This window comes from Talpa europaea (assembly GCF_964194135.1).
Source record: "Talpa europaea genome assembly, chromosome: 4".
Lineage (NCBI taxonomy): Eukaryota > Metazoa > Chordata > Mammalia > Eulipotyphla > Talpidae > Talpa > Talpa europaea.
In genome coordinates, this window is record NC_140070.1 from 128,745,070 (window position 1) to 128,889,248 (window position 144,179).

General features: G+C 35.1%; 1 protein-coding gene across 4 annotated transcripts; it reads left to right on the forward strand.

Annotated features, from left to right (window-relative positions):
* Positions 1–11,301: 11,301 nt before the first annotated feature.
* USP25 (ubiquitin specific peptidase 25) lies at positions 11,302–120,204 on the forward strand (the record flags this gene model as incomplete). 4 transcript variants are annotated; one of them, XM_084232510.1, is made up of 26 exons in its annotated part: positions 11,302–11,346; positions 30,546–30,623; positions 35,727–35,871; positions 53,787–53,910; positions 58,119–58,281; positions 60,392–60,478; positions 65,616–65,753; positions 68,975–69,051; positions 74,947–75,020; positions 79,264–79,412; positions 82,740–82,867; positions 83,258–83,353; positions 85,733–85,894; positions 86,524–86,750; positions 87,792–87,862; positions 88,628–88,856; positions 89,988–90,188; positions 95,888–96,027; positions 100,203–100,316; positions 102,267–102,362; positions 112,465–112,643; positions 114,363–114,441; positions 117,545–117,624; positions 118,755–118,878; positions 119,520–119,715; positions 120,032–120,204. In XM_084232510.1, the coding sequence occupies 26 exons, from the start codon at positions 11,302–11,304 to the stop codon at positions 120,202–120,204; spliced, it is 3,375 nt and encodes a 1,124-aa protein (XP_084088636.1). The 4 variants fall into 4 exon arrangements, with proteins under 4 accessions (XP_084088636.1, XP_084088637.1, XP_084088638.1 ...); XM_084232511.1 differs by lacking the exon at positions 100,203–100,316; XM_084232512.1 differs by lacking the exons at positions 100,203–100,316; positions 102,267–102,362.
* Between the last annotated feature and the right edge of the window lie 23,975 nt (positions 120,205–144,179).

Below are 144,179 nucleotides of genomic sequence, written 5' to 3' on the forward strand. Positions count from 1 at the left end.
CAATGATACCAAGTCACTTGTGATTTATCTCTAGTAGACAATAAATTTTCAACAGCCCAGATTATTACTTATTTACTCTTAAACCAGTGCCTGCCTAATGTAAATATCCTTTGAATCTTTTTTTTTATTGTGATTACATTGGTTTACAACATTGTTTATGATTTAGAGATATAGTATCTCCCCTTTGGGTGTTGTTATCACACCACAACGTCACCAAAGCACTCATAGACCTGAACCACAGCCCATTGTTCTACTGAATCCTTTAATGAATATCTATTGAATGGTTATTTCCAAATGTATATATTTTTTGAATATTTTATTTATTTTAAATAAAAACAGATGTTAATGAAAGAAAATCATGACATTGTACAGTCCTCGTTAAGGTATAACTGTACTAGAAAAGAGTTACTATGTTGTGGATGCTTTTCTTTGACTCTTATATTCTATTTTTAAAGTACCTTGCATAAGGATACAAAATCAACACACAAAAATCAGTGAAATAAGCCAGAAGGAAAAAGAAAAATACTGGATGGTTTCACTTATAGCAGGAATATAGGGGAACCAAATAAGACATCAGTGTAAAAAAATAATTACAGTACAAAACACAATAAAGCAAAACAGACAATTATAAATCAAGAGATACTGCAGGGAAGGAGGAGGGAGAGGGATCAGAGGGAGGGAGGTAGGAGCACCAGGGACTGAGGTGATGTGTATGGGTGCACTGGTGAAGGAAATTCTATGGGGATTACACCTGAGGGGGTGGGGAGAAGCAAATATTGCTTGAAAATGAACAATGATGTAAAAAAAAAATTAAAAAATTAAAAAAATAAAGTGTCTTGCATAAGCATACAACAAAATAGATCAGTTAGAACTTGTATCAATCGTGCAGTACAGAGTGAAAGTGTTATTTTTTCAAATAGTCTGAGAAAGCTCTCTAAAGTATAACAGAAAAGAACTGGGATGAATCTCAATGTTTACAAAAATTTCCTAAAAGTCTCTGTTTTGTTGACAAATAGAATTGTTCTTATTTATGAGCAATTCCATATTCCCCAGCTACAGTGTTTGCTTATTAAGAAAATAAATTTATTCCCCTACTTTCAGAGTGTTTGCAATATTGGGGTATATGTTTATATATGTATACATAATGTGTATGTGTACATATAAGTATAAATGCTTATATATGTACATGTGTGTATAGATATGTGTGTATATATCTATAATATATATGTATGAAACCTACATGATATTTAACTGGTTCTAGAATTGTCATTAATTATCATTTCTAATGTGCTACCAAAACAGAATGTCAATATTTTCTCCGTGTTACAAACATCAATTTAAACACAAAATAGGGCCTCCCCGGTGGCGCAGTGGGTTGATCACAGCGCTGTGAAGCTGTCCGCAGCCTCTGCAAGGCAGGTTTGATTCCTGGCTGGCCAGGGAGATTCCCACATGGCGAGGCAGACCTCTCTTGTCACGCCCGCTCTGCTCCTCCCCTCAGCAGTGCTTTCAGTTTGTCTGCCTGTTCTGCTCCCTATTCTGTCTCTGGTGAATCAGCTCACCCTCCCGTGGCTCTGACCTGTACCCCAGTTTGTATATAAAAATAAATCTTAAAAAAAAAACACGAAATAATTATAAGCTATCAGAAAGCTATATATGTATATACATATATGTGTGTGTGTGTGTGTATATATATAGAGAGAGAGATAAACTTCCATCTGAAAATTAGAGCTTATATTTGGCTTATATTTGTGTTTATCAATAAAATGGAATACCTGACAGCACAAGAATTTTATGAAAAATTGTCATTATATTTTAAAAAATAAGAATAGCCTGAGTTAGGGTAATAAATGAATGCAGAACAGACTACTTACATTCTGGAATTAGCACAGACTTGAATTAAAACTTTGAGAACATTAAAGTTCTTTTTGAATTGCACTGAGAAATTCTATTTCTAGTCCTGTGATTTATTCATATTCATTCCATGACTCACATTTATGATTAACTTTGGGGCACTGTTTGATATTCATCTAGATATAAAGTAAAGAGAAAAAAATATGTTTATCCCCTTAAAAGTAGAATTAGTAAAAGCAAAAAATTAAGATGTGAAAAAGTGAGCAACTAATAGAATGATATTTATCCAAAATATGAAAGAAAACTAACTTTTAAATCACCACAAACTATAGGCAGAATATATTATTTTCAAATGCCAACCTTATGTTTAGGAAAGATCAAAATATAAAAAATAAAACCAAAAAGCCAAAAAGCTGGAAAAAAATCTTTTCACCTCAAAGAGAGAGAGAGAGTAATTCCCAACTATGCACATTTTACTTCCATGCCACAAGGAATTGTACTATTAAGTTTTTATTTACTTGGGTTGGGAAATAAGAATATGTTAAATTCCCTAGATTCTTGGTTATCAATATACTGTACATCTGTCTTGTTTCTGCCTTTGAATATTTCCCTGAATGCAACTCCTTTTGTTATTCAGTTTTCTTTTTCTCAGTTGTTCCCAAAGAGAATATCAATATTGAAACTCAGAAACCAATTCCAGTTTGTTGTAGCACAGGTCTAGTTGAGAGAGGTTTTCTGTTTAATATTTTAACACATTAATAAATATTTAAGCAGCAAAATACTCATGCCAGGTAAATTCTAACTAAAGTAAAATGGAAATAGTTTACAGTTCCCATGTTACTAACTATAAATTGGGGATTCCCAGATGAGGCTTTTTGATGTGATTGTGTGCATGTGTGTAATTATTTTTAGTCTGTTCAATGTAATTTCCAGTTTAATTCTGATGTAAGTTGGAAAGGCAATAAAACTGCTCGGAAGATTAAAATGACTCTTCTTAAATTTTTGTTTAGCTATAAGCTTTGGACAAGATAGAAATTTCAAGAGAGAAGTAAAATCCCTTTCAAATCTAAGTTCTTTGCCATTGGTATATGAGTGTGCTTTTATTTCTCTTTTGCTTGTCTCTGGTAATAGGTTATTATCTTGTCATTAGATTAGAGTCTTTAGACTATAAATATTTTTTTAACAAAATGCTGTGCAAATCTGCTAGCTGTCTGCATGACAAATATCAGAGGTGCAAATAAAAAGAAGAATAGATTTTCATGAGATATAGTTATTTCCTAGATCCTTTGGGACAAAGATCCAATTGTACTAGCTAGTCCTATAAGAACTCTGTATTCTAAATGGCCAAAAGCAAATAAAATTGCAAACATAGATTGGCAGGTAAGTCAGAGTTAGGACTTGAGGATAAAGAGAATTTGAATTAGACAGCTCTTTTGAAATCAGTGTGGTTGTAGCACAGAAATGCCCCCATAGAATATTGGCAGTCTAGAGTACATTGGGGATTTTGACCAGTGTCTTCTTTTTTTCTGGTTTCTGTATACTTAGATATGCATTGGAAATATTTCAGAAGATAAAAAAGAAACTACAAGAATAATTACCCCCACAAAGGAAAACAAGGAAATTGGCTGCAATAAATGTTGTTACTTACAGATGAGATGAAAAACTAAAAATTTTGGTTTAAGTGCATTTATTATCTGCTAAAATAAAACCTATACAGGTGCTAGAGGCCCAGTCTTACTGAATCAGAACATCTGCGGTCTGACTAAGGTTATAGCTCATATAGCTATAACTCTCCTTGAGCACTTGCTGACTTCTCTCAAGATATGGTCACATGAGAATATAACTTTTATTCTCCAAACTAAAAAATCATGTGCAGTAGGGTGGGGGAATCTTATACTTCCTTTTAATGAAGATAATGGACATATATAACTGCAATCTTTCTATTACCTTGTAACAACAAAGATCATTTTTTATTTCTACCTTTTATCCATGGTTCTGAAATTCAAAAGAACCAACAGAGTAGGGGCCATCAGTCTAAGGTAGATTTGTCACATTCAAGATGTACACTAAATTCTCATTTGGCAAAATTTTCATACTTTTGAAATTCCAATGAAACTCGTGTGCGTGTGTGTGTGTGTGTGTGTGTCTTTTGGAAGTTAATCTAATATGTTATGTCAAAAAGAGTTAGCATTGTATCACTTACTCTTTCAAGATGGAAAAAATTAATTTGAGCATTGAGTAAAAGCCTTTAATATAAGAATGCAAGTCATCTTCATCTGTTATTGATCTTCAGACAAAGATCTTCATAAGTGAATGCTTCATGAGTGCCATAATGTGACTTTTAAAAAACTGTATTATTTTTATTGAGGTGAATAATGTTGGTAAATGAAGCAGTACTGTTATATCTGTTACTCTCTTAAACCAACATATGCCAGAACTAAAACACCAAAGTAGGAGTCAGAAGAACAGCTATCCTTCTTTCATATTATTCAATAAAAATTTACTAAGGTATTATGGTAGCTACAAATTTTCACACAATTGTATACTTGCTGTGTGATGTCGGCAATTCTCTCAACCATTCTGAGCCTAGTTTCCATATTTGCAGAATGGATCTAGAATATGCCCTACCTTGTCTCATATCGTGGTTAGTGAGAGTCAAAGGTGATGCACTACATTTTCAAGTAATCTGTATATAGTAACACACATAAATAAATATAAAACTATTATATTTATTATAATATGTATAATAGAGTGATACTATATTAGTTCAGTAAAATTATATTTACTAGATAGTACTAAGTTTATCTTTCAAAGCCAAGTCCTAACTTCCACAATTTCATGACTACCAAAATATTATAATAATTTATAGTAGTATCATACATTTGAATAATGTGAATTGTCCTTTCCTGTTTTCAGGGTACTTCCAAATAATTCATCCTTAATCTTTGTTTTTTTTTAAGATTTATTTATTTATTTATGCATAAGAACTGGGATGTAGGCAAGAGGTGTGGGGGGATGAGAGGATTCACCAGAGACAGAGTGGGATGCAGAAGAGGCAGATTTTCTGAACTACACTGATGAGGGGAGCAGCGGGCAAGACAGGAGAGGTCTGCTGCGCCATATGTGGGTTAGTTCCCTAGCCGGGGATGGAACTCAGGTCATGGCAGTGAAAACACTGAGACTAACCCTACGCCACCAGGTAGGCCCTCATCCTTGATCTTTTAACAGCAAGGTGAAACCACCTTCTCTGCTTTATTTTGTCATCCATACATTTCCAGTGCTTTATTTTTCTACAAGGTATATGATCATTTCCAAAGCTGGAGTTAAACCATCTTTTGGATGGTGCTTGGATAAAGAAGAAATTTTGATTCAATCTACTTCTACTTCAATTTTCCATAGGATCACAATAGTGATCCTGAGAGACATAAAGAGCTATCAGATCAGTTTTATTTCCAGTTCTTGCAAAATGTCTGATGACAGGATAAGTCTACAGTGGTGGTTCTCAACATTTTTTGATCCTAGGACTGCTTTCCATTGTTAAAAATTGAGGATGCCAACAAGATTTTATATCTGTAAGTTATATCTATCACTGTATTGTATTAGAAATTAAAGCTGAGAAATTTCAAAAATATTTACTATTTCCTTAAAAACCAAATAGGTCATTATATTTTAATGTAAATATTACTTCTATTTAAAACAGCCATATCTTCCAGTATGAAAAAGAAGAGTGAGAAAAATTATACTGTTATACACTTTTGCAGCTCTCTACTGTCTGTTTAACAGATGACAGTGGAATTTTCTAACCTGCTTCTGCTATCTGTCTGTTACAATATATTGTTTTCAGTTGAAGTATATGAGGAAAAATCTCATCTCACACCAACATATAATTGGAAAAAGCAGCATCTTGCCCATGCAGGTGTTTTGAGAACCTCTAAGAATAATCCATCAGCCACATTTAGAAAATTGCTGGTCTAAATAACAAACCCTAGAAATCTGATAGTAGAATTGAGCTTATCAAAAGGGCCTCCCTTGTGGTGCAAGGGCTTAAGACACAGCACTATGAAGCTATCTGCAGCCACTGTTTGATCCTGTCTGGGGAGGTGACCCACAGGGTGCAGCAGACCTCTCCTGACTTACCCGCTGCTCCCCTCAGCAGTGTACTTCAGTCAATCTGCCTGTTCTGTTCCCCACTCTGTCTCTGGTGAATCCTCTCAACCCTGGCACCTCTGGCCTGTACCCCAGTTCTTGTATGCATAAATAAATAAATCTTTAAAAAAATAAAGAAGGGGAGGGGAAGAGGAAAGGGCAAAGCTCAGAGGGAGCAAAATGTGCTACACAGGAAAACAATGGGTGTCCTGGTGCTGGGTGGGGTGTGGTAACATACCCCTGAGGGGTGTGATCCTGTACTTCTCAAATATACAGTGTTGTAGCCAATGTTATCTCAATTAGGAAGAGGAGTAGGAAAAGAAAAAGAGGAAGCGATGAAAAGGAGGAGGAGTGGAGGAAGAAAAAAAGGAAAACTGTGGGTCTACAATGTAGGGGGTTTCAGTGCAGAAGTGCTGAAGTCCAACAGATATCCTACCTGGGTTAAAATGATTTGATATGTTTTGGTGTGTGTCCTTGGGTACACTAATTAAACAATGAGTCACAGTTTCCTTTTCTGTGAAAAAAGCATAACAATTCCAACTTCATGGGATTATTAAAGACAAAATTGCTTGAAGGGTAAAGGTCTTGGCCCACAGTAAGTGTATAGAAACTTGTATTGGGCCCTAAAAAAAAATCACAGCCCCTTTCACCTCCTCCCTAGCCCCCCAAAAGGAAGGTAGAACTCACTTTGCAGTAGGGCCAGTCTTATAGGGGAGGTTCTGAGATTGAAATCAGTAGGATTTCAATACACTATTCTATTTTTCATTTACACAGGATTTATTACCAGTCATTATTCCCATTATCATTATGGATGTTTATAATATGATTGCCCAAAATAAAGACTATGATAGATTTGAACAGAATTTTTTAAAAAGATTTATTTATTTATGCATACAAGAGCTGGGGTACAGGCCAGAGATGCGGGGGATGAGAAGATTCACCAGAGACAGAGTGGGGAACAGAATAGGCAGACTAACTGAAATACACCGCTGAGGGGAGCAGCTGGTAAGTCAGGAGAGGTCTGCTACGCCATCTGGGTATCTCCCTGGTGGGGATTGAACTCATGATGCAGTGACTGTGGATAGCTTCATAGGTTGTGCCACCAGGGAGGCCCGGAACAGAAATATTTAATTAACCTCCACATAGAAAAAAATTCATGCATTGTTACTGATGATAAGAAGAACAAGAGAGTATGTTGAGATAATAGCAGATTATTCTATCTATCTATGCACATACACACATTATTTTATGAGAAAAATTATTTTGAAAGCCCTGAAAGGCCTTCTGAAAGTCTAGAAAGTAGCAAAGGAAATTTTTTAAAAAGTTGCATATAAATTCATTTTAATTACTCTTATGAGCATACACTCAATATAAACATCATTTTGCAGAATACAATAAAAAGTAGAACTTGTGCCTAATATTTAAATTGTTTTCCTTTTTTTTCTAGTTGCTACTGGCATCCTTTGCCCCAAAATAAATTTCTGATTTAAAGACATTGACATTTAAAGACATTGACACCCGTTTTTTACTATCTATGTAAGAACACAAATAATCATCCAGGGTCTGAAACTGGAGGCAAAGTGACTGCCTAGGACTAAACAAGTTCTTTTGTACATGATTTGATGTATTGAGCTATTATAGAAATGTCAATGGGACAGTCCCAAATCATCACATTTTGTAAACTGACCTCACTTAGCTCTGCTTTTTGTGTTTTCCTAGATTCAGAATTATTCAAGAGCAACTGACTAATTGTCCTCTGCATTCATCTAATGGTTATTTCTCAAATTACAGGTCACAAGAAAGCCCTAATTACAGTAGTAGCACACACCTTGCTACAACTATTTCTGCTTTCTTTGTGCCTAACAATGTTCGAGTATTTTACATGTGTTTAATTGTTTAATCATCAAAATAATCCTATATTATTATTCTCATTTTACAGATGACAGACTGACCCATAGAATATACCTCAGTAACGCTTATGTCAGAAAAACAGAATACTCTAAATATTCAAGTCAAGGGATACTTAATTAAAACAACTGGTTTTACAGGTAATGAAAGAGTTGAAAGGTCAGATGAGGACAGTGAGTTAATTTAGAGTTTGACAATAGCAAGAAATAATTATGACTCTTAGTTTGGAGGAAGGATGGAAGAGGGCAAAATTTCCAGAGTCAGGAATCTTCCTTACCAGGGGGATCATGTGAAACAGTGTAGGCCAGTCTGATGTGAGCTGGAACCATCACAGAGATAGAGCTCAAGGTGATGACATCCAAGAGGAGAGGGAAAAAGACAAAAAGAAATATCCTCTCTCTCATCTTTCAAAACCCCACCTATGCCTCTCATTGGCCAAATCCATTCTGAAGCCGATGACTTATGATCATGGGACATGCAAGGGTAGTCTTCCCTGGATTGAGAGCCAAGTAATAGAAGTCAAGGAGTGTACCTGACCACATAGGCAAGAATTATACAGAAGTTCAGATAACTAGCCCTAAATCACCAAGCAAGCATTCCCCAACTTTGGGTTATTTTTTGGAATTTGTATATATGTAGCTTTCTCTGTTAATAGGATGATTTCAGGGATATGTTCCTACTATTATAGAAAGAGAAGAAAGCTAAGAAATAAGAAAGGGTTTGGGGTTCTAAGTCATCTTCAGGGTCAAAGATGCCTTTGTGAATGTTCAAGGCAAAAGGAACAAGTGATTCTATACAAAGTAATGCAACAGTTAAGCAATTTTTAAATCATATCCTGAGGATGTCTAATTCTAATACTCACTCATATTAGGGCTGATTGACAGCAGGAGAAATGACACTGGAACATGCTTTTGAAAAAAATTAGGGAATCTGGCAATGGGTCTTCTAATTTATTTCAAATTCTCAAATTTGCATTCTCTAATTATTAATTCCAATTGTAAGCTTTCTAAAAAAAGAATCTCTATAAGGAAGCTTGAAATTTTCTTCTCAGAGTCTACAAAACAAGTTTTTTTTTTAATTTTAATTTTTTTTTAGTAAATAGGGAACCATCAGGAATGGTAAAAGTGGGCAAGCATTACTACCCTATAAAGATCTTCATTTGATAATTATCTGGTGTTAGTAAGATATATATTTTTTGTGGGACTAAAAAATTTTACTCAGAGAAATATTTATTGCCAAATTCTTGAAACTAAACTTTAGTATCTTTGTGTGTGTGTGTGTGTGTGTGTGTATACTAGAATTTTAAGTTGAATTTAAAACCATTTAAGTTCAAATGTTGTAAAAGGGATAGATTAAAAAAATCCATAACAATAGAGAAACATCAAGTTGCTATGTTGGAAAGAACTTTGGTCTATAACTGAGATAAAATGAGCTCTACTATGTTATCTTTGACAAGTTACCCTCTTTGGGTCTCAGTATTCTCATAAAAATTGTGCATTTCATCAGGACTGTTGCATTGTTCCTAAAACTCTGGGTTCCCAAAGATTTTACAACTTTTTAAAGATCTTTTGACAAAAACATAAGCTAGCAATAAAAACTTGTCAGTTGTCAAAATCAAATGAGCAAATAAATACGAAGATTGAAGGAAAAAAAATGAAACGTCAGCAAAACATATTTAATAAGGTGCATGATTGCAAAGTGCAGAGATTTATCACAAAGTCTTGAGTAACTATGATTCATGATTATAAAATAAAAGCCAGATGTTTCAGTTATCGTTCACCAAACTTGCTTTTCTGGTCAGTGGATTTAAAACTACACACGGATTCGAATGAGCCTATTGTGTATATGACAATATGCAAGTATCATTCCGCCCCTTCATTCCCCAACACCCTCATCTCTTATTCCTGGATTATTTTAAGAAACTCAAGGTAATGTGTGATGCTATAGATTGCCTCCTGATTGTTAACTGTTCCGTACAATCTCATTTTTAGGCAAGTATTCCATGCATGGTAGTTTCTAATAATTGTTTGGCAACAGAGATGTTACAGTTAAGTATCAGGGAAGCAGGGATACTTTGACGCTGTTTGCTGCATAGGTCATATTTCATTTACTTACATTGTCTTCTAGAAATAAATCTCCTTTCTACCAAGCCTAGCAGTGACTGGCACATGTTTGAATGAACAAAGAGGGGAAATGTCAATACGCATCTATGTAATGATTAAGGACTAAAGCACATGGCAGGATAAGAACTTCCGACAGCCCTTTTCTTAAATCACACTTGACTGTTCCCTTCGGACAACTTTATTACTTGTGAAATTCCTAGAAAGTCGAGGGGAGCGCGCTTGACAGAGACAGGCGCCAGAGTTCGGAACCAGCGTCATTTTGGGACACGGACAGGGCCTGGACGGAAACGTTAGTTTCGGAGATGCTCGGAAAGTGGGCGCTGGGACAAGCCCCGGGAGCAGATAGGCGCGCTGCCCCCCGGCCCCGCCGCGCCTGGACTCTGGGCTCCGCGAGTCCGCGACCGGCTTCGCGCCTCCGGCCTCCGGGGTGGCTCATAGGCCCCGCCCGCCGGCGCGCCCTCGCCCCAGCCGGGGACCGCCGGGCCCGGGGCGGGGGCGGGGCTCCGCGGAGGCCACGCCCCCAGCCCAGCCCAGCCCTGCCCCGCCCCGCCCCGCCCCGCCTGGACTCGGGGCTCTGCGAGCCCGCGACGGGCTTCGCGCCTTCGGCCTCCGGGGTGGCTCATAGGCCCCGCCCGCCGGCGCGCCCTCGCCTCACCCGGGGACCGCCGGGGCCGGGGCCGGGGGCGGGGCTCTGTGGAGGCCCCGCCCGCCGCCCCGCCCCGCCCCGCCCCGCCGCCCCGCGGGTCACAATGTAGGGTTAGGACGGCCGGCGGGCGGGGCCCGGCGGGGGCGGAGCCGCCGGGCGGGGGCCGTGACGGCGGTTGGGGACGGGGAGGGGCGGAGGAGGAGTCGCGGCGGGAGGAGGACAGCGCCATTTCGGCCGGCCGCTCCCTCCGTCCCCTCTCCCTTCCCCGCAGTGGCCCGCGGGCGGCCGGCGAAGGAGCGCGCGCGCGACGCCGCCCGACCCGCTCGCGCCCTCCCGCCCGCCCATGGCCCGGGCCGCGGCGGCCGAGCCCCGCTGAGGCGGCCGCGCGTTGCCGTGGGGCCGCCGCCGCCGTGGCCCGCGCCGCCCGCGCCCGCGCCCGCCCGCCTGCCCGCGCCGCCCGAGCGCGGCGGCCGCCATCGCCCGCGCGCCTCGCTGGCGGGGGCGCCGTCCTCCCCCGCAGCCCGCGCCGCCCCCTGGGGCTCGGCGGAGCGCGGCCGCCAGGGCCGGCGGAGGCGCGAGGACCCGGACGCCGGCGCCCGAGTCGCCGCCGGCGCCGCGGGGGCCATGACCGTGGAGCAGAACGTGCTGCAGCAGAGCGCGGCGCAGAAGGTGAGGCGGCCCGCGCCCCCCGCGCCCCCGCGCCCCCGCCCCGCGCCCCTCGCCCGGGGGCCGCGGGCTGTAGTTAGTTAGCGGGTTGCGATCCGCTTCCTCTGGCCGAGTGTCTTCAGGTGCCCGGCGGTGCCCGGGGTGGGGAGCGACGCTCACATGCCGGCGCTTCTCCTCGGCATCCTCGTTCAACTTTCTCCTTCGCGTCCTGGCTTTGAAAGAGTCGCCCGTTGTCACCCCTTCTGAGCACGTTTTGCGTTTGGGGGGTAGGCGCGTGCGAGGCCTGCTGGGTTGCAGAAGGGGCTCCGCCGCACGCCCACAGCTGGCCTGGGGCAGGTGCCCAGGTGAGCTCTGTGGAAGGTGTGGAATTGCTGGGTTCCTGGTGCTGTTTCTGCTTCTTTTTTCAGGAAATAGAAACTGCCGCCCCGAGGAAGGAAACCTCCCTGGCCACGTTTATTCTAGGAATCTTTGTCCCCTAAGTTTGACCTTGTTCCATCCTTTACCCTTTACTCTTGCCTCAGTCACTTTCGGAGGGTGGCTCGTAAGCAGACACGGCTCCGATCACCCCCGCAGGTTGGTGAAACTTTAGATCTTGCATCGTGCATAGTGGGAGATGCGTCTTTTATTCTGGACTCTGATTTCAGAATCTCAAGTGCAGTATCATGGCTTGATGGCTGGAGAGTGTTGACTATGACTTAGGTTTTTCGTGGTTTTTTTTTTTTTTTTTTTTTTTTTGGTCATTTACGTGAAAAGCATTTTGGGCCAAAGGAAAACATTGCGGTGGTCGTGCTCGTGTGGAATTATGGGGTAAGCAGCATCCAGAGCTGTTATTTGGTCTATCTGGATGAAGTAATGAATGCCCCGCCCTATCGTAGCTTGGCTGTAGTTGTAGACTACCTACCTGGTCTTGATTCTGGAATGTGGGCTGTGGTCTTAAGTGTCCTAGGTATATCCTCACAACCTGCTGAATTTTGTTTTTTGAGATTATTTTTAGAATTTTATCATACAACTTGAGGGGAACTGAAGATGCTCAGAAATTTTGGAAAGCAAGGATAGTGCATCATTTATTTTAGGCACTTTGGGAAAGTTGTGTTTGGAACACTGGTGTGTTAACTTACTGGTGACTTTTAGAAAGTTATTACAGATTGCAGTTTATTTTTTTGCAGTGAAATAATTTTAGATTTCATAATGAGCGTTTAAAACAGTTTGTCTCCTAATTCCCTCTATTCTTTTTTGAATACCTGCAACATCGAGTTTTTGATATGGAGTATGTGATAAAGTGTTAATACTTAAGAGAGGGTTATCATAGTCATGTGTATGTATGCTAAGCAGTATTTAATAGGTTTGGTGTCGTGTGTGTTTGCAGTTCTCTTCGGTGTTGAATATAAAGCCTGTCTGTTTGAAAGTGGAAAAAATGGCTGGTATTTTTCACATTTCAAATTTAAAGAAAGGCAACAAGTTTGTGTGCTTTTTAAAATTGATTTTTGACTGAAGTACTTCTTTAGTGTAGAATCAGATAATGCAGATCTGCCTAGTTTATAAAGTGTAAGCTCAGAAATCAAATTACTGTCAGTGATCGTGGCAGTCAAGTCCAAATTCCTAGTTTCATCTTCAAATTCCCTAGTTTAATAACGCCCACTCCCCTCATTATATAAAGGGGGTAGTTGTATCCAAAATATTACCATTATGATGCTTTTCGTGTGTGTGTGTGTGTGTGTGTGTGTGTGTGTGTGTGTGTGTGTCAGATCATTTCCCTAATATTGAGGAAAGTTTTTAAGGACTATAATGCATTTTTACTTCAATGTTATTTATGTGCCTTTAAAGGAAATTAAAATTTTTTTTTCCATATTACTGTACTATTACTTTTTTTTTTACCTATATTAGGACTATTGGAAAAATTTGTATGTGAGTACAAATACTTTGAACCGTCTACTTGAAACAAATTGATAGATTTAAATCTACCCAAGTGAGTAAGTAGGAAGTAGTTTTGAAACTACTGACTAGGAAGTGAACGTCATATTTCTGTAGAAACAAAAGTGAAACTCAGTTTTCACTTAGAAAATTTATGAATTATCAGTAAAATTAGAGACGTCTAGTGTATATCTCATAAACACTATTTTAGCCTTTTTTGTGCTTTCCTTAAAAATAGTGTGTGTATGCCCATGTCTAATACCAATTTTGAATAAACTATTTTCTGACAATTGAAAGTCTCCCTCCCCCCCAAGAGTGTCTGATTGCTATTAATCCTGTTTTTTAAAAGCAGTGCACCACAAAATTTTCATAGGTTTTGTTTTTTGTTTACCTACAAAGTAGCTTGTCACAGTATAAGGCAGCAGGCTATCTTCTTCTCTCATGAGGTCTTTTCTTGATTGGTCATGTTTGGCAGGGAGTTACAAGAAGTAGTAAAACTGTGGAGAGGGGGCCTCCCTGGTGGCGCAAGGGGTTAAGTACCACACTATGAAGCAATCTGCAGCCTCTGCAGAGTTCCATCCCTGGCCGGTCAGGGATCAACCCACATGGCGAGGCAGACCTCTCCTGTCTCTCCCACTGCTCCCCTCAGCAGTGTACTTCAGTCAGTCTGCCTGTTCTGTTCCCCACTCTGTCTCTGGTGAATCCTCTCACCTCCCCCCCCCACCTACATCTCTGGCCTGTACCCCAGCTCTTTTATGCTTAAATAAATAAATCTTAAAAAAAAAAAAAACCAGCTGTGGAGAGAGTTACTGTTCTGAGGTTTAGAAGATCCAAGTGAGGTGGAATTGGCAGCGGATTAGCTACAGTTAAATCCTCCCTAATTGTGGTCTTCAACCTGTATCTTTAACCTTTGTTCTTTGTTATCCTACCTATGTGTAGGATCCTTAGATCTCTGACATTTGGTACATAAGTGCAGGTTCCAAATGAGGATTCTTTAAGGCAGCATCAGAAAGCTTCCTCCCAAGGACCAAATTAATAGATTGAAGTGAGCTACATGCTGTTTACATTAAATGCATCCCTCTAAGTTGAATAAAATAAAAAGTTCCTAAAGGCTGGTGCTTTACCTCTTTTGTTTTCCCTGAGACTTGTAACGGTCCCTTGCACCTAGTAGGTTTCAGTAAATATTTGATGACTGAAATGAGTGAACATTTTGCTAAAAGGATTGCTAGTTCAGTAGTTATGTTAATTCCCTGTCAAGATTTAATATTATTGAGAAACAAGACTGCAAACCAGACAGCTGTTGGAAAGCAGGTAGTGTCATGAAAAAAGACTTTTTAGATATAGGTTGGAACTAAATCATCTTTCTATGATGTTTGGCAAATGACTAAATGCCTCTGAATTTTCTGTTAAAACCTTAAAGTTCATATGCTTCGACATGAACAACTGTATTAGGTCCAAGTGATTAGCGAACTAAACATGAATTTATTCTGGACAGGAGGATAACAATAAGAGTGGAGGCAGAAGTAATCTTACAGATCTACAGTCAGCTTTCACTTAATTTCTATGGTGGGGGTTTAGGTGGGAAGGATATCACAGATTAGTCAAATTAAGAGTTAAAACCAAATTTAAAAAGTGATACACGGGGCCTTGGTGGTGGTGGTGGTGCAAGGTTTAAGAAGCAATCTATGAAGCTGTCTGCCTCTGCAGCACGAGTTCGATTCCCGGCCAGCCAGGAAGAACCCACATGGCGCAGCAGACCTCTCCTGACTGGGCTGCTGCTCCCCTCAGCAGTGTACTTTGGTCAATATACCTGTTCTGTTCCCCACTGTCTCTGGTGAATCCTCTCACCCCTCACTCCTCTGGTCTGTACCCCAGCTCTTGTATGCATAAATAAATAAACTTTAAAAAAAATGATACTGACTATATTTTGGGACAGTATTTTAGTTAAAACAATGTAGCATTTTTCTAGTTTAGGTTCATCTAAAGTTACAAAAACACAATATCATATTCCAAGTGACAACATATAAGCTACTGTAAACATTGTATAAAATACTTTATCTTAATTTTTTTATTGAGATTTAATTGACAAAACATTCTTTATTACTAAGTAGCTTATGATAGGATAAGATTTGGGTTGGGCAGAGATAGGGATCCAGCTACAGATTCCCCTTTTCCACCTAATTTTGATGAATATACGAACATTGTATCTGGCCTTCTTAATGAAGTCTCATGAGTTGTGATAAACACTTGGTTGATTTTCTTCAATAGTCTATGTGTCTAGTCCTTATCATTTGCAAGTAATTATTCCAACCACTTTATTGCCAATTGATATTTCTTTTTTCACTCTGTTTTCTTTAGCTAAGATTACAGAATAATGCTAGAATGAATGTTAGTGTCGATAATATATTGTTTCATTAAAATGTGGACATTTCATTGTAGTCCTAAAATGTGAAAGTCATATTTCAGTTGACTCTTCATCAAATGTCTTTTTTTAATAAACTGATATGATACTTTATGTTTTAATAATACAATAATAAAAATAATTAGATAACATGATGCAGTTACTAGGTACTGTGTTTAGGAATTTTGCTAAGTTTGATGCACCCATCGTGATTTTTTTTTTAAACATTTATTTTATTTATTTATGCATACAAGAGCTAGGGTGTAGGCCAGAGGTGCAGGGACTCACCAGAGACAGAGTGGGGACCAGAACAGGCGGATTGACTGAAATACACTGCTGAGGGGAGCAGTGGGTGAGATAGGAAAGGTCTGCTTCGCCCTGTGGGTCAGTTCCCTGGTCTGGATTGAAATAGTGCTGCAGTGGATAGCTTCCTAGTGCTGAGACTTAATCCCTTGCACCACCAGGGAGGGCTGCGAGTATAATTATTTTAAATTTTGTGATATGTTTTACTTCTTTAGAGAAAAACCACTAACATATTAGCTTGTATAACTAACACAGGCAAACTTTATTAACACATTAGTTCCCAAAACAGGGAACTGTTCTTTAAAATCAGCAATAAAGGGCCCCCCTGGAGGCACAAGGGGTTAAGCACCACACTCTGAAGCAATCCACAGTCTATGCAGCACATGTTCGATCCCTGGCCAGCCAGGGAGCAACCCACATGGTGCAGCAGACCTCTCCTGACTTACCCGCTGCTCCCCTCAGCAGTGTGTTTCAGTCAGTCTGCCTGTTCTGTTCCCCATTCTGTCCCTGGTGAATCCTTTCACTGCCTGCAACTCTGGCCTATACCCCAGCTCTTGATTGTGTAAATAAATAAATCTTAAAAAAAAACAAAATCAGCAATAAAATAACAGTACCCACTATTCTTACTTCCAATTAACATTTAATAGAGGTTTCACCAAATACAACAAGAAAAAAATGAAATTAACAGGCGCCAAAATTAGAAATGACACTGTCATGATTATATCATGACTTTTTTACATAGAAAATACAGAATTATCACTGTAAAAGTGTTAAAATAGAAAATATAGGAAATAGCTGGCTTGTGTAAAAATTCAATTACATTTGTGCATACCAGTAAGAAATAACAATTTTTTTAAAACAACACATATAATGTTTTCAGAAATTGTCATTTAGGATTAACAATGTATAAGAATTCCACTGTAAAACTATAACATAAATACCATTCCGTATCCCCCCTACTGCCTGGTCTAGGTAACTGCCGATCTGATTTCTATCACTATAGATCAGTTTTAGCTTTTCACATAAATGCAATCATAACATTCTTACTTTTTGCATCTCACATTTTTTGCACAGTGAAATGTTTGCGAGATTGAGCCATGTTGCATATATCAATACTTTATTGCCTAATAATATTTTGTTATATAACTATCCTAAAATATGTGTAAACATGTTCCTACCTATTGTGAACTTCTTTGTAGTTTCTAATATGAAAAAGGTTGCTATATGCACATATATCAGCTTGTCTTTCACTAGACATGTTTGCAAATCTCTTGGGCAAAATACATAGGATTGGAATTGTAAGAAATTGTTAAATGGTTATGCAAAGTGGTGGTTACATTGCACAATCCCAGTGGAATGTGTGAGAGTTCTAGGTGGTCTGCATTTTTATCCTCACTTGGTATTGACAGTTTTTATTTTTGGCCATTTTAGTGAGTATGTGTGTAGTGCATGTATATTATTAACTTGTTTTTTACCTAATGATTAGTGGTTTTTAATGTCCATTTATGTGCTCATTAGTCAGCTTTTGAATAGTTTATAAATAATTGTTTCTCATGTATTACCTAGCTTTACATTCTTGCAAGATCAATAGGAAAAGTAACTGCATACTCTCAAGTCTGAAAAGGCAAAACAAAGATGTTGTCTCTTGTGGTAGAACATTTTAGGGAGAAGTGCTTATACGCTCATAAAATAAAGTGAAATTACACAGTTTTCCCTTTTATTGTTTTTAAACTAACACCTGATTAGAAGACTTTACTTTTGAAAAATGAAAATCCTTTTCTCCTTGCCTCAGATTAACATTTATCTATTGAATAATAAATTGCACACACAAGATAAATATTTATTACTAACACTTTATTGTACAGGATACAAAAATACTTGCACAGTTTAGAGTTTGGTTGGTTTCGAAGTTCAGAAATAAGTTGGAGAGCCAGTGGCAAGGATGGGGTGGACTGTGAGAAGGGAAGCAACTGTGCAGAGAAAGAGTCTCCTTAAGGTTTTTGGTCCTTCTAAAGACAGGAAAGAGGACACTGCTTTGGACTAGGAAAAAATAATATGTATTTGTTGGGTTTTGTTAGTGCTGTTCAGTCTGAAAGTCGGTGGGATTGAGAGTAACACTATGCCTGAGGTGGAGAGTGACTGCAGAGCCAAAAGCTCGGTGGTGCTTAATGAAGCCAGAGAGATGTTGGGAAGGAGAGAAGGACCAGGAATGAAGAATCTTTAGTGGCCAGGACCGTTGCTATGGTAACAGTGATGCGGAAACCAACTGTATACTCATATATGCGTAAGTTTGTGTCATAATTCATGCCGGAATACATGCAGAATCAAATGTATGATTTCTTTTAGGTGGAGCTCAGAAGCAAGTTCAGGCTGGAGTTGTGGCGCTTGCTGTGCCCTTCACAGAGGCCCCTGAGCTGGCCTGGGTGATTCAGCAGGAAGATTCTCCATAAGGTCTTAGTGAAAGACTTTAAAGGTAGATCAGGGCTAAGGAAGGGGATTGAAAGGAAACTGAAGGCAGCCCTCAGGTTTAAAATTTCCAGTTTTTGAAGGAAAGTGCTTTCTGTACAGGCCTCTTGGACCAGTGGATACTCTTCGTGCCACCGAATAGGTTCCTAGTCTCACCCTACAGATTTCCTGGTTCCTTCCCCATTGGGACTCAGATTTCATTCAGTGTAAGACTGCAAAATTAAAAGAATTGACAATATTTCCATCTTTGCTGGTGACATCAGAAAGATGGTACTGACTTACCTGAGCATGTGCGATTGTGGCTGGAGCGGTGAATGCAGCATATGAGTAATATTCTAATGTGTCTGTATACCATTTCTTCTAATCACTTATCCATCCTTGAGCACTTAGGTTGTGTGCCTATTTTCCCCCACGCCCAATACCATACTGTTTGATTATTGTAGCTTTGTAGTATAGTGTGAAGTCAGGGAATGTGCACTCTCTGTTGACCTTTTTTTCCCTTAGGATTGTCTTTGCATGTTCTATTTGGTTCCATAGAAATTTAGGAGTTTTTATTGTATACCTGTGAAGAATGCCATTGGAATCTTTGTAGGGATTGTATTGAATCTGTACATCGCTTTAGGTAAAATGGCCATTTTGATAATGATTCTTCAGATCTTTGAGCATAGAATGTCCTTCCATTACTTTGTCTCTTCAATTTCTATCAGTAGTATCTTGTTTAGTGTACAGATCCTTCACTTGGTTAATTTTATTCCTAAGTATTTAATTCTTTTTGCTGTGCTTGTAAGTGGTATTGTTTTCATCATTTTTCCTCCTATTAAGATGAACATAAGCTTTTTATATTTCACTTTGTTCATTTGATCAAATCACATAGATGGATTTGTGTGTGTTGAAGCATCCTTGCATCCTGGAGTAAATTCCACTTGGTTGTGGTGTATCATCTTTTTAATATATGTTTGAATGTGTTTGCTAAGCTTTCATCAGAGATGTTGTTTGGTAGTTTTTGTTTTTGCTTTAGTTTTATCTTTGTCTCATTTTGGTGTCTGCGTTATGTTGGACTCATGAAAGGAGTTAGGAAGCTTCCTTTTTTTATGTTTTGAAAAAGTTTGAAGAGGATAGATATTAGATCTTTGAATGTTTGGTAGAATTCAAATTAATTAATTTTTTATATATTACAGACAATTGAGAATTTTTCTGTGAAATTTCTTCTCTTGTCTGATATTTCTTTTGAGTTGTTTCCTCTTTTTCTTTTTTATTTGAAGAAGTTCCTTATTGTCTAAATACTATTTTTCCCTCCTTACATAATTTGTAAATATCTTTCCTATTTTCAGTATATCTTTTTACTCATTTTCTGGTGTTTTATGAATAGAAACTCAATTTAGTTTCATTTATTTAGTTTGCTTTTATTATTTGACTATGCACACCATGTTTTATCAAGATATCTTTTATTACCATCTATCTTATTTTACTTACAGTATTTAAATTTTATTCAACTTGGTTTTGAATTTTGCATATTGCTTGAGTAGATTCCAAATTCATTTTTCCCATCTGGAGCCACTTTATTGAAAGGTTCTTCCTCCCCATTATTATTCTGATGACAGTATTTTTAATCTTTGAATTGGGAACTTCCTAAAGGAAAACAGGTTTCAGAGACTCACCTTCAAAGTTTAGTATTTTCATCATAGTTTTATTGATGTTTACATAAGTATACAATAGGCTTACTTTTTTTTTGTATAGTTCATATATAATAAAACCAAAATCAGTAACCAAAACTATGAAAATAGTACCATCAAAATAACAGGTTTAACTTAATTTGATGGATGCTGGTGTTTTACAGAAGCTAACTTCATACTTGCAACTTCATCCAAGGAAATGAATATATGTCTATTAGGTTATTCTTGTGTTAAGTTATTATTAAAGTTTGGGAGTAAATTTCATTGCCTTTGTCATCTACATTATATTTGTATTGTGGTACTCAGGCGATGACTAACCTTTGTCTTATGATAGTGTTTTCAGCCTTTTGTTGTAGTTGTAGATGTGCTTCCAGTCTTTTGATAATAATTTAAAACTTTTTTTTTGCTGTAACTCAGTAAATACAATGTAATTATTGTAATGTCTCTCAAGCAGAATATTGAAGTGATTGTATGATTTAGTGTAAATACACTTGATGTGAATAAAAGGCAATAATCATAGCTTACTTTTAAGTTACTGCCAAATATTATTTATTAGAACATATGCACATTTGCCTTGTGAACTTGTGTTAGTGCCTGGGCAGTCAGGAGGGTGAGATACTGCTGTGCAGTGTGATAACTGCCTTTGTAGATAACACGACATTATTATTATACTGAGGGAATAATTGTGTTGTAATTATTTCTACCTCTCATAGGGTGGTTGTACTTTGTTAAGCTGAGGGTTTTAAACCTTTGCAAGTGTGCTGCCAAAATTTTTAGTATTTGAAAGCATATTACAATAATAAAAAGAATTTGAGAATTATTGGGTAAATAGACAGTAACAAGTAGGCCTAGCTGTTGGGCAAGTTTTCTGTGAGCTTGCCTGCTTTTGCTATATGAACTTTCAGTACATTTATTGAAACTGTTTACATTTGGAGTGTACAGTGTGGTAAAATTTCACTGCTAACACAATATATTCAACAGTGGGAGTTTTCCCAGTTTTGTTTTTGATTTTCTGCTTCTTGTAAGTGCTATCTTAAGAGAGAATGCTTTAGTCACATATGTTCATTATTACCTAGTTTTGTATATTTAAAATAAGTTCAATTTTGTACCCTCATAATCTCTAGTTTCAGGTTTTTAAATTGCCTGTTGTGCATTTCTTAACTATTTTGTTGTCTTTCTGGTATATAAATGGGTTTATTGCAGGGTTCTCGATTCTCTTCCACTGATGTGTGTCTTTTTTTATTTTGATACCATACTATTTTGATTACTGTAACTTTGGCTGTATAGTTTGAAGACTGGTAGTGTTATACCTTTGGGGTTTTTTTAATTTAATTTTATTTTTTTGGCCAGAATTGCTTTGGCTATGTAGGTCTTTTGTAGTTCCATAAAAGTTTAAGGAGTGTTTACTCTATTTTTTGAAGAATGTCATTGAAACTTTGTTAGGAATTGCATTGAATCAATGTATTGTTTTGGGAAAGATTGCCACTTTAACAACATTAACTCTTAGAATTCATGAGCAGGAAATATCTTGCCATTGCTTTCTTTTAACAAAGTGTTATAGTTTGTGTTATACAGTAGTTTCCCCTTTTGGTAAGTGTATTCTTTGGATTTTAATTTGGGGGGATTTTTTTTTTTAATTCTTCCAGTTTGTTGTTTGCATGTAGGAACACTACAGTAAATTTTTCATATTGATTCTGTAGCTTTCCACTGGACTGTATTGATTAGTGTCTCTAATAGTTTTTTAGTGGAATCTTTATGGTTTTCTATATATATTATAATAATGCAAATAGTTGATAGTGTTACTATTTCTTTTCCAATGTGGATTTTATTTACTGTCTTTTCCTCTAAGTGCTCAGCACATCATAATTGTAGGATTCAGATAGTTATATGATTAATTTTCCCTTCCTAATTTTTTCTGAGATTTATTCTCTCAAATTGTGTGGCATTGTATCATTAATATGTTGTTAGCATACAAAAATTGCTTTTAAGGAAGTTGCCTCATTCAGTAAGGATTAATTCGGACACAGAAACCACATAATTGAACAGGAAAGTTTAACATAAAGAAATTAACAGATGATTGGTTCCTAAAGCATAAAGGTAACTATAAAGAGTAAAGGTAATTGTAAGATTGGGAAATGTCCTCCCCAGAAGAAATGAAGATTCATTTCTTGTTGGAGAGGCTATAATTGAAGCCCACTGGATAGTGGGACAGTTTGCTGAGGTGCCTCAGCCTGGGACAATTCTACAGATAGTCATTTTATGAACCCAGGAAAGAAAGTGGCATCGAGCATTTGCTATATTAAACCTAACATTATATCAGATTGCGTTTCTAATAGAGTGAATTACATATGTAATTAGTATGACTAAAAACTATTTGCTTTAAGAAATTGTGACACATAATTGGACAAAATATGTACTAGGAATCAGATTACTACCATGAAATCAAATACATGTTTAAATTACAGAGGTCACAGTTCAAGGAACTGACTTGATGATTCATAAGTTTTGGTTACCACCCACATCTTTTCCTAGATATAGGCAATCTAATTTATAAACATACTGTTCGAAAAGATTTTGCAAATTGGATCTTGGAATTCACAGTGCATGCATGTTCCCATAGAAAAAGCATGTTTGTGGTGCTGCGTTCTTATTTGGCCTGGACATGTATTTAAGTCTGTATGAACCTGGCTTATAGAGCTGTGTGGCAATATTTTTTGGGAAAATTGTATTGAGAGTTTTACTTGTGGTGTATTTCTTTTTATCTACCAGTTAATAAGGATGGGAAGTTCTTTTGGTATGGACATCATGCAGATGTTATATTGGCTGAAGGTTTGGTAGATATGAATATGAACTATAAGGTGAGGAAGGATGGAAACAAACATTTGTTGAGGACCAAATATACCTATTTTTCTTTGCTACTTCTTATAAAATATCTCCTTTTTTACTTTATTTCTTTTTCCCCTCCCCCTACCTTTTCTTGAATTAAATGAATGTTTAATACTGTAGCTTTGAAATTCTGTTAAAAGGTAGGAAAATACTTTAATCTAGACTTCCGGCATTTCTAAACCTAAATATAAACAGTGAGAAATATAAAAAGATGCTCTCAGATTTTTATCAATGGATACATTTTCCTTTTAAAAGTATGTGATTATTTTAATCTTTAAGTGCTGTTAACCCCAAAAAAGACAAAGCCTTGACTCTGTGGCCATAAGAAATACAGTATATTCAAACCATTCATGGTATCACTGTATAGATTATTTGCAGTTGGGAATTTCAAAATTTTTTAACTATATGCTTACTTTCAGCAGGATTGATGTGACCACAACTAGGAAATTAAGCTTTTTGTGAATTTCTGTGTAGTGTATAGAAAGTTGGTCAGTGTTTTTTGGCTCTCATCTCCAACAAAATTAGTTAGTTCTTTTTTGTGGATATTTTCTAGCCCTATGATGTAACTTACTCCAGATCACCTCTGAAAATCTAGTTAGTATTTATTGAGTGACTACCATGTGCTGGACACTGTGCTAAGTACCAGCAATACAGTGGTGAGAGAAATAGTCTGTATTCTCTTGGGCATTACAGTCTGGTGATTAGCTCTAGTACATTATAATCTGTGGTGAGTGCCAGGAGAATCCCTAATCTTAACAGAAGGCAACCAAATATACAAAGATCTTTCAGTTAGGAAGTGGATTGATAATTTGTAGACCATAAATGAAAACTAGAGAGAAGAAGAAACGGGAAAAGTAGTGCAAGGTGAACCTAGAGATATCTGTGGCATGTACAGGGTTTTTTAAACCATGATAGGGATTGTCGTATAGGAAAATTTCTCAGAGAATTCATGGAATATCAAACTTGAAGGGAAATGAAAGGTCACATTGCCCTCTGTGTGTGTGTGTGTGTGTGTATGTGTATCTGGTTAGAGGCAGGTATAGGGTTTGCAGAGAGCTATGGATGTATGTACTTGAAATTATCTGCCAATGAAATTTGGGGTTTTCCTGTATTGGTAAGATATAACTTGAAGCGTGGCATTTTAGTGTTATCAGGTATATACAGAAGGTATTTGCAAAAATAGATGTGTTTTAGTTGTACACTTTTTTAAAAAAAGACTTTGTTTATGCATATAAGAATTGGGGTGTGGGCCATAGAGGTACGGGGGTGAGAGGATTCACCAAAGAAAGAGTGGGGAGCAGAGCAGACAGATCTACTGAAATACACTTTTGAGGGGAGCAGCGGGTGAGATAGGAGAGGTCTCCTGCACCATGTGGGTTAGCTCCCTGGCCAGGTATTGAACTCATGGTGTTTGCTTGATAGCACTGAGACTTTAACCCCTGTGCCATAAGGAGGCCCTTAGTTGTACACTTTAAAGACAGTAGTATAAATTAATTCTTCCTTTGATGGGTAACTTTGAAATGCTTTCTACTCAGTGCCTGTCAGTGCCTTAGTGCATGTGATTTTGAACTTTAAGGAAGGCCTTGAGATTTTCTACCTAATTTTCTCCCCTCTCCCTTTTACTAGAAAATGTGTGTTTTTTTTTTTTTATAGTGGGTTTTAAAGAGTTGTCTTATTTTCACTCTGCAAGTGGAAACCTTTGACTTTCTTACCCTTTTACTGAATCAAATTTTATGTTTGAAAATTCAGTAAAAGGGCCCAATGAATAACTTACAGATCATTCACCCCTTAACACAAAAAGCTTTTCTGCCTTGTCAGAAAAACTTGTAACACACAAAGTCTTGTCAGCAGGGTTCCAGTTTTCTTGTACTATAATCTAAGTAATTTATGTCAACATAGTAGCTGATTTTTGCCCTAATTCTATTATTCACAGTATCTTTAATCTCCAGTATCAGATATCATAGAGAAAATGTTGGAAAAGGCGTAGGCTTCATATTTTGAAAAAATTGTTTTCATTCCTGTCTCTGTACTTGTTAATCTTAGGATGTCTCTGTTACATATAAATTAATGAGAGTAACTTTTTAGGGTGTTGTGTGTGTGTGCACACACATATGTATGCACAAATGTGGGTATATGTGTATTTAAATAAAATGATAAACTGGAAACCATAGAACTTGGCATACATCAAGAGCATAAAAAATGCTTATATCCTTTGCTTGACTTAAGTCAGTGATTCTTTTTTTTTTTTCTTCTTTTTTGGCATCTTGAAGAAGTTATACCAGTGTTTAATATGCTGTCATCTTTACTGAAACAGATTTTGAAATGACCCAACATCTGATAGGGTCAGTTGGTGATGGAAAGAATTTCTGTGAAACCCTTCGATAATTTATATTGAAATTACCAATTTCTTCTCCCTCAAGTATATAGTCCTATATTTTAAACAAAGTAGGCACTTAAGGATATCTTTGTGCAATAAAAATAACATTGAGGAGGGAATCAGAAGGCTTATATATAGAGTTGGCTTATTTGTGCATTGATTTTTGTGGTATTTGCAGACCACTGAATCTCTTTGGGAATTGTATTTTGTCCTTCTCGGTTCGTCAGTATCCATTAGTATAAATAAGTTGTACCCACCTCCTTGTACTTTAGTAGGTAAGAAATCCATACTAGGAAGACCTCAGAACTCAGAAAAGGAGCTCCTAGAGATGGAAGTAGATCGGATGTACCTTTGATATGAAATTGCCGGTCAAGGACAGCATGTACAGTACATTGTTAGTGGAAGATCAGGGTGCATGTATCACAGACCAGACACTTGTTGAATACAAACCTTAAAAAGAGTCCAGGGTCCTAATCATAACAAGAAATAGCAACAAAAAAGTGAAATCAAGAAATGAAGGCACAGACTTTTAAAGACCGGAAGAGCACAGCTGGAAGATGCTAATAACACACGGGAGATTTTTCAAATGAGGTGACATCTCTGCCGTAAACAGGATTTTTTTCATCACTCACTTATTTGGACTCTTTAATTTGCTTGTTAACTTGCTAAGGAAATTCTTTTACCTTTTCTTCTTCCTACTTAGTCCTCTGTCCCCACCTCAATCCTTTTTTCTTCATTGTTTTATTTTCATTCAAAATTAATGAGATTATAAACCATGTTAGAGAGATGTCTAGCTGTCTTTACAGATATTTAGCTGTCTTTACAGAAAATTATTAAGTAACAAACACACCGTAATAATTCCAAAGATGTTGATATTTTTCCATAAAACATTCAGTGTTCTTATTGTACTTTGTTATCAGTCAACTTTGACCTAACACACCTCTCCAGAAGTTAGTGGTATGCCAAAATATTATCGCAGATTTTCAGGTTGGCTGGGTGACTCTTTTTCACATGAATCTTAGTGTTTCAGGGCAAGTGGCTACCTAGTACTTGTTCTGATGTAAGCTTCAGAAATTTAAGAGAGCAAACCCAACCATGCAAACACATTTTCGAGTCATCTTGCATCTTGTCTGCTCTATGCCATTACTGAAAGCATGTCACATAGTCAAGCCTATCATTAACACAGCAAGGAAATACGTCTTGTGGGGGGTGGGGGGGAGTCAAAAGTGGCAAAGGATATGAATAACAAAGATGGGAGAGAATTTGAAATCTAATACCTACTCTGTAATCTTTTCTGGGTTTTGTATCCCTGTCTACATTTTTACCTTGTACTCATTAAATATTCATATACTATTTTGTATTCTTCCACTTTAGCTTAATATATTTTAAAGATAACTTCTATATGGGTCATATAATCATTATTTAAAAATAAACAGCTGTTTGCTTAGCTCAGACTATACTTCTAGGATCATCTGTATCAAAGTCATTTGAGATATTTATTAAAATTGCAGGTCTTTTAGCATTAACCTAGACACCCTGGAATTCACACACTCCAAGAGTAGAACCTGTAATCTTAATTATTAACAAACTCATAAGGTCATTCTTGGGTACATTAAAAGAATCCCTGTTTTGGAGGGACATTTGATTTGTTCCTATTTTCCCAGCATTATAAATAACAACCAACAACATTTGTAAAAGTGACTGATTTCTTTGGAGGCAGTCAACAGTCTTTTCCTGACCCCTGATTGAATAATTTGAGGAATTTAATAGTCTCTATAAAGAATTGAGTTGGGTGTGCTGGTAGTGGTGAGATTTACAAGTAGACTTATAAAACCTTTTAAGTATTTTATGTTCTGACATTTAGATAAGCAGAATTTCTGTAAATTTTTTTATGTATCTGTAGTTTGTAATGTAGGCTATTATATAACTTAGTCATGGTTCCACTGCTAGTTATTAATAGTTTTCTAAATGAAAGTAGAAATGTTGACAGATTTTTTTTTTTTTTAAAGATTTATTTATTTTTCCATACAAGAAGAGGGGTACAGGCCAGAGGTGCAAGGGGTGAGAGGATTCACCAGAGACAGGGGAACAGAACAGGCAGATCAACTGAAATACACTGCTAAGAGGAGTAGTGGGTGAGTCAGGAGAGGTCTGCTGCGCCACGTGGGTAGCTCCCTGGTCGGGGATCAAACTTGTGCTTCAGTGGCTGTGGTAAGCTTCATAGGTTGCGTCTTAACCTCTTGCGCCACCAGGGAGGCCCTGTTGACAGATTTAAAGGGAATCTTGTTTTGTTTAACCCTGTATGTTTGGCAACTCAATTCTTTTACTCAACTATTTTGAATCTTCTTGGCATTGTTTATGATTGTTTATGTGCTTTATTGTTAGATAGCCATGGTTGTCTCAACTTCTTAATAAGATTTTTATGGAAATGAAAATTCATTGATGGCCTGGGAGAGTGCCAGTGCCCCTCAGTATGCATTCTTTCCCTTTTCTCTACTAACAGAACCCTGATTTCTTCAGAGTGGCCTTTTGTTGAAAAATACATTTCCCAATCTCCTTTGTAGTGATGAGTGTCCATATGATTTTGTTTTGCTCAATGAGAAATGACTAGATGGAGCTTGTTAAAGAAGCAGCATTGTTTAGCAGACATATTTTGTCTTTGCCATTTCTTAAGCCCACCTAGAACTTGGTCAGGATACTGGAGGAGGCATGGCGTGACAAACTTTTGATAAATGTCACACATAAGAATACTCAATGGAAAGAGAGCAGGACTTTAAATCCTTGTTATCACGTTGTGCATGGGGAGCGGGAGTGTCCATACAGGTCTGGGCTGTCCACCTCTAGTCTCATGTTAGATTAAAAAAAAAGACCGCAGTATGTTAAAGCTACCGTTTAGTTGGGATTCTGTTATGTGGAGCTGAGTATAAATTTTAATTTATACATGTAGTTTCTGTAAAAGGTATTTATATTAGGTTGTCTCAAACTTAACTTTTAAATTGTTTTTATGATTTTCTCATTTCATTTTGTAATTTGTTTAGGAGCCTTTTCCTCTGGATGTATATACACCTTTAAGTTGTCGTGCGTGTTTTGAAATGCACATATTACAGTTCTGACATAAAATCTGTATGCAGAATCTTAAAACTTTCTTTTGAAGTGCATTCAAATTTAAAGTTGCAAGATTCTGTACAAAGAAATTGCATAACAAGTTATTGAGAGAAAGTGCAATTTTTTTTTTTTACTTCTTAAATGCATGGTGTATTTTCTAAGACAAAAGATATTCTCTCATGTAACTACCATACAGTTATCAAATTTAGGAAATTAATATAGCATCATAATGTCAATAATACATATTTGTACTTACTCAGTTGTCCCAATAATATCTTTAGTATGAAATTCAATCTGGCCTTTGCTTTTCATGTCATATCGGTCCCCTTTAATCTGAAAACTCATCCTTTGTCTTTAATGATACAGATATTTGAAGATAACAAAGTAATAATAATAATTATTAATAATAATTATTATTTTACAAATTGTCCCTCAATTTGGATTTATCTGATGTTTCCTTTATATTAGATTCAAGTTTTGCATTTTTTCACAGGAATAGCACAGCTGATGTTATCTTGGTGTGTCATAGCAAAAGGCATACATACCATTAATACTAAGTTTACACCATTCTTTACAGGTGGTGTCTGTTAGGTTTCTTCATTTTATATAATAGAGTTGCTCTTTTCCCTTTTAATTTGTTGCAAGAGGGTTTGGAACTGAGCAACTATCTTGTTCATCAAACTTTTACCCAATAGTTTTAAAATAAGTTAATGATTTTTTTTTTTTTTTTGGTGGGACCTTTGCCGATGGCCGGGGAATGAACTGGCGCTGCTGAGGTTGTGGGCAGCCTCGTAGCCCAGCACTTAACCGCTGCGCCACCAGGGGAGGCCCATAAGTTAATGATTCTTGACTAAATTATTACTGACATCAATGTCAAACATTTTCAAAAAAGATTTCAGAGGACCCTATTTTTTTCTAGTGACAAGGTTTTATTTTTTTAAATATATCATCAAACTCTGTTTCATGGTTCTGTCTTACAGTTTTTGGGAAGTTGTTCTATGGTTCTTAATAAGGGAAGTTTAGTGTAGTAGGGAAGAATCAAGATATAGGCCAGAGGCACAGGGGCGAAAGACTTCACCAGAGCCAGAATGGAGAATAGAAAAAGCACAATTTATTGGAACATACTGCTCATAGAAGCAGCAGGCAAGACTTGAGAGGTTGTCTGCCTTGAGAGAGGGTCAGGAGGCTCTATTTAAGCTCCAGGCATTATGGATTGGTTAGGATGAATAGTCTTCCAAGTGTTCTGCCTAATGACCTGAGGCAGCATAATGGATCAGAGCATCAGCTTAATGGCCTGGTTCCCGTGGCAGTCTCATCCACTCAAGTCTCCCATTCAAGTCTCCCAAACTTGCCTGCTTGGCAAGAAGTGGAGGCTTAGTTTTTAATTTTTGTAATAATACCACGACATTTAGGGAAGGGGTTATAGTGGAATCCTCTTTCCACTTCTTTTTCTCCCCAAAAGATTATAATAGCTTCTATACACTGATTGGATATAAATTAGTCTGAATCAGGGAGCAAGAAATAAGCAGTTCTATTAGAATTTCTCTATGACAGATTGAAGAATAGGATAATCTTTTTTCCTTGAATAGATGTTGGGATCCCCATGGTATAATATACCCACCTAGTGCATGTCTTGCCAAAAGCTTGTTTCTTTTAAAAGTCTCAGGTTCCTGGATGCTAACTGATCCTAGGGACGAGAAGAGATTACAGAGCTACCTGATATTCTCAGTCGGTAGTCCCATCCTCTAGTTAGAGTAGCTCAGTGTATACCTGTTTTCGGGGGTTAGCTCTTTGCAAATCACTCCTTTTCTTGTTGGGAGGAATAAATGAAGGAGTGAAGAATGAGCCAGAAATTGTTAATTCAGTGAGACTTTTTGGATACCTGAGAATGCATTAAGGGTTTCCCCAAAGTATGGTTCATTCTTCCTAAAAGAGTGAAATTGGTTCAGTCGCTCTAAAGTTCTATTTTTTCCTTTTACTGTTTTCTGTTACTTTTTTTCTTTATCCTAAGGGCATTAATTTTCTTGTCCTTGCATATATTCACATTTCAGAATGTAATGATTTTTTTTCTCCTTTTTAGCACCAGCAGACATTTTTGAATCAACTAAGAGAAATTACTGGGATTAATGACACTCAAATACTACAGCAAGCCTTGAAGGTATGTCCTCTGTTTTATGATATGCAGTTTGTCTTTCCCCCTCACTTTTACTGACTACTGTATTTGAAAGTTTAGTTTTCAGTTGTACCATGTGGTGGTAGTAGTAGAGTTAGACGAAAAGAACCTCTATAAAGTAGCACCTCACCTAGCATACTGCAATTTCTAACATGTTAGATTCGGCAACTTAAGTTCCAGGATACCTTGAAGTGACAGATAACCTCTCTTCTTATGAAACGCTTTATACAAAGTGGAGGGATGCGGTTCTGATTGCTAGTGGATGGTGTTATTCTGGAGCCATGATTTTAGAATTTACATAAAATGAAGGGTTGAAGGGTGGGGTGAGGTTGAGAAAGGAAGAAGAGGTAAGAGTAGAAAAGAAATAGAGGGTCAAAAGCTTACATATTTCCCCCCTCCCCCCCAGTAGAAAATTTAATTTGGCTAATATTCAAGTAATTACACCTGAAGTACATTCAACAATGTGTGTAGTATGTGCAGCATATAAAGTACATCATTTTGTTTACATCTTATAATGTACCCTCATTTACAGACAGAGGCACCCAGATGTCAAATCACGTGGAATGGACATTGAAAAAGATAAAGTGAATGAAGGGTGTTCAAGAAATAGAACTGCATTTAAACTAAAAGTTAACAATGCAGCATCTTTATCACTGTAGGCATATACACACAGCTTCAGTTCTTTGAAACTTGGTCTGTGAGAGAAAATGACGTAGTTTTTGAATCTGAGCCAGAAGTTCATTTGTTTCAAGAAATAATTTATCTTTTAGATAATTGTAATCATAATTATGATAATGGTAACGATAAATAACTAACACTTATTAAGCACTTATTGATACTGTTTTTTAAGTATTTTATATGACTAATTTATGCTCATAAAAAGTGTATGAGGTAGGTAAAATTTTTATTTCCTTTTTTAAGATCAAGAAACAAACTAAAGTGACTTGATCACCATCATACTACTCTTATGTGAAGTAACTGGAAGTAGAAACCAAGCAGTTGGAGCACCACACTTAATTATTGATTTTACTAGAAACTTTCAGCTCCTTTTTTTTTCATTAGGAAAATGGCAAAATAGTTCTGTTTAGAGCATTAGTGCAGTTTGCGAAGTCATTGTATTTGAAGAGGAAGCAAAAGTGGAATGCCTTAATTTTTGAGTATGACATTTTTTAGATTGCCATTCCTTTTGATAACTAAATCATTCCATGTCTATTTTCAGAAAGTGCCTTTCTCATTCTTTATCACTGAGTGTGAGGCTACACTCATTACTTTGTCAGAACAAATTTGGGGAACTCACTTTTTTTTAACTTGGGGAACATATAATGCTAAACATAAAGAATTAATCAAATTATTTTTGTCCACATTTCTTTTGAGGTAAGTTATGTGACCATAGCTTGCTTTCTTTTTTTTTTAAAGATTTATTTATTTATTTATACAAGCACTGGGTACAGTCAGAAGTGCGGGAGGGTGAGAGAATTCACCAGAGCCAGAGCGGGGAACAGAACAGGCAGACTGATGAAACACACTGCTGAGGGGAGCAGCGGGTGAGACAGGAGAGGTCTGCGTGCCATGTGGGACCCTCACTGGTGGCCAGGGATCAAACCCGTGTTGCAGAGGCTGCGGGCAGTTCGCCACCCAGCGCTCAACCGCCCTGCCACCAGGGGAAGCCCTACCATAGCTTTCTTTAACTTTCTTTTCAGTTACTGGCAGCTAGGGGGATGGGGAGAGTGGGGACAGTGTACTTAAACCTTAACTGTTGCTTAGTATAAATTTGTGAGACAGTCGGAGTTGCTTTTCCTAGTAGTATACTGACAAGGAATCTTCTTTTGAGAATCACAATGTCATTGATGAATTTCAGCATTTGTATTTTATTTTGAGAATTTATTTTTAGCTTTCCAAAGTATGTGACCTTCAAATTATCTAAATCCTTTTTGGATTCAGTTTATTACTGTTATATGAAGTAGTAGATGAAAAGCACTTAGCATATTTCTGGGCATGTAATAAATGCTCCATAAATGTTAGTCATTATTATTGCAAATTATTTTGCTTATCTAATAGAATATGTGTATCTTCTATGTTTTATTTATTTTATTTTTTTAAAGATTTTGATTATTCATGCATACGAGAAGTGGGGGCAGGCCAGATGCGTGGGAGGGTGAGAGGATTCACCAGAGACAGAGCAGGGAACAGAACAGGTAGACTGACAAAATACACTGGTGAGGGGCGAGACAGAGTCTGCTGTGCCATGTGGGATTCTTGCCGGCCAGCTGGGATTGAACCTGCACTGCAGAGGCTGCTGACAGCTTCACAGTGCTGCGCTCAACTGTCTGTGCCACCATGGGAGGCCCCTGTATATCTATGTTTTAGATAATCATAAGAACCTGATTTTGGTAGTGACAGATAGCAAAGTTTAAAGCAGTACAAATAGCTCTCTTGCTTTTTTCTCTCCTCACTGGCTGTTAGAATTGTAGTTAGGGTGTGGTAGGGACTTCATTCTGCCAGTTGCTCAGGCTTCAAATCTTGGAATCATCCTGATCTTCCCCCTCCTGTCAGCCCCCACATTTAATATGATAGCACATAATGTTAAATTCTCTGCTTCTGCCCTTTCTCTCCTGTAGTTATGCTTAACATACAACCAGACCGAACCTTTTCAAATGTAACTTATAATCATGTCATTTCTGTCCAAAACCTTCCATTGGCTTCTTATTATATATTCTGCGTATGGTAACATTCTTAGGGACTCCAAAGTTTTATATGTTCTGGTTTTCAATTACAAATATAGCTTAATCATTTTTTTTATTTAATGGAAAATAGCGTTGCATTTCAATATTATGTAAGTTTTAATTATGCATCATTGAAAATCAACATGTGTATATGCTACATTAAAGTCATCATTAAAAATCCAATCCTATCCTTCATGATATAATTATCCTTTTTGTACACCCGTTTACCCCATTGCCTTTCTTCCTTCCCTTCTAGAAAGCACTAATTGTTCTTATTGTCTGAAAGTTTATTTTTGTTTTATTTAGTACATCTGTTTTATTTATTTTCTCTGTACCACATAAATGAAATCATACCCTGTTTATCTTCCTCTGTCTGGCTTATTTCTCTAAGTATATTACCATGTCAGTCCATACAATTTGTTGCAAAGGGCAGATGTCATTTTTTTTTTTTTTCTTTTTTCTCTGATAAGTGAGTAGTGTTCCGTTGTGTATATGTACCATGTCTTCATCAGTCAGTGGGTACTTAGGGTGTTTCTAGTTCTTAGCTATTGTAAATAATGCTGCAATGAATATGGGGATGCAAATATCTGTTCAAATTAATGTTTTATTATTTTTGGATAAATATGCATAGTGGGATAACTGTCTTGTATGGAATTTCTATTTTTAATTTTTCAAGCAGTCTCTATAATGATTGTACCATTTTACATCCCCACTGCGGTATACAAGACTTCCCTTCTATCCATATCCTCTCTAGCTCTTGTTTGTTTTCTTTTAGGTACTAGCCAGTCCTACAGATGTCAGCTGATACCTTATTTGCATTTCCTTAATAATAAGGAATTATTTTCATTATTATTTTATTATTATGGAATTGCAAATAATAATAATAAAATAAAAATGCAAATAATAATAATAATAAAATGCAAATAATAATAATAATGACAATTTTTTTATGTCTGTTGGCCATCTGTCTGTCTTCTTTGGAGAACTGTATTTTGTTTATATCCTCTGCCCATTTTTAATTTTTTTTTATTGTTGAGTTTTGAGTTCTATGTATATTTTGAATATTAACTCTTCAGACACATGATATGCAGATCTCTTCTCTTATTCAGTAGGAAGTTTTTCGGTTTTTTTTTTTTTTTTTTTGATGCAAGTTTCTCTTGCTACAAGGAAACCTTATAGTTTGATGTAGTACCATTTGTTTAATTTTGCTTTTTGTTTCCATTGTAATTAGAGTCCAATCCCCAAACATATCTCTAAGGCTGATGTCAAGGAACATATCCCATATATTTTTTTCTATGTATTTATGTTTTCAGGACTAACATCAAGTTTTTAATTCATTTTAAATTAATTTTTATGTCTAGTGTGAGCTAGTGGTCTAATTTCATTCTTTTACATGTGACTGCCCAGTTTTGCAAGCACCATTTGTTAAAGTCTTTCCTTGCTTCATTGTAAGCTCTTGACCCCTTCATTGTAAGTTAGTTGTGCATATATGTGAGGTTTTATTTCTGGACTGTCAGTTCTGAATATCTTCATTATCAATAAAGATATCTGGATTATCTGAATTGTTTCAATTTGTTGTATAGAGCCTATGTTATTTTTATTGTTAAGTGAACAGAGCTTATACTGCAGTAATTAGGCAAGTTTTTCTCATTATTTTGATGTTTTAAAATTTCTTAGTTTTCTGTCCTCTCCTTTCTTCTAAATTAACTTTAGAATAATTTTGTCCTTGATGAGAAATATATGAAATTTATGTATTTGGATAGAATTGTCATCTTAACAGCGTTGAGTATTTCTGTCTGAGAGTTGTGTGTGACTCTCCATGTTTTCAAGTTTCAGAACATTTTGCTAACATTTCTTCCTACCAATCTTTGACATTTACTTGTGAAGTTTGCCTCTAGGTGTATATTCAGAATCCGTATTAAGGGAATATCATATAGTTATTGTTTGCAGGAATACTGTTTCAAGTGTTCGTTTTGCACTCTTTCATATGGCTGGTTCAATGAAAAGTTTTTTAGTTCTCAATATTTTATAAGTATAAATTCATGGTTGATTTTTGTTAACCAGTTATGAAAGTCTGAGAAATTAAAATTATAGATTGATTTTTATATTAGTGGTTCTAACTACTGATTTTTGGTTGATTTTTATATCATTAGTTTTAACTAGTAGGAAAAGGAATTACTGTGGATATATTATACTTTGTTTACAGTGGATTTATGATATAAAATTAGAATCACAGAATAATTCCCAATCTGAAAATGATTTTTGTTGTTATGTATTAGTTGTTGTGGAGAAAATTATTAAGTCATGTGAGAATGTATAAAGTCATGCCAAAATATTTGATTTTCCATTCTTGATTTATTTGAAGGATAGTAATGGAAATTTGGAATTAGCAGTAGCTTTCCTTACTGCAAAAAATGCCAAGACACCTCAGCAGGAGGAGACAACTTACTACCAGACAGCACTTCCTGGCAATGATAGATATATCAGTGTGGGAAGTCAAGCAGATACAAGTAAGTTTTCTTCTTTTCCTTAATATTTTAATAAGAATGTAATGAAAAACTTTCTTTCGGAAGTATGTTGATTTTGTTTAAGCAGAGGTGAAGTACATAAAAAGCTCTACTTTAACCTTATTTCATTTTAGTGTAGCTGAAAGGAGCATATGTTTTTATATATTTTTATATATAATTAATAATATATAATTTTTTCCAGTTCAGGAGTAAAGTCATATATCCTTTCATGGAGCATTCCATATACAATCAATTGATTTGAAATATGAAACAGTCACAGGTATCATTTGTTAAAGAAACAAAAGTATTTTGAACTTTATATAGTTGTTTTATGGATTTTAAGTTTTGGTAGAAACCTTAGTATTATTTTTGATAATTACTTTTTGGTTTACCATTTCACAGAATTTTCCCTCACCTCAGTCCCCTTCTTCCTGGGAAGGTTTATTACCATGTAACAAAATCCTTCTCCTCCAAGAAAAGAAACAGATACAAGTATTAAACACGTACATACCTATGGAAAATTTACATGGGACTATAATTTTTTTTCATGATAAGAATGTTTTTTGTTATGTAGTATGACTTTTTCAAAACATGCTTAGTTACCTCCATGTCTCATTATGGTTAAATGATTATTATATACAATTCAGATATTTATCATGCATTATGGTTTTGAGAAGTTTGATCACTAATTTCTATTTGAATTGAGTTTCTGATTTTATTTAAGACCTTCTAAAAGTTAGGAAGCAACCGAAATAACCCATTTACGTAGATTTTACAGCAATTGATTGGCACTAAACACACATGTTGATAAATATTTTGAAGTGTAATCTTAATATTTTGTCCAGCAAATGATTTTAAGTCAGCCAAAGCAGGAATATTCCTATCTCACATATGTAATAGGTAATAGGAGAAATTTTATACATGTAAAACAGACCCAGTTGCTCATGTCCTAGTTCAAGACATGAGTGCTTGGCCCCTGTCTATTATCACTCTTTTTCTTCTGTGATAAAAATAAAGAATGTCTTCAAGTTCTTATCCACCCAGGGGTCTTTTATTTCTCTGGCTTTTCATTTCCTGTTCCTTTTCTCTGGAAATTTTTCTTGTCTTCCCCCCTTACTAGTTTTGAAATACTTAGCTCCGGCTGCTTGCTCTAGAATGTTCATTTGGTTTTTTTTGTTTTTGTTTTGTTTTTTGTTTTAAAGATTTATTTATTTATTTATACAAGCACTGGGTACAGTCAGAAGTGCGGGAGGGTGAGAGAATTCACCAGAGCCAGAGCGGGGAGCAGAACAGGCAGAAGGACTGAAGTACACTGCTGAGGGGAGCAGCGGGCAGCAGGAGAGGTCTGCGCGCCATGTGGGACCCTCACCCGGCGGCTGGGGATCAGACTGGCGCTGCAGAGGCTGAGGGCAGCCTTGCAACTCAGTGCTCAACCGCTGCACCCCCGGGGAGGCCCACTGTTTTTTTTTTTTAAAGATTTATTTATGCATACAAGAGCTGGTGTACAGACCAGAGGTGTCGTGGGTGAGAGGATTCACCAGAGACAGAATGGGGAACAGAACAGGCAGATTGACTGAAGTACACTGCTGAGGGGAGCAGTGGGTGAGTCAGGAGAGGTCTGCTGTGCCATGTGGGTTGCTCCCTAGCCGGCAAGGGGATCGAACTCGTGCTGCAGTGGCTGTGGACTGCTTCATAGGTTGCGTCTTAACTCCTTGTGCCACCAGGGAGGCCCTGCTCTAGAATATTTTACCTGGCCTCCAGTTTGGCCAATTGCTTCTCTAGCATTCAGAGCCTACTACTGTCCTAATGAGTATTCTGTTACTTTAGTTGCTTTTGCTTTTCTGGCTCAACAGATTGGAAGCTTAACAAGGCAAGGGATCATTGCTGCCATCATACTAGAATGCCATAGTTTCTCAGGAAGTGTTTATTGAATTATGTTTGATAATATGTCTTAAAAACCTGTTTCAAAACCAATGAAAGGGAAGAAGTTTGAGAAGCTTGTTGCAAAAAGGTGGGAAAAAGAGAAGTAATGTAAATACAGGAAGACTTGGTATGTGAAAATATCACCTCCTGTCTTTCAAGGTTCTGAGACTTGATGGGGAAGTAAGAATAGTTAGGTGGACAAAGAAAAAATGATTTTGACTGAAAGAAGCTAATTAAATTGAAGGATATTGGAAATTGACTAAACATGGTTTTAGTGTTCTCGGTAAAAGGATAAAAAGATTTTAGAAAGCTGAATACAGGTGGCAGAGTCTGAGCAAGCAATACAGGTATGCAGGGGAGAATTAGAATTGTAAGACTGTCATAAACAGAAGAAGATACCTTATTAGCTGTGGGAAAATATGCTTAAACCAGATGTTAACATCTTTTCAAAACTTTAGACAAGGAGTCGTGAAAATACTATGGACAAAAAAGACTTGAATAAGTGTTTTTAAGGAAAAGGCAACCTGATTTCAGAGGATGTGTCCCATTTGTTCATAATTTAAAAAAAAATATGGGGTGTGTGTAGTTCTTGAAAAATACTATGTAATTTCATATTCCACTTGAAAGAAGTGGTAGAGAAATGGAATTTGTGGTTTCATCTCAATTGAATGTCTGTCATTGTACAAATCACTTGCCGTTATAGTATCTTTATATATAAAATGTTCTATCCTTCTAACAAGGATGCAAATTGGGATAGAATTGGTTTGAGGTTATTGAGGAAAAACTGTTGTAGTAATTTAATATGCTGAATGTGTTGTAATAATATCAAACTGGGAAAAAGTAGTTGCTGTGGCAACAATAATTCTTTTCTAATCAAAACATATTTTATAAATTTCTAAGAATATGTATCGCTGCCTTTAGGAAGTAGTCTTAACTCAGCATTTACATTGAATAGTTTCACAGCAGCATTGCATGGTGAAAAACTGAGAAAGTAAGATGTCATGCTTTTTGCAGACATTAAGAGAAATACTCTCTTTAACCATGCTGTTATTTCTGAAAATAAAGGAACTCCTTTGTGTATTTTTAATTCTTATATGGTAAAAGGAGTGGTAAAAAGTTTGTGGGAAGGAAAGATAGAAATTAAATGCAAATGAAAAAATATTGAAATGCAAGTCATTTGTAGAAACACTGCACAGGTGCTTGAAGGAGTGGGAGATACTGGAGTGCTCAAACTGTGAGGAAGTCTTCCAAGGATTGTTCTAGATATAAAACCATTTTTGTGCATTTTTTTGATTTTATGTGAAATAGATTGTTATTTGAAAATTGATCATTGTTAAACTTAATTCTTTGAATATGGCAGAGGTTACTTATTTTCAGTTAACTTTTCTTAGTTTTCTTTTTTATTAAGTATAAAGTTTGTTACAACCAGAGTAAAGCATTAAAAAACCTTGCTGATATTAAGTGTATCATTATCTATTTATAAGGATAGGTATCCACCTATATCTTGGAATAAGAGTCTCTTTTAATGCTGAATTCATAGGCTTCTTTATTCATAGTAGGCAAAATATAGCTGTTTCTGTTTTTTATTAAAGATTTATTTATTTATGCATACAAACAGTGGGTATGAGAGAATTCACCAGAGCCAGAGCGGGGAGCAGAACAGGCAGAAGGACCGAAGTACATTGCTGAGGGGAGCAGTGGGTGCGGCAGGAGAAGTCTGAGTGCTATGTGGGACCCTTGCCGGCAGCGGGGGATTGAACCAGTGCTGCAGAGGCTGCAGACAGTTTCGCAGCCTAGTGCTCAACCGCTGCGCCACCGGAGAGGTCCAAAATATAGCTGTTTCATTGAAGCGTCTCTTTCAGAAGAAATAAGATACATATATAGTGTTGACTAGAAAAAATTAGTTTGAAAATTTCATTCTATGGTGGTAGACGTTTAGTGCCTTGGAAATGAGTGTGGTCCTGTACGCTATACAATGTTGTTACCATTGTTACCTCAATAAAAGAGAAAAAGAAAAAAAGAAAGAAAAACTGAAACCCTTAAAGCACACCCTCCAAAAAATATATTCCATAGACATCATTCATATATGGGACTTATAAGGAAATTTTCACTCATGCGTACCTAGGTATATAAGAAGACAAAATTATTATGCCTCTTGATTTGAAGACTGTATTTGTCAGTCTTCATTTAATATTGAAAAATTAATTATATTTTGAATAATTAGTATTACAATGCTAGGCCTTTTAAGTACGTTTTTTCATATTTCAGAGAGAAGGGAAAAAATTCAAAGATACCTTAAATTCTGAATATTAAGGAATTAGGAAGTAATATATATGTATACTTTTGTCTATGTATTGCTTGCTTTGGTAATAATCCTGATTATAATAGTCTGTTGAATTCTGGGAAGAGGCCCAAGTCACTTGTATTATTAGCAAAAATTTTAGGCATCTTTTTTTCATTTTTAGAATCTCCTCTCCAAATTGGATATTGTGGATTATCAAATGAATGCTTCCTACTTGCAGCCTAAATTTAAAACATAATTATATTGGAGTTTTGCAATAAAAAATACCCATACATATGGGACTAGGGAGCATTGCAAGATATATAGATAAACTTTATAATCTGAGGGGAGATTCTGTAAAGTTTCTGCAAACCCTTGATACATAACCATGACCATACAAGGCATTTACCCAATGTGAAATTGATAGTAATATTCTTTCTTCTGTGATCATTAAATTCTTTTGAACTTTTTCAAAACAGGAAAAAAACAATATATGCCCACCAGAACAAGATGTGCTACAATTGAGCAATCAAAGTATGGATCAAAAGATAAGAGGGATTTGGGTAGGTAAATTTAACCCAGAAAGTAATGGCACATACTGACTTACATTTTAGAGAAATTGATATAGAATGAGTGTAAAGCACATTAGAGTGAGTGTTAAGTGGTACACCCAAATGTTGAGGTCTGTGCTAGAACTCTGGTCTTGATTATTTTACTCGGCCTGCATAAAAATGATTTAAAGCACAAGTGATAAAGACAAGTCGAGTGTTCTCAGCTTTACTTAGGATAAATCATTATGTTAAGCAGTTTAGGGCCTTATTACTTGAATACCGATCATTTCCTATTCCCAATACTGTTAAACAAGTAACTGCAGATTAAAAAAAAAAGTTAATGCAGTGATGATTAAATTTTTTTTTTTTTGGTAGAAATTTCTCAAACATAAAGTACTTGGATGATTACTCAAAAATCAAGTTTAAGTTTAAAACTAGGATGCCATTTAAAAATAAGATGCCATCCTGGTGTGAAAGATATTTAGCTGATAGGGTAAAATCTATTAGGCATACATTATGTAAAATGATTTGTATAGCTATGAATTTTCATTTGTTTTAGAGGTGAGTGGTAAGCTATGGGCCTTTATACTTAATATAGAATGTCATAATGCAGGTTGGAAATGCATAATGCATAGTATAATTAATGACAGGATTCAGGAATGTCTCCTTTACTGTTTACTTTCCTTGCCATGCTGCCTTTATAATTTTATTTATTTTTAAAGATTTATTTATTTATGCATACAAGAACTGAGGTGTAGTCCAGGGGTGGGGGGAAGTAAGAGGATTCACCAGAAACAGATTGGGGAGCAGAATAGATAGGTAGATCTACTGAAAGACACTGCTGAGGGGGGCAGCAGGCAAGACAGGAGGGGTCTGCTGTGCCATGTGGGTCAGTTCCCTGGCCACGGTGGAACTCAGTGGCTGGTGATAGTTTGAGAGTGCTGAGACTTTAACCCTTGTGCCACCAGAGAGGCCCTGCCTTTATAATTTTAGCAGTTATTATTAAAAACAGCAGCTATTATTAAAAAGCAGTTAAAATTAAAGAGACCATATAGAGCTGAGCTGTTTAATATGGTTACCAATTTGTCAACATAAATGTAAACTAAGTATTACTAAAACTTGCGGCCTCCTGGTGGTACAGCAGGTTGAGCACAGCACTGTGAAGCTGTCCACAGCCTCTGCAGCATGGGTTCTATTCCTGGCCGGCCAGGGAGATTCCCACATGACGCAGCAGACCTCTCCTATCTCGCCCACTGCTCCCCTCAGCAGTGTTTTCATTAATCAGCCTGTTCTGTTCCCCGCTCTGTCTCTGGTGAATCCTCTCACCCTCCCGAGCCTCTGGCCTGTACCCCAGCTGTTGTATAAATAAACAAATAAATATTTAAAATTAGAAAAAAAATTCAGTTTTTTTAAGGGTAGTTCTTTCTAATCTCCCAAAACAACCATGTAGTTTGTCAGTTTTTATGTGCATACTTTATCGTTTAGTTGCCCCTGCTCTGTTTCATACTTTTCTTATAACCCCTTCCTCAGATTTTATAAATTGCTATCATGACTCAGGACTCAGGGAAACCCTTAGACTTCCAGATCTTTTTATTATAAAGGTAATGCTAAAGGATTCACAGGTTACTAAAAGGTAACCTGATGAAGACAAGGTAAATAAGACAAGGTATAGAAGGGTCTTAAGTGTGCAACAGCTTTTGTCTTTAATTGAAATTGGGCTGAGTCATTCACCCTAGTGAACATAGTATAGATTTGTTCACCAGAAGCTCTGTGAACCCCATACTTTATGTATTTTTACAGTGACTTCATAACATAGACATGATTGATTTTTTTTTGTGTGTGTGTTTTTATTGATTTTTTTATTGTGGTACATTGGTTTACATTGTAGTTTGTATTTTGGAAGCTTAGATCCCCACGCTCCACCCCCATCACCCTGTCCAATGCGGTTACCATAGCACTCCCACCACCAAAGCACATATAGTCTATCACCAGAGTCCACTGTGCTCCCTCCCCACTATGTAGTCACCCCTCCCCCTTCCCCTGATTGTCTCACCTCTGAATGTCTCAGTTCTATAGTCTGCTTTCAAGGAATAGTTTTTGAGTTTGGCCGTTATCTTACCCTTTGTCTGATTTCTCTGTATTCCACATATAAGTGACACCATCCAGTATTTATCATTCTGTGACTTTTTTTTCATTTAGCATAATCTCTTCCAGCTCCATTCATGTTGCTGCATATGGAATTAGTTCATGTTTTTTGATTGCTGAGTAGCATTCCATTGTGTATATAAACCACATCTTGGTCCACTCTTCTGTCTTTGGGCATTTTGGTGTCTCTGTAGTTTGGTTATTGTAAATAGCACTTCAGTGAACATGGGAGTGCAGCTTTCCCTTCAAATTAGTGTATTCATATTCTTTAGACAGATACTTTGGAATGGAATTGCTAGATCATATGGTATATCCATTTTTGATATTTTGAGAAACTTCCATACTACTGTCCATATAGGGTGGCCAGTATATATCCCCAACAGCAGTTTAAAAGAGTTCTTTTTTCCCACATCCATATCAACACTCGTTTTGGTCTTTTTGATATGGGCCATTCTCACCAGAGTGAGGTGGTGTTTCATTGTGGTTTTGATTTACAAAATTTTCCTAATGGTAAGTGTTGATGAGTGTTTTTTCTTGTGCCTGTTGGCTATTTGTATATCTTCTTTGTGAATTGCATTTTTAGCTCTTCTGTCCATTTTTGGTTGTTTTCCTTTTGTTGAGTTGTGTGAGTTCTTTGTGTATCTTTGCTATCAGCCATATAAGATGTATGGTGTGCGTATATTTTGTCCACTTTAGTAGAGTGTCTTTTTGTCTTGCTTATGTTTTCTTCACCTGCACAGAATCTCTTTAGGTTAATGTAGCCCCAGTTATTTTTGTTTTCTTTGTTATTGGATGTGTATCTGCAAAGACATTACTGAAGCTTATTCATGAAGTGTTTTGCCTATGTTTTTATCTGTGTGTTTTATGGTTCAGGTTTTATATACAAGTGTTTTATGCATTTTGAGTTGATTTTTGTGTATGGTGTGAGGTATTGAGCTGGTGTCATTCTTCTGCATGTGGTTATCTAGTTTTCCCAGTCCCATTTATTGAAGAGACTTTCCTTGCTCCAGTGTATTTCTTGGCTCCTTTGTTCTTTATTAACTGTTCACATAGATATGGGTTTATTTCTTTTTTTTTTAATTAATAAATTTTATTTTTATATTCCCCATACAATTGCAATCCCCCCATTCTGACCCCAATCCCTCATCCCTCCCCTGATATGGGTTTATTTCTGAGGTCTTAATTTTTTTCTTTTTTTCTTTTTTTCCTACTTTTAATTTTTTTCTTTTTTTTTTTTTTTCCTACTTTATACAGGCTGTGTATTTATCATAGCTTTACTGCTTGGTATATATTTTATATATCATTTACAACATGTTAGTGTTATTTCAGGTTTTTTTTTTAAATAAATAAATTTTATTTTTATATTCCCCATACAATTGCAACCCCCTTATTTTGACCCCAATCCCTCCCCTCCCTGCCCCCCACCCTCCATAGAGTATCTCTGGTTCATAGTTTTTTGTTGATTTTGATTTTCACTTTCTTATAGTTATTCATTTTCCTGGTCCCTTATTTAAGTTTTCTAGATTCCTGCTATGAGTGAGACCATCCGGTATTTTTCTTTTTCTTTCTGGCTTATTTCACTGAGCATGATCCCTTCCAGCACCATCCATGTTGCTGCAAATTGCATGTGTTTATCTTTTTTAAATGCTGGGTAATATTCCATGGTGTATATGTACCACATCTTCTTGATCCAGTCATCTATTTTTGGGCATTTGGGTTGTTTCCAAAGCTTAGCTATTGTAAACAGTGCTGCTATAAACATAGGGGTGCAGGTGCTCTTTGGAATGGATGTTTCTGTGTCCTTTGGGTAAATACCTAGGAGTGGAATTGCTGGATCGTATGGAAACTCTATGTTTAGTAGGTCCAGAAATCTCCACACAGCTCTCCATAGTGGTTGGACCAGTTTGCACTCCCACCAACAGTGCAGAAGAGTTCCTTTTTCTCCACACCCTTGCCAACATTTGTTGTTGCTAGTTTTTTTAATATGTGCCATTCTCACTGGTGTGAGATGGTATCTCATGGTAGTTTTGATTTGCATTTCCCTGATTACAAGTGATGTTGAACATTTTTTCATATGCCTGTTGGCCATTTGCATTTCCTCTTCAGAGAAGTTTCTTTTTAGCTCTTCTGCCCATTTTTTGACTGGATTATTTTCTTTGTTTTTGTTGAGTCTCATCAGCTCTTTTCAGATTTTTGTGATCAGTAATGTGACTGGTTTTGGTCTAATACTATGCTGTTTTAATTATTATGACTATATAGTATAGTTTGAAGCCAGAAGTGTAATACTATAATTTTTCTTCTTTTTTGTCAGTATTTTTTCATCTTTTTGGAGTCTTTTGTGATTCCAAGTGAATTTTGGTAATGTTTGTACTATTCAAAGAATGTCATTGAAATTTTGATAGGGATTGCATTGAATTGGTATGCTGCTTTGGGTGAGATGGCCATTTGACTTGATTCCTCAGTCCATAAGCAGGGAATAGCTTTCCATTTTTTTTATATCTTCTGTTTCTTTTAACAGCATCTTAGTTTTCTTTATACAAGTCCTTTAGCTCCTTTCTTAATTCTACTGCTAGGTATTTAAATTATTTCTTTGGTGTGGTTGCATATAGGATTGTTTTCTAAATTTCTTCCTTTCCCAGCTCATTGTTTGTATATAGAAAGGCAACTGATTTTTGTGTATTGACTTGCCACTTAACTGATTTCAGTTAGTTTTTCCGTGGAGTCTAGGCTTCTCTATGTGTAATACCAGGTTGTTAGACAATAATGATAGTTTTACATCTTTATTTTCAGTTTTGATTCCTTTTATATCCTTTTCTGGCCTAATTGCTCTAGCTATGGCTTCCAATACCATGTTGAATATCAGTGGTGAGAGATGGTCCAGATGATCCACCATCTTGTCTTACACTACATCTTAGTGGAAAAGCCTTCAGTTTTCACCATTGAGATTTATGTTAGCAGTAGGTTTGTGATATGTGGCTTTTAATACGTTAAGTTTCATTTATCCCAAGTTTTTTGAGGATTTTCTTTATAGTGGATGTTGAATCTTATCAGATGATTTCTCAGCAGCTATAATATGATCATGTAGTCTTTATCTTTTGTTGGTGTGGTGAATTACATTGATTTTTGAATGTTGAACCATCCTGTATACCTGGTGTAAATCCCACTTGGTCATGATGTATAATTCTTTAATGTAGTGTTGGCTTTGGTTTGCTAATATTTTATTGAGGATATTTGCATCTGTGTTCATTAGGGAAATTAGTCTGTTTTCTTTTTTTGTGTGTTGTCTTTGTTGTTTTTGGTATTGGAGTAATGTTGACTTCATAAAATGTTTGAAAATATTTTCTTTCTCAGTTTTTTAGAAGAGCTTGAGGTGGATATGTATTAGTTCAAGTTGGAAGGTTGGGTGGAACTCACTTGTGAAGGCATCTGGTCCTGAGCTTTTGGTTTTTGGGAGAGTTTTTATTACTGTTTCAATTTCCTTGCTTGTGATTGTTCTGTTCAGGATGATTTCTGTTTCTTCCCTATTCAATCTTGGATGGTTGTACAAGTCTAAGAATTTTTCTAGCTCTTCTCGGTTTTTGGACTTACTAAAATATAAATGATCATAGCAGTCACCTGAATTCTCTGAATCTCTGCATTATTTGTAGTTACTTTTCTTTCATTTCCAATCCTATTATGAGTTTCCTCCCTTATTTACTTGGTGAGCCTAACTATCGCTTTATCTCTTGCTATTTATTTTTTTAAAGGATAGCTTTTGTTTTCATTAATATTTTGGAATGTCCTTTGATTTCTGTTTCATTTATTTATGTTCTAATTTTCAGTTTTTTATTCTGGCTTTAGGTTTTGTTTGTCTTGTTCTAGTTCCTTGATGTGGAATTATTTTAGCTATTTATTGTTTCTTGATGTGGGCTTGTATTGCTACATACTTTGTTCTTAACACTGCTTTTACTGTGTTCCATAAGTTCTGGAAGGTTGTGTCCTCATTGTCACTTGTCTGAAGTCATTTTTTTATTGTTAACCCAGTAATCTTTGAGTAGTGTGTTTCTCATTGTTCATGTATTGAAAGTTTTAAGATTTTTTTTTTTTGCCTATGCATTCAAGAACTGGGATGTAGGCCAGAGATGTGGAGGATGAGAGGATTCACAGAGACAGAATGGAGAGGAGAACAGGTGGATCTACTGAAATACACTGCCGAGGGGAACAGCGGGTGAGACAGGAGAGGTCTGTTGGGCCATGTGGGTTAGCTCCTGGCCAGGAATCGAACTTGCACTGCCGTGGCTGGCGATAGCTTGATAGTGCTGAGACTTTACCCTGTGCTACCAGGGAGGCAGGCCCATGTATTGAAAGTGTTACCTGCTTTCATTTTGCGGTTGATCTCTAGAATGATACCTTTATGGTCATAAAGATATTTGGTGTGATATCGAACTTCATGAAATTGTTGATGCTTGCCTTGTTACCCAAAACATGATCAGTCTTGAGTTTGACCATGTGTGCTTGATATGAATATGTATTAAACTTTTTTTAGTTCCCTATAAGTTTCTATTAGATCCACATAGTGTGATTCTTTAAGTTTATTGTGTGCTAATTATTTTCTGTCTGCTTTTTCTGCCCATTCATTAAAGTGGAGGGTTGAAGTCTTCTACTACAGATGTGCTTTTTCCAATGTCTGATTTCAGTTGATAGTAATTGCCTAGTATTTTGGTGCTCCTTTGTTTGGTGATTATACATTAATGAGTCTTGTGTCTTCATGGTTTCTTGTTCCCGTATTATATAGTGCCTATCCCTTTCTCTTCTTACCTTTTATCTGGAAATCTATTTTTTTTTTAAAGATTTATTTATTTATGCATACAAGAGCTGGGGTACAGGCCAGAGATGCAGGGGCCGTGGTGGTGGTGGTGAGAGGATTCACCAGAGACAGAGCAGGGAACAGAACAGGCAGACTGACTGAAATAGACTTCTGAGGGGAGCAGCGGGCAAGACAGGAGAGGTCTGCTGCACTATGTGGGTTGCTCCCTGGCCAGCCAGGGATCAAACTCGTGCTGCAGAGGCTGCTGATTGCTTCATAGTGCCGTTCTTAACCCCTTGCGCCACCAGGGAGGCCCTGGAAATTTATTTTGTCTGAGACAGGTATGTCTGTGCCTGCCTTCCTTTGGGTCCCATTTGCTTGTAGGTTTGTTTTCCACCCCTTTACTCTGAGTTTATGTCTATCTTTGGAGCTTAGATGCCTTTCCTGGAGACGACAAAGTTTAGATTCTGTTTCCTGTTCCAGCCACATACTCAGTGCCTTTTTATTGGAGAGTTCAGCCATTTACATGAGTGATGATTGATACATGAAAATCTGTTGCTGCTGTTCTGTCCTTAATTTTTGTGGTTCTACTCCTTTTCCAGTGCTGTGTATATATTCCTCTCATCAGTTTAGATATGAGAGTTCCTTTCAGTATTTATTATAGGGAAGTCTAGTGTATGCAGATAACTTCGGGTCCTCTGTCTGAGAATACCTTTATTTCTCCCTCATGTATAAGGAAGAGCCTTATAGGATAGAGTATTATTGACTGGCAATTTTTATCTTTTAGTATTTGGATCATGCCATTCCATTTTTTCTTTGCCCACAGTATTTCTTCAGAGAAGTCTGATGTTAGCCCAATTGGTTATCTGCTTCTTCTCCCTTGCCAGCTTCAGTATTCATTTTTTGTCTTAACTCTTGCAAATTTTGACAACTATATGTCTTGGTGTAGGACTTAATTTGTTAAGGTACCCCAGGGTTCTCTTAGCTTTCTGAATTTTCCTTTATTATTTCTTTAAATAGGTTTTCTGTGCCCTTCTCTCTTTTTGATCGCTGGTATACCCATTATTTTTGTGTTACCTTTCTTTACGGAGTTGGAAAATTCTGTCTTCATTTTTTTTTTTTTTTTTTTTACTTTTTCTCTTCCCTTTTCCATCTGATTCTTTTTTCATTCACATTTTCAGGTACACTGATTCATTCTTCTAGTTGGTCTATTCTGCTTGCACAGCTTTCTTCTGAAATTTTCTTCTCTATTACTCTTTTTATATCCTGAATTGCCATTGTTTTCTTATTTAAAGCTTCAATTTCATCTTTTATTTGTTGATTTTATTCCTTAGTACAGTCATTTTTTTTTTTTTTCTGAATTTTCTTCCATTTCTTTGAATTTCTTTTTCATAGCATTTTGAATTCTGTTTCTGATAGGAAGAATAGATCTTCCATTTTTTGGTGTGTGTTTGGGTTCTGAGGAGTTGTTCTGTGGTGTAGCATTTCCTTGTGCACTCATGTTTTCATTTCTAGTAATTTCTGTCTGCCCCACTTTTTTTGGTTTGTTTGTTTTTGAGGCCCCATAGATATGATGGGACTTCTGCAGAGCATGGCTTCTCATACCCTTTGGGCTAGTACCTGGTCTTACGGGGACTGCTTCCTTGGGGAATTTGGCTGCTCCTTGGTGCTCATTAGTGGTGGCTTCTGTGCTGGGTGTGGTACTTCCCACCCACACTGGGTGGGGGGCGGTCTCACCAGGGCCCGAGTGCTTCTACCACCTTGCCATGATCAATTATTAACTCTAGCCCCTCTTTCCTCCTTGAATGATGTGAGGTGGAACTCAAAGTTCTAATCATGCCTTAGTCTTTCTCATGACCAGTGCCCATCTTAAAGCTAGCCAGGATCCTACACAGATGATCTCATTGGAACAAAAAATGTGCCTGTCATCCAGGAAATTTCAAATGATTTGGGAACTCTGTGTCAGGAACCAGATTCAGAGAATAAATGGTGCTCCTATCAACCTTATCATTTACCCCTTCTTTGTAAGGAATGTTTACCCATTTATGATTTTATAACACCATGCATTGTTAATTTGTAAAATATTTATTTAAAAAAGTTGGAAGGTTATTCTGCATTATAAAATAGACTGAAATTATTAATATCACTTGATTTTCCCCAAAATACCTTTCAGTGTTGGAAAGATATCAAGCTCATAATGATGGAAACAAAGTTTTCAAAGTTGCTTTTGCTTGAAAATTCCATGTTAATCACAGCACTTGTGAATACTCTCATTTGTTATTTTGCAAGTGACAGATATACTTTAATTTTTGAGAAAATGGCTGCCAAAGATTCAAGTCTGCACAGTTTGTCATTTTCTTTTTTTTAAGTAAAAATAGTGTTACAGGGGAAAAAAACAGTTTATATTGCATTTCAAGCATTGTACTAGTGTTTTTATTTTCTTTAGCAACAGTGAATTTTGGATATACAGGACTAACTCGTGTTTAGTGTTTTGTTACATCAAACTAAAAGAACAAAAGAACATGTAAGTCAGTGTTGAGATTTAATTAAATTCATCTTTTCCTTATGAATAACTTAAGAGAATCTCTTTTTTTTCTCTTTTTTTGAATAGTGAATGTGCATATACAATCCATTATTCACACAACTTGGAGCTATTACTTGATTTGTGTTAAGATACAGCAGTTTTGTGTGCAGTTTTATGTGCATCACCAGTGAAAATGTGACCACAGTAAAAAAGGCAAATAATATCTTAATATTATTTGAGAAATTTTTTATTTAAGGAACCTTTCCCCTCATAGGGTCATGGGGATCTGAAGGTTCCATGGTCCACACTTGAAGAACTGCTAATATAGAGGAAAGATTTAATAGAAGACTTATATTTGAAGTTTCTCCACTATTTTTATTCTTGTGATGTTAGATGTCCTTTCTCACAACTTCAGTTATTTCATTTATGAAATTAGGTTTAAAACGTGTTGCTTGGTTTTTTGCTTTTGTGTTGATAGAGTTACAATTAATAAATTATGAAAACCTCTAATTTTAAGTTGTTGCTATTTGTAAATGAGTTTCTGCTCTGGTCAGTTTGGTTTACTTGTCAGTTAGGAATCAGTAAACTTGATGATTTCAAAGAAGAAATTTAGTGTTGGAGCTTAAGTTCTTAAAAAATAACTGCAAGGACTGGAAGAAGGATCTTTAACTCAGCATTCTGAAATGACTCCCAAAGTCTTGCAGGACTGGCCAGTTAAGAAAACTACTTTCTCTGTAACAATCCGAAAGGTAGTGAAACAGGAGGCTCCATGTGGGATTACTGAGCTCAAGAGCATACCTGTTTTGCTGCAATCTTTGCACAAGCGGTTAGGATTAAGTAACTGCCTCTGACCTATGCCTGGACATTGGAGTACCGATTCTAGTTGCCATTTCTACTCTATCTTTTGACATTCCTGCAATTGAAAATTGGACACTGGAATGCTACTGTGGAAGTGTTGTAGAGCAACCCCGATACAAAACGGGGTGCCTGACTGTGGGTCCTCACCCGCGCGCTTAAAAGGACTTATCAATGCTCTACTGCAGGCACACGTGAAAGGTTAATAAAAGGTTTATTTACAAGGGAAGGGGAAATGAGGAAATATACAGCTCTGGGAGAAAAGCGGGAGACAAAGTTTTAAATGAGTCCTACCCGATCCGCCGATCTGGAACCCCAAAATGGCGCTCTGAGAGCTGGCCGCCAGCCAGGAGCGGTGAAGCCGGGAGGCGAGCGATCGCGAGCCAGAGAGAGCCCTAGGCCCACGTGTTTGTTTTTTTATATCCAACCTGGCTGCCCAACTCCACCCTCAGGTCCCAGCCACCCTCCCCTTGGTGGTGATGGGATTTGTCTTCCCCAATGTCCTGATGGTTTTAGTCTGGAGTGGGGGTGGAGTCCACAAAGCCTGTATGGGATTAACTCAGGACATCACTTCCCCCTAACAGAAGAACCCATGTCCATTTAATCATGTTGAAGAATCTGTCCAAAGCAGCAAGATTATGCCTTTTCCTTCATGTCTGCCTTACAGATTTCATCTTAGTGTCATGTGGCACAAAGGAAGCTTAGACACCAGGGCTAACAAGAAGCATGTTTAATTGCACCGGTGCTGACTCAGCGGATTCTCATCCAAAGGCTGAGCCCCATCTGTAGAAAGTCAGGGGCTTATATACACTTAATGGTTCTGGGTGGGTTTGTATTGGCAGCTATGACATGGACGGATATGATATGGCTACACACCAACAGGTGAGTTATATAGTTGACTACCAAGGAGTGAGTAAAAGGTCAATAGTCATGGGACACCCCCGCCCCCAGGTCTCTTCTGCCTCGTGGCAGTACGTGGTCTAACATGAAGCAAGATTCATACCAGGGGCTAAGTTGCTTACCAGGAACTGTGCAAAAGGTCATTACTAAGACGACACCCCCCCCCCCCCCCCGCCCCCGCTGCTTATCTCAGGTCACTATGCTTCATTAGTACATTCAGCTGGTGTAACTTAAACTTTACTCAGAACTTTTTAACTGCTAGTGAATTGGGAAAATAGGTTAGTTGGTTTGTTTTAATCTTTTCAGCCTTTGTAGTGAAAAAAAACTATGCTACTTACATGAGAAAATGAAGCATGAGGGCTAGTTCCTGTTTTTCTTCTTTTTGTTTCAAATTATTTTGTTTTTGTTATTTTCTTGTACTCATCCAAGTTTTTGTCATTACTTGATGATCAAGGTAGCTTAACTTTTGTGAGGCCATTCTATGCTGTTCCAGTCCTAAGTTCATCAGTATTAAAACTGGACTGGATGATTACACCCAGGTTCCACCCATCTATAGCTGGACTTGGATATTATAGATGGACTTGGATTTTGTATGTAAGATTTAGGAAGCTCTTGACCTGTTGATCTTTGCAGGCATGTTCCATCATTTCAGTTACCTTGCTGATAGCACATGCTAGTAACATATACTTTCTCAACATAGTTTCATCTATACAAAGTAACAGATGTTGGTTTATATTGTTGTTTAAATGAAAATCAGGGCCTCCCCGGTGGCGCAGCGGTTGAGCGCCCTATTGCGAAGCTGCCCGAAGCCTCCGCGGCACTGGTTCAATCCCCAGCTGCTCCCCGGCCACCGGAGAAGGTTCCCACATGGCGTGCAGACCTCTCCTGCAGCCCGCTGCTCCCCTCAGCAGTGTACTTCGGTCCTTCTGCCTGCTCTGCTCCCCGCTCTGGCTCTGGTGAATTCTCTCACCCTCCCGTGCTTCCGACTGTACCCAGTGCTTGTATAAATAAATAAATAAATCTTTAATAAATAAATAAATGAATGAATGAAAATCAGAGTAATGTTGGCATCTTCCAGGTTAAGGAAATTGACCAATATATATTAGGAAAGTAGATTAAAAAATGGTCTTACAGAAGGTGGTAATCATTGCAGCCTATTTGGAAAAAAAAAGTAACATCAAGACTATTCTTTCCTTTGATGACTGGTTATGTCATTTGTATATTTGCTGCCATCTCCCATAGCATTCCACATTAAAATTCAACACTGTTGGGGCCTCCCTGGTGGCACAGGCGGTTGAGCGTGGCGCTGTGAAGCTGTCCACAGCCTTTGCAGTGCCTATTCGATCTCCGCCGGCTTCAGAGCAACCTACATGGTGCAGCAGCCCTCTCCTGTCTTGTCCGCTGCTCCCCTCAGCAGTATATTTTGTTAGTCTGCCTGTTCTGTACCCCACTCTGTCTCTGGTGAATCCTCTCACTCTCCCACACATCTGGGCTGTACCCGGGTTCTTGTATAAATAAAAAATAAATCTTTTAAAAAAATTTCACCATTGTTTAACAATTTGGCACAGACTTTTAAAAATAAAAGTATATACAAAAAATAATCTCTACAGGTGCTTATGTCTAGGTAGTAGTATGGATAAACTGGAGTGCGTATTTGAGTTAACATAAATGTAAATGGTTATGTTGATTTTGTGGTTTGTTGTAGAGAAACATTTTAATTTTTTTTTGCTATTAGGTCAGAGACTTAGTGAATATTGAGATTACTCTGCAATAAAAAATATTTATGCACTTATTGCTTTTTAGGTATACTTTATAGAGAAGAACATTAAGTTTTTGACTATAACCAATTTATACAGAATTAAGTTGGTGTTGACTTTGCTTTGAAATTCTCCATAATAAGAATTACCATCAATTTTGTTTGGCTTTTAATTTTGAGAAAATTTTGCTTTTCAGATGTGATTGATCTCACTGGAGACGATAAAGATGATCTTCAGAGAGCAATTGCCTTGAGTTTGGCGGAATCAAGCAGAGCATTCAGGGAGACTGGAATAACTGATGAGGAGCAAGCCATTAGCAGGTAAAAACATAATTTGTATAAAATATGTATATGCACTGTTGATAATAGCAAAAATAATTGGCTTTAATCTCAAGAGACTTTAACATATATTCTAAATAATTAATATGCTTAAATATTTTTTGTAATTTTCTGTATTCTAGTTCTGATTGCATTTGAAACTTTGAGTTTTAGAATTTTGGAGTGATATTATGGAGCATTACATTTAGGTGTATATTTTAATATTTGTTTTTTCTCTCCTTAACCCCTTTTGAATACCTTGTCCAATTTAGTTTTTTCATCATTTATAGAGCAGTCAGTAAACTCTTTCTAAAAATGACTAATAGCAAATATATATAGCTTTGTTGGCTCTATGGTTTCTGTTACAGTTAATCAATTCTGGTGGTGATGTGCAAATGTAGGCTTAGATAATACATAATTCAATGAGGATGTCTGTGCTTTAATAAATCTTGATTTTAAAAAATAGGTTGCTAACTGGATTTGACCTGTGGACCACATTTTGCTAGCCTCTGATATATGATACAGTAGTATGTTTATAGGACTTTTTTTTTTTTTAAGAAATAGGCAAGGTTCCATGATGTGTGTTAGAAAGCATTTTTTGATTTATTCACTGAAACTTGTTAGTTTGAAACAACTTGATCCATCAAGGATCAAATAAATAAATTTGTTTTAATCACTAAATAATGTTGATTCCAACTGTAATTTTATAAATAGCTCTTTGGAGGCAGTGGTAACTATCTTACTGAAGATGAAATTTATCTTTTAAGAGGCTAAGTGCTTTTCCAAGGGTGCATAGCTAAGATGGTCTTATGACTTCAGATTTCTTCTTATTGTAATGCAGTTTAGTAGCGAATATCCCCAAGGCACAATAGCAACAGTGTATTTCTTCCCGAGTAATCTTCAGATTACTGTATAAAAGGAGATGTCTCAAAATGCTATGTTTAGCAAAGGCACATAATTTTTCTTAGTAATACCTTTTAATGTCTTTAAATGTTACTTTGGAAATTATAAAAGGTCATATTTATATTAAGATGGAAAAAATTAAAATCCATTGTCCTCTTTAGTTGTGACTAATATCATTTAATGCTAGTAATTTTAAATGAAAATCTAAAGTACATTGACTATCTTTAGACATTTTAATAAAGCTTACTTTGTGAAGAATTTGGAGAAATTACAAAATTAAGTTTTTTCCTTTAAAAAAGGAAATATTGCACTTTGTGAAATATTTTAAACATGAAATTTATTAGTTCATTTCATAATTAAGAGGAAAGGTGATTTGTTATGCCATTCGTTATGCAAAAAAGTCATAAAATAGAATGTACACTATGATTCAAGTATTATTTTAAAAAGTACTTGTGTATTTTTGTTTTATGATTTTATATTAGTGTGCAAATTGGAAAAAATTATATGCTTTCATAGCATAGTCTCAGTAGTTTTATATTGTATGTTTTCTAATTAAAATAACACATTGCTTAGATAATAAAAAGTAAAAAAATAAGTTAAATGTTCAAGCATTTAAGGCCATTCCTACTCTGATATACAATTCAATGTATACGTTTTGTATTATTTTAGATACTCCTATTTAGGTGTTATAAATCTTTAAGTTAATTTGTGACAAGAATTCTAAGACTAATGCCAGTTGCCTCTAGATGGTAGGGGCCATTGAATACCTTGGCTATCAGCACATTTTTTGAGAGACTTTTATAATAAAACGTGTACCATGTTAGATTACAGGTGGTCTGGTAAAGTTGAAAATATGAAACAAATCAGTGTCATGTTCCACAGTGATGTAATCAGAGTTGGCTGATTAGACTGGAACAGCAACACTATATTTTGTAGAAATTCAGAAGTTTTCTGCAACTAATAACTATAGGACCTATTACTTGTCATTATGGTATATATGATCTGCTCTTGTTAGCATTATTAAGAAGTGTTTGTGTCTTACTAATTCTTTGTGTCTTACTAATTCTTTGTTACAATTAGTAGTTTGAAAATATATAATGGTAGAGCTTTACCCACTAGAAAATTCAGAATTAAAGGGGCTTCTTTATTAGTTTAATCGGTTTATACTTTCAAAATAAGCTGTCGAACCTCTTTTTAAATTGTTATTGTGCATATCCACCAGTGCTAGTCAGTTGGTGGATGCCTTTTTCTATCTCTTATATGGACTGCTGCTGCTCATTGTTCTTTCCTCTTTGTGGTACTGTCAGTTATTTTCCCAGAACTCATTGCTTTTTTTTAGTTCATTCATCTCTAATTATGAAGCTAGATAAGATTCTTCATGTATACTTCTAAATATGCGTATGCATTACAAAAGGATAATTCTCAAATGAAAATACTCCCATTTAAAAAAATCAATAAAAAATTAAATATACCATCTTATACATGTATTTTGCATTACATTTACCTTTTGTATACTATGCATTATCTTCAGTTTTTGAATATAAGCTGCTTAGTTGCCTTGTGAAATTTAATTTCAGTTATACTAAATTGTACAACTGAACAGTTGAGGGTCTTTCAGTTTGATTCCTTTACTTTTTATTGCTCCGTATGTTCCTGGAAATTTGCTATCTGCTAGGTGTGGTATGTTTCAGATAAATTCTGGTTTTCTTCTGCCTCAATTCGTTTAACTAAATAACTCAAGAAATTCTTGGGCCTCCCCTGGTGGTGCAGCGGTTGAGCACTGGGTTGCGAAGCTGCCCGCAGCCTCTGCAGCGCCGGTTCAATCCCGGCCACTGGAGGAGGGTCCCACATGGCGCGCAGACCTCTCCTGCCTCCCCCTGCTCCCCTCAGCAGTGTACTTCATCTGCTTGCTCTGCTTCCCGCTCTGCCTCTGGTGAATTCTCCCACCCTCCCGTGCTTCTGACTGTACCCAGTGCTTGTATAAATAAATAAAAATAAATCTTAAAAAAAAAAAGAATTTATCTCCCTTTAAAAAAAAAGAAAAGAAATTCTGGTTCCTTTTAGTGGCAAATAACTTAAGAGATTGCATGTGAGAGAATCATTTTGGGGCAAAGAGTACTGCTACCAATGTTGGGTCATTCTTGAAAGTAAAAGGTATAAACATTTATTGTCATTTTTATTCTTTCTATGTTTAAAAAATTGTGGGTTTTTTTGATATTTACATTTTAATAGATGTATTGCTGTTACATGATTTTTTAAAAATATGTTTTCTTTCATTCTCAAATAAAGACTTTATCCTTTATTTCCATACCATATTTAGTAATAATAGTTTGGAATCATCTTACACTTTATCTAATGTCATGTTGTAAACAGTGCTGTTAATTGATGAAAATAATTTACTTTTTCTCTATTAAAACCATGGGTCATTATTTCGACATTAATTTAGTAGGGAAAATTCTTAGGATAAAGATAATATAGCATGAATGAGATTTTCTCAAGACTACAAAAAATTGGAAATAGTCGTGCTGTGGCTATTTTAAGGCAAAAAGAGTTAAGATGTCTAAGTACTGTGCAAACTTATTTAGATAGTGAGTAGCACTTGTTTCTAGCAGGCAAAATGCTGTTAGTTTTTGCATGGGAAGTGGGGTTTTCCATCATATTGTTGCACACTTAAGAGCAAGAAAAACATTGGTAAAGTGACATTACTCTTGCCATCTTTAGATAGGTATCAGATACTCTGTAGGTGAGTTTATTTTGATGAGGTTTATCTTTTATTTTGACACATAGAGATATATATTATTGGGTTTCTGCCTAGGCAAACTTTTGTGTGAAGAAGTAAACATACATGTCTTCTACTACTTTATTTAGATGTCGTGGAATCAGATCTCTAGAACAGAAGGAAATATAGAATTGACTTAACTTTTTTTTATAGAAAATGAAATAAATGGTCTAAGTACAGTTCAGTTTTTAATGTTTTCTTAATGATAAAAAATGTTGTAAGAACTAGTTACTGTATTATATTGTACATAAGTATTTTAATTCAGAAAACTTACCTGAAGCACTTGTAAGTGCTTTATCACTGGTGCTAAACCTAATTTGTTGAATTATCACTTAACATCTGTTACATAACTCTCAGTGCTTGAAGTTTCTTTTTTCCTCTGAGATAAAGATAGTACCCCCTTTTTAGCATTGCCACTGCTGTATTCTTCCCCTTTCATTGTCCAGAGATTAAGTAGTTAAAATCCTTAGTTTTATAGTATTCTGTGTTCTAGGATACAGCTTAATTTTTTTTTCCTCCATTTCCTAAGAGTTCTTGAAGCCAGCATAGCAGAAAATAAAGCATGTTTGAAGAGGACACCTACAGAAGTCTGGAGGGATTCCAGAAACCCTTATGATAGAAAAAGGCAGGACAAAGCTCCTGTGGGGCTAAAGAATGTTGGCAATACTTGCTGGTTTAGTGCTGTTATTCAGGTAAGAATCTTCATGCAGATCTTGTTTGGTGTAGGCATCATAGTAATGTAAAGTGGGTTTGGTGGTGTTTGTTTTAAGTTGTGTACTCTAAATGTCAGTGCAGGCAAGGTCAAAACCTTGCCTTTCTATCTACCTATGCCTTTCTATCTAATCTGCTTGTTTGGGGATTGCTTTCCTCCTCCATCTCTACTCTTCACTCCCAATATGGAGTTTTGACAGTAGAGCTCTACCTATGCCTTTCATATATTTGGGGTTTTTTTGTTTGTTTGTTTGTTTTTTTTTTTTATTTATCTATTTATCTATCTATTTATTTATTTATTAAGATTTATTTATTTATTTATACAAGCACTGGGTACAGTCAGAAGCGTGGGAGGGTGAGAGAATTCACCAGAGCCAGAGCTGGGAGCAGAGCAGGCAGAAGGACCAAAGTACACTCTTGAGGGGAGCAGCGGGCGGTAGGAGAGGTCTGCGTGCCATGTGGGACCCTCCTCCTGTGGCCGGGGAGCAGCCGGGGATCAAGCCGGTGCTGTAGAGGCTGCGGGCAGCTTCGCAACCCAGCGCTCAACTGCTGCGCCACCGGGGAGACCTGCCTTTCATATATTTGAAATTAATTTTTCCTCTCCCCCTACTGTTAGGAGTTTTTGGCAGGATGGAAAAATAATTTATATTTATTTTTCTGCAAATTTAGGGAAGAATGTGTCCAAGAGATGAACCAGAACTGTTGTGTATTAAATCAGATTTTTTTATATATATTGAAAAATGTTATTCATATAAATTTATTTTTTTAAAGATTTATTTTTATTTATACATATGAGAACTGGGGTGTAGGGCAGAGGTGCGGGGAGTGAGAGGATTCACCAGAGACAGAGTGGGGAGCAAAACAGGCGGATCTCCCTAAATACACTGCTGAGGGGGGCAGCAGGCGAGACAGGAGAGTTCTGCTGCATCATGTAGGTCAGCTCCCAGGCCAGTGATCTAACTCATGCTGCAGTGGCTGGTGATAGCTTGATAGCATTGAGACTTTACCTGTGCCACCTGGGAGGCCCAGAATTACATTTATTTTAATACTATTTTTTATATGAGGAGGAATTTTATTTGAGATGGTTAAAAAATGACAGTTTTCAATGTGTGTATAAGAATGATGTAAAGAATACATATTGAAATGTTTTTAACATCCCTATTCTAAAATAAGAAATGCTTGTTATGCACAGGTATCCATCGTCTCAATTTGGACTACTTTTCTTTCTTTTTTTCACTTTTAGTGAAATGACTATTACTTTAAATACTTAACATCCTCAAGTAGACATTGATATTGTTCCCTTTCAGGTTGCAAAAATATAAATAAAATAATTTATGAATAATATGCTCTTAGATTTTACTATTCTTCAGGAAAATTAATATTTTGTGTTTATTTTCCTAATACAGTAGGATTCTAATTTAGTGTTCTCAATGAGAACTTTTTAAATCATTGGGCAAGTGTATCATTTCTTTTTCAATTTATCTCTTTCTATTGTAGCTTTCCAAATCTCTCTGACAGTATAAATTTTCATATGATATTGAAGCAACTAGCTGATTATTTAGCTCATTTTTGACAAGTTCTTTGTGTTCTCTAGGTTATTAATTTGTAATTTTAACTTTTTTATATTTTAGTGTTACAGTTTTTAACCCTCCCCCATTTTTTTGCCTCTTGTATACCATGTGCTATGGTATACTCTGTATAGTATTATTTTTTCCAGGTTGTTAAAATGTTGAATACCTGGATTAACATTAATCTGTAATAATACCTTTGAGCCTAATCTTGATTATGCATTAATTGTTCACATACATGCAAAGACTATCTAAAATTTTACTTTCTACCTTAGAGTCTCTTATATCTTCTTAATAAACTGCCCATGTATAATTGTAAGTATTGTTAGTAATCCAGCACAGTATGTCAAAATAAAAGGAATTTGACATTTTCTTAGGGAAAAATACATCTTCTTGTGGTAATTGGAAAAATGCTGCAGAAAAATAGTTGTCAAAAATAAATCTCTAAGCCCAATCATATTTTTATAATTCTGTTCATAGAATTTCCCTTAAGGTTTTGTCTTAAATGTTTGCTCTTTTTCAGTCATTATTCAACCTTTTGGAATTTAGAAGATTAGTTCTGAATTATAAACCTCCTTCCAATGCTCAAGATTTACCCCGAAACCAAAAGGTAAAATTATAAAAGATTTTTAAGAGTATGTATGTTCTTCATATTCTTTTATCTATGCTTGCCTTTTGGGTGTTTGCCTCATCAGATCTCATGTTTTATCAGATTTGTCAACCATTGATGTTAATTGCTACAGTAAGTTCCTGTTCTTTGTCAGTATATTGCAAAAAGGATTTTTTCCCTTCACTTGTATGTCAGTAATATGCCAGTGTTTTATTAGTATTATTATTATTTTAAACAAATGTTTAAGATTTGTTTATTTATTTATACAAGCACTGGGTACAGTCAGAAGCACAGGAGGGTGAGAGAATTCACCAGAGCTAGAGCAGGAAACAGAACAGTCAGACTGACGAAGTACACTGCTGAGGGGAGCAGCGGGCGAGTCAGGAGAGGTCTGCGCGCCATGTGGGACCCTCGCCAGCGGCTGGGGATAGAACCGGGGCTGCTGAGGCTGCAGGCAGCCTCGCAGGGGAGGCCCAATATGCTAGTGTTTTAATGTCACTTAATAATTGTATTTTTTTCTTCTTTTGAACTGTCGAATTTCATAGGTTATAATAGATAGTAGGCTTTCCTCAATGGTCTCAAAAATTGTGTGAAAATCAAAAAAACTTTTAAATTGTTTCTATATATGAGCCCTTTAAAAAAGTAGTTTTACAGTGTTCTCACAGTACAAATCTATGACTTCTGTTTTGTAATTTAATATTCTTAGGCAGACTAATTTGACAGCACAGACATCAGGGCCAGATTGCCTGGGTTCTGGTTGTGGACCCAGAACAGGTTACTTGATCTGTCTCTCATTTTCTTTATCTGAAAAAGAAGTAATGGCAGGTATTTCATAGAGTTTCTATAAAAATTAAGTGAGATAAAATATATCAAGTGCCTGCAAGTGCCTGGTACATAGTAAGTACCAGCATCATCTATTGTTAGAGTTTATATAGCTTATATTCAGTTTTTAAAAAGCAGATATGATTTGCATGCAGAAATTTATACTTAATAGAAACATAGTACAGATTTGATATGTTTTTATATAATGATCTTGTCATAAAGAATTTATAACCCTAAAGAATACTGGTCACAAAGACAAAGAAATTAAAGTTTTAGATTTTCAGCTCATTTATGAAAAATCTAAAACTTACAGAATGCTAAGGTATCAGCCTTCACCACTTTGTGAAACACTGGATTGGAGTTCTTAATCTGTGTTAGAAAAAAACAAGAAAAAGAAAGAAATATAGAAGTTGGAAAGAATGAAATAAAACTTTTGTGTATATGACTTGTCTAAGTAGAAAACCTTAAGTACTGTACAAGGAAATAAATAAAATTTGTTTATTATTCCTAGGTCCAGGAAATGAGTTCAACAAGGTTACCCAATACAAGGTGGCATTGGAAATCACTTGTATTTCTAAATATTGCCAAACACATAATTGGAAAGTTAATTTAAAAATACCTGTAATAGCATAAGATATGGACTGCTATGGATAAAGTACACAAAAATAACATGAAAAACTGTAACGCCGAAATAATTTAAATAGATTATATTCATGGATTAGAGAATTCAGTAGCTTCTATTCATGGATTAGAGAAGTCAGTATTATTAAAATACCAGTTATCTCCAATTAAGTTGGGAGATTCAGTATAATCCAGTCATAATCTCAGACTTTTTCATGAAAATTCACAAACTGGTCCCAGAATTTATGTGTAAAATTTTAAGCATGTAGAATGACCATAGACATTTTATAAAGAGGAATTAATTCTCATGCTGCATGATCAAGACTCTGTGTTATTGGCAAAAAGATAGTTGTCGATCAATGGAACAGAATAGTGTCTGGAAATAGACCTACACATTTAGGGTTAATTGATTTTAGTCAAAGGAAAATCTTTTTTAACTACTGGCATCATAGATAGAAAAATAAGTTTCAACTCATGCATAGCACTATGATTAGAAAAAAAAACAAAACCATAATGCATTATAGACCTAAAAGGGAGAACAAAAAATAAGAGCAAATGTTGTTGTCCTTGGTTAAGAAAAGATTTCTCAAGTAGGCAAGCAAAAGCCTTAAAAGCATGATTAATTGGATTTCATCAAAACTGAAAACTTGTTATCTTTTGAAAATTTCATACAAATTAAAAGACTAGCCATGAACTAGGAGAAAATATTAGAAAAATTTATATTAGATAAAGAAATTATATGATACAATTATTGTTTGTTGTGGTATATATAACTTATTAATACATTGAGGAAATTATTTGATCTCTGTTCATCAAAAAGATACACAAATTTTAAGTAACTACATGAAATTATTTCATCTCTGTTCACCAAAAAGAAAAACAGATTTTAAATAGCTACAACATTATTAGTCATTAGAAAAATACAAATTAAAACTAGGGATGCCACTATGTACCCACTGGAGGAACTGAAGTTAGAAATACAGTCCATATCTGGGCCTCCCTGGTGGTGCAAGGAGTTAAGATGCAGCCTATGAAGCTATCCACATGAGTTCAGTCCCTACCTATGGAGCTACCCACATGGCGCAGCAGACCTCTCTTGGCTAGCCCACTGCTCCCCTCAGTAGTGTATTTTAGTCAATCTGCCTGCTCTGTTCCCCACTGTCTCTGGTGAATCCTCTGCCCCCCCACCCCACCCCCACACCCCTCAGGCTTGTACCACAGTTCTTGTAAGCATGAATAAATTTTTAAAAAATATATATTTTTTAAAGATTTATTTATTTATTTATTCATTCATTCATTTATTTATTTATACATGCAAGCACTGGGTACAGTCAGAAGCTTGAGAGGGTGAGAGAATTCACGGGAGTCAGAGCGGGGAGCAGAGCAGGCAGAAGGACCAAAATACACTGCTGAGGGGAGCAGCGGGAGGTCTGCACGCCATGTGGGACCCTCCTCTGGTGGCCGGGGAGCAGCCTGGGGTCGAACCAGCGCTGCAGAGGCTGCAGGCAGCTTCACAACCCAGCGCTCAACTGCTGTGCCACTGGGGAGGCCCTAAAAATATATATATATAGCCCATATCTAAGTGTTTGAGGAATGTGGACCTTGAATTTTGTTTATTACACTGCCTGTGGGAATATAAAATTCTTAAAAACATCTACCATACAACCTAGACATTTTCTCCAGGTTTTTACTCAAGAGAAGTGAAAGAATATGTTCACAGAAAAACATGTATGCTAATATCCATATTGCTTAATGGATAAACAAGTTGTGGTGCATCTGTACAGTGGCATACCAATCATGATAAAACAGAAAGAATTATTCATGTACACAATTATATGGATGAAATGCAAAGTAATCATGCCAATTTTAAGAAGCCAGATGTGGGCCTCCCTGGTGGCACAGGGTTTAAAGTCTCAGCGCTATCAAGCTATCACCAGCCACTGTGGCATAAGTTTGATCCCCAGCCGGGGAGCTGACCCACATGGTGAAGCAGAGCTCTCCTTTCTTGCCTGCTGCTCCCCTCAGCAGTGTATTTCAGTAGATCTGTCTGTCCTGTTCCCAGCTCTGTCTCTGGTGAATTCTCTCACCACCTCCCACCCCACACCTCTGGCCTACACCCAGTTCTTCTATGCATAAATAAATAAATCTCTCTAAAAAAACAAAAACCAGATGAAAATGAATACATAAGGATTGATTTATTTTATATAAATTCCCACAACTATAAAATGACTATGGTTGCCTGTGGATGAATAGGGAGGGGAGTCAAGGATGAAAAGACTTGAAGGTGTTGGATAGGTGTGTTATCTTGATTGTGGAAATGTTTTCATGGATATATAAATATGTGAAATTGTTACACTTTATAATGCAATTTTTAATGTACATTATATTGTGTATGTTATACCTTGATAAATCTATTTAAGAAAAACACAAAGGGTAGTGTTTGAATAGATTCTATATATGGTGATATTTGATAATTTAGCCTAGTGTAGTAGATGCTGTTAGTATCATTTACAATGTTGCCTTTTGAAATTTGAAAAGATTGTCTAGCCATAAGAATTAGCTGAAAGCAAAAATGTTTATTATGTTAAAATATTTCACTCTTGGAATATGCTTCTCAGAAGAATTTTATTTAATGTACAGAAATCATTTATTTTGTCCTTATTTGTCAAGGAATGTCTCAAAAACTGCATTGACTAGTTTTGATAAAACTAGTTTTATAGTTTTGATAATGCCAACTATGTAACCTTGGAAAAACTTCCTAATATTTAAATTCTGTACAAACTGTATCTGTTAAAATTGTTACTGCAAGACCTACCTATAATAAGAACTGCTTGTCTGATTTTTTTTTTCCTTAAAGCATTTCATTAAGGCATATGAGTTACATTGTTTTAAAAATATTTCCTTGTTTTAAAATGTTTATGACTGATAATATTGGGTTGTTTTTACTCTTTCTGGAGGGCTTGTTAATCAACTGGTTAGAATTAATCACTGTCTAGTAAAAATGTGTGGAAGAGACAGAAGTTGTTGTCTTTGCAAACCTTACAGTTTTACTGAGAAGCAAGTTAAGATTTTAAAGTACACTGGGTGGTACATTGCTGTAATGTTAGGATTTAGTCTAATTGCTTATTAAACTAATGTTAGGCTAATAACTAGGATCATCACAGGATAGTGGCAGTTGGTAATTCCTTACTGAGTAAAATACATTCATTTCAGTAGATGTGGAGTTTGTTTGGGAAGGCTTCATGGAGGAAGAGGGATTTTTGCTTAAATGGTTTATTGAAGAAAAGTACTTCAACAGTGCCTGGCACATAGTTAACATTCGCTGAGAGTTGGCTGTTGTTATTGCTGTCCTCAGCAGCAGCTGGGCGTTGGTGAATGGAAATGACTATAATAAACAGACTTGAGTGAGGATATTCTTGGCTGGGTAATGACATGATTTGCTATGAATATATGGCATTTATGCTGAAATTGTGGGTTTAGACTAGGTCCTATGCTGTTTACAAGCTCAGCTCTTGAGTCTCATAGATTATTTTTAAATTAAATAACACTCTTCCTTATTTAATTGTGATATAGAAGTGTTAGGCTCATCCCTAGTCGATATCACTTAGTTTAATTTTTGGTTAATTTAAAATGATTGTTTGCCAGTAAAGATTTTGTTAATCTTCATTTAAGGTCTTTCTTTTTTTCCTCAAAGGAGCATCGGAATTTGCCTTTTATGCGCGAGCTAAGGTATCTATTTGCACTTCTTGTTGGTACTAAAAGGAAGTATGTCGATCCATCAAGAGCAGTTGAAATTCTTAAGGATGCTTTCAAATCAAATGATTCCCAGCAGGTAGTGTTGTTGAGCTTCCTTGTTTATTAACTATTTGTAGTTTATTTCATCTGATCTTTTCTTCCTTAAGCCCTTTTTCAAGGATACATGTCAATTGAGGATGTTATTGTTCATTGTGATTAAAAATTAACTGCCATCATTTAAAACATTGCTCATTTGAAGGATTTACTTTTAAGTACAGAAAAAGTAATAGTGATCTTGAAAGTGTTAAGATACTGAAGCTGTAGTTTTATTATAATTGAAACTGCAAATAGAAGTAAAATTAAGAATGTTGACAAATGTAATTAAAAATCTCAAATATGTGATAAGCTAATGCCAAAATAGTATAATTGTGTTTGATAATGTCTATTTTTTTGCTAGCAGGAAAAGCTTTCTTAATTACATTACCTTTGTTATTGTTGCTCTCTTACTGATCACCCCCCAACACAAACACTGTTACCTAATGTTATTTAGTAACTTTTTAACTCATTTCTTAGAAAGAATATTGAGAATTTTTCTATTAAAATAGAAAATATCTGTAAACCAAACAATGTTTCACATATAATTTGAGACGTCAGAGATTTAAAATAGAAAACAGACGAGAAGCAATGAAAGTAGCAGAGAATAAATAGGAATGTTGGAAAAGGTGGCAAATAAGAAACAATGGACAGAAGATGAAACATTTCAGAATATTTTCTAAAAGCCACTACACTTGCCGTGAAATTTTTTTTCAGTGCGTGGGTCAACATAATGTGTGTAAGTGGAGGTGATGTTTAGAGGAGGCTACTAAAAGATGTCTGTTTGATTCTGTAAATTTTGCTGTTTTTTTTTTTTTTTTTTAATTTACCCCATATGGCAACAGTAAATGAACATAAGGGATTCTCACACAAGGATTATTTTTATTTGTGGTCTGCATTTTTGCTTCCCTGTCTATGTTTTAGTGCCCGTTAGGTTTTATTCATCCCTTAGGTTTTATTCATACTCTTATTGGTTACAACAATGTTTAACAAAAGTCAAAAGAAATACTCCTACATATGATTCCAAACCTCAATTATTAGACGCTCGTCCCTCTAAGGTTTTTTTTTTTTTTTTTTTTTTTGGTAATAGCATTTTATTGGTTTTGTGTATACAATTAAATTTTTAAAAGGACCTAGAAACTCTTACTCGTAGTGAAGTAAGTCATGATGAAAATAAACCCTACCTAAGCTCACTCATGTACTGTATAGAGAAAACAAACAGATGAACTAAATAAAAGAAAAATAAACTTTTAGATAAGACTGCTTATTCATTAACAGAAAGGAAGAGGAAATGGGAATCAGTAAAACAAGTTAAAATGATAAAATTGGGCTTTTAATGGTGGACTTAATGTAGCATATATACATGTTGCTTTTTAATGATGCACACCTGAAATTTATGTATTACTGCAATGTTTGGTGAAAAAAATAAAGACATTTATGTTCCTTACATTTTCATCTGGAATTGCTTTTTTCTTTTTTCTCCTTTTTATACTTTTTGGTTACTTTTTAGTGCTGAAGCTTTCTGTAGATATATAATGATCTTTGGGTATCTTATTTAAAAATGAAGCAGCACAGGTTTCACTGGGAGGCTTATATGTACATAGATGGACTTTAGTTTTGTTAGGAAAAGCAAGGAGACAACCTTCTTTTAGGTTGTTATGTATTCTAGAATGCCAGAATGCAAATGCCTTTGATTTGGGCTGGTAGTATAGAACAACTAGATTTCTCCTTGTTGATTCTTTTATTGTAGTTGCCCCTCAATTCAGGTTCATAAGGGTTTGATGCTTTTCTGTGCCTGAATACTGAAATCTGAAGAATGTTAACGACAGATGCAGATTTCACAAATGAAATAATCATTATTTTTTTAAGTGAATTTATTTCATATTGTTCCTAAAGATATCATATTTGGTAATATGTGAGTCTTTTTTGGGATACCCTTTGGTAGAGTGTTGTCAATTTTAATTATCTCTGTTTTAACTGCATTTGGTAGTTTGGTAGTTTCTTTTTTTTTTCTCAATGAAAGTAGGTAGAATTCTTTTGTGCTTGCAAATTTTAGATTGCTAAAAATGACAGTAATTATTGTCTTCCGAAGAGTGTTGTGATAGCTAGGAAATCTTTTTGTTTCTAATTAGACATAACCTTGAAAGATAACTGTAAAGGCAGGAATGGACGTGGTGCAGGTTTTCTGATCCCATGCAGACTGGGTAAAGGAGGAGTCAGAGTCCTCAGTGGTTTCGCAGGTCTTTTATTGGGGTTCAGCGGGTATATGGCAGGCAGGGTTGCTGGCTGGGGGGGCTGGGAGGCTGGCAGGCCTCCCAGCCCCCAGCAAGTCTTCACTCTATCTGGGCTCTCTAGTTTTCGTTCTGCTGCTTCTTGGCTTCTCTTTCGGCTTCGGCTTCGGCTTCGGCTTCGGCTTCGGCTTCGGCTTCGGCTTCGGCTTCGGCTGCTGCTGCTGCTGTTGCTGCTGCTGCTGCTGCTGCTGCTGGCGTCCCCGTGACGCCGCCCTTAAAAGCACAGTCTTAACTCAGCTGAATCCCATCTACTTATGCCCACACCCTATTCCAGGTGCCCGCCATCAGGCATGCATTCAGGACAAGGATCCATCATCTATCCTGATGGCAGAAGGGCAGAAAAGCCTGACATTTTCTTTACCCTACAATAACTAAAGTTATAAAAAAGGGTGGAAACTTGCTTCAAGGTGTTAGTTTGATAGAAAGTTATTCTCTCTGGCAGGTAGCTCTCCTGTCTGGCTATGATTATACAGATGTTACTTTTCTATGTGTTTTCTATGTCAAACCTTTTCCCTTTGCAAACCAGTTGCAGCAGCTCTGCTGTCTGCTTGTGACTATGCAGGTGCCTCTCTTTTTCTTTCTTTCTCCTAATAAACCTGTCCCTTTAAAATGTAAAAAAGAAAAGAATGTTACTCTTTCACAATTCTAGGGTCCATAAGTCCAAAAATTTGAATTACATGTTTGTTTGTATTTTTTTCCCCCATAAAGTGAGACCTAGTCATAGTGATTATCAAAATAATACTTTTTTGGTAAAATACTGATTTTATACTCTGGATAAATTATATATATTCATTAAATGTGAAACATTTCATATGATAACTTTGTGAGGAGTCAGTCATTATACATTTGAATGATTGGCTATGAATTTTATGTTGCAATATTTAGTATTTTTATAATTAGACTTAAATATTGACACAACTTTTTCTTTCCACAGCAAGACGTGAGTGAATTTACACACAAATTATTAGATTGGTTAGAAGATGCCTTCCAAATGAAAGCTGAAGAGGAGACGTAAGTTACTGTCAAATTTAGTGATGGGGTTTTAGGAGACCAATAAATAATACAGTCTTCATCTGTGTTCATTTCAATAAAGAAATATGAGACAGGGGTAAATATATGGGAGCTCAAATGTTATTGTATTGTTGATAAGCTGTTTGGGACTTGTGACCACAAATGTTAGATAACTTTAGATTTCCACTCGAAGATTAGAATCTAGCTAACAAGATGAAAGAAGTGATTACTGAAAGGGCTAGTCCCAGGTGCCTAGTTCTTGTTTTCTTACATTCAGCAGTCATTTTCATGAGGAGACATGCATGGTTGGTGAGGACGGATGACAGAGTGCTAATTCTGATGAAGTCCTCTTGCATGGACCCTTAAGGACAGGGATATGCAATTCCTCTGCAGTGTTGCCTTTTTATTCTCTTTCCATTAGACTTGCTTATTTAAAATATATAGTTAGTCTCCTTAGAGGAGGATAGCCATACTCTTTCTAGGAGGGTCATATTCCAGCTCTCATGAGGCCACTCTCCTGACACCAACCATTGGTTCCTTTGTGAGTAGTCTTAAGTCATTGCTGGCCTACTTAGGATTTGCTTCCATGGTCTCTGAGATGATTCTACAAGGTGTACTACTTAAACCTAGAATACCGGTAGAAATCCAGGGCTAAAAATTCTCTACCTTTTCATTTTTCTATTTTTAAATTATAGTCAGCCTTATTGTTTAGTAAAAAATCATTATAATATGATCTGCAATGAGATTAAAGTAAAAGATCTCTACTTATACAATCTTAACCATTAGATGCCTCCAAACTTTAATATAGACCTCCTCTTCCCAAGGAAAAATTAAATCCTCTCGATCTTTCAAGGTAAAGTACAAACAAACAAACAAAAAAACTTAAAAATCAAATTCTTTTGCCCTTGTGGTTGCAATCTAACAAAAATGAAATCATTTCCAAGTTTCTCAGTTTGCTCATCCTCAGCTTACAAGGCTGATGGTTATGTGCTTGAATAGAATTGGCCTTCTACACCTAAGGACTGCATTGTTTCGTTTGTTCATTGTTTCATTAGTTCAGGCCTTCAACTGTATGCATTTAACATGCTTTCACTTTAGATGTTGAGAGGATTATTAGGACACACATGATTGACCTTAATCTTTTGAAATTCTGATACAAAAGCAGAACTTCAACCCCTTTGTGCAGTTGTTATATTCTGAACCCAGTACAATCCAAACTCAAGTAGTTGTTGCCAAAGATTGTATGAGAAGCTTAAGATAATGTGGTAAACAGGGAAATCCTTTGGTTTTAATCTTGACAAGATGCCTGTTATTAAGGGCCATTGGTTGCATGTGACTACCCGTGAATTTATGCTAAGTTGGGAGAAATCGCTCAAGATTAATTATGGACACTAAGTCTACAATATCAAGGGGAGGGATGTGTGTTCCATTTTGTGTAAATTGTCTCTGTCTTAAAATGTGGCATTTGAGAGTTGCTACTTTCTTGACATCTTTACACATTTGTTTACAGCCCTGGCACCACCCTCTCCTGTCCACCAAAAACTGGGTGCATTTTTCTGATGAAGTTCCGTTTAGGGTCCCTGGACTTTGTCGGATCAAGCTGATGACAGATTTTTGTGTCACAATCTCTTCATGTTGACTTCTATCTTCTCTTCATATTCGTTTCATAGGGGCAATCCCCCCATCAGATTCCTGAGCTGAATCTGCTGTTGGTGCTTCTCTGACCCTTAGCTCCCTTCACGCTGTGAGATTCCCTCTCTGTGATAGGCCCTTCCTTCAGCTTCTGAAAGTCCTGGACCTTGAGAATATCCCTTCCTGCTACATCTTTTTTTTGGGTGGGATATTCAGCTATGGTTCAGTTACATGAACTTAAATATTTCATTCTTACATACAGTTAATGCCTTTGGAAGAGTTGGCTGAATTTCTAGCAGTTTAACCTGTTTGGTCTCTGCCTCATTTAAGACCAGACTTATTGGGTGGCTCTCTTCTCTTCCTGTTCTTTTTTTTTTTTTTTTCTGGCCCGTATTTCTTTATCCAACTTGTTACTCTGATACTGGATTGATACATCCCTTATAAATAAAAGTTAGTGAAATCTGTTAAAAGTATGTTCAAGTAATTTATAATTCTGACCTGCCTTGCCTGCTGTCATCTCCTTGGGTTGGAAGTTTCCATCAGGATTACTGTCCTAACAGAAAACCTGTGTGTGGACTTGATTTAGGCTTATCCATTCTGGTTCCTCTCTAGTAAAACTCCAGTTCTCTGTACCTTAGTGTTGTGATGCTAAACATTTATTGAGCATATTCTCTCAGAGTGTAAACTGTATCTGTATTCCCATCTGTGATAACTGAGTGTCTTTGAAGTTTTTTCTTTTACCTAAAGTTCCTATTCTTCCTCCCAAATCCATCCAGATTTTCCATAACCATTTCATCTTGTCTTCATCAGAAGACCGTCCAGTTGCTTTTTATCTGTAGATTTACAGGAGTGTCACTTGACTGTTTCCTGATTTCTTGTCCTTTTGAAGGGACCATTCTGTTTTGATTTTGGAGATCTTGCTCATTATTTTGTTGTTAGTTTTCTTGGGTTCCAGTTATCTTTTTCTGATCTAGTAACTAACAAATTATCTCTCCTTTTTCTAAACCTTAAAAGAAGCTAAAATTTTGTCATTTTATCTGAAATCTTTTTGGGCAGGGATGGCTTATTCAGCTTAACATTTTAAGCCCATTTGAAATAATACCCAATTTGTTTACTTTATTTTGTTCTTTATTGTTTGTGGTGCTAAAACTGTCTTTGTACCCCTGTGCCCTGCCTCTCTGTAGCAAAGCTTTCCAGTTGTGCCATGACAAACCAGATTACTGGTATGTGAAAATACTGTCCCTTCTATGATCATGGAAAGCACATCTTTATATGCCAGCATTTTCTTCACGCACTGTCTACTAGTGGCGTTGTGAAGATTGGAAAACACTGACCCTAAGCATCCTAAGTTTTATTCTATTGGCTGCTCTAAGCTTTTGAATTCTTTCTGTGCCATACAATTTGCAAAACTAAGTTTTGTACTGATGCAAGTTTACTTTAGTGATTTCTTTTTGTCATTGATATTTACATCAGTCTAGCTTTTTTTTTTTTTTTCCCGCAAGTGTAGTAGTCTCATGCCTTTTTAATTACTTTTCACTTGTATTCCTCATGTTACCTTTGATTTAACCATAGTCTGGTTCCCTGAGATTCACAAATTAAATGAATGAACCACTGAAAGGTTGCAGTGAAGAATGAGGTAAACAATTTCTTTAAGATTCCTAAGAAAGCAGGTTCCTCAAAAGATTAAAAACAATTACCATTCAACTGAAGGAATCTTTCCACAACACAGAGTTTTGGAGTCATATTTGAGTTCTCTTTTCAGCTGGAGCACTTACGAGTTGCATGGATTTGGGCAGTGGCTAAACCTACTTAATAGTTTTATTATCAGTAAAATAGAAGTGATAGTATCTCCTCTTGTAAGTCATGGTAGGCTAGGTAATTCTGTGGCAATAGTCCCAGAATATTGGAGGCGTATATCATACCTGTTTGTCCAGTGAGTATGAACAAGGGGCAGAGGCTTTACCTCATCGCATGCCTCTGGGACCACCGGACAGTGAGAAGTGCACTGGCTCTCAGGTTTCTGCCTGGAAGTGCACACTTAACTCTCATTCACTTTTTGTTAGAGAAAGCGGAACGTGTGGTCCATTTAAGTTTAAAGTGAGTGGCAACAGCTCACACCCATTAAGATGGTTGCCATAAACAAACAAATAAAACAGAAAATGACAAGTGTTGGAGAGGACATGGAGAAATTGGAACCTTTGTGCATTATTGGTGGAAATGTAAAAATGGTGCAACCCATATGGAAAACATATGGTAGTTCCTCAAAAGGTTAAAAACAATTACCATTCAGTGGAAGGAATCTTTTCACAACATGTGTGTAGAGAGATCATCATATTGTACACCTTAATATCTTATGGTTTTGTCACTTATAAATCATCAAAACCAAAAAAGAAAAAAGAAACTCTGTGATTGAGCATTTATGTTTGGTCTGTTTCTAATACAGTCTTGAAGAGATATTTGCAACCCATGTTCACAGCATTAATTACATTTATGAAAAGATGGAAGCAACCCAAATGTCCATGAATTTGATAAAGTATGGTATATATTTATATTATATATAATTTATGCATTTCTTGTGCATATTTTTCTATTATTCATGCTTTAAAAAGAAGAAAATTTTGACATTTACTACAAATAACCATTCACAGAAACACTTGAATTGTATGTCACTTATGAATTATCAAGAGTTGTTATTCTCATAGCGAAGGTTGCATAGTTGGAGGTGGGGGTTGGGGTGGAGATATGTAGTTGTAATAAGAGCAGAGTTTTTGTTTTGCAAAATGAAAAGAATTCTGGAGGTTGGTCGCACAACACTGTAAATATTCTTAGTACTGCCAAACTGTGCACTTAAAAATGATATGGAAAATGTTACATGTATTTTATCACAGGTTTGTTTTTTTTTTTTAATTTAAATAAAAAGCGGGTGGGTAAGTGCATCTTACACATACCTAAAAATGGAGGCCTAGAGATCTTTCTGAGTGGCACTACAGAGTACCGTATTGTATCGCCTGGGTTGTTGCAAAAATTTAAGTGAGGTACTTCCCACCAATTGTTTTTTTTTTTTTTTATTTTTTTTTATTTTTTTTTATTTTTTTTTATTTATAGAGGCATGTTTTATTTATTTATTTGTTTGTTTGTTTGTTTTGTTTATACATGCACTGGGTACAGTCAGAAGCACGGGAGGGTGAGAGAATTCACCAGAGCCAGAGCGGGGAGCAGAGCAGGCAGAAGGACCGAAGTACACTGCTGAGGGGAGCAGCGGGCGGCAGGAGAGGTCTGCGCGCCATGTGGGACCCTCCTCCGGTGGCAGGGGAGCAGCCGGGGATCGAACCAGCGCTGCAGAGGCTTCGGGCAGCTTCGCAACCCAGCGCTCAACCACTGCACCACCGGGGAGGCCCCCCCACCAATTGTTTTAATGATGAAATGATGATTCATGTAACACATTTATCAAAAGATAGTGTCTTTCCCTTTTTAAAAAAAAAAATCAGTTTTATAAATTCAAATACAAAAATTCATGAAGAAAATTTCTGTACACACTTATGGATATAACACCCTTTTATATAATAAGCCCAAAATATACTTTGTGTTTTCAGGTCACAGGGTGCAAAACATAAAAAGAAAAGATTAAAAAATTTTCAATTTGTTTTCTTCAAGAAAAAGCAAAACTTGTATGTTAAACAATTTGGAAAATTCACAACTGGGTAATTTTATCGTCAGTGTGAAACTTCAGAAAAGGATGGAGTAACTAGCTTATCTGAGTCAAAGCTCCTTCACTTACGATGATTGCTATTTTTGGATGGTATGAGCTCCTCTACATAAATGTGGGAAATGACAAAAAAAAAACATTTTGTGTAAATTTATTTTGATTAAGAGTGACTTTTCCTCTTTGCCAATAAGTCCAAATATGCAAGTAGTAAACAGACTAAATGTCTGAGATTGGAATATATAATGATAGTAGAAGGAGTAGACACTAAGTGAGAACAGACTGTGTCAGGTCCATTTGCAAGGCCATACCACAGAGTAACTTATCTTAATCTTTACAACAACCCTGTGAGTTCAATTACTGTTTATTGTCCTCAATTGACAGGTGAAAAAAATAGTAAAATAAATTTGCCCAAGATGATATCGTAAGTAGCAGAGCCCAGTGCATGATAACCACATAAATATTATCATCTTGGTATGTACTGTTCTTTTCATGTTTTTCCTAGTTTTATTTACTGGTCCAAAATTATAACCACATTTGTATTTTTTAACATGCTTTAGGGATGAAGAGAAGCCAAAGAATCCAATGGTAGAGTTGTTCTATGGAAGATTCCTGGCTGTGGGAGTGCTAGAAGGTATAGTTACACATGTTTACTTCTTCCATTGATGGTGACTATTTGTTGAGTGACTCCTAATTTTAATTTAACTTACTCTGTCTGGTAATTTCTGCTGCATTGTTGCTACTAATCCATTATATTTGACAGCACAGAACTGAACAAAAAGAAAGGTGTAGAGTACATTGTCACATGCTAATCGATGCTTAGTTAATGTTACCCTGACCTTTCTGTGAGAAGGCTTTTGTAATTGGGGATACAAGGATCAATAGAATAATTGGTTGACCCTTTGAAAATAACATTGGAATTGAATATTGGGCTTGTGTGATACTCACTTTTTTTGAGGGTTTCAAGTGTATATAGGTTGAAAATTGTGCTTGGCAATTTAGCATAGTCAGGGTATTGTACAGTTCCCAGGTGTTTTTTTTTTTTTTTTTTTTGTGATTATAAAATTCTTTAGACTCTAGTATTAAGAAAGTTTTACTTTATATCTTTTGAAAAATCAATTAAGAGTAATGTTAATCTACCTGTCCTAAATATCTATAAACAACATCAAATCTGGCCCTAACTAGACACTCTTGTTTTTCTTAACCAGGGAAGAGAACTGATTGACTAGGTGTGCTTCATATAATAATATAATGCTAAGTCCCAGAGCATAAATTAACTTTTTTTTCCCAAATTACCCAATGTGTTAATTTTGAACGTTTACCCAGGTCACCCAAAGTATAGAATTTTTTTTTTAAAGATTTGTTTATTTTTACAAGCAATGGGGTACACTCAGAAGTACGGGAGGGTGAGAGAATTCACCAGAGCCAGAGCGGAGAGCAGAACAGGCAGACCGATGAAGTACACTGCTGAGGGGAGCAGCAGGTGGCAGGAGAGGTCGGCGTGCCATGTGGGACCCTTGCTGGGCAGCCGGGTATCGAACCTGCGCTGCAGAGGCTGTGGGCAGCTTTGCAACCTGGTGTTCAACCGCTGCACCACCAGGGAGGCCCACCAAATTATAGAATTTTGAAAATTGGTTTTCCTTCAGGATCTTAAGTAATGGATTCCCATGCAATTTTGTTTGAATATAGTTTTGTAGGCTGGAGTTGAACAAAAGGCAGACATTAACTCAGGATTTAGTTAGATGTTTAAATTGAGTGTCAGTACATTTTTTGTTTGCCTCAAATGTTAAGTATTTGTAATACAAACAGTGAAGTATTTCATACATAGTAAATTCTATTTCAATTTGGGATATCCATACTATCATACTGATTTTTATTTGAATGGAACACTGTATCTGAAGCATTAGATTAGCTCTAATCATATTGTGACTGGGCACTATTTGTAATGCCCTTCATGAACATTTCTGCCTATATTATCTTGATTCTTAAAAATGATTGTTATTAAAACACTTAGTGTTGAAGTACTTATATGTGTAAATTGTTTCAAAGCTATTGTGCTGCATAAATAGGATTTTAATACATTTCAACATGAACTGTATGTTTACTTTGGTAAAAGAAAGTGACTTTAGAGCATTTAATCACTTTTACATATATCTTATTGTTTTCTAATCACCAGTGACTCTCAGTTGGGGGTGACTTTGTTATCAAAGTACTCCCATTGCAAAAGTTCCTCCGCTTTTCCAAAACTTTTTGTTCATTGACCCCTCCATTTTGTTCCTCTCAAACCTTTTCTTCGCTTTCTTCCTTGTTCATTATGATGACTCTTATAAATATAGCACTTCCACCAAGGCTGTTTTCTAAACCTCATGAAATTACTCTTCTCCACTCTGCTTGTACTGGGGATCTGAATGTTCCTGGGGAAAGTCACACAAAATGGGCTAACTGTAACAGATCATGAATTTATAGTGACACTAAGCTTAGTGTCCCAATCGTGTTACCCTGTCTGGTAGTCATGCATTTTTGTTTAATCACTGTTCTCTCTCCTATTTTCTGTAATAGCACTTTCGATCTTTTCTACTCATTTCAAATATAATTTTTTTGCCTCTTCATTCTCTGAGAAAGATATTACCTCAGGGTTCATGGTTTTGCCATGAAATGAATGAACCTAACCATGGGCCTAAGGCCCTACATCTGATTTTGTGTTTTCTTAACATGACTTCCTCAAATACAGATATTTGTATCTAAAACCTCAGGCTCTATAATCTAGATGCATTCCTACCCCTACCACGTTCTTACAGTTTTCCTTTTAGATAATAAATTATTCAGCTTTATATGAAAACAAACTACTCTATATGTGCTCAGATCTCATCTCTTCATGTTTTCACTCAGAACTTTATCCATGATTTTGCTTTTTTCCTGTATCTTCAGTCTTGTCAGTATTCAGAGATGGTCTCACAGCAATAAAAACAAATCTATTTTTGGGCCTCCCTGGTGGCGCAAGGGGTTAAGTCACAGCACTACGAAGCTATTGCCAGCCAGTGCAGCATGAGGTTGATCCCTGGCCTGGGAGCTAACCCACATGGTGCAGCAGACCCCTCTTGTCTCACCTGCTGCTTCCCTTAGCAGTGTATTTCAGTTAGTGTGCCTGTTCTGCTCCCCACTTTGTCTCTGGTGAATCTTTTCACAACCCCCCCCCACTGGCCTACACCCCAGCTCTTTATGCATAAATAAATAAATCTTTAACACATATTCTTTTCCAGTTAATCTTATTCAGAGTTGATTCCCTTTAAAGAGAGGTATTTTTTTCACCTGCTGCTTCCCATTTATTTTAGTCCACCCCACTTTTTGCTTCTACCTACACTTCTTATTGAAGGGATTTTTAAAGGCTGTTGATTCCTACTAGAGTTCAAGTATTTTGGGTTCCCTTCCATTCTCATACTGAACTCTTACCAATTGCTCATGCTGTTGACTCGCTTCTTCCTCCTCCTCCATCTTGCTATTCTTAAAAATGCTTCTTTGACTTCTATGGCATGTGCCATTTTTTATACCTATGCGGTTACTTCTTAATATATTTATAGTTTCTTCTCGTTCATATAAAATTAAAAAATCTTAGTACTGAGCTTAGGTCTTCTTGCTTATTTTGTCTGCTAATCCCTAGGCAATCTCATTCACTCCCTTGATTTCTGCTATCAAATAGCAATTCTCTAATAACTAGCTTCAGACCAGAAGGTTTATCTTACAGACTCATATACAACTTTCTTCTCAACTTGCAATCCCATGGGCCATTTTAAATCAATGACTCTCACTGTTACGTTGAAATGAAGAAAAAAAATTCCTGCTATTCTGTAGTACATAAAAATTAATCCAACTGTTTGTTAGAAGCCAGTGTCATCTTTGATAGCTTTCTTAATCCTATCCACCAGTCTGTCTGTGAGTCAGTCAAGTCTTATTGGTCCTTTCTCTTTTGTGTAGTGTGTGTGTGTGTGTGTGTGTGTGTGTAACATCACCTATTTTTGTATGCTTTCATTGTTAACATCCCACTTGTCATTACCTTTATTATTAGGTGGACTCTGCAGTGGTTTAACAATTTACCACCTTACCACCCACTTATCACAGAAGCTGTAAGGTTGTTTCAGAGACATAAAACTGACCATATTATTCCTGTATTTAACTCTGCAGTGATTTTTCATTATACTCGGAATATACTTAATAAACAAATCTTAACATGGACCACAAGTTTTTGTAGATTTCTGCTCCCTGCCTGAGATTTCACTGTCATCTATTCTTTGCTGCTTCCCCAAGCTATAGTGTCCTTCCCTGAGTTCCTCAAACAGGCCACATTCTTAGCACCTGGCTTTGCATGTGCTGATACTTGGCCAAGGTCCGCAGTGCTGCCTCTCCCACCCTTTCCTGCCTCCCACCCCCACTAATGTAGCTTACATGTGTTCACCATTCAAGGCTCAATGTCAAAGTCAATTGCGATGGATGTTTTCAACCTCTAAGACTGGGTAACCTCCACTTTTTATACTCTGTCTCATCACATCATTTATAACACTTAGTAAACATTTATTTGGCCATAACTTTATGTGCAGTGAATGTGTAATATCTTCTAAAAAAGGCTACAAGTTTCCTCAGCTTTTTTTTCTTCACTACTGTATATATTCTCATTGTTTAGCATAGTATCTTGCCTTTAGAAGGTATTTTTTGAAAGAATAAATGCACAAACACACACACACACAGCCGACAGAAAAATTGTAGTTCAGAGTTCAATACTCTGAACATTACCAGTTAGGGTAATAGTTACCAGGTTCAGGAGATATTGGTATATACATTTGCTATCAGTAGATTACTAAAGGAACTTTCCCCCCCTCCTATAGGTAAAAAGTTTGAAAATACTGAAATGTTTGGTCAGTACCCTCTTCAGGTCAATGGATTCAAAGATCTACATGAGTGCCTAGAAGCTGCTATGATTGAAGGAGAAATTGAATCTCTCCATTCAGAGAATTCAGGAAAATCAGGCCAAGAGGTGAGTTTAGCATCATCATTATTCCTCTTTCCCCCCAGGCCTTTTCTGCAGTGCTGTAAAGCACACTTCAAGGCTCTAATTTATACAGCTACCTAATAATTGAGATAGTGCCCAGAAAATGTGTTTGCATTTAATTATGGTCATTTAGACATATTTAGGAAACCAGCACAGTCAGTATGGTCTATAATCTTTGTTAAATTCTAGACTTAACAGATTATCTCCAAACATTTTGTTAAAGTTTTCCTTTAGTACATTGTTCAGTCTTTTTAGACTTTTCAGTCACTGTAACATGCTAGTCGTGAAAGAAGAAAAACACTGGTATTAGGGTGGAATTGTCAGGGCCTAAATAGCTTCAGGCTCCTTTTTGTATAAATTGCTTTGTGATTGCACGGAAGAGCAGGTGAAAGAACTTGCTTTTTCAATAAAAATAATTTTAAAAATATCTTTTTTTTTAAAAGATTTATTTATGCATACAAGAACTGAGATACAGACCAGGGGTGTGTGTGTGTGAGAAGATTCACTAGAGACAGAGTAGGAAACAGAACAGGCGGATTGACTGAAATACACTGCTGAGGGGAGCAGCGGCTGAGACAGGAGAGGTCTGCCTTGCCATGTGGGGCAGCTCTCTGGTCAGGGATTGAACTCATGATACAGTGGCTGTGGATAGCTTCATAGTGCTGTATCTTAACCCCTTGCACCACTAGGGATGCCCAATTTTAAAAATACCTTATAAACCTACTTATCTCCACTCACCCTTGTCTCCATCTCTGGGTTTCCATCCAACTATCCTTATATTCATCCATCTAAGAATGTCACTGTAATAGAAAGCAAAGGATACATCCAAAAATAGTCTTTGTTAAGCAATTATTGATAGTTGCCTATTTGTTTTTTTTTGAAGGTTTATTTATTTATGCATACAGGAACTGGGGTACAGGCCAGAGGTGCAGGGGGTGAGAGGATTCACCAGAGACAGAGTGGGGAACTGAACAGGTGGATTGACTGAAATACACTGCTGAGGGGAGCAGTGGGTGAGTCAGGAGAGGTCTGCTGTGCTATGTGGGTTACCTCCCTGGCCGAGGATGAACTCGTGCTGTGCTGCAGTAACTTCAGATAGCTTCATAGTGCTGCAACTTAACCACTTATGCCACCAGGGAGGCCCGATATTTGTCTATTTGTAAGTTGTGTGCAAGAGGATAGCGATCTTCATCTGTCATTTACTACATTTACTACATTTCTGTAGTGGATAGTATAGTGACAGCATATAGAATTAAATAATATATAATTATTGACAGACCTAGATATTTTTAAAAAATAACATTAAGGGGTCCTCCTTGGTGGCACAAGGGATTAAATCTCAGCACTATGAAGCTACCGGCAACCACTGCAGCACAAGTTCAATCCCAGACCAGGGAGCTGACCCACATGGCGCAGCAGACCTCTCCTGTTTTGCTCACTACTCCCCTCAGCAGGCAGTGTATTTCAGTCAGTCTTTCCCTGCTTTTAGAAGAAATGCGTTCACAGCAGAGACATCCTTTCATAAGGGATGGAAACAATTTTCTGGACTTTTCATGATTTACAGAGACATATACCTCCAATTTGGGTCATTTCATTTCTGTTGCCAATGTAGGTTAGCATGAATAAAAATACATAATTATTTAATTTTAATGGTGACATTTATAAAGTATTACAATAAAATATGAGTGTAATAGTTCTTCAAATCTACTTGTTGGAGTATCATAAAGTGGAGCTAAGAATATTATTCTGAGGTACCAAAAGTCTTCTATGTGATAAATATGGGGTATATAAATATGTGTACGTATATATATGTAATATTATACATATATACATATATGTTTGTTTTTTCTTTTTGGCAGGCTCATTCCATGTTTTATTTTTACTTTTTTTTTTTAATTGTGCTAACATTGGTTTACAACACTGTATGTGATTTAAAGTTGCAGGATCATATCCTTCAGTTGTATGTTATTTCCCCACACCCATTTTGCTGTGATTTAGAACTAGTTAAAAACATTCTTGGCCAGTGCTGTAGCGAGAACAAAACAAATAAGCAAACTTGACTCAACAATGTTACAACATAGATCCATTATTAGATCGTTCATACCTTTATCCGGTCCATTTCAGGTATTAGCTACATAAAATGAATTTCTTAAATTTCACTTTCAGTAAAGATAAGCCAAGTTCTACTCAAGAAATCTCAATTCTAGTAATCATTATCATTTGGGTAGGGAGAAATACTTTTGAATGACCATTTATTTGTATTAGCTTCATTTATAGAAGTAACAACTTTTAATAACCTAGTCAAATTCAGTTTTACTGGTATGTACTGCTCCTACTTTCTTTGATTTTTGGAATTAATTTAGTACATTCATAGCTTATTGAATAGCTGTGTGGTGGCATTTTGTAGAACTTGAATATAGTGTATAATATTAGTATGCAGCAATTTCTTTTTGCAGTGGTACATTGCATGTCTTAAGTAAACTGGAAGCATTATATTATTTTTTACTTCTGTAATTGAGTCAGAAGTTTGTTCATTTTTCTTTTTCTAATGTTTATCTAAAACTTCAATCTGTTTTATGAAAATCACTTTGACATTCTGTTTGTTGTATTTCAAGCTCAATTGTGCAGGGTTATCAGAGTTCATGGTAATAGGGCATTTAGTCTTCATCATTTTAAAAGATTTTTAAATATATTTGTAAGTAAAAGCTGTATATATAACATATCTTTTTCTTAAATTGTATAAATCCCAGTAGGAAAATTAAATGTAAAAATGGAAATTACCAGTTTCCAGTTATTAGTGTGATCATTTATGTTGTAAAAGTATTTTTTTTCTTTTTTGTGCTACATTTTACTTTGTAACATCTTTGACAGTGTGGTCGCTTGTATTAAGTTCTGTACTTAGTAGTGATAATTTAAAATAGTGCAGAAGAGATAAAGCTGGAGTTGCCAAGCCTTGATTTTAATCAGTGTCTTCACTTTTTGATTCAAATTCTAATGTAAAGGTTATCTTTTAAGAAGAACATTGTTAGTTAGAAGGTTTTTCTCTTTCCTGGCTGTCTGTTGTTCCCTTTCCTGTAACTTTCAAAAAGTGTGAAAACTTGTAGGGATAAATTGTTTTGTTGCTTACCTATTTATTTGTGACATCAGCATTGTGATGATTCATATAAAAATATCAGTGCTAATATCCTGTGCCTAAAATGGCAGTGGCTTCTGATTTCTTCAGATTGTATAACTCTTTCATCGTTTCTTAAAATTGCAACACAGAAAGAAAATAGGTGCTTTTAAGGTTTTTGTTGTTTTCTTTTCTATTAGCATTGGTTTACTGAGCTACCACCCGTGCTGACATTTGAATTGTCAAGATTTGAATTTAATCAGGCATTGGGAAGACCAGAAAAAATTCACAACAAATTAGAATTTCCCCAAGTTTTATATCTGGACAGGTATGTTTTGATATCTACATGACTTATTTTTAAAATAATTTAGTGATCAAGTGAATTACTGTGTTTAGAGAGATTTTGCTGAATTTCCATATAATTCATTTTTATTCTATCCCCAATGTATGTAATACCATTTGTGAAGGAAAAAGGAATTCTCCCAATATTTAGAGAATTATAGATAGTGGGAGTAAAGTTATAAGGAAGAAAAAGACTAGGATTCTCTTTGTATTTATATTATAATTCTGTCAAGCTATAAAAAATTTGGCTTTGTATTATATGATGTTTTATTCTGAGAATTTTGAATTCATCTTGTGGCAAAGCTAGCCTTAACATTGAATCTACTTCATGAGATTTGAAGATATTAATGATTACTGTTTTTCATTTAATTGATAGATACATGCACAGAAACAGAGAAATAACAAGAATTAAGAGGGAAGAGATCAAGAGACTTAAAGATTACCTCACAGTATTGCAACAAAGACTAGAAAGGTATTTTAACATTTATGAAATTGAGATGATTATAAAATGTCATGTATTTAATGAGTAACTAGATCTTTAAATTTGCTTTGATTTATGGTTCTAGGAGTAGATAATCAATTCTGGGTTGATATTTTGCTTGAATAGTTTTGAGTTTTGTTAGAAATTTTAAAAATTCATAGTTGGCACTAGAAGATTATTTTATTATTTGAAATAAAATTTTTTCACTGTAGATAAGTAATGCTCATGGTGCTAAAAATTAGATATAATCTTAATCTGTAATTAAGGTTTCTTCTGTGAGATTTAATACTGCTGTTGAGTTCCATTAAAAAGAAGGATCACTAAGCTTTTCTTCACAGAGAGGGTACAGTCTCAAATGCCTACCCGGGCCTCATGGAAGCATTTTTTTTCCCTTGGCAAAATAATGGAGGATGCTTGGTATACTTGTCACAGGATTTAATAGATTGCAATTATGATACAAAGGAATTTTTTTTTTAATCTACTCAGTGAGTCCAGCAGTTTTGCCAAGAGGCTAAAATTAAACAAAAACTCTTAGAAACCTTTAAAAATGTTGGATAAATGGTTTGATTTATGGTTAATCACTAGTACACACTAAAGGAGCTTTTTTTCCCATTTCATTTTATTTTTTTGCCTTATAGTTTGACCAGTTCTTATTCCCATCTACCTCTTAGCCTCAGAGTCTCACTTTGTTTATTATAGCTTGATAGTTTTTGTAAATATTTTGGTTTGTCAAATTATCTATTAGGCTTTCCTGGTGGCCTAGGGTTTTAAGTCAGCACTATCACCACTGTGGCCTGAGTTTGATCCCCAGCCAGGGAGCTAACCCACATATGGCATAGCAGACCTCTCCTGTCTCGCCCTCAGATTCCCTTAATCTGCGTATTCTGCTCCCCATTCTGTCTCCTCTCACCCTCCATACCTCTGATTTGCCCCAGTTCTTCTATGCAAAATAAATACATACATACATAAATAAATGTTTATTGCTACATAAACATCCAATATTTGTTTTTATCATTCTGTCTTGCTTACTACACATAATTCTCTCAAACTTCCATTAGGCTGTAAATGGCATCCTTTTATCTTATGGCTCATTTGCATTACATTGTACAGATAGACCACATTTTCTTGATCTAATCCTCTTTCAGTAGGCACCTACATTGTTGCCATGTCCTATTTACTGTAAGTAGTGCTGCACTCATGAAGTTTTATAAAGAAAGGAAGTGAGAGCAGATTTCTAGTTGCCTGAATTGAACAGCCAAAATGGGTAAAACAGGTGAAGACAGTTAAAGGTACAAACTTCCAAATAAATAAGCAGTGAGGCTGTATGTATAGCTTTGTGACTATAGTTAGTAATATTGTTGTGCTTAATTGAAAGTGGGTAAGAGAGTAGATCTTAAATCTTCTCATCGTAAGAAAAACATTTCTACTATGTGTATGTGGTGTTAGATGTTACCTAGTCTTTTTGTGGTTGTCATTCCACAATAAATACAAGGTATTTTATAAATACAATGTATTTTATAAATACAATGTTATCCACTTCAAACTGATACATGTTAAATGGTAACTAAAATTGAATTTATATATTAAAATATAGTAAATTAAATATATTAAACATGTTAAAAATATGTCATACCTGAAATATAAAAACAACGGAACCAAGTGAAGTTTAAGCTGGCAAAGAAGGGCCCCTAGAGGACACTTCCAAGGAAGTGTTTACACGAGTTTACGCTCGTGGGGCGGTGCAGCACATAAAATGGTCTCTGTATTGTCTACAGCTTCAGATTGTTTCCAGAGAAGCCAGAATCTACACTATCAAATTTTCTGTCTACAGGCTAAAATGTAACCTGAGAGATGGTAGTTTGCATGTCTAGTCTAATCTATTCCCATGTCTTAGTGTTAATCTGAAAACTAAGTCTAGAATTTTTCATTCAAAAATAATATATAGTTTTTCAACAATCTTTATTCTTAAAAGATTTCAGAATCATATTGAAAAGTAATCAGAGGTAGGAGGATAATATAATATTAACCACCATCTTGATCATGAGACCAGATGACGGAGCTAAAAATAAAGTCTCTGGAGGAGGTGTAACTTCAGTTTTCATTTTCCTACTGGAATACAACTGAGAGTAACATTTAAAATTTATTAAGAGTTTATACATATTCAATCTTAATCAGCTTTGATTGTCTTCCTTTGGAGAATAATTCTTGAATATGTATTCACTTTTACCATCTTCATTTGAAACCAAATGGAGCTTCATTGTTGAAGATTTATTGAAGTGTTTTTTATCATGTTTTCTAACAATTATTGAAAAAAAAAAAGAAATATGCTTTATGTACAAAAAAAGCATTCACACATGTTATGGTCAACAGATATTTAAGCTATGGTTCGGGTCCCAAACGATTCCCCTTGGTAGATGTTCTACAATATGCATTGGAATTTGCCTCAAGTAAACCTGTTTGCACTTCTCCTGTTGATGATATTGATGCTAGTTCTCCACCTAGTGGTTCCATACCATCACAGACTTCAACAAGGTAAAAAGTTTTCTTCTTACAGGAGACAGCTTTGTTGCCTATATTGCATAATAATGTAATTGATGCCTTTTAAAAAGTTTTATAAAATGTGTGTTGGGATTTATTTTAGTGAACTCTTTAAAAGTTAATCACTTAGAAGCTTATGTGTTTCCTGGGTGGTTCTTTCATCATTGTTTAATAAATTTTTTGATTATAGAGTGAAATTTTCATTTTTTTTTTCTTTTTGGAATACTTTTTTAGATTGTTTTGGCATGTTATATGTTTCAGCCTTTATCCATGAGAATAATACTGTTAAATTAGACATTTTTTCTGTAATGTAAGCTGGGAAATATTAGCCAGGGACGATCTTTATAATTTCGTTACACATGCAGTTTGTTGGTTTTGCTTTTGATTTTTTTAGGTAAGTATGTTTAAGCCATTTCTACTATAAATCTACAGTTTTACCCTTATAATAATGTTGTCCTGATATATTAAGACTCTCAGTAGGATATTAGATTAATCCAAATATTTCTCTCTTTTAAAGATCTTTTGTTTTTAAAATGATGGATGATATATGTTTGGCACAATCTTTATCCAGAATTGCAGTGTAGAAAGTTTAATAATAAAGATTTTGTCTTTTAAAACCACAGCACAACAGAACAACAAGGAACTCCTACTACAGAATTGCCAAGCACATCACCTGTATCAGTAACTGCCATTTCATCAAGATCCGTAGTACACAAACCATTCACTCAGTCTCGGATACCTCCAGATTTACCTATGCATCCAGCACCAAGGCACATAACAGAGGAAGAACTTTCTGTACTAGAAAGCTGTTTACATCGCTGGAGGACTGAAATAGAAAATGACACAAGAGGTAAAAAAACTTCTAACACTTCTGTCACCTTGGATGGATGTGAATAATGTTATAATTGAATAGGGAAATAACCTCTGGATTTATACATATACGTTGTAAGCTATTTTTTCCAGAAAGGATTTTTAAACTGTTCTAGCTTTGTCGATTTGTGTTCTTAATATTAGTTTCACCAAAACTAAAAGGTTTCACTAGGATTACTTATCTGATTAATGACACAGCTGATGGTCTGACTTTTTAATTTAGTGCTCTAAATTTAAATCTAACTGGTTTTCACAGCTGTGCCATTGGTGAAACATCACACAGCATCAATTTTTATACATGTCAATTATATACTTCCCCTGATGTTTACCGAATGAAGTTAGTGTGATAAAAATTTTCTTTAGGCTTAAAAATTAATTTTAATTTTTAGTCTGCTCAGAGAGTTGCAAATATGATCTGTGAGCTCAGTGTTAACTTTTAATGAGTTTTAATGGTATGTAACCAAATAAGAAAAATAGGAACAATGCTCGTGTGTGTGTGTGTGTGTGTGTGTGTGTGTGTGTGTGTTGGCGTTGAGTGTAAATAGTGTATAATGGTGACTGATAATCAGCATTAATAACTGTAAAGATTTCTCGTAGTGTTTCTCATACATAAAGGTAATTTATATATTTAAATCCATTACAAACATTAATTACATATTTCTAAAACATTATGCTAGGAGTTAGACTCAACTCTACTGAACATGGCATATTGAGTTTATGTTAGGAGATTTAGCTTTAATTTTTCCTGATATCGTCCTTTATACATTTGAATAAAGATGAACTTTATTGACTGTGTACTTTCTAGGTGAGAATCACATTTGTTTTGGTTTTCAATTATGCATTTCTGTATCTTTATATTCCTTTTATATAAACTACTAATAGTGATGTTTTTAAAAACTGTTTCAGGAAATTTTTCTTATTCCTTTAACACTGGGAGAAAAACCTTTAGTCCCTACCTCAGTGGAAGTCTCAGTGGAAACATATATAATGTTAATCATTAAATGACATCTTCTATCCTTAGATTTGCAAGAAAGCATATCTAGAATCCATCGAACAATTGATCTAATGTACTCTGACAAATCTATGATCCAGGTAAGTTAATTTTGAGCTAGTAAATAAAATTATAAAGAATTTTATCATTATATCATTTGTCTCATTTCATACTTCCCACATTGTGTTGTATTCTTAAACTGTACTTACTGCTTATGCTTTTTTAGTATTTTACCACAAAATTTATCAAAATTTTTCCTAAGACCTTAATATTTAAAAAAAATTAAGGATTATTAAAAGACTTTTAATCTAATTAAAATTAGTATTAATTAAAATATTCTAATATAAGTATTAAAATATTAATGATAAATCATGGTTGTTGAAAGATATTAAGGATATTAAGATTCTGGAAGAATTTCTAGAATTCATTTACATTTTGACTTCTGGTATGCATTATATACACATATATCATACATATACATTATATAAACATTTTACTAAACTCATCAATTTATATAAAAAATTCAGACAAATCATGTTCTGCATATAAATAGGTTCATAAGTTCTTTGAAAGAATGAATAGGCCACTGAATTTATACATAACACATTTTCAAAGTTTTGGAAATCATCCTCTAATTTACACACTTGTCTGCTTTATGTATCTCTAGGTTACTTATCTTCCCTTCATTCCCTTATTTTATTTAAACTATATATAGTTTAATTTTTTCAAAATTTTAATTCTTGGCAATTTTCTCTTGTTTAAAAGCATGCGGTCCATGGTATCTTCCAGCTAGACTTTGGGTTTCAGGGAATGTAGTGTACTGGACTGTGCAACTGCAGTTTAACTCTTCTTTTTTTCATATTTAGGTTCCTTATCGCTTACATGCTGTTTTAGTTCATGAAGGTCAAGCTAATGCTGGACACTACTGGGCATACATTTTTGATCATCGTGAAAACAGGTGGATGAAGTACAATGATATTGCTGTGACAAAATCATCATGGGAAGAGCTAGTGAGGGACTCTTTTGGTGGTTATCGAAATGCCAGTGCATACTGTTTAATGTATATAAATGATAAGGCACAATTCTTAATACAAGGTAAGAATATGAAAGCTGGAATTGGGATGTTTTGTGACCAGGACTAAGAACCATTTATCAGCTATTTAGTAATGATTATAAAATATAAATCTGATCCACTGCTGTATGCTGAAATCTTCTTTCATGTCTATGTCACACAAGCTCCTTAGACTAACATATAAGGCCATCATTTGCTGGTCTTTCACTGTCTCTGCAGCTTCATTTATCACCGCAGTCCATTTCAGCCCTTATATATTTTACTTGAACTTCTTGTGTACTCTACTCACAACAAACCATTTTACACACTTAAATACCCATGTTATGCTTTTTATTTTTTGTTAGCAATGTTCTTATTTCTCTCTTCTTTTGCCTGCTTTCTGTTCATCTGTCAAGTTCAATTTACGTGTTATGTCCTCTGCCAAGTGTTTCTTGACCTAACAGAAAATGTTCTCCTGGCATATCCCTTTGCTGGTAATGTGTTGTGTGTTGACTTGTCTTTCCAACTTTACTCTGATCTACTCAAAGCCAGAGACCATGCCATTTTATGTGTTGTTATTCTTATTTCTGTATTTGAAATTAGGCTTTGTATATAGAAAACTTACTAAAGTTTTTTGAAACTGATAAAAACAACTGTTGTGTTAAACCATTCAGCCATATTAGCTTAGACTGTTCACTTATGGCTGAAAGCTAAACTTTATTTTTTGTGTGAATAGTAGAGGTAAACTACTTTAAATTCCATTTAATTTTCTAAAAGTCTTGTTTTATAAATTCATTCTACTTTTTTGAGCTTAACAAGGTTTTGGGTTATTCTCATTTTGTGGTAAGTTCTGCTTCATTATTTATCAAATATTTGGTATTTTCTTAGTAGAAAATAATGGTACTGTGTTAATGTTTGAGTCACAAGTAATTTTGACATTATATCTTGTTTCATTTTTACTTTTCACATTAAAAATTAAAGCTGAAAACATTATAATGGATTATTAAATGTTTGCATCATTGTTTTTCTGAGAATTTGAGTTTTTTTGGTAATATTGATTTGGTAAATGTTTATAATTCATAGTTTTAAATCTGTTTGAAGTGTATTTTATTTTGAGCTTTGTATTTTTCCCTTAATTCTTAATTTTACATTAGTTTTTGAAATATGATTTGCAGAAGAGTTTAATAAAGAAACTGGACAGGCCCTTGTTGGAATAGAAACATTACCACCTGATTTAAGAGATTTTGTTGAGGAAGACAACCAACGATTTGAAAAAGAACTACAAGAATGGGATACACAACTTGCCCAGAAAGTGTTGCAGGAAAAACTTTTAGCATCTCAGAAATTACGAGAGTCAGAGTCTTCTGTAACAGCAGGTTAGTCTATTTTTATTAAGTTCTATTTTATTATCTGTATAGTTTATTACAAAAATAAGATATGCTCATTTAAATTTTTAAAGTTTAGTTATCTTAATGTATGAAGCAGTCTGTAAAAGTCATCTGAAAATATGAAGAAACCAGTAAAAATCATCTGATATATAACAATTTAGTTTATCTGTTTGTCAAACACCACTGTGTGTGTGTGTGTGTCTTTTCTAAATTAAGTGAAATGATTCTGCTTTAACTCTACGTATTGTGTCTCTTTTCATTGAGCTTGATTCTTATTGGAAGAAGCTTGGAAAAGCCATGAAACCAAGTACCCTAAAGCAGTTCACTAGCACTATCAAAAGAGTGAGCTCCAGTAATGTCATATTTGCACACAATAACATTATTGGCATATCCATATATATTGTGCAATAACAAAATAGCAGTATTAATATATTTTTATTTGACTTTTCTCAGAATTCTTAAAATTAAAAACAAAATTAGCTGAAACCATATATTTTATGTGTTCCAAGTAAAAAAATATACACTTGCAAAACAAATATAAATATATAAAAAATAATATTGTAAAATAATTAGCTGATGAGATAAATAAAATATCCAGAGTAAACACTGTATAAAATAAAGAAAATACATTCTAGCAAAATAGGAAATATGTCTTTTGATCTTTAAAAGATTAATGTATCATTGCTAAATTGTAAAGATTTCTTGGTATTAAGAAAAAGAGAAGAGATAAATTAAGTACAAATACTTTCCTCAAATTCATTTGTCTCTTTTTTTAACTTTGGGTTGGTGTTTTCAAGTGACTTTATTTTACTCTACAGGTTTTAAAGCATTTTCAGGGGTTTAATTTTAGTTTCCCAGTCAGCATTACATAGGTGAGTTTCAGCATGGTCATTTGAAGGAATCATTCATGGGGGATTGATAGTATACAATATGGATGGAGACTGATGCAGACTTGCACAGATCTGTCCAGACTTGTACCTTCTTTTCATATAAATTCAATAGTTGAGTCCTTGATCATGATCTTAAGTGTTTGATTCAGAATTTTTATGAGACCAATATATTAAACCAACAAAGATACCAACATTTTGATGTTTAAATGTAAAACAGTATGTATATATGAATACATGGTGATCTCTACCATTAGGCAGAACTATACTTTCTTCCTGTCTAGCAAGGGCTACTATGTAGAGAAGATGAATCTCTGTGGTTTTACAGCAGTACAGTTTCATCACAGTGATTTTGTTCACATTAATTGGAAATAACTCAGTGGATGTAAGAGTTTTGTGAATTCAAGTGTCAGTATAGTACCTATATTATAGTTCCTTTCATTTTGACAGTCTGTTCCTTTGTTCTCATACTTGTCTTCTGTACATGATCTTCCAAAACCACATCCCAGAATTTGTCCCAAGATGGAGCATTGTGTTATTCTGCTCTTGACTTTTATGTATCTCATTTGAATGTCACTCTTAACTTATTAGATGAAGGAGGGATTACATAACTGTTGTAAGAGGCAGTGGTAACCAAAGCACCCAGAGGTGAATCCTCCATTGTTAGTTAAGCTCTAACTCTGTTCTTGGCACACTTACATTTTATGGTACTAAAATATTGAAATCTGTCCTCTGTACCTTGCCTGTTTCTCACAGAATTCCAAGTTTATAGACTTAACATAATATTTTTTATTTAGTCAGTCTACTACATTGTGCCCACTAATACTCTTACTCGACAGAACTAGTCAGCTTTGGCTGGCTGCTTATATGTCATCTCATAGTTCTTTTGTATATGAAGTCCATGCATCCTTCCCTCTTGATCAGTACTTCCCACTTTATATGCTGTTTTATAATTAATGAAAAATTCAATAGTAAAAGGCATGTGTTCTTATGTCTCTTTTTTAGTATAAAACATGTCTTGTAGAGAATTCTGAGAAGAAACCTGATAACTGAAAAATAAAGAGGTGAATGTGATCAGTTCACAGAGAACTGTCACGATAATTATCTTCCATCAGTTTTAGAAAGTGAAGGAAGTACTTTTTGTATAGGATGCATCATTTCCTCCATAGAATTGCTATAAATATATACTTTGAGTTAGTAAAAATATTGTGTTATAACTATAAATTTCAGGAATGAGATCATTGTTTAAAAGGTTCTATTACTATAGTACTTTACATATTATATTAAAAAGTCCATCTTCTGTCGCAGGGGAATATAACATAATAAGGAAACTTACTATAATGTTTATTTCAACCAGTTATTCCCTGTCATTATTAGAGAAATTTTACTTTAATGCCTATACCTCCTTCTTCCTATTTTTCTTCACAGTTTTCAAAGTAATTTGTTTAACTTGGTCTGATACTTTAAGAATATCAGGGAACCTGTGTTAGGTTTCCCAGGAGTGTGCTAGGATTATGAGTCGCTAGTGGAAAGTTATACAAGGAAATTTGTTCATAACATCCATCAGTTATTTTTCTTTCCTGCAAATCACCACAATAAGCTAGTTTACAGAAAATCATTAGAATCCAATTTATTTTGAGTGGTATTGCAAATGAGAATATTAATTTATATAGTATAAATTAAATGAGTCTTTGTTTCTTTTTTGCTAATATATGAGCAGCAAATCCATAGATTATCACTTCTCCAGTATTAACTATTGCCTAACTAGAACTAAGTAGTAAATGATGGGAATTTACCACTTGTTCTCGCTCATAGTAACTCTTTAAACTTACTTACTGCAAAGGAAAACTTACCTGAACACTTAATGTTTGGAGATATAACTAACAGTTCTTTACTTCGGATGTTTACATCAAAATTGTCTAAAGAATTTTTTCTGAGTATAAACAATGCACCTACCTTAGACCAACCAAAGACTTTATGAGGATCAAAATCTCTGCCAGGGTCCAGAATATATGTATTTTTAAGAAAGATCTTCAAATGGCTCTGGTTAAGCAGCATGGCTCTAAGCTTAAGAAATGGAAGTTATTTTGAAGGAGAAAAGAGCTTTTCCTGAATTATTGGGTTACTTCTGTTTCAGCTCTCTTACAAGTATTCGAACTCCTTTTAACATACATAGCATACCCACATTAAAAACAAAATCACATAAAAATGGTTAATATTGGTATGAAATGCATTCCTAGGGATCTCTGCAAATACTGTCTGCAAGTTGAAAATAGACCAATGTTCTAAGTAAGTACAACTGGTTCCTAAAAGTAGACTTGGTAGAATAAACAGTGTCCTCAGTTTTCTCAAGTTCCTTTAAAGCAGGGACTGGGTGATGTTATTTTATAACTCCAGAAACGAGCTTAATGAAAAACATATGGTAGATCCCCCTCCCCTGAATCTTTTTTCTAAATAGAATTCATTCTATATGGAATGAATTTTCTAGGGGTGATTCCAGTGTATGGAGAGTATAAACATTTTAAAAGTATCTCCTTAGAGAAGAGGTCTAAAAATGTGTGGTGTGGTATATGATTTTCCTGGATAAATTTTATATTTAACTCTGTTTGCTAAGTCCGTACCCCCAGTATCCCTGAGATTTGTTTGTGGTTGTGCCAGGAATGTGAAGTCCTTAAAGTTTCTAGGGTGATTCTGTGCAGCCAGCGCAGCATGGCTCTCTGTTATTGTCCACTTAAAATTTTACTTTTCTCTCTAGTCTGTCCTTCACAACATGCCCAGGATAATTTCTTTTTTTAGAACTTGCCATGTTGCCACTGTATTTAAAACACTTATTCAGTAACTTCTGACCTCAAATCTTTTATGTGAGTCAGAGGCCTTGAATGATTTGGGCCCTGTTTGTACTGCAGACTGGCCACACTGGCCTCCTTTTGGTTTTCTCTCGCGCTCACTACTTGGGGCTTTTCATACTTTCACTTGACAAATCTAACCCATCATGTTTCCACTAAAAAGTCACTATTTTACATCCCTTAATCTAAATTGCTCCTCCCTCATCTTATTCCTACATAGTATTATTGTAATAATGTCACAATTCACATGTGTGATTCTTGGGTTCATCACTTTATGCATAACTAACTGTAAGCTTCCTGGGGGCACTGATTGGCTACTTTGTTCACACGTGGAAGTCCAAGTGCCTGATCCAGTGATTTGCACTTATTTAGATGCTTCATTAAAATTCATTGTATGAAATGGATGACCATACATATATGTTATGATTATAGTAAATTTTTTGAATAACATTTCACTTTGAGAGATTGTTTAAGTGAGTAAAATATTGGAGAGGATGGCAGTAACCCTGTTTTGTGTCACTAGGTGTGTGGGCAAGGGCTGACTTAACTCACCCCTATGCCAATGGAGAACATTTAAGTGTACTTTTTTAGTCCTCAGATCCTTGCATTAGCTTAGTTATTAATTCATTTTTTCCGTTGTTATTATGTGCATATTCTGTGCGAGGTGTTAAAGAAACAGTGTTGCAAGAGGGAGATGGTATCCTTACTCTTGAGAGCCTTATAATCTAGCAAGGGATCTAGGATTTAACAAATAGAACAGTAATTAAGTCTTAGGTGTGGTAAATGCTAAGAAGAAGAAAGTGTTAAGTTACTCTGGCACAGTGCTTCTCATCTCACTTTGATCCTGCAGAGAACATTTAAGAATACTAACAGCATTTTTTCTGTCACATCTGAAGAAACAGTGTTATTTGCATCTAGTGAGTAGACGAAGGTACACAGAACAGCCCTCCATATCAAAGAATAATTCAAAATGTCAATTGTGCTGAGACAGAGAAACCCTACTTTGGAAGGATTTATAATAAGAATACTTCTAGGAAATGGTATTTGGATACATAAGATATGTAGGAGTTACTAGATGTGTGTTGGGGGGGCAGTGAGAATAGGTGAATGTATTAATAGAGGGAAGAACAAGGAACAATTGGAATGTTCAAGGTCTGAATGTTTAAAGGTAATCCTTGTCTTCGATGTATTAGGCAAACTGAAACCTTATAAAGTCAAATACCTCCTCTTTTGAGCAAACGACAAAACACGCACATGCTGATGTTGGAGAGAGAGAGAAAGGCTCAGTTATGTAAAGTCCTGTAGTTTGTGTAGGGATTTTTACTGGGTGAAGCACCCAGTAAACATTCAGAATATATTGTTCCATCACAGCATTGCATTAGACGTAACTTTGGGGGATCTTCACAGGGATGAATTTGAAGTTTTGAATTATATATTGGTACTAGTTTGCCAAGCTATGATTGTTTTCCCTCTGACAACACTCAGTTAGCAGGGGCAAAGTTCAGAAAATACAGAAGGTTGAGTTCGTTTAGGGTTAGGAGTTTTAGGTAGATGTGAAAAAGAATATGAAGCCAGAAAAATAGCTACTGGCTCTGTGGAAACTCTGGAAACTCAGATCAGGATTGTTGAACAAACCTTTTTTTTTTTTTTTTTTGGTAAAATGCTAGTGATATTCCAAAATGAGATTTTGGTAATTACCATAGCAGAAAAATTTTCTCTAATTCCTTGTCAAAAACTATAATATATTTCATCTGTAATTACTGATAACTATTTTTCTTAGATCTGATTTTTTTTTTTTGGTAAATTCTGGGGGGAGTGCTCTATGTTGAAGGATGATATTACTTTAAGTAGAAGAGTTAAATTGGTTGTTATAACTTCAAATTAGAAATAGAATCATCTTAGTATACACTCTGTGATTTATATTAGATATACAATTGATTCTTTTCTCATGAAGCACAAGCAGGAGAACCAGAATATCTAGAGCAGCCATCAAGAAGTGATTTCTCAAAGCACTTGAAAGAAGAAACTATTCGAGTAATTACCAAGGCATCACATGAGCATGAAGATAAAAGTCCTGAAACAGTTTTGCAGTCGGTAAGAACTTTTCTTTTAGCTCTCAGAACATAATCACATTCACAACTTTTCCTAGCAGTGTATGGAGAGCAAACCATCTGGAAGTCAGGAGAGGTGTGGCCAGGGGGCAGAACATGATCAGCATCTGTGGGTATCTATGTAACACCCAGGCTATAGTTTACTCAGCTGTAGTTTTAAGAATTCTTTTTTTTTTTTTAAAGTATCTTCCTGTTAGACCATTATGAAAAATCATAATCTTAGTTTAAATTGGTCATTTGGTTTGGAACTTAAAAACAGAAGTATAAAACTTAGCATTATTCCTCCTGTCTCCCCCCCCCCCAATCTTTAGTCCCACTACACTGGAATGGCTGGGAATATAAGGTATAATTTTCATGTTCCATAGAATGCATTTAACCATAAAACACTCGATACTCTAAGAGTATTACTAGTAGGTGTCCTAAAAATTGTCGTTTTTTATAATCCTCCTGTGTTACAGTTCTCAGGTGTGTCTTTTTACAACAGTAAGTTAAGCACAGTGGTATTGTGCTGTTTCAATGAATATGACTTTGAAGAGATGTTATTTCAAGAGTTTGGTACTACAAAACCATTCAGTTGTTGTAGTCTTTTTTTTTTTTTTATTTTATAAGTGAGCACAAGCAGCTTCTTATGCAGGTTTCATGATAGCTAATTTTATTTGAAGATTCCTCTCCTAGTATTTGTGTTTCATTGAACAGGACATAAAATTTTTCAATATGGTCTACTTACTAAGTGAACTTAATCCCACCAATAACCTGTTAATTACAATGAGATCTTTAATATAAGACCTTAGTTAATGAAAATGTTCCGTTACTAGGGTTCAGTTAGCTATGTGTTTTAATGAATGAAATAATATTCAAAAACTTTTTCATTTAATTCTGTTTGAATTTTGATTATGTGTTATCATAAATATATCTATATGTTTTTTTGAGTGTTTCAAAATTTGTGAATACCTAAGACTGAAGGACTCGCACATGAAGATCTGCTCATGCTATTAAAAATTTGCTGAAAATGCTTCCTTTAATGGATCTGGGAAGTCTACTTCTTTTGGCTGATAGAAAAGAAAAGCCCTGGCACAGAGAATGGGCAGAGTATTAGATACAAGAAAGACAGTTTTTGTCTGATATAAAAAGTTTGTGAGGGCCATTACTAATTAGGGTTTTAAATTCTAAAACCTCCATTATGGTTAACAGGTATCATCCTTTTAACTGGTGTTAGAAAACCAAAAATACTGTGTAAGATAGAATCAAGTTTTTTTTTTTTTTTTTTTTAAGTGTGGCTAATGTATAATTTAAATTTGCAGAAATCAGCTCTTAAAATTTTGATTTCCTATTTTATTAATATGGATGTCATTTGAAAAGCTAGCAACCTGTCGCTTACCTTTACTTTAGAAAGGAATATGATATTGAAGGAATAGGATAGAAAAGTACAACTATTTTTCTCTTTTGCTTAGCTTCTGGTTAGTACCAGTACTGGCCCGTTGTCGAAGCATATCAAAGAATAAGTTTTTATGGCTATCTGAAGTAGCCTGTGATTCTATGATTAGTTGCTTAGGCTCATGATTACTTAGGTAATGAGAAAACTTACTGGGTTTTCTCATTAAGTTTTCTCATTTAAATGTATACCTTAGGAACTAAGTTGCATAAATAAAAAGCACCTTCAGACTTTGGAGTTAGGTGGCCTAGGTTTTGAGTATTTTACTTCTTTCTAGATTTGCAAACTTGAACAAATTGCTCGATTTCTCTAAAGCTCAGTTTTCTTTTCTATAAAATATAGGTGATTGTGGGATTAAGACCATTTTTGTTTAAAGTGCCTGACATGTAGCGAAACCAAGTAGCTGTTGGTTTTCTACTGTCACTTAAATCCTTATAATTTCATAAGTAATATAATGCTGTAAATTCTAATCTTTGTATAAAAAGAGTTCCCAGGAAAACTTAGAATTACAGAAATTAGAGACAGATACTCTAAATGTTTAGACCACATGCTTTTTAGAAGAATGTCTTTAATTTTAAATGAAATATTTAGAACATTTGAAAATACAAAAAAAATTCCAAAAAAAACCTCTTGCTTACTTCCACTACACAGTATGCAGTGTTTTTTATTTACAGGTTTGGGATTTATTTTTGTAGTTGAGTTACTGTTGCATATAAAATTTAAGGGGGGTAAAAAGGGCAACAGTTATATAGAACTCTACCCTTTTATGAGATCACATTTAAAAAAAAAAATATATTGAACGGATCTCAGGCAATTGATAAAAACCCTGTATTTTAATCATTTTTTCAGTTTATTGAACATCTTATATTTATGTCCTTTTAAGTTTAGCCATTATGAAGAACATGACAATAATAGAAAAAGAAAAATACATGTGTACTTTAACTTCAGTAAACCTTTAAATTCTTTATATGAAAAAAATTGGATAGTACTTTAGAATACCTAAAGGTGATGAATAAATACAATAGAATTATATGCAATCAACATTTTTCCCCTTTTTCAACTGAGACCCATATAATTTGTCAGTATTTTACTGTTAACTTCTGTCTAACCAGAAAAATTTAGAAAACATTAATTTTCCCTAAGTGTAGTTTTTTTGTCAAAGGGAACACCTTTTGTTAGGATCAGTGTTCTAATTTATCTGCTTATATTTCATTCATTTGCATGGAGACCTAGCAAAATTATTCTTGTTATATACTAGAAGGATTAAAAATCCTTAATATCATGGACTAAGCATGTCTTTATAGGATATGTATGACAGTTATGTTCACTAATTATCTGTTAAGAAATAAAAAATATTTAAGGTGCTTGAAATCAGTTTGCTAAAAGCAAATTCAATTTGTAACGTACAAGTCTTCCTAAGCAAGATAAGCTCTAGTTTTGACATAAAATGAAATTTTAATAAGCATTTAACTGGGTTTTATTGGGATAATAAACTGCTTATATTTAATATAAGCAATTTAAAATAGCATAATGATACTATAATATTATTTGTAATACCTGTTATATATAAACATAATGGTATAAATATTTCGTACCAGGGTGGGATTAGTGAATTTTATCTCTGAATGACAAACTTGCATTTTCATTATTTCCTCCTGAAAAGTTAAGGACTCAGATATAAGAAAGCCATTTCTAAAAATGTTATGGTTAATAAGTACAGTTATTTTAAGGGTGACAATGCCAGTCTTGCAATTAGTTTTATTGCTTAAACTCTTTTTGCACATTTACTTCTGGAAAGTCAGAAAATGTTCACATCATCAGAATTTACCTGTATTTCAAACTGAAATAAAACCACTTAATGTTCTTTAGAATTTTCTGATTGTTTTATGTCAAAACTAAAGTCTGCATTTGCTTAAGAGAACTTGTATGGCGCAAACTGAAATTCCTTAAGCAGACTACCTCCATATACCTTAAGGACTTGAAATTTGTTAATAGATTATTAGTGAAAATGCCAGTTATAAATCTATTCAGTAAAATAAGGTCATTGTGAAATACAAATAATGCTTTGAATGAGTGGACTTTTCTGAATTTCTCACTGTCTTCCATTCTGTTAGTGGATTGGTGAAAATTGTAGATTTCCGTTAACAAGGAAAAATAAAAATTAGCTTGTCAAAAGTTGATAACATTTTCCAGCAGCTTTGCCCAAAACAAGAATTCATTGAACACTTGTATATTTTACTAGCTTTTCTTAACTGTACAGAGTGAACTAAAGATAATGGAGTATGGATAAGTGGCTATACAATTGATTATTAGACAGGAAAGAAAGTTAAAAAACGTAAGAAAATTTACAAATCTGGGTTCAGACTAAGTCATAGCTTATTTTGAGGGAAATACCAAATCAAGTTTAATGGAGTTACTTATATTTTAAAAAAATTTTGCTAAAAAGGCAACAATAAGGAATAGAAGACCATTATTCATTCCTTTTAAGATTTGGAGTCCAGAGTGCATTGTGGAAAGAAAAAAAAAATTACTATTTGAGATGTAAAGGGGAAGTCGTAGGTCTTGTATTATTCCTTGGTTAATGCATTTTCTTCTTATGTTCTGTTTTAGATGACTTCATTTCTTAGTTAAGCAAATGCAGATTTTTTAAAAGCCTTGAGTGTATACACTTAAACTTGGTGCTTCCCTTGTTTTCTAATGTTCATACTAATGATTTTCTTCTGCAGAAACCTGAAAATACCACAAGCCAACCACCTTCTAACCAGCAAGTTGTAGAGGTGGCGATTCCTCATGTAGGGAAATTTATGATTGAGTCAAAGGAGGGGGGTTATGATGACGAGGTACCTTTATTATAGCCCTCTGCACTATTCCTACTAATTTTTTTGTTATTTAAAGCAAGCAAGTACCTTGGGCATGTCTGCACCCTCACACCTTTGTCTATTGTTGCATAACTTACAGCTTTGCCACACATGGTCTGAAATTACACTACCAATTGCTAACAGGATTTTTAATTTCAAATGAAAATTTAAATAGAATATGGAAAGAATTTGTCAAAATAATTTTGTGTTTACAGAGTTAAATCTTTCATGCAGACATAGGATCAGTTTATTCTCAGGTTGATAGGCTATACGGTTTGCTTAAATAGTAAAGTTTTGAGTATTTAAAAATAGTTTTTGTTTTCCTTTTATGTTTTACCTGAATTACATTTTATAATATTTTGTCCGCCATTTCATACCAGAAGACCTGGAGCATGGTTGCAAATCGATTATTGATATTTTTACTTCTGAAATCTCTGTGTGACTGTGAATTAATGATTTATCAATATTTCTGAATGCCTTCCAGTGTTTTATAATACTGTGGCACTTCCATCTTATTTATTCTTTATCTTCATTGTTAATTCTCATCTTTGTAGTTTTCCAACAGTATTGAGGCATTTTTGCTTTTCATAATGTGGTTCTTGGGAATCTAGATGAAAATACATTGTTGTTCTGGTTCCATCAAATCTATCTTCCCCTTTGACCCCTGCTTTTTTCATTCTTCTCTTAAGATTCTTACAGTTGATTTTTAATATTTGAGGGAGGACCAGTAAAACTGTTATTGAATATTAACAATAGAAGACCTTGGGTTCTATCACTTGTTTTTATTTATGTGGATAAATATTTACTACCCATTGAATATATGTTAATTTATTAAATAACTTTCCAAGTCACTTTAAGATTTACTCCATGATTCTAATTAAACCATTATATAAAATTTTATCACCACAATGTAAAAATTCATGGGCCAGAAAGAGATAAAGAAGCTAGTTTGTGAGATAGAAATTGGTCAGAGGATTTTTGGAAGTAGACAATGTTAGGTATATTGCAGCTCTCCATGTATGATGTAGAATAAATACAAAGAGCTATAGTTTCAGTGACTCAGAGATAATTAATGTAATCTCTAAATTGTTCTCATACAATAGCTTCATAGTCCTCGAGTTATTTAATTTGCAGATATTTAAAAATGTAAACTACTAAGAGTCATAAGCTATTACAAAACTAAATGGCCACTTAAGTATTTCATGTTTTATAGTAGTATATTGTGCCAGTTAACTGTTTTATTACCATGTTGGTGCATGAAAATTTTGGAAACTGGCATGTTTTTAATAAATGCGTTGTTTAGGGTGAATTCTGGCATTTAAAAAATTAGAATTGCGATTAATCAAGTAACACTTTTATGCAAGTGCTTATGCTATTGGCAGCGTGGTGTTTTATATTTTTATTGGAGTGACACTTTAACAGTGCATGTGCCTTGAAACTTCTAAAAATCAGTCATGTGAATACAGGGCTGCTGCTTACGGATGTTTAGGTTGTACTTTTTTGCAGGCGCGTCTAGCCAGCAGATGGACGTGGAGTTGAAATTGAACTCTTGCTGAGCTCCCAAACCTTAAAGAAGAAACATACCTTTTAAATAAGTGTTATTTTTCCTACATGGTTCTTTGAGAGCAGAACATTTTTCAAATTTGCTCCTCAAGAAAGGGGTACACTTTTAAATTATTCTATTCAAAGAGGTTGCCTTTTTGCGGGTATGCACAAAGGCACCACTATATTAGCTAGCTGTAGCCCTGTATGGATAATTTTGAAATAGCTATGCACATTGGATCACATTTGCTATGAAATGTGCAACGTTCGATTTATCAATAGTGGAGAACAAGAACTTTATAAATTTGCATGTAAAGAAATTATTTGGTCTTAATTTTTTTTTTTTAATGTTAACCATTCAAAAACTTTTACTTTAAATCCCTGTGGCAGATCATGATGACACCGAACATGCAAGGTATTATCATGGCAATAGGTAAATCCAGGAATGTATATGACAGGTGTGGCCCCGAAGCAGGGTTCTTTAAGGTACAATTAACATTTTCATTTTATTTTTAAAATTAAACTTGTTAAAATGTTTTTTTTTTCTTCCTTGAATTAAATTTGGTTTCCTGTATGATTTCCCCTTTCCTGTCTTAACTCTGGCCACTTGATATTCCTGGGGATTTCAAGCCTAAATTTTTTTTCTTTATAATTAAGATAATTAAGCAAAAACAAATCATTTTGCCTGAGTTGCCCTAATAATGCACCTCTGGTTTGTTAGCAGAAATTTGAATTGTGTTTTAATTTGAAAGGAATAAAGGATATGGATGAGCAAAAATAGGAACTGAATGCCTGCTGGTAATAGTTTATTTTTTCTTCATTGGCTAATAGTGTTACAGTATTTTTTTGGGGGGGGGGGTTACTAAATTATTATCAAATGCTTTTGTTTCTAAAATTATTTGTTCCTTTATTATCTTTTAATGTTTTGTTCTCTTAGTTTCCCCTTTGATTAATTCCTGGTATCCCAGTCATTTCAGAACTTGTGAGACCACAGGGTGACATCATATTCGATGACCAGCTTGTTTTCCCTCTAATATAAGATCTCTCCAGTGTTTTCATTATAGTATTATTTACTTTTACATATTTTAAAGATGAAAGCACTGTATATATTTTGCTATTTCATTTAGATTAACCAAAAGTCTTCATATTTTCTTTACTCCTCTCCATTGGTTTTTTTTGAATAGTTTTATTGAGCTGTAGCTCACTACAAAAGCTTCATGCTCCTTTTTTTTTTTGATAATAAAATCTATGAATGCTTCTTTTCTCATTCAACTCATACTCCAAAAGGTTGTTTACTTTCAGTTTTCCTTTAGTATGTGGTATAAAAGTTTGTGCACAGGAATCTTCTATCAGTATTTTTGAGCTTCTTTGGATTAGAGTGACCAGCTATCCAGTGTGCTCAGTGCTGAGGGGTACTGCAATATGGCACTGGAAGTGCTTAAAACTGGAAACTCCAGCAGACTGGTCCTAGGATCAGTTGAAAAAATTCCGTGTTAAAATTCCATAGAGATGTTGAAAACTACTTTTATCAAAAAGAAAAGAATATCTTTTATGTTTAAAAATGCATCCCTATTCTCAGGAAGTCTGCATTTTCTTAAAAATCACAGAATCTATTATCTTAAAAAATTTTCACCTTTTTTTTTTTTTAGAAAAGTTATTTATTGCTTATAGTACCATTGCTATTTTTTGTGAAGTTGGGTATCTTTTTGTTGAATAGGAAGTCTCACTTTTTTAAAATTAATGCCTGGGGCCTCCCCTGGTGGCACAGCGGTTGAGCGCTGGGTTGCTAGGCTGCCCGCAGCCTCTGCAGCACCAGTTCTATCCCCGGCCACTAGTGAGGGTCCCACCAAAAAAAAAAAAAAAAAAAAAATTAATGCCGGGATACAGTGTAAAGAGCCAACTATTGTACATACTACAGACAACAGCCATCAACCTTTCTCTTCCCCCATAACAGCTTTTAATTATTTTATGTAATCCTTCTGCATTAGCTCCATTTCTTAAAGTAACTCCATTTCTTATGTTTCTGAGATTCATAGTTCACACATTACCCACATTGTTTTTTTCCTACTATGTAATCTAAATGATGTACCTTTTCTCTCTCTCTCTCTCTCTCTCTCTCTCTCTCTCTCTCTCTCTCTCTCTCTTTCTCTCTCTCTCTCATACACACGCAGGTATGTGTAGAATTTTGTTATGTTTATTAAACCAGAAATACCTCTGTATTATTACTTTGTGTATGACTCAGGATAGAGCTAAGTCATAAATATTACTACTTTTACTTTTGCTCTCTCAGCTTTCATTTTCCTTGGATTGGTGGGGTTTTTTGTTTGTTTGTTTGTTTTTGATTTACTTAGTTTTCTATGTGTATTACTGATTCATTTTGAAATTCTCCATCAGTTGCTTAAAACAGCTCTTACTCTGTTCTTTTCCCATTCCATCTTCTTGGGGAAGTTTGTTCTTGAGCTTTCTACCCTGCCACCATCTGCACTGGTTTTCCTTTATTCTTGGTATATAACTAGTATTTTGAAAGCTCCTTCATGATCACCCTGAGAATTCTCTTTGCAACCTGACTCTTGCTTATTTTCCATATCTCAAGAATTTTTTTTTTGTTTTGATTTACCCTCTGCTTTTGATGCAGCATCAGATCTCTGAAAGTTTGTATCTATGTACATTTTCACACATCCATAGTTGAGGAATACACTGTGTGTGTGTGTGTGTGTGTGTAATATGTAAATATTCTCGGATGTTTGTAATTAATGTGTGATTTTGGTATAGGTAAATAGCATCTGGATAATTCTAGCTGATAATGAATAATTTTAGAAAATTTGTTTATATAACAAATTGTTTCTATTTGTAACAAAAGTAATATACAAATTGCAATATTTGGCAACATAGAGACATCTAAAATAAAATCAGTGTGACATCTCTGCCATTGCCCTTGTATAGCCTTTTAAGTCTTTACCTTTTGTTTAGACAAACCTGCCTATGTAGAGGATTTTTCTTTTTCTTCTGTAAGTTTTTCTAGCATATCCTTTTATAACTCTATCATGCATATATACATTCTTAAGCAAAACCAGTGTATTTATGAAATTATCTTTACTATCTACATTTACTATTCCATGGTCATAGATGCACTCATTTATTTTATATTACCCTCTTTATGGTTATATGTCCTATATATTTTTTCATTCTACCATTTCTATTTGCATTTGTTATAATACCTTTTCCTATAGTGAAGTTAAAACATTATACATTTACTATAAAAATTCTTCAGCCTGAAATACTATAAATTTTCTGGAATATTTTTTTAAAACACAAAGACAAAAAATTAGCCTAGCCCCTTATGGATGGCTAGATCTCTTAGCAAAATTTTTGGTTCGTTACAGCCATTGTTCTGTTAAAATGTTCTGTATTTTTTTGGCCAATGATTTTAATTATTATCAACATTAATTACTTTTTTTTTTGCAAAATATCTATATAGCATAGAATCTATACAATGGCAGCTTCAGTCCATTTTTTCCCTACATATTAGATAATGGTATACTTTTTCAGTGCTTAGTTTAATGCTTTTCTTTTTTAATGCTTAGTATATTATAAATGAGAAAAGTTTTTAATATCTCTTCTGCCCTGTCATAGTAGCAAAAAATATCTTTATTGAGTTTATTTTGCATTAGCTTTTTTGACTATAAGAAGAAACATTTCATCTCTCTTCCTGTTTGTAAGTTTGGATTTTTCTTATACATAACTGTTAGACCTATTTTTAAAAAGTTGCATATGCTTTATTAGTGGAGAAGCCATGTGATGAAAATTTTGCTTTTTTACTGATTAAAAGATAAGTTGGAAAATGAAATTTGTACCTGGATAAGTAGACTGACTTTGGTTTAATTTGAACTCTAGGAAGTGTTACCAACTCAGGCTCAGGTAATCAAGAATTACTATTTCAACCACAGGCCCTCCCATATGGGAGTAGCCCTTATAGACTAAATGGAAAGTTAATAGGAGGATACCTGGATAAATGGGAGAGGAGGGCACTGGGCTACACTTATCTAGAGACTTTCTCAAGTTGGCTTTGTTAGATTAGTTCCATTCTTAACAGAACCCCAGATAATAGTGGCTTAAAGAGAGAAGTCTCTGTCTTATAGCAGTGGAATTCAGGGAAAGGCAGTACAGGGCTACTGTAATAAACAAACAATCAAACAAAAAACCCAAAAAAATAAAAGATAAGATGATATTAAATACTTTTTGTTTGTTTGTGTATGAACAGGGTTGGGAGTGAGAGCCTCATGTTGTAATTGCAGCAATAGGGTTAGCATATATTGTTTAATTTGAAGGACATTAAAGTTTCTTCTTTTTTGTTTATTTTAAGTTTATATCTGTTAAAATGCCCTTGGGATTTTAATGAAGTAATAGCACTCATGTGTTTTAAAACCTTTCTTACCAGGTTTTTTATTGCTTCATAAACAGTTGTTCCCAGGTGAAAAAAAATTATCATTCTTTTTGTTTTTGAAATGCCTACTATTACTACTTTTTTGTTTCTTTAATAGATGAAAAGTTTACTAAAATGTAAAACATGCTGTAACATGCAGTTCCTGAATGTGTACCTCACAAACTTTTCACAGTAAACTCACTCGTGTAGTGCTCACCAAGTCATGAAGTGGATCACTGTACTCCAGAAGCTACCTTTGTTTTTCCTTCTTACCACTACACTCTCTTTCTAACAAATGTAGACATTATTTGCACTCCTAAAAAACATAAATACATTTTCTTGCTAAGCTTTACATGCTTGGAATCTTCTTCTGTTGGTTCTTATTTGTCTTGATGCTTTTTACACAGAAAATGTTGAACTCTTCATCCGTGTTGTTAAGTAATAGGTGTAGCTGTTCATTCTCATAGTATTCTATTGAATGACTACTCTATAATATCTTTTTGCATTCTACTCTTGATGGGAAAATTCAAACAGTGTTTGCTATCTACTTATATTAAGGCACTCTCCTAAATCCAATGGCTGTAGCTGGGGAAATGATGGATGGGGTTTTTGCCTTAATGAAGTTTATTTTCTAGTGGGAAAGCAAACTAACTAGAATTATAATCAATGGATGGAGCAGCAGCTTGAGTGGTTAGAACATATAATGGGAAACAAAAGTGCTGCTTAGAGAATATATCTGGAACTATCTGGAGGGCTTTTTGAAGAAAGTGATACTTAAACTAGTGAAATATTCATGTACCACAACATAGATTGAAAGCATTTTTTCCTAGATTTTCCAATTCTCACTCCACAGTTAGCTTCTTTTGTTTCTAGTTCTGTTTTTATGCAATATGTGAATGGTTCTTGTAAAGTTTTGAAGATTTTCTCATTTTTCATAACTTTACTTTTTTCTCATTGAGCATACCAAATGCATTTTAAATATTTTTTAGAGCAAGGCATATTTTTTCCTTGTTATGACAAACAGGAGACATTATAATGCCTGTGCAGCAGTAATAGAATAAAGATACCTGGGCCACCATAAGGCTGATGGGATAACTGTCTCTGCCTATAACTTACTCATGGTGAAGGTTAGAAATTTCTGCCCAAGGATAGCTGGTAGCAGCAGTAATGCCAGATGCCTAGGTTAAAATCCTAACTTTTTATCACTTAATTGTGTGATCTTATGCAGTTTACATTATCAGAGCCAATTTTATGAAAAGTTACCTTGAGAATTAATGAGATAATCCATGTATATCATTGGACATAAAGAACACTCAAAAACTGTTAGCTATTATTAAATTCATCAGTACTATTGTTGCTGGCTATTTGGGTCATTTCCAATATTTTTGTGGACAGTGTGTGTGTGTGTGTTTAAGTGTGTTTGTTTATATATATATATATATATATATATATATATATATATAGTTAAAAACTCATAGGGAAATTGTGAAGTAAAATTTCCAGGTCAAATGTATAAATTTTAAATATTGAGAGTGATGTCTGATTGCTTTCAAAAGATTATATAGTTTCTGTTAGTGGTTATCTGACATAATGACATAAAAAATATAGTTCCATTATTTTATGTATTGCTTTTTATCTAGGCTGAGGGTGAATATCACCATAGCTTTTTTGGCAGTTGGTATTATCATGTTAACTGTCAAAGTGTTTTTGCTGTATTTTTTCTTTTTTAATTTTTAAAGGTCTTTTTTTAAATTTGTTTATATTTTTAAAATTTGTTTAGACCAATTTAGTATTTGGTCTAAGAAATTTGATTTATCTGTATTTTGTAAAGTGTATTTTGTGATTTTTAAAATCAATTGTTATCTTTCTCCACAAAGACTTTCAAAATTTGGTAGTACTTGTATTATGTTTATATTTATGCATCAGTTTGAAATGAAATGAAAAAATCATATTTTTTTTGTATTTTGAGTCTTCCACCAAAGGAACATGGTATGCCTCTAGTAATAAGGAGAAACATTTGGTCTATCCTCCTTGTATAAGGAAAACCCAATTTTCTTCCTCCTGTGTCACACATAAAACACTTAACTGGTTAATGAATTTGTAGGGCTGTGTCCCCCACACTAAGCAATTCTCAGTGATACTGGATAGCTGTCCTGTAATTTAAATCAATTCTATAATTTTAATCAGTTCCATTCTACATGGAAATAGCTTCAATCCCACAAGGTAAGCTCTCAGTTTGACATACTGCCCTCCTCCCCATCACACATGCTTCAGACACCAGTCATAGCCCAGATTTTCTTTCATCTGCTCTTCTGACCATCTGCTTGTAGGTGAAGTTCCAATAACCCCTACCTTGGGTTCTACTAATTTTCTAGAGTTGCTCATAGTACTCAAACACTTACTAGTGTTCACCAGTTTATTAAAGCTGTGATAAGGGATACAGAGGAACCTCCAGATGAAGGGAGACCTAGGGTGAGGTCCACGTAGGTCCCAAGCGTGGGAGCTTCTATCCCCATGGAACTGAGATATGTCATGTTTATGGTATGCGGATGTTTTTGCTCACCTGGAAGCTCTCCACACTTGTGTGATTTTTATGGACACTTCGTCAGTAGTTATGCTCAATCATTAACAGCCCTTTACTTTCTCCAGAGACAGGGCTTAGAATTCCAAGTTTCTTTTAGCTCACACTTCTTAACTAGTTTGGCCTTCTTTGGTTGTGTCCTTTAGTACAATTTGACAATTTTATTTCAGATTTATTTTTTAATTTGTTCCTAGATATATGAAAACTGTATTTTTATCCGTTTAATTACTCGTACTTTTTTTTAAGAAATCATTGGAAGGTAGATAATAGGAAGCTGATGCATTTTACTTACATTTCATCCAGTTGTTATTGAGCTGTTTATGTTTTCTAATCTTTCAACTGGTGCTCTTGATTATTTCAGTAAACTATATGCAAATAATTTGGGGATAGTTTCCCTGATACTATTTCAGTTTATTTGTGTACCAGACTTTTCAGAATATAGTTAATTATAAAAATAATGATAGCAAACTCTTTATCTAGTTCTTGAGTTTAGTAGGAATTTCTCTTTTGTTCTATGAAGTATGATGTGCAGTGCTGAATTTTTATATAGATCCCCTTATGAATGAAAATCATTCCTTATATTTATGACTAAGAGTTTTCTTTTTAGTTGATTGTTGTTGGAATTTAGAGTTTATTTTTAAAGCATCTATTTGAGATGTTAAGCAACTTTGTCCTTAGTCCTAATGTAAAGATAATAACATTGGTCTGTCTTTTATTAATTATTATCAACACTATGCTCATATATATCATGTAGTTTGGTAAAAGTGGTTATGGATGATAGCATCTAACTTTATAAATAAATTGATGTATTCATGGATGGTCTATTTCTTTGTTATTTAGATTATAATTTTGTTATTTAGATTATATCAACCTTATGTAATCACTACAGAGTCTTCATTTTTCAGGCTCTGGAGAGGTTTAGATATGGAAATCATCTCATCCTTCAAGATCTAACATAGGAGCACAGCTCTAAACTAAGTGGGCCGGACCCTTTATTGGGCACAGATCTTAGGCAGCCTTTTCAATTCTTCTGTAGTTTACTGGTTTCCTACAGTTTTTCTGTCTCTTCAAGCAATCCTTATAATTTGTATTTTCCTATGTGATGATTTACTTAAGATATTATAGTATATTAGCATAAAGTTGTATTTTTTTTAAGATTTATTTATTTATTTATATTTATTTAATTTATACAATTACTGGGTACAGTCAGAAGCGCGGGAGGGTGAGAGAATTCACCAGAGCCAGAGCAGGGAGTAGAGCAGGCAGAAGGACCGAAGTACACTGCTGAGGGGAGCAGCGGGCGTGGCAGGAGAGGTCTGCGCGCCATGTGGGACTCTCCTCCGGTGGCCGGGGAGCAGCCGGGGATCGAACCGGCGCTGCAGAGGCTGCGGGCAGCTTCGCAACCCAGCGCTCAACTGCTGCGCCACCGGGGAGGCCCTATTTTTTTTTTTTAAGTAATTTTTTAGCTTTTCTAAATTTTTGGTATTACCTCCTTATTTCTGGTGTTGTTTTCTCACATTATTTGGTACTCTATCCAACTTTTAGGAAAGAAATAGTCTTTCAGTCTTTAGCTAACTGCTGCATCATTTTACTTATTATTTTGGTTAATTATCATTTTTGTAAAGGGTAGTCATAACCTTTGTTCCTTACACACACTATTACCTAATTTCTTAAATTAATTTTACTGTTTAATGGTTAACTCAGAATATTCCTTTGACTTCCTGCCTAGCTGTGACCTATGTTTTGATATCTTAATATTCTCAGTGTTAATATAATTTTGGAGTTATCTTTATAATTTTGGGAGTTATCTTTATTTTTAATTCCTATTTTTGCTTACATTATGGTCAAAGAATAGAACCTATTTGACTCTGGTCTTTTGGAATTTGAAGTATGTTTTCTTAGTCAGTTTTTTTAAGTAGGTTTTCACTGTCAATTTTTTAATAATAGCCCGTAAACGTATATGTGTATGTTTGTTTTGTGTGTGTGTGTGTATATAGATACTTATTTATATTCTCTCTAAACTCAACCTTGTTTTAGAGATAAGACCATTAAGACTTGGAGAATTATTTAACTTGTTTTATGTTCCAATTAGTAAATGGTATACCTAGCTTTCAGAATCGGTTCTAGTCAACCTTGTCTTAGAGATCATTGCCTCCATGGTATACTTATGTTTGTGTATTTGGTATCTTCTAATGGGTATCTTCTAATGTATAATACAGTTCTATCAAAATAAGGTCTGTAGAAGTTATATAAATATGACTATATAACATGACTTAGAAAATTCTAAAATGTCTAGGTAGAAATTATTTGAATCTTTAGACCTGAATATGACTTTAAAAGAGAGAGTTAAACTAGTCAAATTAAATTTATAGATAGATGGGTAATGAACAAGAAAGGACATCAAGCATGTGGACAACTCAAGAAACAAAGGAAAGTGTACACATGTGGGGAGATGAGCCTGCAATAAGTGGAAGGAGTTTTGTTGAAGAGAAACAGTAACATTGCAACTGATTAGTAGGGTTATATTAAAGATGGCAAGTATCAAATTTCACTTTGTATAAGTGTGCAGTAGTTTCATTGCAGTATCTATGATAATTAACTTAAATATTTACCTTGATAGGCAGCCAAAAATTATGGAAAGGGCAAACATAATTCTAGAACAGGGTTCTGAGCATAGAGTTTGAAGCAGATTTACAATTCAGCTATATTAACTTTATTCATAGCAATAGATAGTGTAGAATTCTGTTAGATATAGCAGTATGGACTGTCTTGTTAAAATGTGAAGAAATAGGTATGATTGCATTATATTTTAAAAGTTCGTAAAATTCATGAGAAGGAAATTCATAAATAGGAATGAATTTAAATTGGTAAAAGGTGGGGTTTTTTTGTATTTGAAAAATTCTAGAAATTAGTTGTTATTTCTGAGGTATATCTAGTTATTTTAAAAAAGTAAGCTCAAGCAGCAGTAGGTTTTCATTAAATTATTACACTAAAAATTCAAATATTATTGAACAATAAGGAATTCATTCTATGAGAGCTGCAGTCACAGGACTTGCTTTTTTATCCTTTAAGTGTAGGTTCTTAGCTGAAAATTAATTATAATGATTATGTATTCATCAGCCAGTCATTTTCTTTAAGATATGAGCATTCTAGGGAATTACATTTTGATTGTAGAATTTGGATGTTAGAGAAATACATCAAATAAGTATTAGAGAACACAGGATGGGGATTTTTAGTATCTGGGTCTTATGATGCCTCTGAATAGATTTAAACTTGAGCTCTGACTTTTACAAAATTACTCACATAGTAAGTGTAGATGTATTGTTTAATTTACCACTACTAGTGTGAAAACAAAATAAACATTTACATAGTGAAGGGATAAGGAAGAGACACATGTGGTTGGGTTTTTTAGAAAATTAATTAAAACAAATGGAACTTAAATGTACTATCTCACTTGTAATACTTTCAAAAGGAAATTATATTTGAATGCAAGAATAATCAGTTGTACTATTGATGGATTTTAATTGTTAATTAATTTGGTTAATTCTAATTAACCAAAACTGTCATTTTTTTGCATTTTCTAGGCAATTAAGTTGGAGTATTCAAGGTTGGTAAAATTGGCCCAAGAAGATACCCCCCCAGAAACAGATTATCGTTTACATCATGTAGTGGTCTACTTTATCCAGAACCAAGCTCCAAAGAAAATCATTGAGAAAACATTGCTTGAACAATTTGGAGATAGAAATTTGAGTTTTGATGAAAGGTACTTTCAAAGTATGAAATATTCTTGTGTTCAAATGTGTCATTGTCTTTTTATGCTTTCCCTGTGCAATTTGTGAATATTTCATATACACACAAAGTACTACTACAGTGAATAAACCACAAAATTTTATTTTACTTCACTTGATTTGAATATTTTGCATTTTCTCTGTAGTTTACAATCATTATCTTTAAAAGTTTGAATTTCAATTGTCAATCAAGATACTGAACTAAGCAAGAAAAGGATATGCAGATGAGTATAATATAATATACTACCTTTTTGGTACTTAAGATTTTAAGGAAATAAAGAAATTTCCACTTCTGCACTATGGGTATTTCAGGTCAGATAATTCTCTGTTATGGAAAGCTAACTTATAATTTCAAGGCTATTTAGCTGTTTGCAGACTCTACCTGCTAAATGCCATTAGCAGCCCCCATTGGTAACAACCCAGAATGTCTCCATATATCACCCAGTGCCTTCTGAGGGAGCAAAATAACCCTGTTTTAGAATACTATAGAAAAGTAGTCAGTCATATATACAAATAAAATCATCCTCTGACATAAAGAAAAGACTCAAAATTATTAAACTAATTTTAACAAGTGTTTTCACTTAGAAACGACTATAAAATTATTTACTAATATTAAAAGCTAAAAATTAAGAGAAAATATTTTAAAAATTTTAGGCCTTAGGTAAAGATCCAAGTTAGTGAGAGTTATTTTAGAATATAGAAACATTTATATGCAATCTTTGTACTCATTGTAATCATGTCTTCACTCTGCAATAAATGATTATCTTTTTATAAATGTCTAAAAAGTAATTCAAAGTATGTGTAGCAGAGGAAAATCTGAGGAAAAAGCATTTAGACCGAGATTGCTGTGAAATGTAGAGTCAAGTGAAATAATACAAATAAATGTTTTTGAGCAATGTGTGCTACATGGTAAGGACTCAATGAATGTTGGCTATTACTATTTTTATTAATAGTATAAGCATCACTTATTTTGTGTACATGACTAGAAATAGAAATGCGACAAGTCAGAAATATTACTAATTATAATCACCATTGTCTGGGGTGTCAGTGGTCTTCTGGCGCACATATGCTGCTTAATTTGGGAAGGTTTTTATGGAGTAATCACATTAACTTTACAACCTTTTGCAATTATTTATCCTAGGAATTGCAAATAGTCAATTGTTTGATAAGCTAATTTCTCCTATGCTTGGAAGATAGTAAGATGGGTGTGATAACTAAATAAATTTTATAGGAATTTTTTAACCAACAATTCTGGTCATAAAAATCCATTGGAAAAATTTTCATTCTTACCAGAAATGATAGGCACATTGTGGATGTCATTTTTCTTTATACTGTGGGGAAAAATAAGCTGTAGTATCTCTTGAGCTTTAATAGGTACATGTTATTTTAAAATCTTACTTCATTTTTACCCCTGTGTAGTCTTTATTAACAGAATGTAATTTAAAAGCCAAACGTAAATACAATATTTGAATTAGAATTACTGATGCTTCTTTGTATACATTATAACAATCCAGCACTGGACTAAGAAACACATCTTTCCCTTAGTGGTATTTTGGAGTTGTTTCCTTAAGAGTTTTGCTCAGTGCAATTGCATTTCATTTTCACGTGTTGAGTAGTTTACTTTTGTGTAACACACATTTTTCAGTTTTATGAATTTTGCCTTTGATTTGGGAATACATTTCTTTTATTTGAAGGTGTCACAATATAATGAAAGTTGCTCAAGCCAAACTTGAAATGATAAAACCCGAAGAAGTGAATTTGGAGGAATATGAGGTAATGTGACCTTTTGAGAGGTTGATTGAGGAATAATGTAGTTTACTGACCTTCCTTTTATTTCAGCATACTAAATGCATGAGAAAATGAAGCAGAGAAGGCTGAATCAAATAAGCTGTCTTACATTTTTACAGTTAGAAAGTTATGATTTCATTAATAGAAACTGCATTCTTCTATGTTTTTCTACACTGAAGCGATGCTGTATTTTTTCTTTGTTTCATCCTATTTTTTGGGGGGATAGATAGAAGTTTGTGTAATCATTGTATTCCATATTTATTTGCCACTATTGAACATTATTGTGCATGTGAAAGAAAACACAAGCACTTGGTCATACTTACATTGATTTTTGAACACAAAACTCTCTTTGTGTTAACCTTAGCTTTAAATAATTAACAATTCAAATACTTAGCATGTCTTCAAACTTAAATTTAACTTTACATACTGCCTTTTTTATTTATAAATCTAGGAAATTTTAAGTTGCTTTCATAAGTGCATGTGATTAATATTTGCTCCCATTTGCAAACTTTAATTACTTCAGATTTCCTTAGACAAGTAGTGTAATTTACTACATTTATAAATAGAAGAAACACAGAAAGAACTCATTATTGATTAAAAAAACAAAACAAAACACCCTTGCCTAAACTGGAGTGTGGGTTAAGAACTTTAGTCTGGGAAAGAAAACAAAACTACAACAAATTAATTGTATAGAATTGTGAACACTGAACGCTTTCCTTTTATGATCAGGAAAAAAACAAGGGTGTTTGTTATAACCACTTCTATTCTGAATTGTACTGGAAGTTCAAGGAGGACAAAAATAAGCAAAATAAAAGATTGGAAAAATTTATTATTTTCAACTTCATAACTAAAAATTATAAAAATAATAATCGATAAATTTGTTAGAGCTTTGCAACATGTAAGCCTATGTCAAATACTGATTTCATTATACCTGTAACAAATTATCAGGAAAAATTTTCCTGAAGTATTATGGAAATGCAAAAGGTCTCAGTCTAGCTCAGACATTCTTGAAGATGATCAAGATTTACTAGAAATCAAGACACAATAATAATTGTTAAGAATAGTTAAGAATAAATTAGAACAATGCAGAATAGAAAACCCAAAATCATAGCAAATAAATGGACATGATATAGTTCACAGTTGGCAAGTAAATTTGTTGCTAAATCTACCCATGTCCTCAAGATTTGTGTTACATAAGAATTTATTTTTATTTGTGATTCTAGTCAGGGGTCAGCTTACTTTGGCCTATAGACTTAATCCAGCTCATCATCTGTTTTTATACAGTTTTATTGGTCCACAAACCATTTGTTTACACATTTTATGTAGGTGTTTTCACACTATAAATTGCAGCTTTATGGCCTGCAAAGGCTAAAACAAAGGCTAAAACTGTCTTGTCCTTTACAGAAAAAGTTTACTCATAACTTCTAAGGCAGTTCTAGTAACAGTTGAGTGGCAATTAGAGTACTTTCTCCAGGAAAACTTAACACTTGCAGACAAAATTTACCTTTATTATTAATACCTAGTAATAATATGAACATTACAACTAAAACTTTGAAATAAAAAACACAGTGGTTTTGTTTATATTAAAGGGAAATATAGTTGGCCAATAAATGTGTTGTTTCCTACTTTAATTTGCTTATGATAACGTGTATATAAAAGCTTTAACACAAATCCATCAGTATTTCTTTTAGATTAATCCCATATTGATTTTCAGTTATGGTTTCCCTTGAATCAATTTCCTTTATTTGTTTATTTTAAAAGATTTATTTATTTATACATACAAGAGCTGGGGTACAGGCCAGAGATGCAGAGGGTGAGAGGATTCACCAGAGACAGAGTAGGGAGCAGAACAGGCAGATCTACTGAAATACACCGCTGAGGGGAGCAGCGGGCGAGACAGGAAAGGTCTGCTGCGCCATATGGGTTGCTCCCTGACTGGCCGGGGATGGAACTCATGCTGCAGAGTCTGCGGATTGCTTCATAGTGCATTGCTTAACCCCTTGCACCACCAGGGAGGCCCTGAGTCAGTTTTCTTTAAATTAAGAAAAAATTCTGGGCCTCCCCAGTGGCACAGGGATTAAAAGTTTCAGTGCTATCAAGCTATTGCCAGCCATTGTGGCATTAGTTCAATCCTGGCCAGAGAGCAACCCACATAGCACAGCAGACCTCTCCTGTCTCGCCAGCTGCTCCCCTTAGCAGTGTATTGCAGAAGATCTACCTGTTCTGCTCCCTACCCTGACTCTGGTGAATCCTCTACAGCCCAGTTCTTGTATGCATAAAAAAATAAATCTTAAAAAAAATTAAGAAAACATGCTGATCATGTTGTTTCCTAGTTACAGCTTCATTACCTGCTGAAATAACTGGATTTAATGTAAGGAGGGGCAGTAAAATGTAAATTTTTCACTGTATCTCAGATCAATAGCCTGTTGAGCAGCTATATTTAAAATAAAATGTAATACAGATTTGCAGAATTAAAAGGTTTAAATGAATCTATTACACATTTTCTTTTTCTTTTAGTTCCTTAAAATTTTGCATGAAATAACTGTCTAAGCTATGTTTCATACTAGAGTTGTAACTTCATTCATCCCTCAGATTTAGCTTAGTTTGACATAGATCTATAATAGTATTTTAATAATATACTTTTATCCTAAAGAATTTTTGAGAGATAGCCTGATTATTATAGCTTGTACTTCTGTTCTAGTGAGATATTTGTTTAATTCCTAATCAATGTCCAATAATTTTTTTTTTTTTAATAGAGGCATGTTTTATTTATTTATTTGTTTTTGTTTATACAAGCACTGGGTACAGTCAGAAGCGCGGGAGGGTGAGAGAATTCACCAGAGCCAGAGCGGGGAGCAGAGCAGGCAGAAGGAATGTCCAATAATTTTTACATTTATTATTATACTAATAAATAGCCTTTTGTGTATCAAACATTAAAATCATGATTAAGTCTGGTTAATCTTTACTTTGAACTCTGCTTCTGCTAACTCAAATAATTATCAGGGCAATATTATTTTTTATTATGAACATTTTGCATTGTAGTTTTAATATCTTACTCTTTATTCTTTTAATTTTCTTTCACCTACAGGATTGGCATCAGGATTATAGGAAATTTAGGGAAACAACCATGTATCTCATAATTGGGCTAGAAAATTTTCAGAGGGAAAGGTAAGGCATGTGGACATATGAAAGAGCTTAATCTTTGTACTTAATTCTAACTAAAAAGTAAAAAAATAAAAATTTGTCTATGACTTGACCTCTATTTTATATTTATACTATATATTACAGTAAACTTTTAATTTTAAAACAGTTGAGCTTACAGAGAAATTGAAGTTAATTATGGTGACTTTTTATATACTCCACATCCAATATATTTTCCAATTTAATTAATTCTATATAACTAATACTAGTGTCTCTACTTTAATCAGCTCTCAAAGACTACAGTTAATGCTTAGGATGAAACAGGATTAGATTGAAACCTAGGGGTTTGCTGGGGACCAATGAAGAAGCTTGTAGCATAACACATGGAATTTCTTGCGTTTGCTAATATCTCTGCCTTTAGGAACCAGCCTTTTTCATATTCCTTCTGGGTCTGATTCTGACCTTAGCTCAGAGACAGTGTTTCCAATTTGTCTTTCTGAACATGTAAAAAATATAGTTGTAGTAAACTTGATCACTTCTCTTCTTAGCATTTTTAACTGATATTTTTAACTATTATAATTTTAATTATTATTAAAAACAAATTGATATTGATCTATTTACCATTATAGATTATTCATCAGTCTGTATTTATTTTTCAGTGTTTATTAATTAATATTCTTTAACATTAAATTTCTTGACTAGTGACTCTTTCCAGAAAGTGCTGTATTTTACATGTTTTGTCATAAGGAAGCCCAGTGAAAGGGATATTGAATTCTTTCTCTTTCTGTTGTTAGAACCATGTTTTCTAACATGTGCCAATTAAATTTCAATGAAAAATTGAGCTAAAATTTAGTGTCTCAGTCACACTGGCCACATTCCTAGTGTTCAGTAGCCACATGGGACTAGTGGCTATAATATTGGCCAGCAAAGATGTAACACTTCCGTCATTGCACAAAGTTTTGTAAGACATTGCTGCTCTGTTTCTTGATTGGTACACAGTGCTATCATTTTTACATTTTTCAGATGATGATTTTTACAGTAATGTTCTGGATAACTGAAAAGAGGTGTGTGTGTGTATACTTAAAAATGTTTTGTCAGTGTAGTTGACTTTTATGAAAATGAAATACTAATGCTATATGTTTCTTTTAATGTTTAAGTTATATAGATTCCTTGCTGTTCCTTATCTGCGCTTATCAGAACAACAAAGAACTCTTGTCCAAAGGCCCATACAGAGGACATGATGAAGAGTTGCTATCACATTATAGAAGAGAGTGTTTACTAGTAAGTTTAATGCACATTATTTTATCAGTCTTATACTGGGTAAATTTTCCATGCCCATATGTAAATGATGGACTTCATAAGCTCTTTTCAGGTAAGAGTCATGGTGATGTCTGTAATCTGCATCTCATTATCCCTTCCTTATGGATCCTAACTATTGCAGGTATTAAAACAGAAATGTTCTTAAAATGAAATACAGTAACTCAGATTTCTTGTTTGCTACCACTCACGTTTGGTAGAAGAGGAGGAGCTGGGTAAAGCATGAGGAACTATTATTGCTATTCCTGAAAAATAATAAATTTTTTCTGAGTTTTAAAAACAACAGTATATTTGATATGCATGTCATCAAAGGTTTCATTGTCATACAGTATCTTTTCACTTACTCATGTATTTTTCCTCATGTATTTCCACTAATGTTGAAATATCACTGTACATATTTTAACAATTTTTGATTTTATTTCTGTTATGTGCATAACTTTTTCCTAAGAGACTTTTCGTGCTACAATAGTTGAGATTCTTTTTCGTGATTGCTGTTTGTTTCAGTATGTTTAGGGACATACATACGTTGTCTTCAGTATCAACACAGGTATTTTTATTTAATTAAAAAGGAGTAAAAAATTCTTATTTTTCCCCCTTGCATTAAGAAATTAAATGAGCAGGCTGCAGAACTGTTTGAATCTGGTGAGGATCGAGAAGTAAACAATGGCCTGATTATCATGAATGAGTTTATTGTACCATTTTTGCCCTTGTTATTGGTGGATGAAATGGAAGAGAAAGATATAGTTGCTGTGGAAGATATGAGAAATCGATGGTGTTCCTATTTGGGACAAGAAATGGAAGGTAAGTTTAAACAGTGTTAGTGGACATCTGAGATATTAGGATTGAAAGCATTTAGAATTAAATGTTACTTATTTCTATCTGTTATTTCTGTAATAGATGCACAGTTACATCATTATAGTTTTCTTATATAACTTAGCTGTGCATATTGCCATTACCATTTCTATTTAATCTTTCCCCCCATCACAATTATTTTACATATTTTGAAATGAAACATCAACTGACTACTCCAAATTAATAAATCCTAGTGAGAACAATCATCTGGTAGTTTGTCTCCCTCTCTTTCTCTTTACTTATATCTGATTGTTTTTACTTACAGCTAATCTCCAAGAAAAGCTGACAGACTTTCTGCCAAAACTGCTCGATTGTTCTACAGAGATAAAAGGTTTCCAGGAGCCACCAAAGTTACCTTCCTATTCCACACATGAACTCTGTGAACGATTTGCCCGAATCATGTTGTCCCTCAGTCGAACTCCTGCTGATGGAAGATAAACTGCACATACTTTCCCTAAACACACTGTATAAACTTTTTTTAGTTCTTAACCCTTGCCTTCCTGTCACAGGGTTTGCTTGTTGCTGCTATAGTTTTTAACTTTTTTATTTTAATAACTGCAAAAAAACAAAAAAACAAAATGAATATACAGACTTTGGCCAGACTGCAAACAATAAAGCTGAGAATCGCATGGCGCTCAGACTTTGTTTTAACCAGAGAACTGATGTATAGTCACAAATCTGATTAATTTTACCATGGCTGGCAAAACAGTGTTTTGCCACCTTTCTGTTCCAGTATTACTTTGCTTTTATCTTTATCTGAGCTTTCCATTCAGTCTGGATCCTTCCATGACTACAGCCATTTAAGTGTTCAGCACTGTGTACGATAGATAATATTTGGTAGCTTGTAAATGAAATTAAAGAATAAAGTTTTATTTATGGCTACCTATGTGTTTGTAAGTAGGTATATTGTATATGAGTGTATTATTTTAGCTATATAAAATGAATTTTGTCTGGGGATTGTACATGATGGGTGATGAATAGATTAATAAAATCCTTTAATTTTGCTATAATGTTAGCATATTGTAATTTGCTAAGTATTTGACACTTAAATATATATTTTTTACTAAGTTGCTAAACTTAGTATGGCACCTAAACCTGTTTTGAATTCAAATCAGGTTTTCACTGAAATAAGCAGCTAATGTTTAAGTCAAACCACACTGAAAACTTTTAACCTTTTCTTAGATTAACCTTTTATTTTTTTATGTATTTACAAACAATATAGCAAGGTGATTATTTTGAGAGACAACAGAAACAAGTACTTGAATAAGGGCTATTTAATAGTAAAACTTATAAGATATATATACACACACATACATGCACATGTATACACACACATGTATTCTTCATAATGGAGGACAATGTTTTGCATTATTAATCATTCTATTTTTGTAAATTGTATATCACTTTAATTGAAAATGTTCTCTACTAATCAATGCTGTGAAATGAAGTTGATATTGTTGAACTAGAAGCTATACTATCTTACCTGCTTTCATTTGCCTCCTTTTAAAAAAAGGAAACAGGAAAATGTAGAACATTTTGTAGATGGAATTGCTGTTTATGATTAATAAGTAATATTGTGAATGAAAATCAATGCTTTAAAGGTAATCATGTTACCAACAACCTATTTTTGAATTTATAAAAATTGCTTCATAAACAATACTTTGTTAGCATAGTAAACTATATCATTATCTAAGTGTGTGTGTTATAGCGTCGCCAAAACTAGTGCTTTTTTTAAGTGCCTCTGACAAAAGATCCTGGATGAAAGAGGAAGAAGGAAAATACTAAGCTACTATATGATGTGTCTTAATAAAGGGATCTTTGTATTGGTAAGGTATTAATAACAACGAATGGGTCTAGTCCCGACGTAAAGTTAGATTTTGCATATTGTAGCTATCACAATTATTTTGGTATAGATGTTTAATCTCTACTGAACAGTTAGTATTCTATATTGGTTTTTAAGTTTAGAAAAGTGTGAAAAGTTTAGAAACTTGACCTATATCATCGAAGCTTTTGTAAAGTATCTTCAGTATTTTGTGATGTTCTACCATAAGCTGAAGTTTTTTGTGTTTATATTTATAATTGACCATTGAGACGTAAAGTGCTTAAATACCATATAGAAAGTACTCCTTTCAAAAGGGCACATCCAGGGAATTATATGTGGCTTTTATGATGCTGTGAAGGTAAGTGTTAATATTACATTTACTTTGACTTTTGAAAGTCAGTTTACTCATTCCTGGTAATCTGAAGTGCTTATCTTAAATAAATGACCTTTCCAAGACCTAGGGAAACAACTTGTTTTTCTATTAGCTTTTAATCTAGTCTTACTATTTAGGACTGAGAAATTTCTTTACATTATTAATTGAGTCAAATACAATTTATAGCTAGTAATCCAAAACTGCATACCTCATAGAACTGTTGTCAATGGCAGATTTCATTTTAGAGGACTTTCATTTTTAACATTGTACTCCCATCCTATCCCCCAGAGTTGAATTTAAATAGCTAGAACTTCAGTTTTGCCGGAACTTTATGTATATGTAGGGTTTAGGGAGCATGTAGCCATGAGTGAACCTGTGAAACCCCATAGATATTCTCACATTTAAGATACAACACTGACCGTGCACTAAATTACTCAAAATATTGTATCTAGACCAGCAGTTTTAGCATCATCTGGAACCTCACACTATAACTTGATTCATAAACTCTTATTAAAGTGATCAATGTCTTAACAAGTTCTTCAAATGATTTTGATGTCTGCTAAAATTTGAGAACTATGGCACTAAATAAAACTCTCAGCCCTTTTTAGACACCTTAACTTGGTTCTGTTTAATTTCCATTAACTTGTGATCCTGTTTGTTGGAAGCTTTTTTTGTGTTTCACTTGCAATTCATAGGGATTGACTACAAATTATTTTGCTTAGTTTTAGGTTTAATTAAGAATGAGATAGATTTTCTACTCCTATATGTGGCTCTCTGGAAGTCTGAAATCTTGATTTCATCATTCAGAATTATTTACCTCTGTCTTAGGGTCCTATTGTCATCCAAAGTACAATAACGTGGATACTTGGGGGGAGAGCCCTGAATATGAATACCCTAATGTGTAATCATTTTATTAAATGTTACTTTACATCATTAGATGAAATCCCACTTGTTGTGCCCAGGATAGCTTCATCTAAAATATATGTAAAAATCTTCTAAGACTGCCATTATCAAAATACCACCAATTAGGTGGCATATATTTTATCACACTTCTGCCAGCTAGAAATCCAAGGTCAAGGTGTTAGCAGGTTTAGTTTCTTTTGTTCCACACTCTCCTTTCTACCCCCATTCTGTAGGTACTGCTGTTAACAATTATGGCCACATATTTTCCATGTTCGGATAAGTTATGTGAGTTATGCATATAAAGAGTGCTGTTTTTGTTTTGTTTTTTAATTTTTTTTTTTTTGTGATGGGGATAGAGTGGAAGTGGTGAGGGTCATTGCTTTTACAAAAATGAAATAACCATCTATTTTGTAGCCTTTTTCTTCCATCTGCCTGTACTTTCTAGCCTTCAGTTCCTTTTTATCCTTATAATTAGCTTTGATCGATGACTTACAATAATAAAATAATAAAAACTAATGAAACAGTAAATGAGCTATGATGGAGGGAGCAGTCAAAGCTATATCACAATGTTTTTCTGTTCTTCACTTACTGGACTTCTCCTTCCTAAGTGGTAACATGTTCAGACTGAAGCACCAGGCTGCACAGGGCCAGGTCCCGGCTTCGCTGCTGGCTGCACTGACCTCGAGTGAGCTCGTTCACTCTGTTGTGCCTCAGTTTTGTCATCTAGAAAATAGGATTACATTATGATCTAGCTCATTGCATTCTTTTAAATTAAAGAAATAGATTTTCTCTATATAAGTGTTTAATACTTGTCAGGGATTTTCTACAATTTAGCACTTGGTTGCTCTTGCTCCTGCTCCTAATTTTTACAATCTGCTTTTCTGAGACAGACTTCTTTGGTTTGCTCACTTTCTTAGCTAGTCCTTGTTTGCTCCTCTTTCTGCTCCTTATGTATCAGTGTCGTCACAGTGCTGGCCTTGGCCCTCTTCTCTACATCTTTCCTGAACGGTCTTGCGTACTAGTCAGTCTTCCTGTACTGCCTGCGTGCTGATGATTCCCTAGTCGGTGTTTGTAACCAGATCTCCCTGGTGAGTTCTGTATTTTGTCTCAACATACATACTTGATTGTTTCTTTAAACATCCAAAAATAAATTTAGTACTTCTTCCTACGCCAACTTTCTTACATTTCCTTTGTGAATGATACAGTAATCTAGCAATGGAAGATTGCAATGCTACATCTATTTCCCATGAATTACCAAGTGTTAACAAGTAATTTTTTATTTTTTAATACGTTGCCTATGCATCTTCTCACTATTACTGTTGATGAGGTCTCTCATCTCTTAATTTGGACAATTGGATTTGTCCCTACATGGCCTCGCTTTCTCTGCTCTTCCATACTGTTGACAGAATAACCTCTCAAAGATATTTTACTTGTCTATCTTTCATTGCTAGTTTGAGCTCCTTTAAAGAGAGATAGAGAGTACCTCATTTTTTGTAACTCCAGTGCCTGGCTACTTCATGAGATGCAGTCTGCAGGTTTTCTAGCCCACCAGTCACGTTAAAACTGCATTGTCCAATACGGTAGCCACTAGCCACATGCAGCTGTTTAAGTAAAATTTAAATTCTGTTAAGTCATACTAGCCACATTTCAAATACTCAGTAGCCACATGTGACTACTGGCTACCATACTGGACAACCCATTTTAGAACATTCCATTACCACAGAGCTGCTCCAGATCTTTAATTATGGGGATGTTTTCCTGTATTGACACCCCTTGAATATTCAAACACCCTCCAAAGTGTTAACTGGAACAAATTGACTGTTAACATTTATGTCTCTATCTTAATCCTGCATTAACCACTCTACTAGTCTGTTCTTTTGATAACACCTGTAGCAGTATGTGACCCTTAGGAAAGCCCACACTACGTAGTTTAATATAAGATGTGATAGAGACATTGGAAGTGACCCACAGATCCTAATTGCTCCTGGCAGTTGCTATTCCTCAGGATGGGAAGCAAAAGGGGAAATGTTTGAGTTCAAAAATAGGGGTCTTCATGGAACTGGTTCTCCAACCTGAGGAGGTACATCACCCTTCTTTCTACTTCAGAAGATACAAGGAAGGTCTAAAAATTCTGAAAGTAGTTAAAAACTACTTTCCACAGGAATCAACTGTCATAGTGAGATCAGCACTGCTATGGTTAGCAAGCAAAGAAAGAAGTGAAGTAAATACTTCACATTGGCAGGTCCCTATAGGGAGGATGCCATGGGAGAGGTTAGAAAAATGTATTTTGCAGAGTCCTTTCTCAGCATCACAAAGAAGATGATAGAAGGTTGGAATTTGAACTGAGAGACTAAATAAAGAACCAAACACTTTGTTTCCTCTTAAAAGAATCCTTTTATCCAAAGATGTTAATCCCAAGATAAAACTAAATTTTCAGGACTGTTTATTATATACTATAGTATATAGTATCGGGACCTCAAATTGTACTAGTTCTGATTGAAATCTTAGTGTTCTTTCTACAATGAGATTTTTAAATGATGTTTTTTTTTTTAATTAGCAGTGGGAGGATATGCATTAATATGAATGCATGCCCATCCATTGTTTCCCACATTTATACCTTGTATACCATTCCACATAATCTGCCAGCTAGTCTGTGTATAAAAATAAATATGGAGACAAAAGCAATTATCTACTCACTGTCACTGTTAACATTTTGGTGTTCGTGCTGCTGGACAACCTCTGATGCATGTGCAAATTTATACATACACAATTGTAAATGGCTTTCTGAGACATTTTTTAAAATGCAACAAACAGACATTTCCAAAAAAAAAAAGATGTGTATATCTACCTCTCTAGCTACTCTATGGTATTTAATTATAAAGATAATGTACAATAATTTATTCATGGACATACTATATAGCTGCTATTTATGTCTGTGTATATTTTAATGCCTTTTGTCTTTGTGCTACATTTCTAGAATGTATAAATTTCTGAGCTACTCACTATACAGATTTTTAAATTTTGAGCTAAATTGTCAAACTGCCCTTTACCAATGCTATTCCCGATTACACTGCTGCCACTAATGCATGAGTGTTTCCACATCGCAGGTTCAACATTGAATATCAGTTTTTAATAATTTTCAGTGAAAGCTAGTTCATTGCATTTTTTTTTTATTTTCATGACTGTATTTTATACTTTGGCTGTTTGTATTTCTTGTATAAATTACAGACTTAAGCCTTTGCACTTTTTCTTTTGCCTGTTCATGTCTATAAATTGTGATAGTTCATATTAGAAATCACTAATCCTTTATTGCATGCAGTGCAAATATTTTTCCTTCTGTCATTTATTTTTTGCTTATAATATTGTTTGATGACTATGTAACCAGATCTGTTGATCTGCTTGATAATTTCTGCCATTGATACATAAAAGTTTCTCCTGTTCATGATTATAAAAGATACCCATGTTTTCTTCTGATATTTTTTATAATTTTGTTTTTATATCAGTCTTTAATGAAGTCAAGTTATATTAAAATAAAGGGTGAGCTAAAGATCAAAATTTACTGCCAAGACTATTACATTTATGAAATAATTTTTTTCCCTTACTCATCCAAAATGTATCATCCACTAGATAATAAATTTTATGCAATATTTTTAAACAATCTAGTCAGTTCCTTTTATCTTTTCTCTATTCAACTACCATTACTAATTTAATTACTGTTGTTTTACTGTTGATTTAAAGTATTTTATAATACATGTGCAATAATATACATGTTCTTATATGTAGTATTACTCCCCAACACAGACACTACTCATTTTTCCCATAATTTCCCATACTGTTTTTACACATTAACTTTAGAATATAATCTTACTTCAGTTAAAAATTTTATTGGCTTTCTGATTGTAAGTACATTGGCTTACATAGATTGCCATAGAGAGAAATTTTGGCATCTTTGTTGAATCTTCCTTTTCGAAAAAGATTGTCTATTCTTTTATTATATTCATATGTCTCTTAGTAGAGTTTGGTTATTTTTACTTGTCTTTCACTCTTGGAATCATGTTTTTATGGTATGTCATCTTTTTCCCACCTTAAAAAAAGATGCCTTTTAATATTATAGAACAGCAGGTCTCAAGTATTTTTTTTGTTTTAGGGCTAGTTTGTATTCAAAAGTTATTGAAAACCTAAATGAAATTTGTTTGGGAAGGTAATATCTCTTGGTACTTCTTAGATTAGAAATTGAATCTATGAAGAGTTTATATTATAAAATGTTAAAATAGCATAAAATTTATTTTAGCAAAAATACTGTATTTTCTGCCTGTTCTTTGGCATGCTTAAATTTCAAGTCTGCCATGAAAGGAAATGAGGTATTATAACTGCTTTACAGTCATCATGACACTTAAATGTTGTGATTATACTTCCACATAAAATTAACTTAAAATTTGGACTAGAAAGGACTAAAAATGGTAATTTTAAAAATAGGAATCAGTTTTCAAAGTAATCAAATTCCAGTTCTAACTCTTTGGATCTTCACTATGCCTTCATAGTCCTGGAAGTTTTGCCCAGTAAAAATTGATCCTTGCTTGTGTTATACCTTCCTTACTCCAAATTTTGAAAATGTCTCCACGAGGAAAGCTTGTGTGATGTATTTCACTGCCCTCAAGTATGGCAATTTTACACTGTTCATTCTCCAGCCACCAAAAAGAGTTGCTTCATGTGTTTTTATGGTTTCGATGACAAGACATGTATTCTGATACCAGCTGTTTCATTATGGCTAAATCACAAAAGGCTATATAAATCTATGAGCTGCTAGTGTAAAAAAGTAAGATATTGGAATAGAGTCATGACCCTTCAACTAGTGGGTTTCTTACCACAAAAGAAACAGGAAATAAATTTTTGGCAAATGTAACCAAACTAAGATTTCTGTCCATCAAGAGAAACCCTTAAACAGCAAAAGGACAAGAAAACATAGTGTGAGAAGATATTTGCAATGTGCAAATACATATACAGAATGAATTTACAGCTTGGGTATGATTATGATGTATTTTCTGAGATGTTCCCATATGCTTTTTTCATAAATAATAAACAGGATAGCTAATGAAAAATTCATGTTTAACAAAACTAGGTGACAAGTCATTCTCATAAGGAGGAGCCAAACTATGGGCAACCACAATATTTTGGGGGACTATTGCAGGCTTAGTTAGATATGAGAAGGTAGCAGAGTTAAAGGGGGGGGGAGAATTCTGTGTCCTGGAACTCCCTCAAAACAGGAATTGCCAATAAAGATCCATAAGAGGAGAAAATTTCAGTCTGATTTGACTCTTCTGGAAGGCTCCATTGGCTTCAATCTATGGATGAGTAAAAAAAAAAAAGTGGACACTAAGGTGGATAAAAAATATCACAGAGTGCTGAGGAAACCTAACCCTCAAGGAATTATAAAATGCTCAAAAACTAAGCTTTTAGAAGGGCAGAGGTCATCCTGAGGAAAAAGTTGCTGGAAATGGAATTCCTGTTGGAAAAGATCTAACCCAAAACTTTTTCAGTCATCTCATTTGCATAAATTCCTGCTTTTGTGGTGTACCAAAATGACATTCCTGCACACCCAGTAGTTAGCTAAGTTCAGATATGGGGCCCATGAGGCCTGAAATGCTTGATAATACCATTTTTCCCAGTGCCCAGTTTCCTTGGCAAATGGGTATTTTAGGGAATTATGACTTGGAAGTATGTATACATCTGCACCTTTGAGAACTTTCTCATGGAGGTGTCTCCCTTTTGTTCAAGTGGTTCTAGTTTCTCAAAACTAGCTTAAGTTTTGGAATTGGTTGAAAGGCTATTCTGCATTTTGGTAATTTAAAACAGTTTTCAGCTTTTCTTCTTCAATAGACTACTTAGCTTTTCAGTCGTAGGGCACCATGACAATTAGATGTTGCCAAAGATGAAACCATTCCAGTTATGTTGGCCATGCTGCTCATTAAAGTAACCATGCCCACCTATCTTTTCTAGTTCAATGATGCTACATGGCCTCTCCCTTTCTGGGATCCTAACATTCCCCTTGAATTCAGAAAACCTCTTTTAGAACAGCAGTTCCCATTGTCATTTCTGGTACACAGAGAATAGCTGCAAGAGATCTTCAAGATAAACCAGTGACTGCTAATGTTTCCCAAGAATTTGAAAGGCATTATCTTCTGGACCCTGCAGTGAACATAACAAGTGAGTAGGTCTTACAGAAATATACTCCATCATTGGACCTGCCCTACTTTGGTTAAACTCTGTATATAGTATACCAAGTAAGTTCTGGCATCTTGACTTCATTCAGTGTCAGTTTCAGTCCACCAGCAAGAAAGTTGTTGAGCCGCTATAAGCCATTGAAATTAGTGATTAAATCCATAGTCTTTGCTTAGGGTTATTTGCCAAATCCAACATTATATTCCTTCACCCTGATTAAATGTCCATTCTCTCACACAATCCTCAGGTCTCTCTCAAAGTAAATTTGACAGAATTTCGAATTATTTTTGATGGTGCATTATCTCCTCTTGGGTCACACTATTTATTTTAACCTTGAAAACCTCTTAATCTGAATATAGACCTACAAGCAATGAGAGATGGTAAAATGTAAGTATTGAAGAGGATCATCAGTTTCCCAGTGGCATAGTTAGCTCAGATGAGGCCATTACATGTCATCAGAGAAGGGAAATTTAATCTCTCAGGAGAGGGAGGATGCTCTTATTGACAAGTTTTGACAGAACTTTAGAGTTGAAAGTCTTCAGTTTTACTGGGAACTGGCCATGTGTACGCTTGCTAATTTCAGTGTCCCACTCCAAATCAATGGCCTAATTAACATAAGAGATCATGTAATACTGCACGCTCAATTTCCATCTTAATTTAGCCACCCACAGAATTTGATTCCTGATATGGTTTTAGAAACAATCTCATGGCTACAGAAGGCAAGCATTATTTTTAGGATAGTTCCAGAAACTTTGATTTCTCTTATCCAGACTTTGAGATGGGATTTTAAGCTCCTTATACTCATCACTTTCTTCATATACCTCAGTATACTTTTAAACAACTAGTAATTCCTCTATACTCCATTTTTTTTTTCAAAAAATATGCAGTAAATATTTAGTCTTGCCTTTTATATGCATTGAATCATAAGTGATTTCAGGTGGTAATTTAAATCACAGTTTTGCCACTGTGATCCATTGGCTACTTTTTTTATAAAAGGTAATATTAATCTAGTTAGATTGGAGACAGAAATTACAAAACAGTACATTGAAGATTGTTTCATACAATTAGCAAAAAAAAAAAAAATGAACATTTGGCACTGCCAAATATTGTTGACAATGTGTATCAATAGGAACACTCAAATTATACCGTAAGTAGTGCATCATTTTAAAACATCTGGAGTTATGATTACATTATTCAGCAAATCCTAAGTATTGTTCTCAAAGAGGTTAAGGTGTTGTGTATAGCTTTACACATACAAACATTTTCTAAGAAACATTGTTCGTACTAACAAAACCTGGAAACAATTGAAATACCATTCAAGAATTACCTGATAAATTGAAGCATAGGAATATAATGGTATGCTATATAGTCATGTAAAGGGTGAAATGGCATCTGCATATGTCAGCATGTCAGCATAGTATAAAGATAGTACTAAGTGAAAGAAACAGACCAATGTATGAATAATATAATTCAATTTATTTGATGTTCAAATTAACCCAGAAATGCATTCATGAATGTTAAAACTAAGAGAGACAAGAATTACCAAATGAATCAGGATAATGGTCAAATCTAGGACCAACAAAAGATGTGTGATTAAATAGGAACTTTTGGATTTGGGTCCAATTTTATTTGGCTTGATATGTTTTATTATTTTCTATATATGTATATATGTTTTCGTTTAGAGTTGTAAGTCTGGAGCTTAGAGCAGAATTTTCTTGAGATTTAAGTTTGAGAATCATCAGCTATGAAATGCTCTTAAAGTCAAGGGAATTCATAAAATATAAGATGACGTAGAGAGAAGAGAGGAGGGCTCAGGACTGAATTCTGAAGAGCATTAAAAGGTCTACTTTGAAGGGAAACCCAGCAATGGAAATAATGAAGACTGTCAGATGAAATAGTAAATACTGGGATTTCTAAGTTCAAGACACAGGGATTTTGTACAAGTAGGAAAAAGTGAATATTTACATTAAGTGCTTCTATGCAAAATGAAGACAGAATGTTAGGTCATCTTGAAAGGATCATTTCAGGAATTATGTTGGAATAGCTTCAAGAATTTAGCTGGGATTTATATTTCCAGTTACTTGGCTGACCATTCAGTGAAATACTCCTTTTAACAAGATACAATATTGGATAAAATATTAAAATAGTTTTAATGTATCCCTTACATTGGGAAGAAGGTGAGGAATATTCTCAATGACCAAAAATCAAAAAGCCTAAATCCATTTTGATTAACTGCCAGGAAGGAAGATTGAATTACTTTTCTAGTCTGCCCTCAAAAAACATTACAAAATTGTTAACATATGAAGAGATGCGGCCAAAAGGTCAGAAAAAATATTATTGACATGATGGGATTTAATATTTTTTGGTATTTGCTGTATTTTTATAATTTTTGCTCTTTCCTAATTCTAAGTAAATATTAACTTTCTTACATAATTTTATATTTTTTATTTAAAAGCTGCTTCTTCCACCATCAATTATATCTTTGGGCTCATAAAACTTAATTCAGGCCAGACAGCAGGGGGAAAAACACAAAGTCCAACTCCCAAGCAAAATGAAAAGCAAAAATTTTTCCTCAGGGACCATGGTAAAGAAACTTGTTTACAACCTTTCCTCTGAGTGGAGGGAGTAATTCACAACCACAAACTGCCTATTGGGGTAGATGGGTTAGAGGCTAGATCTGACATATACATGGTCTGAAAATTCTCAAGATAAATTTTTCAGGTTGGTGTGACAGCAGGAATCTGTCAGGAAAAAATTCAGATTCTTTGTGGGTCAAGTAACTTACATCCTAGTAAAAAATGAAAAGTATTGGTCCTGTGCAGCGCAACATTTAAATTGATTTTTTAAAAACCATGACTAAGAGGTAAGTATAAACATTGGCAGAAATCAGCAAAAAAGGTCTTTCAAGATGCTGATGCTGGAGAAGAACTTGCCTCTGTTTTGATGTCAGTTATATGTAGGAAAAGAAGAATTTTAAAAAGATGGAAGAATTGAAATTGCATTATAAATTGATAAATCTTCCAATAAATCTGACTTTAAAATATCTTGAAAGGGGCCTCCTTGGTGGCCTAGAAGTTGAATCTCAGGGCTATCACTGCTAGGCCTGAGTTTGATCTCCAGACAGGGAGCTGACCCACATGCTGCTGCAGACCTCTCCTGTCTTGCCCACTGCTCCCCTCAGCAGTGTGTTTCAGTAGATCTGCCTGTTCTTCTCTTTCTGTCTCTGGTGAATCCTCTTACCCCTGCACCTCTGTCTATACCCCAATTCTACAAAAAAAATTTTTTTTAGAATCTCTTTCTTATTCCATGGGGAGGTGCATCCAGAAAGATGCTGGCCAGATCCTGTTCAGGGGGGCACTCCTTGCTGTCCTGGTTTTGGGGATCTGCTGCTGTGCACAGGGCTGCTTTACTCAAGGGCTTGTCCTTGCCGGGGTCGCACAAACACACAGAGTACAGGTCAGGTCATTTTGGCCCAATGCCTGTCCCAGAGGTCCCTGTTTGATTCCATGGCTTGGATCAGCACTGTCTTCTCCATCCAAGCCTGGCTTTTCTGGTCACTCCCACAGGTGCCGGTCTCTCTTCTGCACACCAACTCTTCTTCTGTGTAGGCTTCTGGGAAACCCAGTCTATGCCACACATTTCTATGCCAGGTAGATTTCACTCTGTTTCTCAAGTATATTGATGCAAAAATAGAACCAAGTTCATCATCTAGTTATTTCTTATTCTAGGTTAAATAATTGGTGTTTTGATTAATAACAAAGTGGATTATCAGTTACATTAACCAAAATACTTCGTTTAGGAATGACCATCTTGGTTAATAGTAAGTACTGAAAATATCAAGAAAAATAGTTGAGCTAGAGGCTCTTGTAGCATGAAATTTACTAATAGTTTTACTAATTTCTTTGTCTTCATCAGTACATGTATGTTGGACATTCTTTTAATTGCTTTATTAATGATTCTATAAAATTTTGTAGCTAAAGAAGAGATAGTTACAATGAAATAAAAATGATTGTTGTCTTCTAAATTCCCAGTAGGTGGTGTCATAATACTGTATTTAGGGAATAGGATTTTTTTTTTTTTAAATATAAAGTGGAAAAAGAAGAAAACAGGCCATGTACTTGTTCAAATATATATACTTTATTTTAGAAGTTGCTTCTAAGATGATTTATTTATGATATGTTTCTTCAATTCACATTTTTAACAAGAAAGTATGCAACAAAGGACAGTTTTTTACTTTATTCTCTGGAGTTATACAGAACTACACACCCAGTCAAAAGAATAAGATGGCCAAAATGGTTCCAGCAAAATTCACCAAGATCTTTTTTTACTCTCATATCTTAGGCATGAAAAAAACTGTTCCTGTCTTGGAAGTCAAAGAAGAGTGCAGAACCTGTCATTATAATCATTATAAGCTTTGTTTTGCACTCAAAGTGTTTTCTACTTCTGGCTACTCTTTTGAACTATCTATATCATAAATGATCAGCCACGCTAGAAATACAGCTCTGTCTAGTTTAATTGAGTGCAGTCTTGATCTTCCTTCCTCACATGGCTGTGGTCCTGATGTTTGCTTTGGCCGCAGCACCCAGGGGTGGTGATTAGTCAGAGCTCAGAGGCCATATGGTTTTGGGGTAAGGGTGGCTTTCCACATCCCAGGTTTTCAGTGTTTCTTGAGCTGATCAGTTATCCTTTGAACATAGGACTCTCGGATTAAGTGGTTCTTTTTTTTTTTTGTAAATTCACAATGCCTGGTCTAAGCTATACAAAATTACATAGTAGATTTTTGGTAAATGTATGTTAAATAAATATGCTACAATGTAAGTTTAAATAATTAACTTCTCCTTGCCACCTTTCTACACCCCAGAGATAGGTGTCTACAATGAAAGATTTGTTCCTTGGGGGAATTTAAGTGTTTTTGATACTTCAGTAATCAAAAATCTGATTTTTGCTCTCCATGGGGCTGGTCTTTAATGGAATGATGTGAATTCTTTTGAAAAAGTAATATTTATTTAAAAGTCTACTAAAGAACTTGCAATTTTCTATTGTCTTTTGAAAATTAATAATTAACTTTAATTTTAACTAAAAAAGTTAGTTTTTAAAAATGGAGACATCTTATTGCACATCCAGGTTTTTCAAAGGTCAGAGAGTATGACAGTCTCAGGGGCTTTTAACAAAAGATTCCATTGACATTCCCTGGGAAAGTTGTCTCTTCTTTTTATCACAAAATATAGTGGTTTGAAGAACCATTTCCTGAAGGGTGTGCAATAGCTCTCACATTTGAGTCTATATTTCAATGGTCCCCAATGTATAGAAATATTTCTCCCCAAAGCCAACATCCTTTATTCCGTTTGGGTTGAATCATGTCCCTTTAAAATTCTTATGGAGAACACCTACCATCAACTCCTCAGAATGTGACTGTGTTTGTATACAGGTCATTAAGAAGTAATTAAGTTAAAGTGAGGTCATTAGTGGGACCTAATCCAATATGACTGGTGACCTTATAAAAAGAGAAAATTTGGACAAAGCCCTGTAGTGATGGAAGATCACATGAAGATACAGGGAGAAGAAGCCATGTACACGCCAAGGAAACAGGTTTCAGAGGAAATCAATATGTCTACTTCTTCATCTCGAGGCCTATCCTTCAGAATTGTGAGAAAGTAAGTTTGCATTGCTTAAGTCAATGGAAATCTATCATGGGAGTTCCAGAAAGCGAATGTACCAGTCAATGCAATATTCCTTTTCTTCTCTTCCTTTGGTGTAGATATTCTTAATCTTTCTCTTGCTTACAAATGAAACAATCTCTGTAGAATGTACATCTGGGCACTACACACAGAAGCTGGGGCAGCCCTGCCGAGGCAGAATTTAAGAAAGGACACTGTCAGCAAGCACCCCAGTTGATTAGAATCAAGATCGTCTAGCAGTTTAAGATCAACATTCCCTTCTTTAAATTACTTACCTAAACTCTGGTTGGAAATGGCTCTTCTTTGAGGCAAAACAAAACAAAAACAGGTCCTCAAAGTAGATCCAGAAACCCAAGGTCTAGAACTAAAATTTTGCACCTAGTTTTTATTTTTCAACTCTGTGTAATCACTTCCTTCAGATCAATCTTACCCTTGTTGTTGTTTTTCAAACTGTACCAAAACAAATACAAATAAATGTACATTATATTTATTTTACAGCAGTGGAGAAGTGCTTAAGAAAAGAGGACTGAGGATTTGTGGAGGTCGGAATCCAGGAAAGAATGGAAGCCCAGGTAGTTAAGTCCCATAATCAAGTGCTGCTTTTCTCGTCCATGCGTTTGCTAATTACTAAAGAGGCAGTTTAATGGTTGGGAAGCTGAAGAATGCTCTAGGCTGACTCCTGGTTCTCAAGGGTGGGGGAAATTGGAGTTCAGGACCCATATATGAGGAGAGACCTTGGAGAAAACCTTTTTTTGGCACCTTAAGCCTCTTAAGAGCAAACAGATAGGTTCTCAAAGGAACTAGAGTATTCATTCATGTGAATAGTTTCAACGGTAGATGGGATTAACATGAACTGGACCTGGTGCTCCAGGATGAGCTGTCTGCCCGAAATAAAAGTAAATTCTCTGTGGGTCAAAATATACCATCCAGAGCCTGATACAGTCTCTTCAGACTGCACGTATGATATCCTGCACTCAAGTAAACAGAATCACACAAAACAAACACGCTATAATAACTAGTATGACACATGACTGAATTAAAATGACAAGGAAAAAGTAATTACAAATACAGGTGGGAGCCTCCTGATTACAGATAAACTTTAAGTGTGATAAATAAATTCAAGGAATTAAATGGCAAGTTATGATATTACAGAGGGCAGCAAGAGATGTAGGAAAGAATTATCAAAATAAACTTTTTAAAAAAGATTTATTTATTTATGCATACAAGAGCTGGGGTACAGGCCAGAGAGATGGGGTGGGGGTGAGAAGATTCACCAGAGACGGAGTGGGGAACAGAACAGGCAGACTGAAATACACTGCTGAGGGGAGCAGCAGGTGAGACAGGAGAGGTCTGCCGCGCCATGTGGGATTCTCACTGGCTGGCCAGGATCGAACCCACACTGCAGAGGCTGTGCACAGCTTCACAACGCGGTGCTCAACCCGCTGCACCACCAGGGGGGGCCTGGTCCTTAATTTCTTATAGAAAGGCACACAAGCAGAAGATGGTAGAATGTTAAACTGAGCAGAATAGAGATTCGAGTTCACGGAGGCTGAAATGACTGGAATTTATGCAGAGGGATATTTAAGAGGAGCGGCCATTTTGTGTCTGTTCAAGGGTCACTGATATGGATGTTATGCTCTTTCCCTTCCAGGGTCTTCTCCTCACTTCAGTGCTATTTTCTAGTCTCCAGTTTCTTGTTTTCCCAGCCAGAAACACAGTGAAATTTTTCACAATTTATTCCCACTACCTTTGGGTGACTTTGAAGACTGCAACGCACTTAAAGCTGAAAGTCATCTGACAGGTGCTCACTTTATACAGCTCCAGACTCGCCCCTGAGGGCATCCTTCCCTTCCTGCCTGCTTCCCTTCATTCTCTGGTGACCTTTTGTTTTAATGTTCTAGTTTTCCAATTGTTTCCTGAGAGACGAATCCTGTGATAAGGTGTTGCTCCATCATTAATGGAAGACTTCTGTTTGGCTAATCTCGAGAGTTTTGAAAAAGTTGATACTGATAAATATGGGCACAATTTTAAACAAGAGACATTTGATGTATATGCCCTATTTACTCCGAGACTAAAGAAACTGATAAGGTATATGTTTGTTTGAATTGACAGAATGTAAACATTTGATATATGATCAAGGTCATATCACAGGGTCCTACTAAGCAGTAAGTCCCTAGTTTGCCCTTCAACAGACAAGAACAACACTCTGTTCCCTGCCTCTCTCTGTTGTGCATTGAACAAGCTGCATGAGGTTATTATCACTACCTAGACCTGTTTGAGTAGAAAATACTGGAAAGAAATATCAACTGGAAATAAACCTCAAAGGAAGCAATGTATGGCCAATAATAGCCATAAGATAGCACATTCCTTTTTAGTCTGTCTGTTGTCATAGCTTCCCTGCCAATTGATAAATTGCTTATTTAGCTTGTTGAATTAAAAAGTTTTGTAACAACCAAATAAACAATAGTTCTCTTGGTCTTTTAATTGATGTCCTCAGTCAAGTCTTTGACTTGACTAAACTAAGAATCTAATTTCAGAGTGAATACACAAATTTAATAATTGGAAATTGGCTCAAATACAACTATAATTCACATGTTCTGGCTATCCAGTAGTTTAGTTGTATTTTTTTTAGCTTTCAAAATTAGGTATTATCATTAACAATATACAGATGTTGTTTTATATTTACATACACCTTTGTTATTTTACTTGTTCACTATTTCTTCTGTTCAAACTATCATCCTGTAATCAGTTTTCTTATTGAAGTACACCTGAAATTCTTTAACAGATGTAATTAAGTGAAGTTAAGGTGATACATTTCAAAAGTTTTGCTTTCTAAAATATCTTTCCTCTAGCTCTGTTTTAGTAATAGACCTTGTTTGGTTGCACAGCTCTCAGTTAATAGGTATTTTCTCTCATTGCTTTAAGATCTTTTCACCATCTTCTAGCTTCCCCTATTAGTAGTGAAATTTCTATCATCAACTAATTAAGTGGCCTGTCTTTTTTCTTTGGTATTTTTAAGAACTTATTGGTTAGGTGTTTATATTTCCATTACAATGTTACCGGATGTGTTTTTTTTGTCTTTATCATGTTGGGGATATATTGACAAATATCTTTCCTCCACACAATCATTGAGGGATTAGGTTCTTCTTCCCTTTTGCATCTTAATTATTCCCTTCCTAATGTGTTAATTCAGAGAGCAGAAGGGAAAAGAGACTGTTATGTTCTTGATATTTTTGCCCAGAATGAGGTTCATCAATCACTTCCACTCACTTTTCATGGACATACACTAGTCACATGGCAACATCTAGATGCTTCTGAGGCAGCTGCACTGGAAGGGATCATGCTCAGCGAAATAAGCCAGAAAGAAAAAGAAAAATACCGGATGGTCTCACTCATAGCAGGAATCTAGAAAACTTAAATAAGGGACCAGGAAAATGAATAACTATAAGAAAGTGAAAATCAAAATCAACAAAAACCTATGAACCAGAGACACTTTTTGGGGGGTGGGGGGGCAGGAGGGGAGGGACTGGGGTCAGAATGGGGGGGGTTGAAATTGTATGGGGAATATAAAAATAAAATTTATAAAAAAAATTTAAAAAAAAAAGAATTCATCCTTTACTTTCTAGGCATAAAACATTTTCCTTCTCTCCAAGGAAAAGAGCCCAAAATCATTCAAGTATTATATCCAGAAAAAGTCAAAGCTCTTTGGATGAAAAGCTGAATAATGTGCATCCAGCGATATTAGATCCTAGAACTCACACATGATAACTTATAAAGAAAGGTGTCTATAGAAGTGTGCTTAAGAATCTTGATATTTGAGAACTCTCTGCATTATCTGAGCTTTCAATGCAATCACAAGTGTGATTATAAGAGGTGGAAGATGTAAAATATAATAAATAAATTATATATAACAAAAAGAGATGGAGGAAATTTGAGACATACAGACAAGAAGACAGAAAAGCAGAAGCGAATTCTGTGGTCTCAGTGGAATTCCTTCAACCACCAACAGTCAGAAAGGAAAGGAAAGGATTCCCCACTGGAGTCTCTGCACAGATCATAGCTAGGCCAACACTTTGATTTCAGCCCAAGGAAACTGACATTGCACTTCTGGCCTACAGAAATATGAGAGGAAAAATTCCTGTTGTTGGAATGCACCAAATTTGTGGTGATTTGTTATGGTAGCCACGAGAAATTAATATACTTATAAGGAAGGAATCAATATACTCATGTAAGTACTATGCATGATCATTTGAGCATCTTCACAAGTGAGTCCTAAGAAAAGTGGAAGTTAACCAGAAACCAGATGACCTTCTTCCTTCTTAATGGAGGACATTTTAGCAGTGGTTGCCCCTTTATCATCGGAGACATTTTTGGCATGATGGGATGAAGTTTGATAGTCATTCATCATGGGAAATCATTAGGGACTGTGAAAAGTAGATCTAACTCTTCAATATTCTTTCAAGTTGCCATGTTCCTATTTTAAAATACAGATAGCCTATAAGACACTAAGTTTATCAGACTTTCAAACATTACAGGCAATTACTGTTTGAGTGTTTTTCATCTATCACTTGCTGTTATCTGTGTCCTTAAGGAATGAGAGACTGGACCTCAGTGGTATATGTAATGGAAAAAGTTTTTTGACCTTCCAGTACCCTTTCACCCTACTTCAGCTAGTATCATACTGATTTCCATTGAGTTAATTAACTGTCCCAATTTATCCCATTTTAGTGAGACTGAAAATCACAGTGCTCGCTCTTCTAAGCAAATAATGAGCATGGAATCTAGGTGGAGAAATTGGGCTTACCTCCCAGGACTTTGAATTCTGAGTAGAGAGATTTGAGGACAAGAGTGTGTTTGGAGCTCATTACTATTTGTAGTCATCCTTGACAGGATGATTGAGTATGTCTGCTTCCTGGAACTCCAGAGGAGCTCTTGTTCCAAGTTATCCCTGAACCTGAGCCTCCAGAAATCTATTTTATAAGCTTCCCAACAACATAAAAATAAATTTCATATTTGCATCAGGTATACATTATGACTTTGTTGCTTGCAATTAAATGACCTCAAACCTTCAGGAAGTTACAAAACTAAGTTCTTCCATCTCAAGGATATTCTACGCCTGAAGGAAAGAGAGGGAGGGTAGCTTTCTATGGGAAAGTAATGAAAGGAATTGTTAGCCGATGTATTTATTTGAGTGAGGTCAACAGTGGTCTTTAATATATCTAAATATTACCGCATTTCTTTTGATCCATATGTTTTCATGTGCTCACAGTAGTGATTGAGTTCCTCCATTCTGATAAAAATAGGGTACATTATGTAATTTAACATGTAGTCAAATCTCCTTTTTAAAGAAGTTACCCAGATGATCTCGTTTCATTTTTATTGATCAAGACCTTTGTGGAAATTTCAGCAGCTTTTCCACTAAAGAAATTTTCTAACAGCAGATACAAAACATCTGATAGTATTTTTATGTTGTCAATAACTAGATATATTTTAAATAATGTCGACTTAAAGAAAAGTTGGGGGAATCTTATTTTGCTAAGATAGTGTTTAAGATTTCCTATATTATTATATCACGATTTTTTGAAAGAAATGTATTTTTATTGTAAGTTACTATTGAATTTAGAACTGTATGAAGGTATATAATAGAGTGCAAGCAGGAGACAGGAATCATGTCAAATTTTAAAGTTTAATATAAGGAATAACTATAACCTATATAGATTACCTATTAAAGAAAAAAGAACTGTGGGGGCCTCCCTGGTGGCACAAAGGGTTCAGATGCAACACTATGAAGCTATCCACAGCCACTGCAGCACGAGTTCGATCCCTGGCCAGGGAGTTACCCACATGGTGCAGCAGACCTCTCCTGGCTCGCCCACTGCTCCCCTCAGCAGTGTATTTCAGTAGATCCACCTGTACTGCTCTCCACTCTGTCTCTGGTGGGCCCTCTCACCCCCTGCACCTCTGGCCTGCACCCCAGCTCTTGTAAGCATTAAAAAAAATCTAAATAGTGAAAGAGCAGATATAATGAGTAGCCATTACTTATAGGCCTGAGGTAGAGTACCAAAGAAAGGAATAAATCTGGAAGTTTTTTCTCCCTTACAACAGAGGGGCTTGGGCCATAGCACTCTGGATGGTGAAGTTCTCTGACTATATTGCCAACAGAAATTGCCAGGAAGCCACCTTCTGGAGGATTGGAAAACTGCCCATAGGGAAGTGTTGCTTCATAGGGTTGGATGGGAAGTTACCTGAGGGAGTGATGTGCTGGCAACTTGCCCTGGGCAGTTGCCAGTCAGCAAACTGAGTGCTGGCAGTGGGCACCAGAGAGGGTCCTAAGCATGCTGGATCATGTGCACCTCAGGACAAGCAGAGAAAAACAGTCTGGGACCAATCCTCTTTCCTGCGGTACTCCATGGAGCCATCTGCTGACAACACTTAACATTGTGTTATCTGACTAAAGAAATATGTCTGGGATCCAGCCCTAGTATCAAAAGCCAGGCACTCAAGGGTAGATTTAGAGGTGAGAGGCAATTGATTGATAACCAGCACAAAGTAAGTGAGATTGCTTTCTTTTTCCTAAGTGAAAGCAAGGGATTTTGAAAGACTTGGAATCCATTGTTTTATACAAAAAGAAAAATCAGTCCTTGAATAGATTTTCATGTAGGGCTTCATATAGCTGTTTAAATGCAAGGAGATAGTTAGTGTTTGGTTTAGGAATATTCCCTTGAAATATTTAAGTACATTTATGCAGTGAAAATACAGGAATTCTCAGTTTTAGCCATTGAAAATGCTCCATTGGAATATAATTTTCTTATAAAAGATACAGCCTGTCCACAAACAATCCGTTCCCTAAGGGGAAAAAATCTGTGGTTCCTTGAAAATTGGGTTCAGATTGTATTGTATGCTTAGGGCCAAAATGACATTTGTATACTGCTGATTCATCTAAGACATGGACTTGTGTTCTATCCAACATGATCGGATGGGAATAAACAGGCCATCAGCTGAGTTTGCATGTACAAACATTGTAAACTGTAAATTAGAATGTCGAAGCCGTTCCAGAAGGATTTCTGTTTTTTTAAATGTCATTTAACTCCCATAAAATTTTTCCAATACTGCTAGCAGAAATGATTCTTAAAAGCTGTTGAAATGACATGACAAAGCCCAACAGGTGGTTCAATTTACAATCTTTAGATTCTGTGACTAGTGGAGTTTACTGTAAAGTAACAGATACTGGATTTCATCTAGAGGAAAACTAACTCATTCCCAACTGTTGCTATCTTCAGACATATCTCTAGAAATCCCGACCTTTTATACCATCTTTGTAAAGTTTGGAATTCTTTGTCCAGAGTTTGTTTTACAGTGACTGCAAAACCAATTAGAGAAAAAAAATAAATTAGAGCAAGAGTTTGCTATTTCCCAGCATATTACACAGAAATATAACCCAATCCAGAAAAATTAGAAAAAAATGCTTTATACCTTTGAACCTATTTTTATGTTAAGATTTCTAGAGTTTACCTAACCTAAGGCTTAACCCTATCTCAAATTTAATTTAGAAAAGTTTGAGTTTCCAAATATCATTACTTTGTTTTCCAATCATACACAACCAATTGTAGTTTAAGCAGAAAGGAAAATTCAGCTTGTGTAAAGCTAAAGTATTTGCATCTGACATTGACATCTAAATGTGATAGCTGAAAGGGCAGATTTTCTGGATACCACAGTGTGCAACATGGTCTGCTTAGCACATACTGTTTTCATCAAGTTTCTATAAAAAACTTGCTATCTAATCAAGTAGCGTAGATTCCCTTCTTCCTTAAATTAATTCCCCCCAAACTTCTCATCTCCTAATTACTATAAGTACTGGTTTCATTTTGCTGGCAAGTAATTTTCTGCTTCCTACATTTTTGTGCTTTACTAATCTTGAAAGAGTTATAATCAGTGTACTCTACCTCAGATGCCTCTGCAATGCTACACGGTCCAGGGTAGGAAAGTTCCATTTTCTGTGTTTTGAGCCATTTCCAAGAATTCTTATCCACAGTACAGTCAGATGCTATTATTTCTTTTATAAGACAAGGAACAATTCCTTACAAATGTGGTTACATGTTCGAACCACAGCATAGGAAACCTCCCAACACCCACGTCCCTCCCGCCTTTGCCTCTTCTCTCTCCCTCCATTTATTTTATATTCAGATTGAATATCCTTCCTCTTTTGCTCCCAATAGGACACATCCCTAAAATTCAAAAAACTCCAAACAAAGCAAGTAAAAGTAGAAAATAATACATGTATCCTTTTCCATTTGTTTAAATGGAAAAGATAGTGATCCACAGTTTTTTTTTTCTCTTGAAATTGAAAAGATGAAAGATATCATGTCAGGACAAATGAACACACAGTTGAAGATACCCAGTGGCTTTGAAACACAAGTAGGGTCTGCCAACTCTTGCTTGTAAGATTGGAGAGGTTTACGAGAACTTTTATAGTCTTATCTCAGAAAAGAATTCTATAAAAAATGCCTGTATTGTTTCTGAATCATGACATTATCTCATAAAAAAGGACCTGATAAAATTTGACTGTAAAAAGAGAGAGAGAAGAAACAGCATTTGCAGTGAAATAGTTTCTTAAAGACTGTCAAATTTATTAAGATAAATTTGGGCTTGTTTTCCAAGGAATTAGATACTGAGAATTCTTCAAGGAGGGAAGGATGTTCAGAGCAAATATGAAAGCAATTATTATCTTGTTTTTTTGTTTTTTTTTTAAAGATTTATTTATTTATGAATACAAGAGCTGGGGTGTAGGCCAGAGGCATGGGGAGGTGAAAGGATTCACCAGAGACAGAATGGGGAACAGAACAGGCAGATCAACTGAAATATGCTTCCCGGGGGAGAAGAGGGCAAGACAGGAGAGGTCTGCTGTGCCATGTGGGTATGTCCCTGGCTGGGGATCCACCTTGTGCTGCAGTGGCTGGCAATGCTTAATAGCGCTCTGTCTTTCACCCCTGTACCACCAGGGAGGCCCCTGAAATTAATTATTAAATGTTAAGTCTGCAATGTGTGACACGTTGACTGGACATGGGCTGCCCAGATTTTTGGCTAAACATTTCTGGTTGTGTTTGTGAAAGTGGTTCTGGATGACATTAGCATTTGGTGGGCTCCATAAAGCAGACTACACTCCCTAGTGTGGGTGAGTATCATCCAACCCATTGGTCTGGACAGAACAAAAAGACAGAGGAAGGGAGGATTTACCACTTCTGCCCCCTGCTGGACTGGAACTTACATTACAGATTTCTCTGGTTCTCAGACATTTGGACCTGACAGAACCACACCACCAGCTTTCTGGATCTCCAGTTAGTAAACAGCAGATCATGGCACTTCTCAGACTCCATGGTCAAGTAAACTCATTCCTCCTAATGAATCTCATCATATATGT